This window comes from Perna viridis, chromosome 5, assembly GCF_037379345.1.
Source record: "Perna viridis isolate PV_CMFRI_1.1 ecotype Kerala chromosome 5, ASM3737934v1, whole genome shotgun sequence".
Classification (NCBI taxonomy): Eukaryota; Metazoa; Mollusca; class Bivalvia; order Mytilida; family Mytilidae; genus Perna; species Perna viridis.
In genome coordinates, this window is record NC_142449.1 from 39225614 (window position 1) to 39369792 (window position 144179).

At 32.2% G+C, this 144179-nt stretch overlaps 7 protein-coding genes and 1 long non-coding RNA gene across 12 annotated transcripts in view; 4 read left to right on the forward strand and 4 right to left on the reverse strand.

Moving 5' to 3' along the window:
* The first annotated feature begins 978 nt into the window (after positions 1-978).
* On the forward strand, positions 979-5212 carry LOC148617437 (prefoldin subunit 4-like). The gene is made up of 4 exons (XM_088585042.1): positions 979-1127; positions 3414-3518; positions 4264-4333; positions 4803-5212. Exons 1-4 carry the CDS (start codon positions 1104-1106, stop codon positions 5006-5008), a joined length of 405 nt encoding a protein of 134 aa, XP_088441168.1. The 5' UTR covers positions 979-1103; the 3' UTR covers positions 5009-5212.
* A 7362-nt stretch (positions 5213-12574) lies between these two features.
* Positions 12575-22450, reverse strand: LOC148617438 (uncharacterized). The gene is made up of 3 exons (XM_088585041.1): positions 22359-22450; positions 15402-15523; positions 12575-14511 (listed from the first exon to the last, which is right to left on the reverse strand). Exons 2-3 carry the CDS (start codon positions 15505-15507, stop codon positions 12623-12625), a joined length of 1995 nt encoding a protein of 664 aa, XP_088441167.1. The 5' UTR covers positions 15508-15523; positions 22359-22450; the 3' UTR covers positions 12575-12622.
* A 1503-nt stretch (positions 22451-23953) lies between these two features.
* Positions 23954-26067, reverse strand: LOC148617439 (uncharacterized). Its single transcript, XR_015922491.1, has 3 exons — positions 25941-26067; positions 24621-24726; positions 23954-24109 (listed from the first exon to the last, which is right to left on the reverse strand). It is a non-coding gene; the product is annotated as an uncharacterized LOC148617439 (long non-coding RNA).
* A 10-nt stretch (positions 26068-26077) lies between these two features.
* Positions 26078-43527, forward strand: LOC148617440 (F-box only protein 15-like). 2 transcript variants are annotated; one of them, XM_088585047.1, is made up of 16 exons: positions 26078-26179; positions 26409-26528; positions 28011-28076; positions 28548-28652; positions 30244-30348; positions 30960-31058; positions 31708-31920; positions 33089-33221; positions 36196-36278; positions 37937-37992; positions 38473-38571; positions 38960-39066; positions 39595-39656; positions 40226-40278; positions 41216-41298; positions 42413-43527. In XM_088585047.1, the coding sequence occupies exons 2-16, from the start codon at positions 26449-26451 to the stop codon at positions 42491-42493; spliced, it is 1425 nt and encodes a 474-aa protein (XP_088441173.1). In that variant the 5' UTR covers positions 26078-26179; positions 26409-26448; the 3' UTR covers positions 42494-43527. The 2 variants fall into 2 exon arrangements, with proteins under 2 accessions (XP_088441173.1, XP_088441174.1); XM_088585048.1 differs by lacking the exons at positions 26078-26179; positions 38473-38571 and having other exon boundaries at positions 26280-26528.
* An 889-nt stretch (positions 43528-44416) lies between these two features.
* LOC148617441 (TBC1 domain family member 20-like) lies at positions 44417-69616 on the reverse strand. 2 transcript variants are annotated; one of them, XM_088585050.1, is made up of 10 exons: positions 69482-69550; positions 68335-68458; positions 66248-66421; positions 65638-65718; positions 57193-57287; positions 55260-55351; positions 54207-54308; positions 53292-53433; positions 50235-50422; positions 44417-48887 (listed from the first exon to the last, which is right to left on the reverse strand). In XM_088585050.1, exons 3-10 carry the CDS (start codon positions 66309-66311, stop codon positions 48701-48703), a joined length of 951 nt encoding a protein of 316 aa, XP_088441176.1. In that variant the 5' UTR covers positions 66312-66421; positions 68335-68458; positions 69482-69550; the 3' UTR covers positions 44417-48700. The 2 variants fall into 2 exon arrangements, with proteins under 2 accessions (XP_088441176.1, XP_088441175.1); XM_088585049.1 differs by lacking the exon at positions 68335-68458 and having other exon boundaries at positions 69482-69616.
* Positions 69617-69711: 95 nt separating this feature from the next.
* LOC148617442 (diacylglycerol O-acyltransferase 1-like) lies at positions 69712-94266 on the forward strand. Of its 2 annotated transcripts, none has more exons than XM_088585046.1 (16): positions 69712-69853; positions 70858-70945; positions 72841-72881; positions 75170-75255; positions 75641-75693; positions 79944-80046; positions 82056-82199; positions 82583-82648; positions 85403-85506; positions 86227-86265; positions 86563-86649; positions 88492-88604; positions 89046-89111; positions 89981-90068; positions 90617-90679; positions 91256-94266. In XM_088585046.1, exons 1-16 carry the CDS (start codon positions 69714-69716, stop codon positions 91403-91405), a joined length of 1431 nt encoding a protein of 476 aa, XP_088441172.1. In that variant the 5' UTR covers positions 69712-69713; the 3' UTR covers positions 91406-94266. The 2 variants fall into 2 exon arrangements, with proteins under 2 accessions (XP_088441172.1, XP_088441170.1); XM_088585044.1 differs by lacking the exon at positions 69712-69853 and adding an exon at positions 69978-70435.
* Positions 94267-95814: 1548 nt separating this feature from the next.
* Positions 95815-144078, reverse strand: LOC148617443 (SUMO-activating enzyme subunit 2-like). The gene is made up of 18 exons (XM_088585043.1): positions 143907-144078; positions 137972-138055; positions 136400-136470; positions 135038-135102; positions 133657-133757; positions 133254-133375; positions 132659-132726; positions 121160-121284; positions 119754-119850; positions 118784-118920; positions 117766-117859; positions 116568-116680; positions 111855-112010; positions 107570-107624; positions 106838-106876; positions 106344-106449; positions 98371-98495; positions 95815-96211 (listed from the first exon to the last, which is right to left on the reverse strand). Exons 1-18 carry the CDS (start codon positions 144048-144050, stop codon positions 96060-96062), a joined length of 1854 nt encoding a protein of 617 aa, XP_088441169.1. The 5' UTR covers positions 144051-144078; the 3' UTR covers positions 95815-96059.
* A 75-nt stretch (positions 144079-144153) lies between these two features.
* Positions 144154-144179, forward strand: part of LOC148617444 (HAUS augmin-like complex subunit 4) — a 20439-nt gene continuing 20413 nt past the window's right edge. The window contains exon 1 of one of the 2 annotated variants that reach the window (XM_088585051.1): positions 144154-144179. This exon is cut by the window's right edge and continues 158 nt beyond it. The gene's annotated coding sequence lies outside the window, so the exon portion shown is untranslated. The other variant, XM_088585052.1, reaches the window with a different exon arrangement.

Sequence of the window (144179 nt, forward strand, 5' to 3'; positions counted from 1 at the left end):
ACCCTCACTTGGGAGGATGGCCAAAGTGGACAAAAATCATATTTGTAATATTAGAAAAGATTTTTAATATTAGAAATTCATTTTGTAATATTAAAAATTCATTTTCTAATATTACAAATTCCTGATTTAGTAATATTATAAAACATCACACATTTTGTAATATTATAAAGTGAATTTGTGATATTGGAAAATGAATTTATAATGTTAGAAAATCACTTTGCAATATTGCAAAATCAGTCACATTTTTTAATATTACAAAATGATTTTCTAATATTAAAAAATCGTAATTGAATACCACAAATATATTTTCTAATATTAGAAAATCGATTTCTAATATTAAAAGGTCGTTTTTTAGTATTAGAAATTCAATCGATTTTTTAATATTAAAAAAGTGTTTTGTGATATTAGAAATCTAATTTGTAATATTAGAAAATGAATTTGTAATATTAGAAAATGAATTTGTAATATTGAAAAATCATTTTTTAATATTAGAAAACACGTATTTTGTAATATTAGAAAACGTATATACTTTTTAATATTACAAAATCATTCTTTAAAATAATTTTTTTAATAATAGAAAATAATCATTTTTTATGTTTTATGATATAAGAAATCTAATTTGTAATATTAACAAACAATTATTTAATATTAGGAAATACTCATTTTTGTCCGCTTTGGCTTGCCATATAAACCAAATTTTACCACTAATGTATACCAACTATCAGAGGATGTCTCCCAATTTCATATGAAGCTGTTTAGAAACAAGAAAAAAATACTACGTTAACTCATGGAGTACTACAATTTTCACGTTGCAATTCGTTTATTATACATCGTGAAGTATAAGTCAATAAGTAGGTATACATATATATAGTGAATGAGCCTAAACCAATTTATATAGATGGATCTTATGCAGTTAATTATATTTGTGACTGGTTGGGGCAGCTTTAAACGTACAATTGTCAATATCTTTACTGAAGTCTATGCATTTTAGATAAAGTATATTGTATATTAGTAAAGAGGGGCGAATCACGTGATGGAGATGCGACAATTTATTAGTTCATGAAGACTGCTTCACTCCCCGGCAGTAATAATCCCCTTACATCATGGCGAGTCCAAACAAACCAAAGGTAATTTTTACCCTTAATGTTGCTTTAGTCAATACCATAGTTCTTGAAATTCATTTTTATCTCTTTAAAATTAATATTTTGTGCATTACTATTCTTCTTCCACACTTATCTTTCAAATGAATTGGTCATTGGAAATAGCGTGTAGGTGCTTGTCGTCAACGAAATTCATGAATTATTTTTTAAGTAGTTGCATTAGAGGACGAAGCTTATAATGGTATTTAATGTGAAATAAAAGCATGGCTTGGAAGCACGAAGAGCTTGGATTCAGTCTTACAGGACGTCTTTTTGGAGGTCTTCACTAAAAGCGTTTATCATATGGTCCTCAATATTTATTATTTAAATTAAAATACTTTTTACTCGGAAGTATGATGTCAATCTAAACGACTTCCTGTTGATAACCACCTTAAAAGTACTTCCACGGAGAAAGAGATCTGGCAGATGAATATTAAAATGAATCAAATTGATTATTTCGTATAAATGCATTGCCTGTTTTTACAGTATTCGATTGAAATTATATTTTACTCAATTCACTGTCAAAGAAAAAATCATATATATAAATACATATATAGAAGTGTGACTATACTTTATGAATGCCTTTGATATCCATATAAGGATTCTACGTGATTGACTTCATTTTAAACTAGAAATAAGTTGTCAATATTACACATTGAGAAACAAAATGAAAATGAAATGAAAGGAGACCAAAAAAAAAGAGAGAACGAAATTTAAATTGAAATTTCAAATCGTCAGATGTGTAGTTCTAGTAGTGATGAAAGCGCTGATCCCGTTGTAAATAATTAATCTTTTTTTTGAAATAAAGAAAAAACAAATTGTCATCAGCGGATTTTACAGTTTTTAAAATACCACATGTTTCATGCCATCGGCGCTTTGATTTTTGATTGGTTTTGATATAATATATAATCAAGCACAGCATTTCTTTTGTCAAGTATATATATATAAGGGTCTGAAAAATTCCCAATAATGTTAGAACTGTCAAATTTGTGAAGCAAATTTTGGTTGTTCCCTCCGTGGGACTCGAACTCGTACCGACCAAAATTTATCTTCGCAAATTTGACAGTTATAACATGGTTGGGAATTTTTCAGACCCTTCTATAAGTTTACGTTATCGTCCCTGTATCAATTTATAGGTTTCACTTTTATTGATGAATAGTTGTAGCCACATACATTGTACATGTTTACATGTATTTTCATGAGCAAAAGTTTCACTATTATTGTAGGTACATGCATGTATTTATCATATTATTCATAATAACAATAATTCATTTTTAGGTCTTGGTCTAAGGCTGGTACAGCACTACATGAGACTGACACTTAAGATAGAAAATGAAAAATATTAGATACTAAAAATGAAGATATACAAATGTATAAATGGCTAAACATTTTGAACATTGTAAAAATGACTGAAATAGGAATAAGTGACATGATGGACAAAGAATTTGTCATTGAAAGACTGGTTTGACCTGTCCATAATTTGGTACAGTCTATACAATGCTTGTTGAAATGCTGATGAGCCTTTTAAAATCATTCCAATTACAGCCAGTAATATAAAAAAAATTCCGAAATATGGTTTGTGCCCATGGATCAAAATGTTAACTGTGAAGACTAGAATTATTGCCTCTACCAGTTGTTTTTGTCCATTTAATATACTTGATAACTTAGTCGCAAAATAGTTAACAAATAAGTTCAGCACATTTTATGAACTATATATTGGAAAATAATACGGAAGCATCAGCAGTGGGATGATTGAAATTGTCAAAATCTAAAAACTTGTCCTAAACGTTAACACATGAAACAGAGACAATCTACATACACAATGTAGCTAACTAAATAAAAAAAGATTACACATAAAAACTGTGAACATATAACATGTACATGTAGGGGAAACAAGACGTCACTCAAAAAACTAAAGCACAAGCAATATGAACTCCTGCAAAAAAAAAATAAACGGGGAGTAACATGAAATGTTCCAGAAGGGTACATGTATGCATCCCTTGCTCAGCCACAATATTGGATGTGAGTATAACCCCATAATAATCTTGCAACATCAGTGCAGCTCTGTGACACTTATCAAAAAATCCCATAATAATCTAGCAACATCAATGCAGCAAAATCATTAATTTCAACCAAGTATCATGATGTAAACCTACTAACACTTAGTTTTGACTATAAGCACACTCACATAAATTCCTGGTTCTAAAATAATTTAGAATTTATATAATAGCTTGTTATGTGTATTTATTTAAATCTACAACATATTTGTTTCAGGAGTCTGACATTAAAGTCACCTTTGAAGACCAGCAGAAAATCAACAAGTTTGCAAGAAACAATGCTAGGCTACAAGATCTGAAAGAAGATATTAAAAATAAACAGGTAATCTTTGACCTCTTAATGAAGTTTATTTATTAATTTTTAAACATTATTGTGTAACTTGTCAATGTATTCTGTTGAAGTGTTAAATATAGTAAAGATTTTGTGCCCCCCCTCCCCACAAAAAAAATTTAATACAAAGATGTATACAGTATACCGAAACTATCATTGTTGATTCTGATTATATAATCACAAGTTGCAAAATATCGTTTACATTTGTACATGTAATTTGCATGTAAGAACAAAATAATAAAACTGAAGTCAGTCGAGTGAGAATGAAAATTATCATATAGCTGCAAAATATATGTGATGTCTGGTAGCACTCCCTGAAAAATAGTTCTGAAAGGAGACTTTGCAGCGCTTATAAAATGTTCATATTTAGGGTAGGAAAACTGAAAATAAAAAAAATCTAATACCTTAAACTTCAGCAAAATAGCGATGAACAGATCATTTAATTTTTTTCAACTTGCAGAAGTTTCTCATGCTCATGAGAAACTCCATCTTGTTGTACAACATCAGGTCAATATTGTCTGACATCAAACTTAAAGGATTTAGAGTAATTACACCTTACCCGGGTATATATATGTAGAAGTTGACAATTTTTTAAAATGTTTTCATAATATTTATTAATGCATGTTATAAAGACTCTGCAAATAATTACAACATGATATACTCCTTGATAATACACTAAAGTTTTTGTTTTGACAGTATTTTTATGAATTCAGAAACCTTATTTTCTTTTCAACAGAAAGAACTACAGAATGTAGAAGATGCAGAGAATGAGTTGCTTATGAGAGAAGATGATTCTGAACAAGTTCCATATCCTTTGTGGAATATGTGTGGTGTCTGCTGTTAATGTCATTTAAAAAATATTTGTTGTTACCAGAATTTTTTGCCTAATGCAAGATTACCATTGTTCCCTTTACATGGTTAAGAAACCTAATAACTAGTCATAATACTGGTGGCAAATTACGTTGAACTAATTATATTACTTGCAATACAGTTAATGCTTTAATAAGTCTTAATGGTCCGTATCCAGGATTGTAGGTTTGGGACTAAACTGAATTAAAGGGTGTCAGAGTGAATTGATGAAAAACAAAAATTTCATGCAGAAAAAAAATCTTTTTACAATTTTTGGTTGACATAATCTGGTGGGTCAGTCCTCCTTAAATTTGCTCCTGATATTATGCTTATACCATGTTTCACAAAATGTTGAGCAATTTTTCATTTTCACTCCTAGTATTTATCATTCAACATGTTAAAAAGTGTCTTCTTTAACTTATCTTACTTATCAGATAGGAGAAGTGTTTGTCAGCTTTTCTTCTGAAGATGCAGGATCAATGCTTGAGAAAGCCAAAGCAGAGTTGGAGGAAGACATAAAATCATTAGAGGGGAAATGTGAAGGTCACAAGAAAATCCTACAGGAACTTAAAGTAGAACTATATGCTAAATTTGGAAATGAGATAAATTTAGAAGCTGAAGAAGACTCATAATGTAACATTGTTCAATTCATTAAATAAGTTATTACATTAGAATGAGTAAATTTTGTTTGTTCTTAGTGTTCAGTAAGGCTCTTTACTGCAAACAAAACAGGGAATATGGCTTTTTTGTCTGTTATATCTGGTAAGTGTAATTTTGTATTGATGATTTTAATATGACTGTGAAATTTGCATAAATATAATTGTATTGTCCTCGTCGTAGTTTGGTTCTCTTAACTTCATTTAATTACGATATCTAGATTATTATGGGATTTTTTGATAAGTGTCACAGAGCTGCACTGATTATAGATTTTTGCTAAGAGGCTTTGGCAGAGATGTATAATAGAACATGATAGTTTCCATAATGTGCATTCTCATCATCTTGAAAAGTTTATTTTAAGTTTTCATACTACAAAAAAATTGCGATTGTATTATGTTTTAATGTTGTTGGCAATTGCTGCGTTTTCATCATTGAATTTTTCTTTTCCATGCCATAACTTTAATTTTATTGGTCAGAATATGATGAAATTTCGATATATAACTCTCCCAGAAGTCAACCTGTCCATTTAAAGTTACCAGACTAATATTCTTGCATTGTAAGAGGTTAGAATTCAGTTCCTAGGATGGCACCCAAGTCAGATATTTAATACTATGGTCAACATTTATTATGCCAAATTTTCTGAATAATAGGGCAGATGGTGACATATGATCGGACTCCAGTATTAATCTATCAGCTCTCTTCTCTAGTTTTAATATTCTGTTCAAATTCTCGTTACTACATCCAGCCCATACAATACAACAATAATCTATCAGAAGTAGTACATAATCATTATAGAAAGTTGTCCTTGCCTTACTACCAAGGAAGTACTTAATTTTTGACAGTAAATAAATTCTAGACTTTATTTATTTTACAAATGGTGTCTGTTCTTTCCATGTCAGAAAATTGTCAAGTTTTACACCAAGTAGTGTTTCACATGATGATTTTTTTTTATAATTGACATCACAAACTTGTCAACCAGAACTGAAAATTCCATCAGAAATCTTTGTCTTGTTCCAGTCAACATAAATTAAGTCTTGTTAGTACAACTGTACGTTTTATTTGCACCACTTTTCTATAATACTCTCTGGTGGCACCCATAATTCTTTATGGAGCAGCAGAGCGCGATGTTCATTTGAATTGGGAAAGCATTTCCTTTTCTTCAAATATATAATTCTTTTTCAGACAAAGAAAAGTTATGGTTGAAATATCTATAAAAAAACTAACTAAAAGGACAAAAATTGATTCCAATAATATTTCTTAGCAACTGATTAAATCAAAATTTCAAGATTGTTATAAATTTTAACTTAACTTTGAACTCTCAAAACATGCCAAAATTAAAGAGGAGGCATTGGACAAGCTGCATGCTGTTTTACAGTAGAGTCTTTACAATAATTGAACAACAATGCATAAATTTCACCATACCAGTAGAACTTAAAGGAATAAAATAAAAATAGCGTTCATTCATTTAGCTGTTGAGGCTGGTATGGATACTACCAGAATTAAGAAACCTTTGTGTATCCATTGTTAAAGGAAGCGTTAAAATATCAATTATTATGTTTATAGATACTCAATGTTTGATATATAATCATATACTTAGAGATTAATTTCTGAATGTGTATTATGTGTAGTGTCTTTGTAATGCGTTTGGATTACACGTCGTATATGTAGTGCCTTTGTAATGCGTTTGGATCACATCTCGTATGTGTAGTGTCTTTGTAATGTTTTTTTCGTGTTAAAAATTCTTTTCTTTTTTATTTGTATACCCGGATTTTATTTGCTTGGTCCTAATCCCTTTTGGGACTCAGTGTCCGGAGCTATTTTCTGATTTGGCCGCCCCGTGCAGGTCCGGGTGTTAAAAGAATAGGCTTGCAGCAGTGCTAAGCTTGTCGTAAAAGGCGACTAAATAGTGCTCAGAACCTTAGCCGGGGGCTAGGGCGCTCTGCCCACAGAGCAACTGGGATGTGTGCCCCAGGTAGTGGATGGGGTACCCCTGGTGTGTTACATGCTGGGGTTGTCAGGCTATAATACGGAAGACCTGACCGCAAACCATAGTGGAGCACCGTGTTGGGAAAGATGTCACGTTTCTCGCACGTTAAAGAACGCTGCTGTGGTATTCTCCCGGAGTAGGAACCATATGGCTCCGCCACAGGAGGCTAAATTGCCCGACCCTACCCACCTCCCCCTATTTCCAGTGGCAATCAAAATTTGTCGACCCCATTATCCTTGCGTCCCATCCCATATTTTATTTCATCATCATTTCATGTTCATTTTATCATCCACTTCATGTTCATGGCCTGAACATAGCTGAAATATTGCTGCTCGGGAGTTAAACCCCAACAAACAAACAAACAAACAGTGGGCGGCCAAATCAGAAAATAGTTCCGGACACTGAATCCCAAAAGGGAATACTCAGTCCATATGACTAGAAACTGTGAGTAAGGCAATAACAAGGAAATACAAATACTCGGGGTTTTTTTTAATACATGCACTTTCAAGGAAAAATGCAAAAAATGTTAGTTACACCAACGATTAAAAAATATATTTGCTAAACTAGAAAGACTATTAATCGCGTTTCAGCATAACACAACTTTCAGAATCTTCTATGGTACTAGTTATATTTTTAAAATGGTAAAAATTTCAATGATAGAATTTCTAAGGTGAAAGTAATTTGCATATTAACCTTATAAATTCAAATAAAATGCTTTTCTGGGCACAGCCAGCAGAGGTTGAACCTTGATGGGTATAATGTGGACACAAAACTCAAGCTTAATGTAGCTATCAAAATGTATATCACAGGATAGTATTTTGACCAGAATGGAAGCGTCAAATAACTTCAAAAATACTTTCAATAAGAGTTTTAAAAGATAACATGAACAGACAAACAGTTAGACAAAGTACGGAAGCGTATTAGGGACATTGTATTTCTTTTTTTTAATTAGTTATATTAAATTAATATCAAAATATCTATATATAGATGTGAGATGCATTCTAAAATAGTACTCAATTAAATAGCGTCCACCCATGGCTGTGAACTTCCAGAAAATGGAGTTGAATAACAACCAGCTTTTAATTTATAGTTAATAATTTGAAATAACAAGTTAGTAATTTGATATAACAAATTAAAAAAAAAGGAAATACCATGTCCCCAATACGCTTCCGTAGCAAAGTGCTTTCCAGGATTTTTTTCTATTGGGTACGATAGATAAAAATCAAAGTCCAGATCAAAAGAAATAAACAATCAAAATGTCACGGCATTGGATGAAACCGTTTTTGGGTTGAAGTCCAAAAATGGGAAAATACCCCATATTACATTTTGTAGAATGAATAAAGTCCCAAAATTGTAAAATCTAAAATATATAAAAATAAAAATTAGCTTTTAATAATAAAAATAAAATATTCAACAGTTTCACGAACATTGAATATTGACATGTATGTATCCCAATTACAAACTGTGTGTAATACAAATTTACAGACTTCTCCACTGCAGAGGTAGGAGTTCGACAAGGAGATGTTAAAGTCCATCTTGTTTATTTTTTATTAATGATCTGCTTAGTATGTTTGTAGATAAATCTAGTTCTGTAACACTGGATGGTAAAAATATACCATGCTTGTTTTCTGCTAATGATCTTGTGCTAATGCCTAACTCAAATGAGAACTTGCAGAATAAACTTCATATTTTGACTATTACACTGAATGATGTCTCAACATTAACACTGTTAAAACCAAGGGTTTTTCTAATATTCAGTAACACAGACCAACTCCTAAAAGAGGACTTTTTTTATCGGTGAACATCCAATTGAATGTGTAAAATATTATAAATATCTGGGGACAATAATTTTAAAACAACTCTGCAGGGTAAATATACATAACCCAAGTCCAAATGTATGACAAGGCTCTGAAAGCAAGTTTTAAGCTTTACAGAGATGTCGAAGTCCACATCACCTCCACAAAAAAATTATTACACATACTTTACCATACAATAAAACCAATTGTATTACTTTATAGTATATTGTTGTGAAAACTGGGGTGTACTAAATATCACAACAGAGAGGAAAGCAATGTACCTGTTTGAAGTTTACAAAGATTGGTACTATGAAAAACTAAACCAAGAATTTTGTAAATTCATTTTGGGGTTGTCCAAGTAAGCAACAAATGTTGCCGTGTTATCAGAACTTGGAAGATTTCTCTTATACTGTGACTTATAATTCAGCTGTTTATGTATTAGTATCAGAACTTTTGAAATCTGCATACAATGATTATAGGTTAAACAAACAAATGAAAGAAAATTCTTGGTATTCCAACATTATCTTCCTGAACAGAAAATTTGACACAATTTGCAAAGACCATAGCAAAGGGAGATTTAAAGAGAATGAAAGAAAATTTTCTATAATATTGGGATGCTATCAAAAAATCTTATAACCAAGACCATTGAAAAGTTAATACATACTTCAAGTTTAAAACAACTGTTGAATTTGAATTCTATTTGGATATTTAGAATCAAGAAAAACGTTAAACTTTAACATTTCCAATAAGTAACCACTCACTCAGTATAGAAACTGGTCACCATTACAGGAAAACAAAGATATGAACAAGCAACAGTTTCTACCTCGCAGTGAAAGGGTCTGTCAAAAATGAAAACTTAATTATATTGATGACTAACTACACTTTATGTGTATTTGTCCTAGTTACGATCAGAACAGGAAAGTATTTTATGAAAAGCTATGTACAAATTGTCCAAATCTAGGTTATTTGAATCCTGAAATGCTTTTTATCTGAACTTCAACTACTGAAATTGTCTAACTATCCTAGTTAATTATTTGGAATCCAATTTTAACAGAAGAAATTTTATGTAAACCATATACATTGTATGTACAGGTATTTTGAATGGCTCTTACCATATTATTTTATTTTTTTCTTTTATCTTAAATTACACGTTTCAAGTATGAATGGTACATATGTCGTTATTTGTGAACTATATGTACATGTATGTGCTTAATGTTTGCGATACGATATGCCTGCAGTGGCCCTGTAATTAATTAGGTAATAAAAGTATTTGCATTTGTATTCCATCGTATGTCTTAATCACAAGTATGTCCAAGTTATCCCTTATATCTGTCTTTTTTTATTTTCTGAAGACTCTACAGAAAATGTTTTTTTTTCCATTTCTTATACATGCATATTAAGGAATCGCGTAATACCGGGTATTCTTCTGTACGACTCATACTTGTTGTTAGTAAAATGACCTCTCAATGCCATTCTGATAAATCATTTCTTCAATAAGATTTTTTAGCTTGATTTATGAAGATTAAATCACTATTTTACCTTCAAACTTATGTTAACAAAGCACGAGGTATATAAGCATTTCCAATTGAAATGGTGGGTAAAAACATGTTTTTTTTATATAGCTGACCAGAACTGAAAAACATGCATACGTCCGTCTCATAATTCTGAACAATATTACGCCTGCAAGAATTTTGCTAAAGGCATTGGTTTTTGAGTTGCCAAAGTCCCTAAGGAACAAATATGCCAACTTTCATTGAATTCTGTAGAATGGTTTTTGAGAAGATATTCAAAGTTGTACATGCACAAAGAACCCCCCCTCCCCCCAAAAAAAACTGTTTCTGGGGCTGTAACTCCTACATCAGTTGACAAATCGTTTTAAAAATTTCGGCATGAGTCCATCTAGTGATGTTGAACAATATTATCCGCCATAAAATTTGCTAAAGGCAACAGTTTTTGAGTTTTTTTGCAAATAACTGCCTTTTGACCCCTATGTTCTATTTTTAGTAACAGAAGCCACGTTTTTTCATGAATCAAAAATCCCAATGGTCATTTTGTGTAGGATACCCTACGGAACAAATATGCCAACTTTCACAGAATTCTGTAAAATGGTTTTTGAGAAGATTTTCAAAGCTGTACATGCAATATAAACCCCCCCCCCCCCCAAAAAAAAAAAAAAAAAAAAAACTGTTTCTGGGGCTGTAACTCCTACATCAGTTGACGAATCGTTTTGCAAATTTCAGCATAGGCCCATCAAATGATGTTGAACAATATAACCCATGCAAGAACTTGCTGAAGGCACCAAACAGTTATTTGCCAAAAACTGCCTTCAGACCTCTATGTTCTATTTTTAGTAACGGTGGTTATGCTTTTTCATGGATTAAAAATCCCAATAATCATTTTGTGCAGAACACCCTAAGGAACAATCATGCCAAGTTTACAACCTGTTGGTCAAGTAGTTTCAGAGGAGAAGATTTTTGAAAATTTGTCCAAGACAATGATGAAGGATGCCATGTAATGGCATAAGCTCACTTGACCTTATGCCAGGTGATCTAAAAAGGGCAATACCGCCGACATGGGTCAACATATTTTCACCAAAATAATATCACAGATAGATCTCATTGTGGTGAACACTTTTACTCATGTCAGTATTTGGAGATACATGTTTATCCAAAAAACTACTGACCCCTGCGTTCTATTTTAGTAACGGCAGCTACATTTTGTACATGTACATGTATGTTTTCTAACAGATCAAAAATGCAGTCAGTTTGTGCAGGAACAAATTTGCAATAAACAAACTTTAGTAATATCAAGTTTGAAATAAATCCATTCATTACTTTCAGAGGAGAAGGTGTTTGAAGAATTGTCGACAAGGACAACAATGGATGCCAAGTGATGGCAATATCTCATATGGCCTATGGCCAGTTGAGCTAAAAATGCCATTTCTTTAACTTAAGGTGAATTGACATTGCCATGATCCAGCTAAAGACCAACACCAATAAACATAAAATATTAAAATTTTCATTCAAATCTGGCAATTTGTTTCAAATTACTGCTGGCTTGCACTGCACCAGATATTTAGGCTACAGCATATTTGCATTTTGGAGCAAAATTCTGGTCTGGTAAATCTGTATATTTATTTTGAAATTTGATCTTTACACTTCTGTTGTTAGCAAAATATGGCTGTATTAATGTTTTGTTAAGGAAGGAAACATGCATATATGTAGAATACTACATGTGTATAAAGAAGAAGTAAGCAAAGTTTTCAGAAACATAAAAATTGCATTCTTAACATCTTAACTAAAATATTGTCGAAGATTTCAACTTTAGCAAAACCTTGAAGCTTCTGCTTGTATAGGAATGAATTCAATAATAAGATAGATTAAGTCCTTAAACCACAGTATTCTTTACCTCCTTCCTTTGCCATAGTATTTGTATATGTATGTAATTGACTTCATATGAGCAGTGGGAATTCCTTTGTCTTTGATTAACAGTGAGGGTTAAATGTTTTCATTAACTGTGTTCCTCTTTTTAAAGTGATTTGTTACCGTCTCCAATTTCTTTGTGAAATATGAAATATCTTGTCAAATTATTTAGTTTTCACAATATATATTGTATTCAAATAAAAGTTTCACTGATTTTTCACTAACCCGAATAACTTCATTGTTCTTAGAAAGGAATTCTATGGTAAAATGTCAAGAGTCAACATTCTAACAAACTAAACAGGGAAACAAGGCAAGTTCAAGCATGAAAAAAAAATATCTGGTATATAATGCTTTATAAAAATCCGAGTAGAATGAAATCTAGAATCACTTGACTATTGATGTTTCTACAGAACCTTGAAGAACAGGGATAATTAGTGTTTGATGATCACTATCAATTAATGAAACATTTGAAATCTCAATTTGCTGGTAATTCAATCCAGCTGCCTCTGAGTCTGTGGTGATGACAAGCTGTCCACCTGCTATAGAGTTGCCGAGACAAGCATGATCTTCCGCTGACTCAACTACTACCTTGACTGTAGGTGTTTCTTCACCTTGTGTTGTTTTTATGATGTTCAGAACATTCTGCTGCTCCTCGCCTGAGATCATACTACCTGAATTCATGGGTGTTATTTCTATTGTTTCATTTTCTCTATTTTCTGATTTTGATCCTTGAGCTTTCATCCCATGTACTTGATCTTCATGTCTTTTCATATGATGCTTATGGCGGAAGACATATCCACATATTGAACATTTGAATTTTCCTTCTGTGTTATGATTACGCTGATGAGCTCGGCACATAACTTCAGTCATAAACCGCCAAGTACATCCCGAATAATTGCACTGATAAGGCCTATTGGGATCATGAACACGCTTATGTTTGGTTAACGTTGATTTATCACAATATGCATTACCACATATATCACACAAAACACTCCCTTTGTTGTGTTGCTGTCTATGTAACTGTCTTAAAGCTCGATTGTCAGTTGTGAAATCACATTGGTCACATTCGAACGTTTTTGTATCATGGGATTTATGGTGTGTTGTCAGGTATGACCGAGTCTTGAAAGATTTTCCACAAAAATCACACAGATATGGTTTCTCTGATTTATGTAGGTTAAGATGCTTCTTTAAATAGCGTAATCGTGTAAACATCTTATCACATTTTGTACAGTGGAATTCACCTGCTTGATCTTGTGTTTCTGTATTTCTGCACCTATTATTACTATTTTTGGTTTTGTATTTAAAACAATGCCTTTTATACTCAGAAAATTTCATCAATTTAACATTATCACTATTATCCTGCAATTTCAATTCCATATTAGTGTTCATATTGTCATTATGATGATCATACATGTGTTGGTATAGATTTGCTAACACCATATCTTGATAACTACAATAAATACAACATAGATCTTTTCTTTCATAGATGAGATTTTTTCCATTGTTTACATCACTCTTCACACAAAAATAGAAATCATTTTGAATATTTGCATCATTTCCATTATCATCATCATCATCACGATCATCGTCATCATCGATATTTTCAGTATTTTCTGCTGTTTTATCATCAATATACAAATTGGCACTAGGTTCATCAATGCTTATTATTTCCACATTGCAAGTAATTGGTACATTGTCATTACTTTCGACAATTGCTCCATTACTGACTTGTACCGTTGTACCTTGTTCCAGAACATTTTCACCACCTTTATAAATTATGGCATCAGAATAACTTAACTGTGGTCCATTGATACTTTTTAACTGGAAAATTTCATCCGTAACTACAGTCCTAGAGTCAGCATTATTTGATCTTGAAGTGATCTGAGAGAGTTTATGATTGTTATCATTATGATCATGATTGTTTGTTACAATCATATCTGTTTCATCATTTTCATCAAAATTATGATCATGATTAGAGTGATTATCATTATTTATTGATATATCATTTGTAAATAAATTTATAACATCTATATTATTCTCAGTAGCTTTGATTTCATCAAGGTGATCAACAGTTACAACTTCAAGACAACTGGAATCATCTCCCTTTTGTAAATCTGTTGGTACACATATGTACTTATTTCCCTTTGAAACTGTTTTTCTTTTATGAAAAATTGGTACTCTATGCCTGTCTTTGTAGTGTTGTGCTAATGTAGCTTCTTTTTTATAAGATATCTGACAAAACTGACATACAAAACTGTTACCTGGTCCAGTATCTACGAAAGAAATTTAAACTTAATACTTCCTTATAAATGTTGTTAAACATTAATAGAATACATATAAAGCATTAACAAACAAAAGTTCATTTGTTGTCCTTTGTTTTCAGTCAAAGAAATCATGGTTCATAGATTCAATATTCAGCGAGGAAGAGTAACAAAGTAATGCTACATATTTTTATTTTTGATATGTTTCAGTGGAGAGCACCTACTACACATCCATGCATACATTTAATTAATATCTTCTTGCTCTTGTCAGCAAAACGAGTCTGAAGACAGCCTATTTTCATGTATTTCAAATTGTCAAAATTAAGAATTTTGGTTGCTATGATAACCAGATCTTAACCAATCAGATTGCTTTGTACTTTATTGTAAATTGTTTTCTATAAGACACACTTCATTAATATAATTATTTAGTGTGGTAAATTTCCACCATTAGATATAAAAAAAATACATTCAAATTGTGATGTTTTTGTGATTATTAGGCCCTAAATTAGTGGTTGTTGCTATGGTAATGGTGAAAACATTTTTCATTTTATTCATTGTTTTTCTTGTATATCCAACTGATTTAAAGTCAATTTGGATAAAATATCTGACATCAATAAATCACTTTCAGTGAAAATTGCACGATTCTTAGGCGGACTGCTACTTAATACAGAAATCCATAGCCATGAAGATAAACTATTTAAAGTAGAAAATTAGTGTCATCATTTACAACTGTCTCATTACTGGTGCTGTTAAAATTTTATAGAAGCCCTATCATTGCCAGAAATAGGATTTTAAGAATTCTAATTTTTGTAATTACTCAACCTTGAAAATATTTAACACCAAAAATTATTGCAATTATTTAAACAGTTCACTATACTCAAGTTACATTTTGTATCACTTACGTTGAAGTTTGTGTTTTAGAAAATTAGTAATACTAGTTTCTGTCTGTTCACACACACCACATGTAAATAAGTCTGTAATAGGAACAGAAGCATCCTCCATTCTCATTGTTTCAGTGGAACATCTAAAATACATGTTTACATATCATATTACAATTTGTAATATACAAGATACATGTACAATTTATGCTATAACATTATTTTCATTTCTAGACACCACCCCCCCCCCACCCAAAAAAAAAAAAATAAAAACAATGTTACAAAATTATACGGCCTCCTTCACAGTCATTGTAGGTATAATTAATACAAACAAAAAATGGCACTTGCTACTTCCTGAATGTTATTCCTCTGTAAGAAATAGATTGTTAATCTTTAATTGCCGGCAAAATTGAAGAAAATTTCAGAAATCTTGTTAAAATGTGTTCACTTGTTCTGACAAATTGTTAATCAAAATAAATGAAACATTTCTTCACATCCTTTGTAAATGGTGACCATTCTGACAGACACCCATACTTTGTTAGTAACAGTTGCAGTTTTGCTGTAATTATTGAAAAAGTAACAAAAATGAACTGAAAAGCTCTTAATTAATAGTTCACAATCCTTAACATACTCCATTAATGATCAAGCAGTATATTCATGTATTTGACTTGTATTATCTATTGGCTCACATTTATTTCTCTGGCCTGACAAGTGAAGAGTGTATATATGGAATATGTTATTTCACTTTTTAATACACATATAACTGTTAGAAAATATCCATTTATGGCACAACCCTTTGGAATATATGCTACAACACTGAGCAACTGGCAATCAGTATACTAGACCATGATGCTAGAGTTTCTCCTTGACAACATCATTGTCACTTTTGGAGGGACAATTTTTCAACAAAGTGTCAGCATTCCAATAGGCACTAATTGTGCCCCTCTCCTAGCCAATCTGTTTCTTTATTCTTATGAATCGAGTTCCTTCAAAATCTTGTAAAAGACAAAAAGTTAAGAATACTAGATTTCACATTTCAGCAACTGGAAGTTTCTTTCTATTTATTAGTTTTCAAGACATTGGCTGAAAACTGTTAATAAATTTTTTTCATTTTTCAAGAGCAACAACTCTTACAAGGAGTTGTCTGACAACTTTGATCCCTGCACAGTTTTGTAAGCCTTATTATAAGGATCATTTCAGCAGTTGAAAGAATTCGGCTAAACCTAATGGTTTTGGAGATACATTTGTATATGCGAAAAACTACTGTCTTACCCCTGTTCTATTTTTAGTAACACTGACCATGTTTTTTGACAGATCAAAAATCACCACCCCAGTTCTATGCAGGATACTCCAAGAAACATTAATGGTTTCAATTGGTCCAGTTGTGTCAGAGGAGAAGACTTTTGAAAGAAATAACATTAAAAATAGCAAAAAATGTTGAAAAAAGGCAATAACTCCAACATGGCTCAATGGATTAAAATGAAAATTTGACCGCAGATAAAACTCATCATGCTTAGCACTTTAACCAAGTCTGAATTTGCCTATACCTAACGATTTCAGAAATATATGTGAAAAACTACTGTCTGACCCCTATGTCCAATTTTTAGTAACAGCAGCCATGTTTTTAGACGGATCAAAAATCCCCACATCAGTTGTAAGCAGGAACCTTCCTATAGTGTTTAATAAAATCATATCAAAGTTTTATAACAATGGTCATTCACAACTTAAGTTATTGCATAGAAACGAAGTGTCCCCTAAGGCGATGATTTGGCCCTAATATATACCATCAAAAATTTTGGCGCTTGTATAAAAAGATAGTGACCAAAATATTTTTACAGTACAATGTTCATAGGGATGGAATTTAGTTAAGATTATAATCTAGACAGCAGGGCTAGACAGATTTCTATTCATCTACTCCCAAAAAAAATATCTAGACTTACAATTATAGAGAGGGTCAAAAAGTGACCTGAATTTGCTAGGTCAGCACTCCACAGTTTAGTTTAGTTTCGCACTTTTGGCTAGGGCTGAAAAATGACATAAATGGAAACCGGTGGTTGCTATAGTGATTAAAAATGAAGAATCTATTGTTAATAAAACATTTTCTGAAAAAAGGGGACTTTTAAAAGTATTTTGCAATGTTTTATACATTTTCAATGTTGAAGGGGCTTTTTTTCAATGACAATTTGACTTCATTGTGAAAGTGAAAGTAAGTCAATTTTTTACCATGCTTAATTTAATAAGTGGATTACAAAGTGAAATAGCTCAAAATCTAACAGGCGATGCCCATATGAGGAAGGGGTTTTTGAAGGGAAAAGTTTGAACAGTTTCAGGGATTGAAATAAAAATTTCAGATATTTTGCGGGAAATTTGATATTTTTAAACCTGATTTTATGAACTTTTTTTGCAAATTTTCGCATGTTTTTGCATGGTTTCTATGGTAACCCTATATGCTGTGGGTAATTTTTTTCCAGAAAATTTTTACTGCATCCTGAAGGCCTTGGCTTCAGCTATTTCTAGATATATAGATTTACAGATGCTTGACAATTTTTTAAAGTGATAAATGTTACAAAGCATCAGATTACAAAACCAAAATTAGGCAGTTCTACAATACTGTGGAGTGCTGGCTAGGGGCCTAGGGGCATGCCCCCACAAAAATTTTGCAAATCTCCTGCATTCTGAGTATGTTCAAATAAAAAAAATAAAAGATCAAGTTTTGGAAGATGCAAATTATTAGGAATCCATTAAAAATATGGTCAAAGGGTATGATATTGATCTTGCCTTTAAAATAAACTTAGTAAACTTTATTTTGAACTATGTTTCTTGGTGTTGGTTCCCTTCCTGATCGTCCTCTCTAAATTGCATGTCTGAAATACCGCCTGATCAACAGACATGTCAGACAGAAATTCAGTCCATCATGCAGACATTTCAGACAAAAATTCGGTCCATCATGCAGACATTTTGGAAGTTTTTGACTGTTTTTATAAGAGAAAAAGTTCAAATTTAGGTTTCTGTCAGAGAAGTTGGAAATCTACATATATTTTGTAAAGAGAGTCATGGGTAGCCTTTCTTTGTCAAATCAGGACCATAAATTTTATACCTGTTGAATGAGCCATTTTTAAATGTATGAGCTCCTTTAGTAGCATTCTATTGTATTCCTTATTGACTATACAGACATCTTTTTGCCTTTTATTTTGAAGTATAGAAACCCAAAAGAAGAAAATCTTAAATGTTTGCTTTCACTCAAAATTTCGATAGTGGGTATTTAATTTCTTGGAGTTAAAGGAAGATAAGTTAATTATTTTAAGTGCAGGTATGATCCAGACTCCATTTTACCAACAGGTAATACTTGCTACACTAAAAACATCTTTTCTCTGTGTAATAAGAAAGAGAGTAGTTTCAATTGCTCTATTTATGGTAGAGCAGCAATTAAAATTTGTCTATATATAGAGTCTAGCACTAGCACTAAAACAAGTTTATCTACATTGTAGACTGACTGCAAATCTCCTAGCCTTGGGCTATCTGACTTGTAGTATTTTCAAACCCTGTGTTCAGAAAGCAGAGGATTATCTGTTTCCACAGTAGAACTGTACATGTTGGTAGATTCTCATTCTATTAGAAATAAACTACCAATGGGAGATTTGCATGTATGAATGCAAGTGATATAAGGCTTCATAGTTGCACATTTTGTACTTGGATGTCTATATCATAGACCTGTAATTAAAGAGATTTGCAACTACATTTAACTTAAATCTCATGATAACACGTGGCGGGGAACCAGATCTCCTACTCACTTAGTTAATAACTGATTGAATTTAAATGGTCATAAATATAGTAGTATTACGAATATTGAAATATAATCTTCAGTTTCCTAATCTACAATATCTTAGCATCATATTCATACATGTACATGTATCACATTTTTCTTCCTACCAAAACAAACGAAAAAGAAGTATTGAAAACAAGTTACCTACACCCCGATTTTACAAATGTGAAAATAATTCAAAATTAAATTCATTATCTTCACATTAACCTATTAGAACTTTTTTGTTTTTAAAGATAATTGAATAGAACCTTCAGTTTCCCATTTTTACGTCTTCTGGTCATCTGCTACAACTGATTTTTAGATCAATCCATCTGACAATTCAATATAGGAAAAAGTAGTTTAATAAATAAATGGAAAGGACAGGAAATCTTGTCCTCCACTGCATGATAATTTTATTGATAAACTGGCTGATTAAGAAGTTTTTTAGCTACATGTGTCTCTTTAATTACAAGTATACGTCTTTGTCTATTTGCACATACATGTATTGATGTCCAAATACGTGCATAAAACATTGCACAACTAAGAAGTCTTGTGTAAAAGAGTAATCAAGGGGACCAAGGTTATAGCAGTAATCAAAAGAATGCAATCCAGGGACACAGACCAGACATGGAAAACAGACATACACAACAAAGAACATAAAAAAACTAAAATAATACATACAAAGTAACAAAAGCAAATGAGCAACTAGGGACTCCACTAAAAACTGGGAGCATGGACCAGGTGCACTGGTAGGATAAGTGTCTTCTGCTGTTCTAGAGACACCTGCCGAGTTGCTCATAAAAAGTCAATCCAGGGTAGACAAACGAAGAAAGGAAAACTATGACTTGTTAAATAAATCAGTTTTCATGGTGCAGATGGATACACCATAATGATCCACGAGTACGACCAAAAAACTTCTGTAGTGATGACTTCAATATTGTAGCAACATAACCCTGTTCCAGAAGCCTATTTGTTAAAGTTCTAGCGCGATACAAAAAGTCTGTGTTGTTTTGGCAAGCTCTGGCATAACGTATGAGTTGTGTTATGAACACTCCATACGCATGTGCTGAAGGGATGTTGCCATAAATGACTAATTCCAACTAAGAAGACAAACATGCTAAAAAAGGCAAAGCAGTCATCTGAGTAGATTTACAAAATTAACAGCTTCTAATGGACTATACATGTTCCCTGATAGTGATACTAACAGTAACAAGCCCCTAGGCCTAGACCTAGCTTCTTCAAGTTTCAATTGTAATGGGAGAGGGTGATTTGACTCACAAAATCATACTCCGCCACAAAGAATCAAACCCTAGACCGCTCAGTGACAAGCCAGCGACAAAACGATTTGGCTAAAAAATTAATCCTTTACTGGCTTTAGCCAAGTTAATTAACTGGCTATTTAGATCTCAGTTCTCACTACATGTACCTACTACAACGCAGGTAGGCCGTCCTACTCCTACCACACAATATTATAAGTAAAACGAAATCACAATGAAAACTGTTAGAATATGAATAAACTATATGTTTATTCTCTTCCAGCCCAGTGTTCGAGTCAGTGTCAATAATTTTCACCAGGGGATATCATAGGAAAAGGGGAAGGAAACAGAGAAATATACCGCAAGAAAAAGGCGATTATTTCCTCTCGGAAAAGCTTTGGGTTCTATAAAATGCCCGATAAATATATAAAGTAACACTGTGTTCTCGCTAACGAGATGTTCATTTCATTGGCTGTAAACTTAGCCGAAACATAACGAATATTGTAATTAGCCACGTGCATAACAGCTTTTTTTTTAGGTTAAACTTCTAGATTCGGCATCCTTTATATAATAATTTACAAATAATATTAAAACCGTAATTTATTTGAAAATTTAAACAAAGCAAGTACATATATCCAGGGGGTCATTTTTTTCTGTAAGTGGAAAAGGGGGTTCAGTTTTTTTATAACTTCAAAGAGGGGGGTCATTTTTTTGCACATGGATTTCAAGGGGGATCCAAATTTTTAGTTAAGCAGAGCATTACACCAGTCAAATTAAAACATATTTTACCACCATTAAACATTTTATTTCATTGTCATATGCATGATCTCTGGTAAAATCAAGTTCACACATCAACATAACCATCAGGACCTAAAACATTTACAGTTATTAAATCAAATTGGTCCGACTTATCTGCTGACGATTCAATTTCCTTACCAATATCTTGAATCTCAAGAGCTGTGTCTGATTCTGCTTGATTTTGATAAGACTTTTCCAAAGTATAAAGTTTTGGAATTGAAGACTTGAATTTTTTATTGTAAGAATTCTTTAACATCTCAACTGCTTTTGTTTCAAAGGGTAGTGAAGGGAACTACGGTTATAACGGTAATAAGAAGAATGTTATCCAGGGACAAAGGCCAGACATGGAAAACAGACGTACAAAGAACATGAAATTTTGTTAAAATCAAATATACAAATTAACAAAAGCAAATGAGCAACTATGACTCCACTATAAACTTGGAGCATGGACCAGGTGTGCCAGTAGGGTAAGCGTCCTCTGCTTTTCTAGATACACCGCCGAGTTGCTCATAAAAAGTCAAGTCCTTGGTAGACGAAAGAGGAAAGGAAAACCATGACACGTTGAACAATTCAGTTTTCATGGCGCAGATGGATACACCATAACGATCCACGATTTCATGATGACGACCATAACATAAAACTTCTATAGGGATGGCTTCAATCTTGTAACAACCCAACCCTGTTCCAGAAGTTTATTTGTTAGAATTCTAGCGCGATACAAAAACTCTGCGTAGTTTCGGCAAGCTCTGGCATAATGTAGGAGTTGTTACATGTATATGAAAACTCCATACGCATGTTTAATAGAGGGGGTATCACATTTAAAAAAAAAGTTTTTAAGGGGGATAAGAAAATATCATGGCGGGGTCAAGAAAATTTTATATGATTTAAAAATGACCAGTCCCCCCTCCCAGGTAAATAATGATACATTTCTATGTCCATTTGAATCGTAAGGGGAAAAAGGGGGCTATATAGTCAAATTTTGTGTCCTGGATCTTTTTATGTAATATGCAAACCAGAACCCTATTGCATCTTTGTATTTATATAAAATTATAAATCATTGTCCTGTCTTTCAATTTCGAATGTGATCCTAGCCCCGACCCCGCTCATAAAAATCAACATGGTTACTCGGAGGCGTATTCTGGTGGGGGAGTGCGCCCCCTAAAATTTGCAAAGCATGGGTTGTCATGGGTAGATTTAGGCGGTTTCAAGTTGAAACTTAAAATTTCTCGCTAATTTTACCACAAAAGATATCTACATTGCACCCACTCTATAATGTTTCAAAAATTTAACCTCAAAATTTGTGTCACCTCGCTCCGCTCGGCAGAATTTTTACTGTGCGCCTCTATCTAAAATCCTGGATCCGTCCCAGTTACTCCTACAACGTACAAAGAGGTTGGAATTCCGTTCCTCTATACCCTGGTATGGCACCAAGTCAGAAAATAGCTTGCCAGACAACCTTTAGCATTGCTGGAGTACAACATGGTTTGCTACCTAAGCATTGTTTTTTTTTTTTTTATGTATTTCTTTATTGCTTTTATGGAGAATATTAAAATAGTTTCAAAACAGGCAACTTGTTTCATGCTAGACGGTTAAAGCAAAATATGATGAAAGCTATTTACAGATTAGTGAACAGGGAAGGCTCCAGACACTTTGAAAAGGAGGGATGCAAGCCAAAGTGATGGTGATGCTAACACATTATTTTCCATGTTTTGTCAATTTTACACAGTAAAATGACTTATTTTCTGGTAAAAAGGAGGTGTGCCAACCCCCTCTGATCAATGAACAGGTATTACCAGCACAGTTGAGTAATAATTATCATTCGATAAGATGTCCTATTAAACAGGTGCATCATGAGCTTATGGTATGATTATCCTCACCTCAACATCTCTCTTAACTTGTGAACAAAAAAAAATCACAAGTTACCAGTCTTGTAGAGTTTATACAAGGAAACCATGAATTCAGATCAACTCAATGTAAATTATAGGTGCAAAGTACATGGCATGATTATGATTAGCTCAAAATTCAACAATAAATCTCTTCTTTTTCAAAATGTTTAATGTCTGTGAATGTTTATATTTTATTCTATTTACCCATGGAACTTGTTTTTTTTTTCATTGATTGGTTGTGGTTTCAATGCATATTGCAATTATTTCTTGCATTTCAGGACAAGAATGTTTTACTGTATGAAATGATCCTGCTTTATACTACTCTACTATTATGACATTTTGAGGTGGTTTCATAGTGCTACCTCACAGAATCAACAGTTGATTAGCCAAATAGTTGTTACAAAAAATTACTTGTTCGAGAAGTAGTGAAAGATTTAGCACTCACTAGTCATAAGTAGAAAACTTAAATACATGTACCATTTATGTTTGCCAATGAGATAGTCATTCAAAAAACAAAGCAAGTAACGATTAAGCTTCTACAAGTGAAATCACCACATGGATATCAATAATGGGCAAACCACATACCATTAAGCAATCTATAAAAAGGCCAAAAAACAAATAAAGTAAAACTATTTACAAAAGACCATAATCAACCTAATCTACAGAAAACAATGAAGCAATTTTTTAGCTCAGTTGATAGAGTGACAGCTTGCAATGCAAGGGATTCTAGGTTGTATTCCAGGATGGTACTGTCAAGAAGTATACATGGCTGTTTTTGTATACATGTTTGAAAGTGACTTACCTTTGAAGCACAACACATTTAAACCTTGTACATTTGCATAAGAAATATGATTTTGAAAATATTTATTTTCAAACTTCAGCTTCATATCAGTTTTCATTACAGTGCAAGCAGAGATTTGAACAGCATTGAAGATCATCTAAATTATACATGTATGAATTCTTTTCAGTCATATATATGCCATGGATGACCTGGAAGTATAAAAATCAGTAATAAATATACATAATACTCTTATTCAAAGTTATTGTGATTCATGAATCCTGTATTGAAGTAGACCTCTATTTAAGTAAACCCTACATTATATGGCTCATTGGATGTTTTTTTTCTTCAAACAAAACATCCCATTATGCTAAAATATTATGTCTATGTTACAACCTTCATTTAAGTGTCATGGGAACTGTAGTGCTACATTTTAAGCAATTAACACATATGGGACCTATCTACATTACACATGTAGAAATACATGTAATACAAATACATTTCTACAATAAATTGACTAATGAGAGTTTCTAGTGAACAATCAAAAGACTTTGAAAGTGGGGGTCCAAGCTAATAATTTTCTCATTGCAAAAATTTTCCACATTACTTCCAAAATTTCCCAACAAAAGAGGTGGGTCCTACCTTTGGAACACCCCAAATCAATATACAATTAAAAAAAAAAAAAGGCATAAAAATATTGTATACTGAACCTCAAATACCTACACAATCTATTATCATACTTCATTTGAACAGAGCTTCCTGTTATGTATGACTTGTCTGGTAACTTGTATCATTGGTAGGGAAACGTGACGGCTGCATCCAAAATTTTCTGGAAAATATCAAAACATATCTCCTTTTAATATGGAAAGAGATACTGAAAATCAACATGGATAGACTTTTATCATACTGTAATGACTATGGTATAATTGTACATGTTCTTGACAACATACTGTGCAAAAGAAATCTGATGACTGATAAAACTAGTTCCTTATCCATAGTTACTGATATACAATGTAAGTCAACAGCTTGTATTTATGGATCTATTAAAAAAGTAAAAAAAATTGCACGACAAACTTCTTAAAAAACTGAAAATTGTGTCATATACAAGGTCATACAAATGTATATGTTAATGTTTAGATTAATTTCCAAATCATATGATTCATGTAGTTTACTTCAAGTTATGTATGAAATGTTCTCATATGACTTACATGTACAATACATTGGAACATTAAATATTGCTTTTGATTGCTCTTGGTCAACTGTTCAGCAATACTTGTTTCACTGGAGTTTCCTTGACCTTGTACATGAATTTATTTTTGTTCTCAAAAATGAAATATGGGGTACTGTATACACAAATAACAGATTCTTGTAAGGTTTTGTTTGTTACCCTCATCATGTTCAAAAAGTTTGTATCATAGACTGTTTCATTTAAATGAAAATCAACAGTCATTGACTCAACAACAACTCTTCATGTCTTTATGAAAATGTTGTATGGACTATGGAACATGTATATAGTACACATGTAAGGCTTAAGAAAGTTTCTTGTGTACCATATCTCCTGTAATTTGTACTGCACACATTTACTTAAACTACAACACATGATTTAGACAAATTATAATTAACAAATACATGGTATATGATAAACACTTAAGTTATTTATCATAATTCTTCATTATTGTAACTGTGTTCGAGCTAAATAAAATATTTGTATTTTCATCATGGCGGCACTGTAAACAATAATGAATGCATATCATTAATGTTCGTTCGTTTTGCTAATCAATTTTTTTATATATAAAAATATAAAAACAAGAAAATATAGCAAACACTTGAAATAAAAACAAACTGTCGTGTCCGAAATGAAAAAATATACTCAAATAAAACAATAATTTAGCCACATATATGCTGAAGTTCATAAGCAAGCTGCTGATAAAAAAACACAATGGAGAAAATTTTAAATAGTTTGGTGTTTTTTGTAGAAGGTTTGGAATTATCTCAAACTACGATTTTCAGGTTCATTTGTATTCACCTTAATGTGTCACTTACTTTTTGGTGGAATATATGTCCATATGTGAGTACATGAAACTCAAATTCAGACGACCCCACCCCCCAATGTGACAGCATGGTTTTTCACAAAATACCGTTCGGAAGTCTGATTTTAGTTCAAAAGACATGTAAAAGTCGAAGAATTTTGAACTCATGTTTACATGGGCTGTTTTCACAAAATATGCCGGAAATAACATGAGAATCGTAAAATTTTGGCCAGTCGACGGTTGGACTGACCCGTAAGATTTAAAACGATTTTTTTCTTTAATTTACTTTTAAATCGTTGTTTATGAAACAAACAGCAAAAATGGTTGCCATAAATTAATCAAGAATATAAAGTTTTAGGCAAAATCTTGTTTCCAGTGCATAAATTTAGCGAACAGAAATTTGGTTTATCCGAAATTGATTTTAAAATATGTTTTAAGATGAATTTGGATTTTCCTGTCAACATGTAAACAATTTCTTTAGGTTATCATATCACAGTCTTGGTCGCGGTTAGCTCTCTTTAATGGCACAGCCGAATCACAGAAAACAACTGGCCAAATACTTGACGGAGAAGAAGGAATCGCCTTCTGGGAGGAATGCAAGGTACATGTATGATTAAAATTGGAAATATGTGCTCTAAAAGTAAAAATTAAAATTGGAAATACCCATGTCTGGTCATTGTCCTTAGATCACATTCTTTTGATTTCCGTTAGAATCTAGGTTTCATCGATTACTCTTTCTGACAGAGCTAAGTAACAAAATGTATATGCCTTATCTTTTACATGTTTTGGATTTGACACGAATTTTTCCATAGATAAAAGGAAAAAAATAAAATACAATATAGTTTCAAATTTGTTTTTTTTCTACAAGGGACTTATATACTTTTTGATATGAGACAGATGCAACTTGTAAGAGTATTACAGTAGTTGTACACTAGACCAACAGAATATGTAAGACTTCCTATAACATTCCCTGTGGGTCTGTGTTAAAAGTTCAAACACACTTCCTAACTGCAAATATTATTTCTGAAATACATTACTTCCAACAGAACAATTTTGAGCCATTAATATTTTAGAGCATCCACACTGTACATACATAGGTCATCAATGGTGATCTGTTTCTATGAATTAATAATTTTTCATACTTTAAATCAACTATATGTAACACCACATTTCTATTCTATTATATTCTGTATTACAAACAAACCACGAATATATACAAGTGTTATATATACTGCAATTGAAGTCGCCTACATGTACACGTGAGACAGCAAAATTCTGGGTATTTACATGTATTTACCCTTATATGATATGGTTGTAATGAACATTTGCTATACATGTGTAGCTACTGTTTCTGTAGTTTATCCTATTGACTAAAATTAATAGCAAGGACAAAGGGAGCTCAACAGTAACTTGTGTTAATGAGAAAATAACATTATTGAGATGGTTCCCAGATAGAGTTTGGCAGGCAGCAGAAACAGCTTTAACAGGGAAGTTCTGCTGCAAGAAAATAAGAAATTGACACTTATTAGCACGAAGAAAACTGATTAGCATTCAGTAGTTGGGGTGGAAATTTTGAAAAGGAACCATTTTCAAGATTTTTTAAAGATCTTTACGATCTGAAGGGGCCTCTTGTTAAAAAACCATATATATATGTCTCAGTTTTCTTTTAGATGAAGGGGCTGTTTCCAGCCAGAAATGGCTAATGGCCCATTGTCCCTTGCCTTTCCAACCACTGGCATTAATTACATGTGTATTTTCATCAGCTTGATGTGGATTTGTTTTTGTCACACATGTAGTTACAAGTATGTAAAATATTCCCGCCATCCATAGAGAACTTTATATATCCAGAATTTGCACATATGAATCAGACCTGCTAAAACTTACAAGGATAAAGCTGGATCTGCTCCAAAATTTGAAAATGAGAATTCAAAAATTTTGGCCTCATGCGGCTTGCTTTTATAGACAATGCAGATTTTTAATTTACCCCTCACAATGAAAATTACAAGTATTTCCTTTTCAAACTTTTTGCTTACATTATTGGAACCAATATTTCACAAATTAATTATAAATATTCTTTCAACAGGTCACCTGCTACAAAGAAAGTATTTGTCCATACAGCACCAAGGAAAATGAAGGCTTGTATTTATAAGTGAGTCATAGTCACACCTATGCATGTTAAAAAATGACTGTACTGCATGTAAACCCATTAAAGTATTCAATCAATTACTATAGCTTATAAAGCTACCCCATATTATTAAGGCTATTGATAAGTTACAATTTATATGAGGCACATAAAATATTTTGAAAGTACTTTAATTTGTGGATACCAATTTTCGTGGATTAGGGAAGAAACACAAGTTCATGGATTCTTGAATTTGTGGTTTTGATATACACATCAATGGAAATATCCTTTTCATTGGGAACCAAATTTATCCATTCCACAGTACTGTTTATCTTTGAAACAGGAAATGAACCCAAGTGGATTTTAAAATTACTTAGTTCTTTAAAAAAATAATTTCCTTAATAAACTACTGTATAATGATTATCCTAACCTTTTCAACATGATTTCTATCAGTATTAATTGCACAATGCAAAATCTAAATATTGTATTTTCCTGTAGTATACCCAATGAAATAATCCTGAAGATATTTGGATACTTGACTATGGGTGATCTGTTAACAGTTGCCCAGGTTTGTCATCAGTGGCATCAGTTGTCATCAGACAAGTAAGTTAAAGTCTTCTTTATTTATAAGTACATGCACATGAACAGTAAAAACCTTCCAAGATTAAAGCATTGAAAATTATTTTATCTGAATTTTTTTAACTTGTATAAATTTGGCCAGGTGTGCTCACAAAAAACATGTAAATAAAAATCCAAAGTTTGTGAGTGAATTGGCTGGGTTTATAAAGAGATGAATTTTAATGGAACTTGTATTTGATTCCTAATCTTATTTACCATGATTCAATGATTCCCTGCCATTATTATTGGTCAAGTGTGTGTAAACAGTAACATTTTCAAGAAGCTTATAAAAATATTCAATCCTGTTACTGACTAAACAACATGGTGTCCAGAATATACATGTAAGATGTTGTCTATTGAAGGCTAAATTACAAATGAAGTCAGGAATTTTTATTTGTGTCTTTGATGGAATTATAGAACTATATACCAGTACTCTGTCAGAACTAATTTACTCCTCATATTGATGTGGTAGAATTTAAAACATGACTAACCAAACACTATCCTTACATGACTTAGACATGATTATTTGGTTACTACCAAGTATTGACTGTTTAGCAGCCTATCTTTAATAATTGCAGATTTGTGTTAGGACAATGGTCAGTTGTAGGGTATTGAATGATTATCATAATTCTTGAGGCAAATTCATATCAAGGAGTAATCAAGGGAACCAAGGTTGTAGCGGTAATCAAAAGAATGTAATCCAGGGACAAAGACCAGACATGGAAAACAGACATGCACAACAAAGAACATAAAGTAACTAAAATCATACATACAAAGTAACAAAAGTAAATGAGCAACTCAGACTCCACTAAAAACTGGGAGCATGGACCAGGTGCACCGTTAGGGTAAGCGTCCTCTGCTTTTCTAGAAACACCCGCAGAGTTGCTCATAAAAAGTCAAGTCAAGAAGATACAATATTGTAAAATGAAAGTTCAAACATGAACATTATCATTTTTTATATCGACCCTGGAGGAAGTAGGGAGGGCATAAGATGAGCATGCATTATAAAGAATTAACAATATAAGTTCATTAAAAGAATGTTGATGTCTATGATATTGTTCCACAATATTTATACCTCAAAGTTCAGGCCGGGATTGATTTGGTGATGAGATTTTAATCCTTTAGTAATAAGGGAAACAAAAAGGGCTTGAAACAATTGTTTTCTTGATGTCCAGATAATAACTTGATTATTATTGAGTTGATCTCTTTGAAAATGTACCCCCAAGTAGTCATACAACCAAAAGAAAGCTTGGATTGATTTGGTGGGTGTTTAAGACCAAGGGGCAAAAAATGGGACCAGAAACAAGCATATTAGGTAATGTCATTTTATGATAATACCACTTTATGTATAAATTTATTTCAGTTAAAGGCTATGTCTTTTCTTGATCTTATTTTGATATTTCTGTATTTGGAATTATATGATTTTAAGCTACATGTAATCTTGAAATGAAAGTTATTTAGTAGATTTAAAGAATATATGTTCATAGGCGGTAAATTAAAAGAACTACTCTGCCAGTTATTTCTGTTTGTACATGTCTATGCAGTTATTTATTTTCCCTGTGGATCTTATTTGCAGCTTGTTGTGGAAACCATTGTTACAAAGAAGTGTTCCAACTCAATTACAAAACGAACAGCCAGCTGATCTCAAAATGGCAAATCTGAAATCAAGCTTCATGCAGAGGTGTTCATTATATTCATATTTTTTTTTATATTTGGAATTATACTGCAAGCACTGTGATCAAAATCTGTGAGAAAGATCACAGTAATGCTTTAAGAAATTGTCAACTTGAAATACAAAGCCAATCTTAAATAATGTTAAAAACCAGTTAAAGTAATTTAGGTCCTCACATGGATCATAGTGTTAATCTAAAATTAATTTATTTCTTACCATGGTGTATGTACATGTACATTATCTGTTTCCTGTGTATCACTTTTTGTCCATGTATTTGGACTTTGATGTTTGTGAATTGTCTCTCTGTAGTTTTGTTTTGTAAATATCATAAATGAAAAAAATGATGAGCCATATTAGTGATTAAAACAATGATAATAAAAAGGTCATCCAGTCATTATTTAACTAAAAATATTTAAGCAAGTTAGAGAGACTAAATTTAAAAAGCTAGCTAACCATTATTGCTTTGTCAATACTTTCTGATCCTTAAAAGAATTCAGAAGGAAAGTTTTATCTTTTATACATGTGCTTCAAATTTGATTTATAAGTATATTGAAAAAAATGGAATAAGATACTGGTAGCACTTACAAACAAGATTTTAACATTATACCTATATTGTTTAGATGTATTGAGATGAGAAATAAAAGAATTCTTAGGTTTCTGAAGAAAAAGAATCCATACACTGGTATAATTCATTGTAAAGATGTGGAAACTGCTTTGAAGTAAGTATAAGATACAAAAATGTATGTGCATATATTCTAAATATAGTATTATATGGAAATTATTGTGTTGTTTTTATTTTTGCAAAAAATGCAGCAGGGTCTTTATTTCAAAACATAAAAAATCTGAGTTTCTAATGGATGGTTCAAGGTTTTCCTAGTATCACAGATGTTCAAATTCATTTTGGTATAAAATGACAATAACAAATACAAGCACTAACTGCTGAATTTATGATATGAACTACAACAAGATCTTAATTGTACAGAAATACCATAAAATCTCCTCATGTTTAGGTGCTTTTAAGATCTGTACTGATATAACTATGCATTGAGAACAGGGTAGATAACCCTATGTATTTTATCTATTAAGGTGATTTTAAATATTTCTTACATTTATACCAGTTTTATTTTAATTAATCTTTTTTTTTCCCACCAAATCTGATCCTGCTCATTGAATTTCAAGGAATTTTTTTATAAATAACTTAAAAAGACGGACTATATGTAGATGTTCAGTGAAGGAAATAATCTAGCAATAGGATTTTCATGTTAGAAATCCAGCGTGTATTTAAGTGTACCAGTGAACCTGCTGACAGTATTTTAAAAATATTTTTCTGCTTTACCATTAGATATTGGTAATCCACATTTTTTCTAGGTATGCTGGTATATCCTGGCAGATTGTTCTGACAGACACTGATAGTAACAAACATCGTTTACAACATCATGATGTCACATTTCATTTGTTGACGGTGTCAGTTCGATGGTACTCACTTACCATGATTCCTGTTAGCAGTGTAAAGAGTGTATCTATTTATTCTTGCAATCCACTATTCTTCGATAGCAGCTCTGGGAAGGTTATTGCTAATGGGTAAATTGCTTTTAAAATATAGATTCATACAGTAAAGGTCTACAAGTTCAAAAACCAAAACTTTCTGTTTCTGTCTTAGATATTGTTACACGTATATCAGAATGTACTGATAGTTGTTATCTATATATTGGCATTGGTATATTTGCCATAAAAGTTATCCTTTTAACTTCATTGTGAGTGGAAGGCAGAAAAATCTCCAGACACAGAAGGGTAATATTTCAAGCTCTCTAATGAAGCTTTGTCTGGTTTAAGAACATTTTTCTTACCCAAGTATATCTGAGAATTCCTGGTCTTGCATTTTCTAGCACTGTTTGATTCTTTTTCTCACTTTTAAAGTTAATTTTTTAAGTACATCAATTCAAAAAGCACTTCAGAGGACACTTACCCTACCAGTGCATCTGGTCCATGCTCTCAGTTTTTAGTGGAGTCCATGTTGCTCATTTGCTTTTGTTACTTTGTATGTTTGATTTTAGTTACTTTATGTTCTTTGTTGTGTATGTCTGTTTTCCATATCTGGTCTTTGTCCCTGGATTACATTCTTTTGATTACCGTTGTAACCTTGGTTCCCTTGATTACTCTTTGTATTGAAAAGATGTTATAAAATGTTTTATATGATACTTGATGTCATTACTGTGGAGTGTTTTATCTCACCTGTGGATGAGATAAGCAAATATCAGATTGCTAAAATGGGAATACCCTTGTCTCAAAAATCAGAATAATTATTAAAAAAATGATCTTTTTGTCTATTAGGAATCCATTGATGATTTTTTCTATGTTGAATACTAGTATGTCACATTATTATTGAAGTCAGCATATACACATGATTTTTATCAGAATTTCACATGAATTTTCATCATCAGAATAATGTTTAATGAATTGCATATGTAAATCACATGAATTTCACATTAGCATATAGTGGTGGTAATTAGGAGTTTTAATTTTAACAAATCAACTTAATTGCCTCATGGCTTCTGACACACAAATAGAAACAAACAAGAGAGGAAAACATAATTGTGCATGAAAATATGAAAATAAAATGCATCAATTACCATGTACAATATAGGCCCCCTTTCCTCAGTTTAATCCTTTCGTTATGCAATTATTGTAACTGCAAAAAACAAAATGTTTTAAATGGAAGTTCCTTCTTTTATATGTTAACTTTTCACAGGCCCTATAAAAGATCATTGCTGTATACAATGGAGACCAAGCTAAGTTCTGTTGTAGATAAATCAAAACCAGTGGGTGCTGATGATCATCTAAAGGTCTACTCTTTGGACGACCTTATCATTAGTGTTTGGAAGGTAATTGTCATGATTAAGACATTTTATTCTCATACAGGGATATCACTGGCAGGTCCAGAAATGGGTTTTGGGAGCTGAAACTCAATCTCCTGTACAGAGGGTATATACCCAAAACCTTTACGACTCTGTCACACTAAGTGCTAAATCTATCTTCTTTATTCATATAAATACAGTTCTATTTAATCACCTTCATTGTTATGTAATGAGTAGTACTCATGCCTTGAAATGTACTGTATAACAGAGCCTAAAAGTTGGCAGACTGATATGTAGTCTATCTGGAAGGAGTTATAGGTCTTCTGAGGAGTTGGATGGGGAATCCATACTCTCTTGTTGAAAGGTTTAGTCAGTGCTGTGCAAATTTTGTTAAAAAATGGAAATGTTTTAGCCTGGATCCCCTTTTTAAAAATTCTTGGATCATAACTTTATTTTAGCGCACCTGGCGGAAGGCCACGTTAGCTTTTGCCATCACTTGGCGTCCATCGTTGTTGTATAGGGGTCAGACATATATCTCCAAAATCATTAGGTAAGCCAATTCTTATATTTGAATAAAGTGTTCTTTATAATGAAATGTATCTGTGTTAAAATTTTCATTTTAATCAGTTAAGCCATGTTGGAGTAATTACCCTTTTTCAACGTTTGTTGTTATTTTTTAAGTTATTTCTTATAAAAAATCTCCTCTGACACAACTTGACCAGTTGGAACCAAATTTGGTATGAATGTTCCTTAGAGTATTTTTCATAGAACCTATTTTTGATCCGTGGAAGACCATAGCCGCTGTTACTTAAAATAAAACAAAGGGGTTAGTTAGAATTTTTTCTCGTATATCTCCACAACCATTAGGTTTAGCCAAATTCTGATGGAAATAAATGTGTTCAGCATGATAAGATCTATCTTTGGTCAAATTTTTGTTTTAATCTGGTGAGCCATGTTGGAGTTATTGCCCTTTTTCGACATTATTTGGCTATTTTTAATGTTATTTCATTCAAAAATATTCTCCTGACCAATCGGAACCAAACTTGGTATAAATGTTTCTTGGGGTATTCTGCATAGAACTGATGTAGGGATTCTTGATCCATCATTACAACCATGGCCATTGTCACTAAAAATAGAACAGAAGGGGTCAGTCAGAAGTCAGAACCATTAGGTTTAGCCAAATTCTTCCAGTTGCTGAAATGATCCTTATTATAAGGCCAACAAAATTCTTCAGGGATCAAAGTTGTCAATCTTGAAAACTATGATAGAAAGAATGAAACTTTTTATTGCTGAAATGATCCTTATGATAAGGTGTACAAAAGTTTGTGGGGATCAAAGTCTTTGGACAACTCCTTTTTAAAGTTATTGCCCTTGAAAGGCAAACAATTATGTTTAAAACAGTTTTTATCGAACCGTCAAGGACGGGACGTATTATGGTATACTTTGTCCATCCATCTATCCGTGGTCCACACTTCGGACAGTAACTCAAAAATGCTTTCACCAAATTCAATGAAACTTTGGTGAATTGTTCATATCTATTGATATAAGTTCACCTTTTGATTTTAATAAATTGAAGATTTTGCATTTCTGTGTTATGAATTTTTATACTTAAAAAATGGGAGATTTTCAAGTTTTCGCACAATTACTCAAAAACACTTTCTCTAACTTTTATGGAACTTTGGTGAATTGTTCATATCTATTGAAGTAAGCTCCCTTCTGCTTTGTATAAATGTCAAATTTTAGGTTTCTGTGTTATGAAGTTTTACTCTTTAAAAAACTTTATTCGTTGAAAAATCGTTTAAAACATACCATTTTTTATGATGATCGACTAATAAATATAAAAGGTACTTGCTAACCTTGTCAGGAAAGTGTGTTTTAAACAAGATAGAAATGTATGGGTAAAATCAAGACAGCAAACTTAGTTTAAATTGAGGTAGCCTTGATAGTGCCAAATTTTTTATGCATTTTTTATTTTTTTTTTTGAGGGGGGATATTCACAGTATTTCTAGTTGATCATAATTTATTAAAAGCATAAGGACAAGTTGAAAGGACAACAGGCATATCTTGTGCTTAAATTGCAGCTTTTTATTGGCAAATATCTTGAAAACTAAAAACTTTCGTTGATGAAATGATCCTTATGATAAGTCCTGCCAATCTTGAGTCAAAATTGTTAGATAACTCCTTGTTGGAGTCATTGCCCTTGAAAGGCAAAAATTTAACCAGGTGAGCAATTCAGGCTCCTGGGAGCCTCTTGTTTTTTGTACACAGACATTCTTTATCAATCATATATATTATTAAAGTCAATACTGCCCAAACTATATAACAGCCAATATTTAGGTTACTGTCCATTTTTAGGACCAAACCAGTTAAAAAAATAGCCAAAATGAAAATAACCAGATAATATTGATATTGATCTAATAGTAAAAGATAATCATTGAAAATCATCTTTTTAAGAATATTGATAAAAAGAATTGTTTTTGGTATTAACTTGACTTTTCAACTGTGTTTCAATGTAAAGGAGTTAAGTCTATTACTGTAGTTTTTTAAATTATGCAAACAGCATAACAAAATGTTTTTAATAGAACCTGTACTGTAATATTTATTTGAGGGATGACTGTTGAATTTTTTTCATACAACCTCAACCTTGTGGTGCCGACTGTATACTGTAAACGTATTAATTTTTGTGGTTGCTAATTTTTGCAGATTCTGTCATTACTGAATATATTTGCAGGTATCGATTTTCATGATTTAAAAAAAAATTATTAGTATCTTATAGAGTTTGAAATCAATGTCTTGGGTACTGTATTTTGTGATTTTCTGTCCACCATGAAAAAATAAGTACACCACGAAATTAGTACGTTGTTTTTTGCAAGTTCTTTAGTCAAGTATCTAATCGCTAACAGTCTTACACTGACACTGTCAACAGAACCCCTGTAAGGGATGAGACCCTCTGTTGTTGGGAAATGAAGGTTGTTTATTATCTGTATTAATTTTTTTCCAGGAAGGTGGAGAATTAGCCTTTATTACATCATCCTTCAGTTTGCCTGGTCTGGTAAAGAAATGCATTATGGGAACTACTGCAGAGTAGGTTTCTGTTTCATCATTTCAAAATTTGCAACTTTGCAAATGTGTTTGAAAATTGACATTGATATAATGTTTTAATTTGACAAGGATTTGTAATATTGATAATTATAAAGGAGAACAGGAATAGAATATTTGTTCATTTGACACAGGAAATATCAAAATCAGTTCCCAAAATGAAAGTGTTCTCTTAATAAATTTGAAAATTTTATAATTCACTTGTTAAATATACATATGTCTTCATATTTCTGTTTATGCATGTGTTTCAGTCAAACTGAAGATGAAAGTTAAGTAAAATTAGAAATTCAAATTACTGAAAACAGTTATGGAAAAAAATGCATGTGATATGTACTAGGATTTGGATATCATTACTTCAAAATATGATCATAGGAAATTATTACATGAGACAATTTTATTTAGAAAACAGAGTGAATGTGTTGAACTCTTTGTTCAAAAACAGCCTTCCATATCATTACAACTTCTGGCAAAATATGTGGTTGTTCAAAGCTTGCTATAAATTTGGATTGAAAAGCTATCCCATATTAAACAACTCACTATTCATACAAAGTTGAACTACATACATGTAGAAGCAGTATTTGGTGACATCGACTCGACTATGACTTTCTTTGGTGTATGGTAGGTTTTGGATATCATTTTTACTTCAAAATATGCTAGCAGGAAAGTAAAGAAGTTAAGTTGAAATTTTCACAAAGTGGGTGAAACATGTGTTAGTGAACCTACCCCTTTCAATAAGTTTTTTATTATATACTCCCATTGTGCACCTCCTATTTTAAATTTTTATCTGAATCAGTTTGGGGGTTTCACATAGCAAAACATGGACTTTTGTCCTTTATACAGATGGGGACATATGGGGACATGGGGAATTCATCTCTTACTTCACTACTCCTACACCATTGTATGAATTTTAATGAAACTTTCACAAAATCATTATTACACATTCTCATTGTGTACCTTTTATTTTGTATTTTGATCCAAATCTATTTGGAGGTCAAAAGGTTCATGTTATCAAATGGGGAGTTGGGGTATCAAGGCATTGCTCACAGTTTAGTATTGTGTATTGTCTATTTTAGATTTTGATCTGAAGTTGTTTTTTTTAGGTTTCACATCAGCAAACGTGAATTTTATTACTCTCTGATGTGGGGTACCCATCTCTTATCAGTTACTCATTCTACACAACTGAATGGAATTTAATGAAACTTTCACAGAATCTATATCTCATATTTCAAATGTGCACTTTGATTCAGTCAGTTTAGGGACTTTAATTGAATATGTGGACATTGGGGTACCCATCTTATCTGTTACTCCTCCTACGCAACTGAATGGACTTTAATGAAACATTCACATAATCTTTATTTAAGTTTGACTACGTTAAATCTATTTGGCAGTCAAAAGGTGCATGTTGTCAATGAAGGAGTGGAGAGTATTAATTTAGTGAGCATTTCTCACAGTGTTTCTAGTTTTTAAATTAATATGAATATTGCCTGTTTACTCTGATGTTGTCAAGTTGCACCTTTAAAGTGGCCATGTAATACCATGTCAGTTTAGCAAATCTTAAGTATTAATGATGAAATTGTTTTTTCATTGGGTATCTCTTTGTGAGGTATTTCACAGTATCTCAATAATGTTGCATTATTTATTAGGGTTTATCAGCCACCAGAAGTTCAAATTCCTCTAAGTTTATCAGAATCTTCGTATGGTAAGTATTTTTACTATTACCCTCCAATTTAGCACCATGATTTTCCTTATTCATCATCCTGTTTCACTTTTAATTGTTTTTAAAATTTGACATAGAGCAATTTTGGGGCTTCTTAAACTTTTTTGAAATGTGATTGAAACATGAAAATTTGAAAAATGATAACAGCTACTACACAATACATTAAGTTTTACAAAATTGAGTTTTTGAAGAATAATTAAAGTTCACTGGGATCGATTTTATTTTAAGCATGGTATCTTTGAAGTCTTGATTTTTGTTGTAGAAAAATTTATGCAAAAGTGATACATGTACTTGAAAAAAAAAATTTATCAGTATGCATACAAAGAGACATTTTGTCCCTCTGAAAACCATGAGTATAAATGTATGCATCTTTGAAATTATACCATCAGGTTCAAAATGATGATATTAGTACATTCTGTTTTCCTAGTTTCATAACTGTCAGTCAGTAGTTTTGTTTTATAGGTGTTTTTGGGTACAGCTGTACTGTTCAACTGAGAACAATGAAACAAGAAGTATGGGATTATCAGTTTACAAATGTTGAATGTCCAAACTGCAATATCAGTATGTACAATTGAAAAATTTGGTAACAAATACTGTAATTTTGTTACTATTTCAACATTAAAAACATGATGTTGGTTAATTAGGTTTTGTAATATTTTGTGCTGTTACATTCTGTTGGAAAGTGTAGTAGATGTAATGTGACGTTTTCGCAGGTAACGTTACTAACGAACGTTATTACTGGTTTTCCCTATCAACTGTATAACGATTCCTGTCTACTGGTACGATTTTACTTGCGCCATAATAAATAATCACTACCAATGTGTGTTTGACTCTATATGCATTACATTTAATGCCTAAAAACATTATGTGTGTGTGTTTGCAGCATAAATTAAACATGTAATGTTTTATTATTTAAGTACATTTTGTATTATGTCTGCTTATTATGTAGAAAGCAATTATGCCCATTTTGACTTACTGAAAGAGAGTGATCGACAGATATTACAGAAAGAAATTGTTTTTCCATGGAAAACAGATGCATTTAAAGGAAAAGTTAAGGTAAAGCATGTATTGGAGCTGATAACCTCAGAATTTCACCAAAATATTTCAAATAATGGTACTAGCACCAAATTTTGAAGATTCTAGGTTACAAAACTTCATATATTTGTTACATTTTGAGCCTCAAGCTATTTCTCTGTTCTCAAATCAAACGGCATGAACCCTGTTGTTTCCAACACAGCGTTTGCACAATTATTGAAAAGTTAAATTTACAAAAATGTAGTGGTATCATAAATTCAAGCGTAACAATTTTATATTAACAACTGAGCTACAATGAAGGATATGGAGTGAGGCAAACTGTTAAATAAACTTCCTGAATAGCAATATACTAAGGTTTTACTGTCAAAACAGATTTTACCAGTCATGCTTAAAAGTTATGTTCCTGTGATGAAAAACATTGTAACTTTAATCAGTCATATACATGTGTATGGAATAAATTAATGAAAAATTGTCCTAATTAATTTGCCTTTCAAAATAAACTTTCAAGATGACCACTGATTCAGAAGTACTTTTTTATTGTTTTAATAGGGTGTTTGCTGTTTAGATATGATTTTAGTCAACAATGATGGGAAAGTTGTATGGTTTTGTTGGTTAGTTGATTTATTTTAGAATCATAAAATTGAGCCACTAACAAAGTTTCAACCCCATGTACATTTATAGAGCTCTTTGGTTGTTGAAGAGATTTTGCTTATCATATCATGACCAAAATTTTGTTTTGTGACTGTGACTTCATCAATTGTGATTTCCTTGTTGAATATTGATACTAAAATTAAATTAAAAGGAATGGCTGTTATATTCTATTGGTCTATTTGACATAACCTCAATGCCCATGGTGCACACTTAAAAATAACCTGCTAATGGCACCATGTGATTCAGTGTTTCTTCATAGACTAAAAAAATTAACAGTCATTTCTTAAACAACTTGTTAATTTGCCTATCTGAACATTTGTGTTGAATTTTCTATATACATTAAATATAGGTAAAATTTGATGTAAACATGAATATATTTTACACTTTATTTTACAAGGGAGGAAAACAAAATGAATTTTTCTGTCTAGTGATAACATTAGAGTTTGACTTATCATTTTTCTTTGTTTCTTTTATATTGTTCCAAATTTGTATTCATCTGTATTTAGCAATTGTTCTGTTTCTATTTTAGCTCTGCTGTTAGTATTAAAAAAGATGGAAGCAGAGCAAAACTGACTTACGGAAGTAAGTGCAGTAAAATTTGTTATACACACAAATACAACTGTCAGACTGTATTACCTAACTCAACAAATGGGTGGTTTATTGGAATCACCCTGTCTGTCTGTCTGTCCATCTGACTTTGGTCACAATTATCTTGGCTCCCAATGGATGGATTTCGATGTATGGCTTTATATTGACTGGGTATATATTTAAAGCATTTTGGGATGCTGTCCAATATCAACTTCTTTTTTTTCTTTGAAATCCACTGTTTTATAAATGGATATTGTTTTATTTACTTGGTTACTAAAGTTAAGTAATTTTTTTCACAAAACTGTTAGTACATAATTTAGGTTTTTCACACAATAAATGGTGTTGTTTGACCAGTATGACCAGTAATGATAATAATTTATGATGTTATAGATTCTAGTATACACAGCAAAATATGCCAAGAATATAATATATAATATAAGAAGATTATATGTGGCTCAATTCATGATTAAATGATTGACTTGCTCAAATTTGATGCCTAAATGTATATGAAAAGCATACGATTTTGGCAATGAAACATTATAAAGAACCACATGTAAATATTATATCACTTTCCAAGAAATTCCAACATTTGTAAATTCATATGATTTGTGGCACTTATGCTTGTGTTTGGCAGATTAACATTCCCCATCTTAACTTTGTTATTTAAGACATTCTGAAAAATGCTTGTGTCTAAAATGCTAAATGTTTAACAAAAGAACTAACAATTTTGTTAATGAATAGCGACTTTTTTTCCATATTTCTCTATTATATTCTTTTATTGCACAAAAACATTTAATTATTTTCTAATACTTAGTCTATTTGTTGTATGGAATCTTTATCCAGTCTTTATACTCTATGTAGCAAATGTCAAAAAATGAAACTATCATTTGATTATAAATGATAAACAGAAAAATAATTTGTACTTTAACAGTGGACTTTGATTACTGTCGAGAGATGTCAGGGTGTATAGAGTATAACAATCAAAAAGGAAAAGTCTACATACAGATTGATCAGGTTTGTATATTTAAGCTCAGTGTATTATACATAATAGTAAGTTTAGGTCTGAACAATTAAAGTTAAGTTGTTCACTTTATAAGTGAAGGGTAATAACAAAATTAAGAAACTGATAAAATCTAGGCAGTAGTCAAAAGAAAGTGTATAATAAAATGCAATATTAGAGCAAAAACCGGAAAGTTAGAAAACCACTGTAATGGTCCTGGCATGGTACAGGCATTTCAAAATGAAAGGTGGCCAGTTGAACCATGTTTCAGACCTTAACTAATTACAAGGTAAAGCACATGAAATGATGTCTCCCATAATGTTTCAGTCCCAATGAAAGGGCTCTTTCTTTTATGAACTATAGCACCAAATGTAAAATAAAGCTTTGAAAGCATTATTTATTGATTTATCTCACTGATTGTGGATGTTTGGACAATGGTAACCATTCTACAGTCTTCATTATAACCTTCCATAGGAGAGTATAATCATGGTTTATACTAAAGACAAGTGGTGTTTATGAACAGGTTAACATTACTTTTCTAAAGAGTGCAAATGCATTACAAAAAGATATATTAATCAAAGCCTTTAACTTAGTAGTTATAAAACTGGGATGTAATTGATTTACACAGCATTTAGTAACCTGAACAGAGAACCACTATTTTTGGTAGGGAACTTAGTTAAAATAATTGATTTAGGCTTGTCCCTTAAAGGGCCTCAATTTTTATATGGATTTCCTTCTAATTTTGATGAATTGTAAGTATAACTATAAAGCTAGAATGGGAACCACTTTTTTTTGGAAGGGGGACTTTGTTCAAGTCAGTTGATTTAGGCTTGGTTAGCACCTCCATTTTTAACCTGTCATATAATTTGGTGAATGGTTAGTTGTGATAAAAGTTTGGATTGAATTGATTTGCACAGACATCAGCCAAGAAGGACCACTTTTTAGGGTATTATAGGGACTAAACTTTTCTAAAGAGTGCAAATGTGGCTATGTAGGGTGTTGTGTGCATGCTCACTGAGGTTCTTTAATATTCATAATATTTTGACTGTTTCTAATGACATTTTTCCATACAAGATTGAAGAACATCTTTTTTCCTTTGTAGATTGAATTTTTCTTCTTATGTTACAGGATGAGGAAAGGAGCTATATTACCCAGATTTCATTGGAAGTTAATATGGACACATTAGCAGGAAAAGACTTATACCAGTGATAATAATGGTTTACAGTTATCTGCAAGATCCTTATCTATGAAGCAATAAAATTAAATTGTCATTATCATTTTTAGATAGGCCACCTAGTAACACAATTCATTAATGTTGATATGATCAAGAAATGATAATTTTTATTACTATCATTATGTCTTAAACTAATAGAAATTTCTTGCAAAGAAGAAATATTTTCAAATGTTTATTTTCTTTTTCTACCTGAAGTGGGGTTTTAACTAGCTTTATGAGGCCTTATCAATCCCCCTTGAATGCAAGGCAAAAAAATAGGGCATTTATGAAACATTAAGTGATAACATGCCACATATTGGGAAAAAAGGGGGATGGCATAGCTTAACTCCAAAATTTGCTAAAAATTGAACATAACCTGTATTCTACATTACTAAACAACTGTGCAAATTTCATCAACCTGTTCTGGAATTATCCTCTGGAAACCATTGGGGGATGGGCGGACACTCAACTTTTCAGAAGGTATCACACAATACCTCACCACTTTGGAGCAGTATAATAAAAAATAATATTAAACAACTAACACACAATGAATAAATGTATTCAGTTCCCTCAAATGGAATATATATCTTAACATATACAGAACAAAGGAAGTGCATTTGTAAAATTGTAGTTTTTTGTTGTTTTTTTTTTAAGTGGGATTCTGCTACATTTATTCAGAATTTATTCTTCAAAAGCTAAGTGGCCTCTCTGAAAGAAAATATACATTCTCACATGTATGACTTTACAATTTCAATATAAAAAGATGTATTGAGAATTTGTTTTATGAAGTTCTTTCGTCACTTTCACAAAAAAGTTGTAAAGCATTTTATTTGGTTGTAAAGGAAACTTAAATAAAAAATAACTTTGTTATTGTAACTGATGCTCAAATGTACACTACCGTTAACTATTGTAGGCTTGTAGGTAAGGTACTAAATATTATATTCCATGCAAAGAAAGTTTTGTGATTGTCACTTAATGTTATTGAATATACATATGTTATGCATTTTTGTAAAAAAATGATGTCATACTATTTTTGTTTTCATTCTCATATTTATTTCCTTTCACTTTCCTAAAGGATTAAATGCAAATAAAACTAAACAACCATGAATAAATTTAATGTAGAACACAGACTTTACTTTAATCGGGGGCATGATCTTTGTGCGCAGGTAAGGTAAGATAAATGTGAAACCAAGACTCTACTAAAATTGGTAGAACAAGCCAGTTGTATTGTTAGGGAAAGACAAGTGTTAATTCCAGACACTGAAACTGGAAGCATGAACCAGGTGCACTGGTAGAGTAAGAGTAAATGTTAACCCAAGACTACTGAAACTGGTGCACTGGTAGGGTAGGTCAAATGTGAATACAACTACTAAATCTGGGGGCATTAACCATGTGCACTTGTATGACAAGAGTGAATTTGAATACCAGACTTTAAATCTGGTGGCACAAGCCTGTTGCATTGGTAAGGTAAGACAAATATGAATACCAAACTCTACTAAATCTAGGGACATAAACCCACTGTACTGGTAAACTGACTACTGAAACTGGGAGTATGAACCAGGTGTAATTGCAGGTTGAGAGTACATGTAAATGTAAATCCCAGGCCATACTAAAACTTTGAGCATGAACCAGTTGCATTGATAGGGTAAGACAAATGTAAATACCAGACTCTGCTAAATCTGGGTGCATGAACCTGTGTACTGGTAGGGTAATCCCAGAACACTAAAACTGGGAGCATAAGCCAAGTGCATTGGTAGGGTAAGATAAATGTGAATACCTGACTCGATTAAAATAAACTGGGAGTATGATCTAGATTAGACAAATGTAAATTCTTGGTGCAACTAAAACTTAGAACATGATAAAGGTGCACAGGTAAAGTCAGGATACATTAATATTTCAAAATATAAGATAAACAACACTTGTTAAAAATGTCATATTATATTATCATAAAGTAATATGACAACATATTGCACAATACAATTCTTTATAACATTTGTCTGGACATTATTAACAAGAATAAATTGACAATTATATTATCACCTTTACACTGACTTGAGGATATTGGTAAAAAAGTGCCAGTTTCATTTTCATGTTAAAAAAACCCCGAAATACATGAAAATAAAACACACATGAAATTATGCCCTTGAATAAATTACTGTGAATTCAGAAATTATTGTGATGTTTTTATCATTGCAAAAAATGTGACTGTTTTAATATTCTTAATTTTTAATAACATGATGGAATTTTTTGCATTACCAAACTGAATTTTTTCTCCACATTGCTAAAATTGAAATTGCATTCATCACATACAACAAAGTCACAATAATAAATGTCCTCAATAAGTTCTACACATAAAATATTATTTACCATGTAAAATTTCTTTTTCCTCATACTTAAACTAGCAAATAATAAACCGTTATCTTAGCAGATAATAAGATCATAGCAGATTTTCAAATAAGTGTACCTTTCTACTGACTTGGTAAATTGATTATAACTGACAATCTCTGGTATTTACATACAGATGGACATACATTTAATTAGCCTGTTCAGTCCTATATTGATCTATTAAGGCTAAAAACCACTAATTCCACTTTCCATAGGCTTCTATGCTAATTTCACAATATTCAATGGCTTCTCTGGACTTTACCTTAACTTTAACCTGCGGAGGACTATATATCAGCATGATTCTACATATGTCAGCTCACAATCCTCCGAATGGCATGTGGGGTTAGCAGACTTGCAGTGCAGTACTGGTCACCGGAAGTGAAGGGTCTATAAATAGCATGGGAAATCCCAGTGTTTTCACAAGATAGGGGTATATTTAAAAATCATTATGGAGATTAGGCTTCACATCACAAGAAGCAAAATGCACCCATAAAATGTACAGAAATGTTTTTCCTTTCAGAAACTGTTTAAATTTTTTAAATAAGATGAGAACTTTTTTCACAGCACTATGAGGAACAGGGGTAATTTCTGCGTAGGACTATTTTTGCGTACGTTCCAAATGCTCATTGGTTGAATTGGTGGTCTGTAACCTTAATACCATACAGCAGGTAATTTTCCTGAGCTTCTAATAGTGGCATATTTTAGCAGTCTGTCTAGACGTAAAAAAAAAATCACGGAATATTAACTCTTACTTAAGTACTTGGTGCAGCAAAATTTTTCAAATACCTTTTTTGTTTGAAAATCACAAAATTTTACATCCTCAAAATAACCAGCCACACAGTTGTCAGTATCTTGATTTTTCAATTAAAAATACATTCTATATGAGCTGAAAAAAGTGAGGACAAGTAAAAATCTTAAACCATTCAAAGTTAATTTCTTGGTCCTTAGGCACTTATCTCCCAATTCTACTCATAACAACCCTTTGCCTCTTTTTAGCCCCCTATTTCAAAAAGGGGTGGGGGGAAAAAGCCGCCATCTTCCATGTCCCTAGAAACAATGTGTTAAAATTTCAAGAAGATTGGATATGGTTTACTCAAGTTATCATAAACAAACTAAAGTTAAAGGATACCAATGGTGATGACGATGACAGGATGATACCATTATATGTCTAAAATTTTTTTCAGCCGTACAAAAACAAAAAGTACATCTTGCATCATTTTCTTTAGCTTCATACAATATAAAAAAGTAATCTCATCTTTTTTTTTTCTGGGAATAAAACACCTGAGAACAAAAAATTGACTTTGAATGCCCTAAAGAAATACTGATGATAACAATGAATACAGCAAAGCAATGGAGGAACATTATTCATGACAAAAAAACTGACACGTAACAGCATCTTTTTCCTACAACACTGATATGAAAGACATACAGTACAAGTATAATTACACAAATAACTTTGCTAAAGATTGTGATATCCAATCCTAATTTTTTTTTGTGTGTTAGAGGTCCTTTTTTCAAAGCAAAAAAATCTGCAGAAATGAAAAACAAAACAGCTTTCATCAATAAAGATAAACACAAAGTTGCTCGCCTCATGCAAGGCATATCCCCACTTGTACAGGAAGTTGATATCAGAAAGCAAGCAAAATCTTAACATATGCCTATTCTATATAAAGTAACACACCAAATTTGAAATCAATACATCTATTTGGAACAGAGATTTTGTGACAAAAATTTTCACTATCAATTCATTTCTTTAAAAATGGCAAAGTTCCACAAATATATGAATCTACACACCAAATTTAACATCAATCTATTTATTGGTTGTTGAGATAATTGCAATGAAATTTGGACAGACAGAATGACAGATGGACAAGGTGATTCCAATATATCACAAAATAAGTGGGGGATAATATCCCTTAATACAGTGTTATATCATATTTGACATTTGGAAGAATGGATAACTTTTACTGGAGTGAAATATGCTGAGTAATCCTGCAATTTGATTGGTCAGCTTGACAGAGTACATTACATGTGGAAGAATAGAAAACTATACACTTTAATATATCCTTCAAAATACAGGCATATAAAAAGCTTTTATTTCCTTTATCAAACCTGTATCTTCAACCCTACTTAGTGTCATATTCCTTAAACTAAAACTATTCTAATGCAATGCAAATTCTAAATAAAAATTAGAATTGGATGATTTCATTTTTTTATCATTTCAATTAATGTTCCAATCTATGTGAGCTGAAAATGTAACTAGGAAGACCAAATACAAAATAGAATGAGAAAATTCACAAAACAAACAATATGGGCATAATCTGTAGCAAAATCAGAAAATAAATAAATCTGGCATTCAACATTTCAGACTAATTGATAGAAAAAAAACAAGTAAAAAGTCAATTTCAACTTAAAGCTACTCAAAATTAATCTCTTGTCATTAAGACATTCGTGCACACATGAGTGACACATGTATTTCTTTATCCAAATCCCTTTTTAAAAATATTATTTCTTCCATTTGAAGTTTTTTTTTAAATAATTTTCAAGATTTATTCTATAATGATACTTACATGTATGTATCAATGTTTAAGTGAATATGAAAGGGAGATAATTATGTTCAAGAAAGTTGTAATAATGTTGTAAAAAATAATCTTGAAAATGTACATGTATATTTTACTTGGGCACATTACTTTGAAGGAATTATGAAAAAAAATTCTATGTTTCTTAAAAATCAAAGTAAACATTCCTGAAAAAAATAAATTTTACCAGGCTTTGGGTGTTTATCCTTTGTGTTGTAATTTTAAAAATTCCCTATTTAGCTTTTTCACAGCATGTGTACATAACTAATATTTATTTTTGCAAGGAACCTGTACATTTAACATTGAAACAAGAACTTTTTCAGTGTAAGCACCAATAAAGAATCATGAAAAGGAGAAAACATACTGTAGATCCATCCATCAAATTTGTAAATAATGATAACTGTTGATTTTGTATGACATGTCAGATAAAAGTACACTGCAAGGACTTATTTTTTAGAACAGTTTTTGAGTGTAAATCATACGTGCTAACAAACTTGTAGTAAATTTATTAGATTATCATATTTGAGGTGATTTTAACTTTTTATTTTAATAAAATGAAATAGATATATCTGTTTATTTTGTATGACACCTCAGGAACAAGAACTCTGCAAGGACTGATATTTAGGAAAGTTTTGCTTAGTTTAACATAATGGTAGAACTTTTCACATTTCAGTAAATTCATCAAATTATCATATTCGAGATGACTTTAGTACTGACTTTTCATTGTAATAAATTAAAACAAATATCCTGCTCCAAGACCACTTCCACCTCCATGTTGGTAAGTGGGGGCAAGTCTTCTAGTGAACAGAAGAGGCATTTCTTGTAACTTTAAACAGTTATTTTTGTTAAATAACCTTCAATTTTTTGTTCCCCAAAAAAATATCTTTTTCAGAAATGTAGAAAATTTTTTTTCTGGAAATGTGATTTTAAAATCTGATTCACAACATCTTTTTCCTGGAAACATCCAGCTAACTCCCGGAAACATAATGTCCTGGTTCACTCATTATTGTGCTTTTACATTGTCCAAATGAACATAACAAAAAAGGACAAAATACAAACAAATTAATCACAGACATATAATACATGAACCTGAACTTAAGACAGAAACAAAAAAAAACAAAAACAAAAAAAACCCATACTTTTTACAAATCTTGTGACACAGATAATCACAATATTGGTATCACTTTTCTATTGATTTCTCTAAAATAAATAAAACAATTAATATACCTCAACCTAACATTATACATAATCTCTATATGTATTCATTATAGTCCAAAGTCCAGCTGTCATTAACGCCATAAAGGTCCATAATGTCACTTTAACAAGAACATTTGATCCGTCTTGTGTGAACAATTTCGTTAGGTGATATCTTTTGGCACTCACTTGCTGTTTCTGAATCTCTGCTCTCCTACCCTTTATTGCATCCCTACAATAAAATGAATATAAGATTCTAAATTGCTCTGATTTGAAGTTAATTGCACTTGAACAATGTAGTAGCATTGGTGTTATAGCTAAGAAAACACAACATTCTGCTTATTATATATAATTATAATTACATGACTACTAATTTTCAATCTTGAGATGTGGACCTCTTTCCAAAAATAGAAAATTAAGATTTGTACAAAAACTGAAGGTTAAGTGTGTGCTGACTGACAGTCATATACATTTAGATGACAGCAATTTTCCAGAATATTTCTATCACAAAATGGCATATAAAAATACTCCACCTATTCAGTTACCATATACCCCAGTTAGGAACAACAGAGAAACAGAAATTGGTATAATTGGAAGTCAACAGACACTATAAAAGGACTGCTAAAGAGTGTACAATAAAAAGCTTTTGTGGAGCACAGCATGATACAACTGCAGAGGTTGAACCCTGAACAGTTGGGGTGAGTGTGGACACAATATTAGTTTTTGACACACTTACCCATAGGGATTTACAATTCATTATGGACACACCAGCTTGTTTGAACACTATATTGCACAAAATTTGAAATTCAAATAAAAATTTTCAAAATCAGACCAAAAATAAAAAAGTCGATTTTTTGCGACCCCTTTGACTCCTAACATATTGGAAACCATAACAGATATCTGAAATTTGATTGAAAAACACAGGCAGGGATTTTAATGAGGAATCAAAAAAAAAAAAATTGAAATCGGACCAAAAATAAAAAAAGTTGGCTTATATTGTGTGTAGCCCATTTGACCCCTTATAACTCATAAGCCATAAGAGATATAGGAAATCTGATTGATGAATGCAGGCAGGGATTTTCATAAAAAATCCAATCAAAAGTTTTTTTCCAAAATCAAACCAAAAATTTAAAAAAAAAAGTCAATTTTTGTGTGTGTGTGGCCCCTTTGACCCCCTTAGATGTATAACTCAAAAATGGTCCAAAATGCATCAAATCAGCTGATACATTTGTTTACCAGAATCTAATAAGGAACACAAATAGGAATAATCAAAGTCAGAAGAAAAACAAACATTCTACATGTGTTTTAATAAAACACATAATTTTTTGCCACATATTCTAAAACGGTAGGGTCCACAAAATCCAAATTGAATAGGAATTATCCTTGGTGGTTAGTAAAACCATATCAAAATTTCATAACAATTGGTCAACCACAACTTAAGTTATTGCATGAAAGCAAAGTATTTACTGATGATGATGACACACAAGAGGATGACAGCTCCCTACCAATATACAACATTAAATTTTGCGGTTGTATAAAAATCATGAATGTTCAAGCAAATGTTTGACAAATTACTTACTGTTTTCTTTTGTAAGCCATTAGAGCTTCATTAGCAAGCTGTGTTGGGGGATATTGAATGAACAGGTCACCAGCTTCACTTATCAACTTTTCATATGGCAAGTTATCAGGTATTTTAGACAACAGACAATGTAGAACACACATTTCACACTCACTAGCTAAAATCTCATCTTTCCTGTGTAAAACAATCTATAAGGCAAAGAAAGTTTAAATAGTTATATAAATAACAGTATAAATACAAGTCTAAAGGATTGTACGATACCGATAAAGATGTTAATACACTATAATAAAATATATAATGAGCAAAATTTTTAGTGCCTTAAATAAATGATTAATTAATGATGCATGTCACAACAAATCAATATGGACTTTGTGCAGGCAGTGTTGCCATAGATGTCACAGTGGTACGAGTTCGAGTCCCGCGGAGGGAACGACGAAAAATTTGACAGTTCTAACATCATTGAGAATTTTTCAGACCTTTCTATACGTTTACATATCTTCCCTGTATCAATTTGATCTGGTGGAGCAGTGTAGCGAATAGAGTCATCACATTCTGAGACGTTAGTATATTATTAATTTGTTGTAACATGCATCATTAATTCGATCCTCTATCCTACATAATAACACCTAGATAAACTGCCCTGTACTACCATACATCATGTACTAAGTTATAGCCCTAGATTAATCCTACGAAGAAGAATGACTCGGCCAGCGAAAGCTATATTTTTTTTATATAGCCTAGCTGGCCGAGTGGTCTAGGGTGCTGGATTTTGTGCAGGCGGTGTTGCCATAGATGTTACAGCAGTACTGCAAATTTGGTCGCTCCCTCAGTGGGATTTGGACCCCTTCTCTTCACTCACTCAATTACAGCAACAAGCTGGATAATTTAACAATATACTTGTATATTTTCTGCATTTGAGAAAAAACATTGTTCATACCATAGGTTATTTTGTTGTTCATTAATTAATTTTTGTTTAATATAACAGAAAAGTTACTGAAATCTCTACCATGTGAATAAAATGATCACTACATGACCGCACAATTATGACATTGCTGACAAGATTATTAATCAGTCACCCTACCTGGCCACCAATTAATTTTAAGGGCGATGTCAACCACACACAAATATCTATGTGCTGAGGCTATCTAAACTGATTATGATCAAAGATAACTCAACCCTGACCAAAAGCATGAGGCTATTTATAAATGCAAGGTTAAATTTTGCACAATCACAAGATGATTTAACATCTAGAAACTGATTTACCTTATAAATGAACGTATAAACTTTCAAAATAGTATTTATTCAATTAGATACTTCCTAAACACTTTAAAAAGAAAAAGGAAATGGCTGCCTTTTGTTTACATTGCCACATTGTTGTGTATCATCCTTCAACTCTCGAGAACACATGGTTTTTGGGGGCAAAATCAATGAAGAAATAGATAGTAAAATTTCCCAAGTCTAAAGATAATACTACAGGTGTGATGAACAAATATGGACTTAAGTCATGATTAAAAGATTGTAGATGGGGTTTCTGTTATGAATAAACTTAATTCATGTTAATAATAATAACAAAAAATATAACAAAACAACTAATGTGTCAACTTAAAAAGAATAAGATTTATGTTTTTTTTTCCAGTCAACCTTGTTAGCTCAGAACTACTGACAACTGAATTTTAAGACCAGAGTATTAGCTAATTCTAAATCTATAAATACATTTAAAGTTACAAAGACTACAACAAATACTTTAATAGAGAATATCCTTAATCAAATGAATATCACATTCAAAAGATTTCCTTAAACAAATGTAAGATTGTTACCTTCCATGGGTATAATGTCAGCAAGGTCAACATCAATATAGAACCCTGGGTGTGTATGAATTGGAAGAATTACTTATCATTTGATACAATGTCTTTTTAATTTTTGTGTTAAATATAAAAAAGAAAAAAAAAACAGTATTAAACTTATCATTACTTGAAGTTCAATGGTAAAATATTTGACTATCAATAATTCATATAAACATAAACAGCAAACTACAGTTTGAATACACAGATCAGTTTTTAAATAACACATTAAATATGATGTGGTACTTTTCAACACAGGACCTATATTAATGTCATGTCACAAGCGCTTAATACAGCGCTATCCAAAAATCCTGGGGAAAACACAGATAATAATAACAATTATATCTTTCATTTAGATAGAAAAGCATATTAAATCCAAGGACTAGTTTACAAAACAGTCCTGTATATACATTGTATGTACATAGTTTACAACATAAATAATAAAATACAACTAAAATTAATACAATTAAATGACAAAAATAATTTTCTAGATATGCATTTTTGAAACTCTCTATTGTTGTATTATTTCTGATATTTGTTGACATATTGTTCCATAATAAACTACCTGATATAATGAATGATCGTTTGAAATATTTTGTTAGGGCTAGTGGAACAAATAATATGTTACTTTCACTCTGTCTAGAATTTCTAGAACTTAATTGATGAACAAATTTAAAAACATGTAAGTACTTGGGTGTCAATACAGCTCTGAATATAATTTGGATTAAATTTTCGGCCCCTTAATCACTAATGGTGCCGGTTACAACCCTCAAAAACAATAACAACTTTCTTTGGAAGTATGACACTTCCTGGTACAATTTCACAGAGATCCATTAACTTTTAGTCAACTTACTGTCCTGATAATCAATCCCAGCCTATTTTTTGGGGCATAACACCTTATGGTATAATTTTATAAAGATCCAGCCATACTCAAGTTATTGTCTAGACACCAATTTGTCAACACCAAAGACAACAGCATAACACCATTTTGCAGCTGTATAAAAACGACATTAACTTATTTCACTGAAATATCAAAATGATTACTAGTTTGGATTTAAGAATTTGTAGGCTAGGAATGCTATTAAAATAATGATACTAGCATTATTCTGAGATCATTTATTTGTGTTTTTTAAATGACATATATCATTACAAATACCTATTATTATTGTAATTGTTACAGGACTGTTGTCAAATATATTACAATGCAAAGACTTACAGCTGCAGCTAAGTATATAGGCATCAAACCATGACTAGCAATGAAGAAATCGTACAGCCGTACAATGTGTCGTATATCATCTAAAACATGACCAAACCATGTAATCAACCAACTCAAAGTAAACACTGTACCAACTTCTGATCTAAAAATAACATTTTAAAAATCAACAATTGTGTGCTAAAATGGTAAAACTTCTGCATTCTCTTACATGCATGGAAATAAGATGGATATGGTTAAATTCTACATCAGTGTATAACAATAAATACTTCTTTTTTAAATTATTGAAAGACATAATTTTACAAGGAGTGAAAATGTGTAAACTTTTACTTAATGATGGTGAATAAAAATGCAAGTACATGCACAAATTCACTAATTTATAGAAGCTTTGTAGAGCTTTTAACTGATGAATAGGTTTACCACTGTTGGCAAATATGAGTTCCTCACATTGTTCTAAGACTTTTTTATGATTAATAAAACTGAATATTATTAATATAATGAATATTATAAACTCACTTAAGGATATATACTTATTCTTTTTCTACATTTAAAAGATTACTTTACCACAAATTCAATTGCTTGCAGTCTTTTTTACTTATTACACCAAATAGATTTTTCTGCACATAATTCTGATTTTATATAACTCCACTTTGTAAACAGCAGCAAACCTTGGTCATATTTGTCTGATATTAAAAGTCAATAAATTTCTATTTATAGATAACCTAACAGCCAATATCATGTCAGGGCATATATATACAAAACATACTATAGAATGTGATGAGTATTTTTATTTATGTCTTTTGTATTTCAAATGCTTTAGAACCACAATGAGTTCAAATAGATTTTGAATAAAATCCTTCAGTGCTGAGCATTGTAAACTTGCTGATGCTGATACTCATCTAGTGTTAAATCACAAACCTTTCCATAAATTCTCTGAGTTCTGGATTAGCCCTACCCACTATAGGATATAAATAGTTTAACATGTGTTTTGTCCTGTCCATGTTGGAGTCCATAAAGTCTCTAAAATACATGTAAACTAAGATATGAAATTACAATTCTTTTTACATATGGTTTCTCAAAGATAAAAACTGGATAGTTTTATCTAATTGTTGTTTGTTCTTCTGCAAAGTTTCATTCAAATTGTTCACTACTACAGTTACATACCTGTTAACCCATCCCCATTAGGGGGAGACTCCAACAAAATTAATGAAAAATAAAAAATTTCCCACATACAAATGTAAGATTTGGGGGCGGTTTTGGTGAAAATTATTATATTTTCTTTGAAAATACTTAAAGAAATTAAATTTTACATCGACAATTTGCTTATACAAAAAAAATATCCTACATGTGACAATTTTGTCAATTTGGGAGAATGTCCCATACGAACTGTTCTAAAGGTAAACAGGTGTAACAGTTAGGCAACAAACTTAGTGAAGACTACCGTGCTGGGTATACATTATTCAAAATATTTTGGGACAAAAAAAAAGACTCTTTGCGATAACAGAAAACTATACACATATTGCCTGCAGTAGAGGGTGATACGCCAAAGTAACACACGAGGTGGATATGCCAACCTAGGTGTAGTCGAGGGTGATATATTTTCTAACGTGTTACTCAGTGAATCAAACTCTGCTGCCAGCAATATATGTTATATTATATTGAATACTCCTTTCAAAACATCACACTTCCATGCACATGTGCATAACCTTTAAGTGTAATTGTTACAATACCTCAGATATAGTGAATGTCTCACTGGAATGAAATTTACAATATCTCCTACAAATCACACAGTATTATCAGTGTATCTTTAACTAGCAATTTTTCCAACATATTTTGACTAATTGTGAAAATAATATCCTGTATCACTTGGTGTCCATTTCTTACTAGAACTCTCTACTTCACATGATGACTCATTGTTGTTGATTTATTAAGGATTCTCCCTACAAATTGCTTATCTCACTTTAAGGATACCTGAGATGGTTGAGAGAGAGTATGTCCATCAGTGCAAACCCTTCTTCTTCCCCAACCACCAATAATACTGTCACACAGATGTCATGATAACCCTAAAAATTATGCAAAATACCATAATATTTTAATTTTTCTTATTGTAAACATATTTTTAAAAATTTTCGAGTGAGTATATAAAACACACACTTAAATAATTTGGCAAATTTTTGGAGTCCTGAAAATGAACAAAACTACCAGTACAATGTAATAGAAAATGAGTATGAAAAATCCCTTTATTTTCAGAGCATTGCTACAATATCCACATGTTTTAACAAATACTGACAAAACTGTTCTAAGTGGTCTATTTACACACTTTTTCACAGTGAGGTATTTCAGTTTGTATCAAATTCTGCTTGGAGAAAACTTACTACAACCAGGCCACAGTGCCATAAAACTTGAAAAATTACTTAAGTCTGAGAAAATTCTTAACAGTTTGTGATGTCATTAAATTCAACAACTTTGATTGGAGTTGACACAGAAGTTAAGAATATTCTCAGATTTAAGTATTTTTCAAGTTTTGTGGGGCTTTGGGCTAATACGATTTTGCAAAATATTAATACAGTATGTGATTTCCATGCCAACAAAACTTTTTTGCAGTTCATTCACACATGGAATTTTTTGTAAAAAAAAATGGAACAAAAATGTGTCACACTGCCTAATTAATAAAAACAATTGATTTCATTAAATTTTCTTTGCATGAGGGTTTAACAACTTAAACAGCCTAGTGTATAAAGAAAACTATTGACAAAATATTTAGTTGTTTAAGCATGTGGCCCATATATTTGGACCAAAAAAACACCTGCAAACCTCCTTATATGGTAAGAAAATAATGCAAATTGAAAAGAAACAAATATTTATGAAGTCTTTATGGTAGTTAAGCTAATGTTTTCAATAAACAACAGATATAGTGAAATCTGTTTTTAACAAAAACCTTTAGGACTTTAAAATTGGTTTGGTTTAGACAGATGTTTGGAGTACTCAAGAGTAATAAAGGGAACCAAGGTTGTAGCGGTAATCAAAAAATGCAATCCAGGGACAAAGACCAGACATGGAAAACAGACATACACAACAAAGAACACTAAACAGTAACTAAAATCTTACACACAGGGACAAAGACCAGACATGGAAAACAGACATACACAACAAAGAACACTAAACAGTAACTAAAATCATACACACAAAGCAACAAAAGCAAATGAGCAACTGGGACTCCACTAAAAACTGGGAGCATGAACCAGCTGCACCGGTAGGGTAAGCGTCCTCTGCTTTTATAGAAACACCCGCAAGTTGCTAATAAAAAGTCAAGTCTGGGGTAGACAAAAGAGGAAAGGAAAACTATGACACGTTGAACAAATAAGTTTTCATGGCGCAGATGGATACATCATAACAATCCATGAGTTCATGATGATGACCATTAAACTTCTGTAGTGATGACTTCAATCATATAGCAACATAACCCTGTTCCAGAAGACTATTTGTTAGAATTCTAGTGTGACACAAAAAGTCTGCATAGTTTTGGTAAGCTCTGGCATAACGTATGAGTTATGATATGAACACTCCACACCACTAAGGTTCATAATACATTTAAATTGATATAAAAGGATTATAAAAGTGTCTAGTTTAGACAGGGTTTCAGATTATTCAGGGTTTGGTTTAGATAGGGTTCAGATTATTCAGGTTTCAGTTTGAACAGGGTTTCAGACTATTCAAGGTATGGTTTAGAAAGGGTTCAATTATTCAGGGTTTGGTTTAGACAGGGTTTCAGATTATTCAGGGTTCAGTTTAGACAGGGTTCACATTATTCAGGGTTAGGTTTAGATAGCTTTTACTGTAAAATAAATGAATATACAATTTTTTAATACCAATTTCTATACATTTAAATAACACTACACAGTACCTGATAATAGTGTAGTTCATCATGATTTACTAGAACTCTGACAATAAGGTCTATCAACTGGTCCTGTAGGGAAAGTCGGATATCTTCATCCATTCCTATAAAAACATAATAGTACACTGTATATTCATGTGAGTTTGTTAAGATATCTGATGTAGCCAGACAGGAAGTGGTTCTATGCAGTCTAAGTTTATTTAGAAACAGTTGCAGACCACACAGCCGGTCTCAGTTTATTTAGAGACAGTTACAGACCACACAGCTGGTCTCAGTTTATTTAGAAACAGTTACAGACCACACAGCACCGGTCTGAGTTTATTTAGAAACAGTTACAGACCACACAGCCAGTCTCAGTTTATTTAGAAAGAGTTACAGACCACACAGCCAGTCTCAGTTTATTCAGAAACAGTTACAGACCACACAGCACCAGTCTGCGTTTATTTAGAAACAGTTACAGACCACACAGCACCGGTCTGAGTTTATTTAGAAATAGTTACAGACCACAGCGCCAGTCTAAGTTTATTTAGAAACAGTTACAGACCACTCAGCCAGTCTCAGTTTATTTAGAAACAGTTACAGACCAATCATCCAGTCTGAGTTTATTTAGAAACAATTACAAACCACACAGCTGGTCTCAGTTTACTTAGAAACAGTTACAGACCACACAGCCAGTCTGAGTTTATTTAGAAAGAGTTACAGACCAAACAGCACCGGTCTGAGTTTATTTACAAACAGTTACAGACCACAGCACCAGTCCAAGTTTATTTAGAAACAGTTACAGACCACACAGCCAGTCTCTGTTTATTTAGAAACAGTTACAGACCACACAGCTGGTCTCAGTTTATTTAGAAACAGTTACAGACCACACAGCCGGTCTGAGTTTATTTAGAAAGAGTTACAGACCACACAGCACCAGTCTGAGTTTATTTACAAACAGTTACAGACCACACAACCAGTCTAAGTTTTACTAAAGGCCACACATGAAGCATAATAAAGCAATATATGAACTTAAATAAATATAGTTAAAAGCAGATGAAAGTCATCATATACAGTTAACAATAGACAACAAATTGCTATTTTTTTTATGAAATTGGTCCTCTGTAAGTGTTATTGTATTTATTTTGGTTGATTTATGTGGAAGATGAATGTACAGTTTATAAAAAAATATAGACCTGTTTACAGTGAAGGACTACAGTTACAGAAAAATATTGTATCTAAAGACATAAAAACTTTGTTTTTTTCTGCACTATAAATTACCTCTACCATTGGTAGTGCCTGAATTTTATATGGACTGATACTTAAGTGTGTGTGCTGCATTTCACTTGTTTAATACTATTATTATTTGCATTGGTCATGTGGAGTCTGATATCCCATTGTTTGTAACCCTTGATTTATAAAACTTGAATAATGTGAATTCAAAAATTTCTATGATGTTTTATTACTGTAAAAATGAAAGCATGGTTTAAATAGCAATTTTCTGAAACAACTTCAGATTTATAAAAAGAAATTATGTTGATGTCATAAAAATTTAAAACAAATTTTGGTTATATACTTACACAATATTTCATTAATAAATGTATGCAATAATTTCTTTATTTACAGTTTTGTTATGATCATGGTTTCCTTTATTTTTGTGATTGCTACAATATTTTGCAGATACAAATGTTTACATACTTTGGTTTATAGATGTTTAAATAAAGGGTAATAAGAAAGTTATCAAACTGACAAATTCTAGGTAATAGTCAATAAATATGTATAATAAATGGCAATATCTTGGCAAAAACTAGAAAGTTGGAAATAACTGCAATGGTTTTGAATTGGTACAGGCATTTCCTATGGAAATGGAGGATCAAACAAGGCTCTATAGTACCCTCAATCTTCTGCTTCCGTTATGGTTAATAAAACAGTATTGCAAAATAATATCATCCTGATTTATAAATGTATTTCACATCAAAGAATAAGAAAGGAAAAGAATTCTTCTTGGGTGTTAAAATTTCAATAAATAGTGGCTGAGGTATATAGCCCATTCACTTTGATCCCCCACTTTGCAAGTTGGGATATTAAAATGACTGCTACACATGTATCAAAGGGTACGGTAAATACAATGTTAGCAGCAGGATAGATATTTGTAGCCATATATGCTTCCCTTTGGCAGATTAATTTTATTAAATATTACTAGAGAAGACCCTTGTTGTTAAAATTCAAAAGTTAAAAGATACAATGTATAAGATTTAGATATTATAGTGTATTTGTTTTAAAGGAGTTACATCAACAACATCTTCATCCCATACAAAATTTGCAGAAATAAAAAAAGTGTTGTAGTATGTACATCCACACTTCAGATTTATTAGAAGTTTCCTTAGACCAGTTTAGCATAGCACTGCACCATGCCTTCATCTTTAAGCACAATATTTCCCTCATCATGAATATTAAGAAGTTTACAATCAAATTTACTATTTTTTAACTAATTAAAAACATATCAACATGTACTCCTGATGTGTTGGCATCCATTTATGATACTTGAACAATATCACAATGGGGTGAAGATCTTTTATTGCAGGTTTAAGTCAATAAATTGCCCTCATATCAAAGTGAGATACCCCAAACATATCTTTCTCTGACATTTGAATGTCCTCAAAATACTTTAAGAACCATGCCTTCACAAATTTCTGGAAAAACATTATATATTCCTCAAACATCTTCAGAGGAGTGCATCCACAAGGTTTTCTATTGTTGAACATGATGAATACCGCCCCATTACTCAAACATATTGGGCCTTTTCAAAATGTAGGGGGAGGTGGTCTGTACATCTACACTTCAAAACAGTGCACCCCAATAAATATCAAAAGAATATGTCAAATGATTTTAGAGATTTTGCATCAATAAGACCTTACAGATGGACAGACACCAAACAATACCATGTCCCTCTGCTGCTTCTCAGCAGGCAATAATGGGAAACAAAAAAACAAATCATCATATGGGCTAACATAGTAGGAGTAAACTTTCTATAATTATGCTTAACACTCAAATATCTGTAGAATTGGTCAATTGACAATTTCTTTGTCATTCAAAACATGTCTGAATTTATTTTCTTGCTCATTTCTACTACATGTAAATGTGTAAGGTACTATATACTGAATATTACATCTCAAAATCTGAATCGCATGCAGTATCAACCCGAGACTCCTATATCACCCCAAGGGCCACTGGCCAGTGGGGTGATATAGGTTGAGGGTTGATACCACATGTGAAACAGATTTTGACATGTCATGTTCATTATATCATATATTTTAACTTTACTTCAAGTGTCTTCTGTGTAGGGGTGCGTTATAAGATATTTGATATAGGTCGATATAGGGTATGCTATATAAGTTTAAGGATGTGATATGGGGTAGGCGATATAGGGTTTAAACATACACTTATAATACGTATATAAAAAAAGGTATATTTTAATCTAAATATGATATACTACTATATCAGAGAGTATATTATATATCACCATATTGTCCTTCAACTTTCCAATGAGGTGACATGTACTCTACCATATCTACTTATAATGAAGGTCATCAGCACTCTTCCAGAACTTGTAAATTGCAAGACCTTGTCAATAGCCCTGAATGGCTGTTTTTATTTGATAAGCAAAATGATAAATTGCTGTGAAAAATTAAAAATAAATTACCTGATGTGGCATACATGTGTATCATATATCATACATATTTATGGGTCTAAATATAGATTAAATTGAATAGTTTTAAAACACAACAAATTCTTTATAAACTAACCCCTGGAAGCCATCATTCATACAGTTTTTAATAGATTATAAAAGAATGAAAATTTGTACGAAGAGATGAAGGGACTTTCCACAAATTATAATTTTTTACAGGTTCAATATTCTTCATGGCTTAAAGATTTAAAGGTGAATTTTACTTTCATATGTATGTAAGTTCAAATGAAAATATTTTTGAATAAAATGCTCTATAGGTTGCAACTTGATATAACTGCAGAGGTCAAACCCTGAACAGTTGGGGCAAGTATGGACAAGCCATTTAGATCAGGATTAAATATTTGACAAGAATCAAAGAAGTTCCTTTTTTTGGCCTGCAATTCCTAAACAGTTTAAGTCAACCCCCAAAATCAAACCCATCCATCCTTCTATGAGGGAAAAATTTAAAAGAGATTCAAACACAGCATGATTTAACTGCAGCATGTCAAACTCTGTTCACTTGGGGTAACTGTAGACATAGTATTAGTTTTAACAAGTCTAAGCACATGGACTTACAGTTCATTATAGACACAACAACTGGTTTGAACACAATATAGCACAAACATTTGAAATTCAATTAAAAAAGTTCAGCTCTCATGGTGCTTATCAAATTCCTTTATTCCTTTGCCTTTGATTATCAAAATAAGATAAACCATTACCTAACAGAACCTCTAAAAAATAAAGAAACCACTGACATGTCCCTTGGAAAACTGCATATAAATTTCAAGAAGAAATGATGTTTAACTCAAGTTATTGTGAATAAACTAAAGTCACCTTTTCAGTCCTTCCTGCCTTATATAACTCAAAAGCTGTAAGAGATATCTGAAATCTGATTGAAAAATGTTAGCAGGGATTTCATAAGGAATCTAATTAACAACAAATTTCAAAATTGGACAATAAATTAAGGGGCATGACCCAATTCCATACCCCTATAAATTGGAAACAGTTTGAGGTAAGCCAATTTGTAAAAGCTCACAAAACAGAATTTCAAAAGGAACACATTGACTAAGGAATCATCAAAATCAGATTATCAATTCTAACAACTATTTTCACCCTTTAAGTCCCTTATTTTCAAAGGGGGTGGGGACCAAAATCTCCACAATTTTAGGGCTTACCTTCATGTCCCTAGGAGTAATGTGTTAAAATTTCAAAAAGATCATATAAGTTCTACTCAAGTTACCAAAAAGCTAATGAAAGATTACAGAAGCCAATGACAATGACATCAACAACGATGACAGCCTAATACCATTATACCTCAGAAAAATATTTTTGCAGTCATATAATAAGCAGTAGGTCAGAAAGAGCTCCATATCATGGTAAATGCTTTAAACAAAAGAACATTGAAATTTAACTTCCGACAGATCATAACTAATAAGATCATTTCCTCTATGATTATATTTCTAGTAGGACCAGAATTCATTCTTAAAATGCAGGATGTGCATTTTTATTATAAAAAGCTTTACATATTGGATAGCAATTGCAATTCAAATAAAGTAAAGGATATAAATTGATTCTTGCTACCCATAAATAACTAATGGTGTATCCAAAATACCCTCATTACTAGTAAATGATATTAAGCCTTAAAAAATGAAATGCATTAAAACGTATAACAATTATTAAACAAAAGTCATATTGCATATTGAATTCTGAAATATTAAATTGCTAGGTCATAAAAACCTGGACTTTATGCTTTTAAAAACAGATTTCTTTTCCATCACAAGCAATTGTTCTGTAGAATAGAATTTTGCATTATTTGCCCTGTACTTTTCTTTTAAAGTACATTTTTAAGTTTAAAGCAACTATTTGTGTACAACTGATTATTACCTGTTATGCACTAGAAAATGCTGACTTGTTTATTTTATTGAGACTGAATACTATCATTATATCAAGGACATACCCTTCATATGTTTAGATTTGATCAAACTTTCAAACTGATTGACTCAGTCAATGAGAAACAGTCTACCATTAATACTGAACTGTAGCACTAGAATTCAGAAATCTTTTGATAAAAACAATAAATGGTGGAAGCAAAAAGGCTACCAAATGTTACAACTGATGAACCCATAAGAAAAATGAGGGGTCTCAGCCTCCTGTCTTTTCTATTCCTGAACTTAACTTAAAGACTTTCTTTTAAACTAACTTACTATATAGATTTTGTTGGTGAAATATAAAACTTTCTCTGCGTAAAAAATTCTGTAATTTCACTCTCAGACTTTCTCCTGCCAAAAAATCACAATGATTTATCTTGCAACTTTACTTTATTTGACATTACTGATAATTTGGAATATCAATCTGCCAATAACAAAATTTGAAAAAAATTTGAAAATGTCACAAAAAATTGTGAATATCTAGATTATAAATATTGCAATCGATAACCAAAATATAATTACATGTATTTGTACCAAGAACACTTAAAGATGAAACTGGCTTCAGTAATGTAATATACTCTTTCTCCAAAGCTTATGTAAAAAAGGTTTGAGGAATGAGCATCACTAAACCAAAAATGCAGTAATAACAGGAAAACTGTTGCTTTCCTGGTTTCAATCAGAATTAAACATTATATAGTTTGTGAGATTGAAGTTAACTCAGATAGAATAATTGGTATTGAATTCAATTGCCCAATTGCGAGAAACTGTTTATTTTGCTGTACATCTTCAGGCCACCTCTGTGGACACTGAACTCTTCAGAGAAAATGTCAATATCATACATGACATATACTCTACATATAAGCTTGATGGTGAAGTGATTTGTCTTGGGGATTTCAATACAAAAATCAAAGGACCCAGATTTGATGCCAAGTTAGATGACCGAGGTAGATACCTAAATACTGTTTTAAATGACTTAGGTTTTATCTCCAAACCATTACTGTTTTGATAGATGAACTATCACAATTTGCTAAAGGTGCAGTGATTTTAAACTTAACAAATTTGTTGTGCGGTGCATGCTGATGTCATTGCTCTTATATGGTCAACTCATTCGAACATGCAAATTATGACATGTGCTATGATTATAGTGTGAAATGGCAAGTAGACATTCCCTAACAGGACTACTCCCACAGCCCGTTGAAATCTGTACATTTGGGGACCAATGTGAACATGCAATTCATATTGGACACAATTTTACGGTGGATAGACAAAGCACTTTTGACACACAATTTGCTGCCATTTCTAAAACACCCAACTCCAAAAAGCAATCGGTACTATTTTTGTTGACAACACAATAACAGAATATTGACTAACTTCTGACAATATGCACATCTTCATATAGTAAAGGCTGAAGAGGAGGGTCTGGCTTATAGTATATATGGTAATCTAATACTGAGTTTCATAACAACCCTTCAAGTCATTAAGGAGGAGTTGTGGGTAACGCATCAGACCAAGTTTTGCTGAAAAATGCCTATGCTCAACAGACATCATTTCTACATTTTTTGTCCAAACATAAATTCCTGACAGTATGCAAATCCCCATGTGGTTATATTACATCCCACAAAGTTTCATAATAATGCTGCAAGCTGCTTAGAAAATAGTTTGGACAGATGGACAGACAGGGTGAAACCTATATACCCTCCTCAAACTTTGTTTGCGGTAGGTATAATTAGAATTCTCACCATGTACGAGTTTAGTCCTAAAATTCTCATCAAAACAAAGTAGTGTTTCACCTGAATCTACATCAAACAATCATTCCTGTTAGTGAAAGTACAATACATATTGACATTATTCTACATAACAATTTCAACTTCATTGAAAGAATCATTTCAGCATGCAGAATGATATATTTAGTTTGTATGCCAGTCATTAAACTAAGTATTCACCCGTGTTTTCTTAATCAAATTATATGTACATGTAGTAAAATACTGCTACAACTATGCTAAGGTAAAGGTTCATATAGCTGTGAACTGTAGAACAATTTAACCACTGGTAATCATGACATGATTATTATTAGAACAAATCATCAGTATGTTTGTAAATATGTCCATGGTTTACCAAAACTGACAAGAACTGACAAATGCACATCTCTCTTTTGACAGCCTTTGATTAAGAGTGTTATTAACATGAAAAAACTTGTGTGTTTGGCTACATATGTAATATGCCCCCACACTACTTACTGAAAGGTATTCTAATAAGAATGTTACTACATCGCCAAAAATGTACAAAAAATTTCTTTGGTTTTGTACCTGATATCATTAAAATCTTTTATGAATATGATCTGACTGATTCTTTGATTACACCTATACTGTGAAGATACTTACAAATGTATATTCATTGGTATCTTTTTTTTGTGGCTTTTGAAAACTGATTTGATTTGCTGGATAATAATTCATGGATTTTGAAAGGTCATCACAGTGCTGTGAAAGTACTTTAATTCATGGATACTAATTTTCATGGATAAGGGAATAAACAAAAGTTTTGGGTTTTGAGGTTTTTAGTATACACATCAATGGAAAAATCCATTTTGTTGGGGACCAAATTTCTAAGTTTGGCCTAACCACATAAACCATGAAAATTGCTACCCCATAAACAAAAGTACTTTTACAGTATTTATTGGAAATTTTTCCTTTCATTTTGAATTTTAATTTGTGGTTTGATTAAACTACAAAAAAAAAGAAACAATGAAAATTGGTAGCCCATGAAAAATAGTTCTTCCACAGTAAATGAATAAATGATGAATATGTATACACATGTCAATACCTGGAGGAAAACGTTTCAATGTTCTGTTGACATCCATCACAACCTGATTGTAATCCCTGTGCTCCTTCAGAACAGAACTTTCTAAAAATACATTAAAATCTTATTAGGCCAACTTGGAATAATTTCTTGTTTCTAAAATCTCTCCATCTATTTCAAGGAGTCTCTTTCTCTATTTACACTGCCATGTCAATGAAGAAAAGAAAACCAAAAAGCATCCTTTTATAATTTGTCTTGTAAAAAAAAAGCACTTTGACGGAGCAGTGAAACTAAAAAAAGCCCCTACCCTCACTGATGTTCAAAGAAAGAGGCCTGAAAACCAAAACATTGTTACTCACAAAAACAAGTACCTACTGGCTTTGATACAAATACAAATACTTTATTGGTACAAATGCATAAAGGAAATGAGGTTATGACCCAGTTACAACATACATGTATATGGCATATAAACAACATGATATACAAAATGTAACATGTTACAAATATTTACAGACTATCCTCAACTTCAACACTATACAAGTACATGTACCAGTTGTAAATGACCACAAGCACATATACTTGCTAATTTAGGTGATATTCACTTAATAAGAATTCAGATTACATTTAACTTTACCTGGCTTTGATGGTATGTTGGTAATGTCTGCTTGTAACAGCCGAGGCCATACTTCTCTCCTCATTTCATCATTAACCAATCCTCCATAGCTGATAGCAAACTTTTGGAATGTGGAAACTTCTGTATCCTTATTTTGCAATGCCTTTTTAATTTGTTTTGCTTTTTTGTTCAGTCCTGAAGGAAGAGTATTGATAACTTATTATCAAATGAATGCTGACTGATAAACAAGAGGCTCCCAGGAGCTGAATCGCTCACCTGCTAAATTTTGTCTTTCAATGGCTTAACCGATAAAAATGAAAAATTGACAACAGATAGATCTAATCATGCTGAACACTTTTACCCGATGTCAGAATTTGGCTAAACCTAATAGTTTTTGACCCCTATGTACTATTTTCAGTAATGGCAGTCATGTTTTTCTACAGATCACAAATCTTAAAAAAAATTTTCTGCAAGATACCCCAAAGAACATTCATACCTAGTTTGGTTCCAATTGGTCAAATTGTGTCAAAGGGGAAGATTTTTTAAAGGAATATCATTAAAAATAGCAAAAAACGTCGAAAAAGGGCAATACCTCCTAAATGGCAGAAAAGATTAAAAAGAAAATTTGACCACAGATAGATCTCATCATGCTGAACACTTGACCAAAAATCAGAATTTGGCTAAACCTAATGATTTTGGAGGTATATGAGAAAAACTACCGTCTGACCCTGATGTTCTTTTTTTAGTAACAGCGGCCTTGTTTTTTTTTGACAGATAAAAAATCTTAACACAGCTTTTGCGCAAGATACCCTATGAAACATCTGGGCAAAGTTTAATATATTTCTGCTCAGTAGTTTCAGAAAAGAATATTTTTGAAAAAATGTTAACGGATGATGACGACAACAACGACAGATGATAGACGCCAAGTGATGGTTTCTTCTATAAAGGGAACTATATGAAGACAGATAAGTGACAATGAGTCAAAGCAAGCAGTAGATGACATTTAAGTTCATGAGAGCATTGAATATCAGGTGTAAAACTTGAAGATTCAATTTTTTTTTTAGTTTTTAGACGAACTGTTGCTGGTAGAGCAAGGACATGATTTTCCTGTCAAGTGCTTTAGTATTTGCGTGATGTCTTGTTTTCCTTATATTCAGTTTTTATGATATAGATTTATACATTCATACATCTGAGCCCTGGGAAATAAATAATCACATTTTTGGGGTCTCCTCTTGACCTCTAGTTAAATATAGAAACTATAGTACAAGATTATCTAGAATGTTAATAGCAAGCAGCGCGAAGTGGTGTGAGCACTACACTTATTACATGTACTATCTTATTTTCCTTAAGGTTCCCCAATAAACTAATGAAAAAAAGTCACGTCCTGGAAGTAACAAAAAGCGACTGTCTTTACGGAGAAAATTAATTGTTTCCTTAAATCAAACAATAAAAATTTATAGGTTAAGATTACAATTCAATAAAAATAACTTCATCTTTTCTGATATTGATCAAGTCTTTTCTATTTTTTTGACTTATTAAAAGAAGTGAATATGATGTGTTATTAAAAAGTTCTGGAAGAATGTGGATGTATGTATGTGTATCTCCGCTGTTTCATTGTTGCTGGTGTCAAGAATCTACAAGTAACCCACCTCGGAAAAAATATAACTCTGATTGTATTATCCAAATGGAAGTAGAGCTTTTCTAAGATAGGAAAGGCAATCATTTTCTTTTTTTGGAATTTACAGCTGCCAGTTGTGTCTGAATTTTGTTTACGTCACATGATATGTGTAAAATATTCCCACCATCCATGCAGAACTATTAAATTTCCGGTATCTATACAAATTAATCTGACCCGCTAACAGAAAATGATGTTGCTGCAGATGCTCTTAAGGATTAAAAATTGTAAAGTTTGGCGAGGTGCTACAAAGTCATCAACCATTTTGAAAGCAAGAGGAAAAGGGGGCTGGGGGGTGGGATCTTTATGAAAAAAATATATGTTCAAATTTTTGAAAAAAAAAACATTTCCCCCAGTATTTAACAAGGCAAATTTTCAAAGGAAATATTGATTTTGCTTGCTGCTGAAATGTAAATAAAGATATGACACTTGCCATAAAAACCTATTTGCTATTCTCTCATGTCTTGCACAGACGGTAAAAGTATGGTAAAGCTCACAGTGCTCACTGATACAGGCAATGCCTACTCCATATTAAATCAATCTGTTTTCATCCCAACCTGACATTACATAAAAACAGGAGATTCAGACTTTAAGGGTAATAAACATGTGATTAACTTAAAACTACCAGTTAAGGTATGAAAAGATGATAATTACAAGTAAATTGCTCCAAATATTTATATGACACTGAATGTTTCTGCAAGTTCATGTTTGGTACAATACAAATGTATACGGGAGTGAAAGAAAATGAATGTATACATCATTTAAAGTTATTAACTTGGAGTCACCATAGCATATGCAAATAATTGAAAAAATCCTTTTGACATAAAGTCTTGACTCCTGGTCATAATTTTCAAAATCTCCTGATCTGAATTTTCCAAAATTTTAGCTACTCCTTCCAAAATTCCTTGTAACCATTTTGGACTGGCAGTCAAACTAAAGTCACCTGTAATTGAAGTGTCTCAGCAAATTTAACATTGGGATTCCTACTTTAAAGTTTGTCGGGTGATCATGAATCAGACTTCATACATATTCAGGGCTAAATGATCTGAACTGATCATATTTATTATGACTGTATAAGTCGTGAAAAGTTTTCTTGTGTGATGAAAAACTACTCCAGCAGTACTAGAGGTTTTCTGACAAGCGACAACATGTATTTTCTGACTTGGTTTCATCCTAACATTGGGGTATGGATGAAAGGAATCCCAATAGCCTACTAGTTACATTGTAGTAATAGGAGTAATGACTAGTAATGTCTAATGAAAAACATAATGTACATTTAGTTTGTAGGTTTTTTGGTAACTTGTATGATGTTTGAGGTTTTCATTGATATCATTAAAAAATATATCAACAGACACAGTTGGAAAATTTAAAACCTATAAAAGTAATTGTAATAAAAAAAATATTTTTGTAAATACCAAAATTTGGCAAAAACACTCAAATGAATCCTCTCCCCCTTTTTAGGTATTTAGTTCAGGCCTACTGACAATATACGGCAAATTTTAATAATGCAAACAGTTATGATATCATTTCAATATATATTTTTAGAATGGGTCAAGTGAATTCGACCAAAAAATCATTACCATTTGGGATATCAGTAACATCTGTTTTCGTCTTTTCGGTCTTCATCTCTAACATATATGTCGCTTATGGATACAAGGACAAATGTTTTTCTTTTTTGTAACTAAAATAAATACTACAAACAAACCATCTGTTTTAACATCCTTGGCTACTCTGTCAAAGTATTTACTGCAAGATAATCCAAGGAAAAAAGGACAAGAGTGGGGTTTTATTGCGTATTTTTTTCATTGATATATGCGGCAGTCACTGGTGTGGAAAATGGCAACAAAAAGTTCCTCAAAAACTGTACGGCTTCGCCGCACAATTAGCATGAATAAAGTTGAGGACATCTACAAAGAAGAGTTTAAAGATAGAAAAAATCAACCAGACAAGCCGTGAGTTGAATTTAATTTCTGTTTATCATTGAATCAAATAAGTTGTAAATATCCCCAGAAAACACCGGTTTGTACAGTGACCATGACCTTGTTGTTGGATCACTTGTCTGACCCCACGTGGCTATTTATAAAAATAGAACAAATAGTCTGTGATTGGAGAATGATTTGTGGTGTAGTAGTTGGTGCTCATGGACCATATTGTTTAGTTGTCACTCGTATGTGGAGGGTGCAACACCTATAGTTAATTTTACTCTCAGACATGTTGATTGAGGAGGCTGGCATTTCCACACTGAGTGCAGCATCAGCTGCAGTTGCTGAATTCGAAAGATGCACCAAAGCAGAATCTGTTAGATGCAGGCAAACTTCACATAACTGTGAATGTGATGCATCTAATGCAAAGATAGAAAAAAACAATTTGAGAGATGATCAATGTAAAATGTGTGAATTAAAGCAAAATAAGACTGAAACTAAAACTAAAATAAGGCGAAGAAGCTTACTCTTCAATGGATTAAGATGGATAAGGGAAACTTTCAGTCAAGATGAATTCATTATGAATGGAAATGATGAGAAAGGAAAGGGCGAGTAAGTTTTTTTAACTGAAACTCTAAAATTTATTACTTTTCATTGTCACATTTGTTTGTTACAACTTATATGTACAAGGTACTTTTTGTATTCTTGAAGTTAATGCAATTTACATGTTTATCTGTTTCATTGAAATAATCCTTATTTATTTAGAATGTCAAGAGCTTTATAATTTGCATTGAGTCTCCCTTAAAATGTATTAGCATACAGAAATGTGATATAATCTAGCTGTATTAAATTGTACTTACCCATTGTCTTACATGTATATGAACATTGCATATAAAAAGCACATCCACTATAAATTTTCATGTGTTGCTTATTAAATTTGATTATAGCAAATTATAGCTGTCAATGCTGCTTGATAAAATTGGATATAATTTTGGTTATTTCATTTAACAGATGCATTTCTTTCATTGAAACAGAATACACAGACATGCTGACTCTTTATTAAGCACAGCTAGTGGCTTTACAAACTACAGAGGACTGTTGAATTTGTGTATTCTTTTATTGGTTAGTAAATTTCAACCTTTTTTAGAACACTCTTTTTTGGTGGTATTCCCTTAAAGTAAGAACTATTAAATTTATCATAAATATGATTTGGGGGTGTAGGATTAATATTATATTGTAGTTAAAATGCTGATGAAATATATGTGTACGATAAGAAAAAAAAATGAATGTGTTCATGAAGGCAATGCATTGATATTAATTTTAGTTCAGTCTATGACATTAACATTTTGTGAACCTTGTCCTAATGGGCAAGTTGATGAAATTTCTACTTAACAAATTTGAAACCTAGGTTGTCCTTCAGCAATGAATGTAAAAATTAAGAATGTAAAAAAAAAGAAAATGATTTGGTTGTTCTCAGGGCAAGTATAATATAACTTTTGCTTGTCTGTTTGGTAGTTTCATTTTTCCTTTTTGTTGGTACATGAACATTTATGTAGCTAATAAGAATTTTAATGCATGGTTTTTACCAAATGATATTTTATACAGCACATCATCGCAACAGTGTATTTTTAGTGCTTTGATTTTTGTTGTTGATATACTGGTAAATGATAGGCTGTTCAAGATTCTTAGCTGACATGCACTGAGCATGCTTGAAAGATATGGTATTGAACTTGACCTTATGGTATACATTATATTGTACATGTACTTATTTATATTTGCTAAAAGAGGAGATTTAATATTTCCATTAGTTTGGAATCAGCTGTTCCTTTCATGAGTTAGATATAGCCTGAAGGTCATATACAATGTATTCATTTGCTATTTTTATTGATAAAATGATTAAATGGTTACTTCTAATTAAAGTGCCCATGTCAGTCAGTGCATACATGTACATATACAAATAATGTACTGTTATACCTTATGGGAGTTCAAATTATTGAAAATTCAAAATTTGGTCTAATACTCTATGCATTTTTATTTCCATTTAAACACAACTGCATTTTATGTCTTTCAAAATGAAGATAAAATATCCTATGAATACTATAACTTTTTGTTTTTGTATTGTATATTTTCCCCAACTTAGTGTGTTCGATAGAAGTACATGTATGTTTATAAACATTTGTTGATATGAATTAATCAGTTTCCATCTGTTCAATTATTTTAGTCCTGTTATATTAAAGAGGAAAATAAATTTGAATATGAATTAATTGAAATTTCTTAGGGAAATCTGGTTTTGATTAAAGATACATGTATGAAGCCCTGACCCTTTTGAAATAATTTCCTTGGCCCTTTTGAAGAAAACATTTCAGTTTTATTTTATAAAGTAAATATATACATTTTACATGTACTTAAACAAAAACAGTTTAGAATGATGCAACCATTTTTATACGCCACTAAAAAAATTGTCTGTGTCATCGGTGTCCATGTGGCCATCCATAGATATTTTGTTTTCATGTGATAACTTTAGTTGTAGTTGACCAATTGTTATAAAATTTTGATATGATTTTACTAACCACTAAAGGAAGGTTCAGTGGGGCAAAGAGGGGTAAAAATAGGTGTTTTATTAAAACCTACAGGGTATGTGGAATGTTTTTTTCTAATTTTGGTTACTCCCTTGATAACATTTTATTCTTTCCGCTAGAATCTTGGATCCCTTGATTACTCTCTCAAATGAAGTTTATTTTACTGGAAAAAGGGTTTGTTATCATTTTTGCCCTCACCACAAAGCTTCACCCTAATGTCTGCCCTTTCATTCTGTAAAATAGTTCTCCGCTGAAATGCTTGATTGTTTGTTTCAAGTTTATGTTTGCCCTTCTTCACTGTTTTTTTAAAGATACTACTAATGTATGTGTATTTACTTTTGACTTTGACACATTTTATACTGGTGCTTTGTAGTTTTTTTTTTATAAATAATTTTAACCCTATAAATTATAGACATAATCTTCATTGTTTGTTTCCAGGCTTTGGCAAACACTAGGTTGTTTCTAGAAAACATTTTGAAGTAAGTATTAACTAAACCTCAGCATTCTTCTTCTTTTTTACATTGTCAATATTAAAAGGATTGTACAAGCATTGAATGTTGATGGAAAATATATCTTTTTCACACTGTACCATGTACTAGTATTTTCTAATTCCAGAAAATGAAAAATATAGATAAACAATTTTCTATAGACATTCTATCACTGTCATGCATTATCCTTGTCATCAAATCAGGCACAATCGTACATTTATTTAAAGATCAGCAGGTCCATTTGCCAGGCTTTTGGAGCTATTTACCTCCTAATAAATGTTATTTTTTTCTCACCAAGTGGAGTTCAAAATAACTTTCAAGAGTGTTGATTTTTTTTCAAATTTCAAATCATAGGTCCTCAATTATGTGTCAGTTTGAGATATTGAAAGGCCAGGACTTAAATAAAAAAAAAAGGATTTCAAAGGTCTTGATTTAGAAATAGAGTGCCTTGGACCTCACAGTACTGCTAATTTGAACCCTATTGTTGGGAAAGAATTTTTCAAATGGGCTATTTTCTGCATTTATTACAAGTAGTCAAGATGTTAATGGCCATTTATTAACATTCTAATTAAAATCCTGTAACTTCAATGGGCATATGGCCTATAACCCCTGCCTTTCTCTATTATTATGATCCTCCAGACCAATAACCATAGTCCACAAAGAGATTTCTTCTTTCTTATTTTTTATGTTTTTTTAGCTCACCTGGCCAAAGGCCATGTGAGCTATTGCCATCACTTGTCTCGTCTGTCGTCACTAACAATTTTTCAAAACTCTTCTCCTCTGAGACTACTTGACCAATTGGAACCAAACTTGGTATGAATGTTCCTTGGGGTATCCTGCATAGAACTGATGTGGGGATTTTTGATCCGTCGAAAGGCAATGCCGCCGTTTCTAAAAATAGAACATAGGGATCAGACAATAGTTTTTCACATATATCTCCAAAACAGTTATGTTAAGCCCAATCTTGACCAGGTAAAAGTGTTTAGCATGATGAGATCTATTTGTGGTTAAATTTTCATTTTAATCTGTTCAGCCATGTTGGAGTTATTGCAGTTTTTTGACGTTTTTTTTTTTGCTATTTTTAATGTTATTTCTTTAAAAATCTTTTCCTCTGACACTACTTGACCAATTGGAACCAAACTTGGTATGAATGTTCCTTGGGATATCCTGCATAGAACTGAAGTGGGGATTTTTGATCCGTCGAAAAACATGACTGCTGTGACTAAAAATAGAATATAGGGGTCAGACAATAGTTTTTCTCATATATCTCCAAAATGGTTAGGGTTAGCCCATTCTGAAAGTGGTAAAAGTGTTAAGCATGATGAGATCTATCTGCGGTCAAATTTTCATTTTAATCTATTAAGCCATGTTGGAGTTATTTCTCTTTTTCAAAGTTTTTTGCTATTTTTAATGTTATTTCTTTCAAAAATCTTTTCCTCTGACACTATTTTACCAATTGAAACAAAACTCGGTATGAATGTTCCTTGGGATATCCTGCATAGAACTGAAGTGGGGATTTTTGATCCGTCGAAAAACATGACTGCTGTGACTAAAAATAGAATATAGGGGTCAGACAACAGTTTTTCTCATATATCTCCAAAATGGTTAGGGTTAGCCCATTCTGAAAGTGGTAAAAGTGTTAAGCATGATGAGATCTATCTGCGGTCAAATTTTCATTTTAATCTATTAAGCCATGTTGGAGTTATTTCTCTTTTTCAAAGTTTTTTGCTGTTTTTAATGTTATTTCTTTCAAAAATCTTTTCCTCTGACACTATTTTACCAATTGAAACAAAACTCGGTAGAAGTGTTCCTTAGGGTATCCTGCATAGAATTGAAGTGGAATTTTTTGATCCATCGAAAAACATGGCCACTGTTACTAAAAATAGAATATAGGGATCAGACAATAGTTTTTCACATATATCTCCAAAACCGTTAGATTAAGCCAAATTCTTTCAATAGCTGATATGATCCTTATTTTTAGGACTACAAAAGTCTTCAGGCATAAAATTTGTTACACACCCGTCTTATAAGAGTTATTGCCCTTGACAGGGGAAAATGACAGGTTTTTTGTTTTTTTTTACAGTTTTCAGCCAATGTCTTGAAAACTATGATAGATTTAGACTTTCATTTACTGAAATGATCCTTATGATAAGTCCTATCAAAGTTTTCTTGAGTCAAAATTGTTGGACAACTTCTTGTTTAATTTATTGCTCTTGAAAGGCAAAATTCAACCAGATGAGCGATTCAGGCTCCTGGGAGCCTCTTGTTTTCACTTTCAGGTATGGGATACTAATAGACCCAGTAAAAATCATAAAACTGATTTTATCTGAACCTTACAGCTGGCCAAATGTTCTCCTTATAGCAGGTAAGTGTGTGCTTATTCTGAAATCCTTAGTCATAGTTTATTTCTCTACCTTACACAGTAGATACAACAATGCATACGTGTACTGTTTTCTTTTTGTCTCAGTGTCTGTCTGGAAGAAAGTTTATGCTTGCTATATATCCCATTTATTGAGTTGGAGTGAAACTTGACAAATTATTGTTTCAGAAACCATGTTCAATTCTCAATTCAATTCAGTATCTTTAGAGATCTCTTTAAAAAAAGTTGCAACAAAGATAGTACAGATGTTATTAATCAAAACATAAACCTTATACTTGTAAATAATTCCATATATAAAAAGTGCTGCCAGATTTTGATTTATAGACTAGATATTTATGGAAAATAAAATTTTATGCGATGTTTTTTTTAGGTTCCAATATTTTTGCTTTAGTTGTTTTCTCCACTGAGAAGTTATTGGCAAACGTAAGTATAGCAAATTGGTTTTTTAACACTTTTCTTCTGTACATAACTTTGATAAGATGTGAAGTTAAATCATTCTTGACAACTTCTCAGGATTTACTTGTTATCATATCCGTATTTACATATAATTCAAGGTCAAGTTTAAATTTCAATATGAGTTCAAGTTCAAGGCCATGAACAACCAGATAAAACCAATTTATTTAGTAACAGAGATATTTTTATTGATCTACTGTTATTGATACTCAGTTTCCAGGTGAAACATATGACATTTTAAGAAGTATTGCAAATTATTTTTGTTTTTCCCAACACTGATAGATAAGCATTTGCACTGTGTTTCTAAAAGACTATTTCCTTATTCTGCAGTGTTAAGATTTCAATAATTGGTTGTAAGAATGAAATTCATTTAAATTCAAAGTGATATAGTCTTTCACTGACATGGTCAAGGTAAAGTCATCTACCATTTTTGATGGTAGACTTGTTGGATTCTGATACTAAAATTAAATTATAAGGAATGACTTCCACATTTTCTTTTCTGTCTATTTGAGTTAACCTCAATGCCCATGGTGCACACTTTGAAATGACCTGCTATGCAGGTTAAGTGTGCATCACATGATTGATGTCATTTCTTTGTAGACCAACAGTCATTTCTTAAGAAGATAGATATTTGTTAGAGGTAACTTAAGAACTGCCCTAATATTATGATCTTTAAAGCCGGCTTGGTATTGGGTCTGTAGGAGATGTTACCGTCAAAATTACTTATATTTTAAAAATTAAAAGTATGAAAATTTGCATTATTCACCATTTATTCAGTCCTATATTCATTTTATTTCTATGATCAAAGAATTGAAAACCTAGTTCCTACTAAATTTGAACCCATGCTGACTGCAAACTTATATTGACCTATATTTTGTGAAGCCCTAGTCCTTGGAAACCTCTGAATCTATCATTTCGTTTTGATATGCTTAGCTATAAAGATTTCAAGTTATTAAAGTCAAGTTGTGGACCTCTTTTACCTTGCATTTTATCCTTTGTTTAGACTATGCACATTAGTTGTTTAAGATCTAGTTCTGGACCTTAAATCTCTGTTGATATTAAAAAAGAAAAACAGGTCATTGATAAATATTTTAACAGGAAGAATAAAGCATTTTGTACTAATAACACAGTTGAATTGAATCAACAGAGAACAAAACTTTAAATAAATCAAAAACATCATCCGATTAGTGTTTGTTTATGATACGTAACTATCAATCTGCATAGATAAACTAGTATGCATATACACAGGTATATAAACAGCAAAATTAATCAAAACTAAAACTCTGTAGACTGGAAGGTTTGTTCAATTTAGTCAGATGTTGGGTTTACAGAGCTTCAAAATGCATTAAAGCAGTTACTTCAAAAAATATCTAATGAATCTGTTAAGTACAGAGTTTGGTTTGGACATATTTCACAGTTTTGTAAGGTTGAAATTATTTACCAAGATAGGTACAATTAAAAATGATAAAATATGAAAACAGATAATATTTTACTTTGGTGACAAGGAGTGGTGATCTCTCCTTACCTTGCTGACAGGGAATGATGACATCTTCCTACAGTGCTGATAGGAAGTGATGACTTCTCCCTACCTTGCTGATAAGGAGTGGTGACTTCTCCCTATTTTACTATTAGGGAGTGATCACTTCTTTCTACCTTGCTGACAGAGAATGGTGACTTCTCTTTACCTTGCTGACAAGGAGTGGTGACTCCCCCCTAACTTGCTGACAGAGAGTGATGACTTCTTCCTACAGTGCTGGTAAGGAGTGATCACTTCTTCCTACCTTGCTATTAGGGAATTATCACTTCTCCTTACCTTGGTATTAGGAGTGATCATTTCTCCATACCTTGCTGATAGGGAGTGGTGATTTTTCCCTACCTTGCTTGTAGGGATTGATGAGTTCTCCCTACCTCAAATCATTTCAATTTGAAGTGTTATGAGCACCGTGATTATTTCTAGGCTTTTAGTGAAATATTTGTCCACATTTCTTAACCCTAAGGTTATCTGAAGTTGATAGCCTTAGAATATGTCCAGTTTTCAGGTCAAAGTGTATTTTAAAAGGAAGTATATATAAAGGCTGTAAAATTTAGGACTATGGTCACTGCCCTTGATAAACTTTTTCATGTACATGTATTTATAGATATTAAAATCTTCAGTGAAGGAGGCATGTAAAATGAAACCCAAAGTATAAAGTGTTCAATGCTACACAACTGCAGCATGTCTTTATATCAGTTAAATGTCATTGGGGAGAGAAGAGGTACTCAATGATTGCCAAACTTTTATTTTTCAAGTTTTGGATCAAACAGGGGTTTAGGGTTATGGAATTATGCCACTCTTGAGGCTTTTGACCTAAATTTGTTTTTGACAATGTCAAGGTTTTGGGTAAATAAGTACTGGTAGTTAACTCAGTAACTGAAGAAAAACAGTCCATGCCATACAAGGATTTCAAATGACAAGACTACCAGTTTACAGCAACCAAACTGAATTGTTGATAATTTGCTTCATTATAAGTCAGTTCTACATGATTGAAGTTAGCTTTTGCTCAAATATGTATTTAACAATTTGTGCAACTTATTTATGATAAGTTTCCTTTCCTATAAGAACATTGCAATAAAAAAACCTTGGTTGAACATGTGAACTCATGGATGTGTGTGAATACAAAAAGGTAGTGTTTGGTTGAAGGTCAGGCCATGGCTTTATCTATTGACTGTTGAATAACCTTTTACTAACAAATATCTACATAGAAGTATTTTAACATTTGTATTATATCATAAGGGTATTTTATCCAATTGAGTCCTTGAATTTACACTTTATATACAATGTTAGATAGTACAAACTATATATCTAGACATAACTCTGCATAGACTGCAGATGTAATAACAAGTAATGTTATATTTTATATGATCTTGTATACATCTTTTGTGCCAATGAACAATTAATCCTTAAATGAACATGTGTTAGATGACAATCAGCTGAAGGGAAATTGTGTGTCAAAAGTCTTTAAATGAAGGATTTGGTTTCATACATTGTGGCAAAACCTGAATCTGACTTAAATATAAGTTAATTGGTAAATCAGTTCTTCAAAAATAAATCAGAAATGGGAGGTATTTTTTAAAAATATTTTTTAAGCATCCCAAAATGTGTCTATTCAATATACAGTCAAACTTCGATGTGTCGAATTCAGAAGAGTCGAAATTTCAAATAACTCCAACAGTCACCCATTAAGCTCCCATTACTCCAACCCAATTTTACCTCTAATTACTTGAACTCTGATGAATCCAAGATTCCAAATCTAGGATAACTCGAGGTTTTCAATCAGTACACTGTATAAAGAAGCTTCAAGTTTAATTAACCCTGATGTCTTGAAGTCAACTAATTAGTTGGAAAACTGATTGCTTTATTACACACCATGATCAAAGTTTTGTTTTTACAGCAATTAGCTAGGGTGATGTAGATACTCGTTGACACCTTCATGGCTTGATTTGTGCATTTGATCCAAAATAGCATGTGTAGTGAGACAAAACAAATTTTATTAATCACACAATAGAATTCAATATACGACGCACAAAATATCTACCAATATGTAGTACCCTGATATAGAGAATTACATGTAAAACAAATGACGTAGAAATAATCATCAACCAAATTTTTTTCATGATATACTTTGCCTGGGATGACTCAAACGTATTTACCTTGTCCCGTCGGCTTTGACGCAACAAAGTGACTGTAAGTGTTTTATGATGAAGTCCCTTTACATCAGTCCATTCATGATAATTGGTGGCACAAATTCAATGGAGAAACCTTGTTATCCCCTTAAAATAGGAGAAATATATTTTATTATACCCCTACCTAAAAAGATAAAGGTATAAAATGATAATGCTGTCCGTCCATCCAGTAGTCCGTTAGTGCATCTATCTGCCCTTTCATCTGTCCATTTGGCCATCTCCAGTTCTAATCTGCAACTCCTCTCAAACTGCTGAATAGAACTTAATGAAACTTTCACGCATTCTTTTTCATATGAGGCAATTGTGTACTTGTAATTTCATATTTTTATATACTCCTTTCTTATATGGTTTCTAGGGAGAGGAGCTGGTTTTTGATTTAGTTTTATAATAACCCACCTTCAATCAGTTAAAAGCATTGAAATGATTGACCAATTACACGTTATCTTTTACAAGTCTTCTTTCTGTACTCAAAAGAATAATTTTTTCATCTGTTTTAGAAATGGCTATCTGAGAAAGTAGGATATGGGATAACAGTGGCTAACCTTGCATTAGTTCTGGTTGTACCAAGTTGTGTCATACTGTATCTCCATCCCAATCCCAGTAAGTATCAAGTTTGTGATACTGTATCTCCATCCAAATGCAAAGTAAGTATCAAGTGATGCGATACTGCATCTCCATCCCAATGGAAGTAAGTACCAAGTGCTGTGATACTAAATCTTCACCCCAATCCCATTAAGTACCAAGTGATGTGATACTGTATCTCCATCCAAATCTATGTAAGTACCATGTGATGTGATGCTGAATCTCCATCCCACTCAAAGTAAGTACCAAGTGATATGATACTAAATCTACACCCTAATTCCAGTTAGTACCAAGTGATGTGATACTGTATCTCCATACGAACCCCTGTAAGTATCAAGTTGTGTGATACTATATCTTCATTCCAATCCTAGTCAGCACCAAGTGATATGATACGGATTCCTCATCCCAATGTTAGTAAGTGGCAAGTGGAGTGATATTGTTTCTTCACCCATGTAAGTACCAACTAGTGTGATACTGTATCTCAATCCCAATCCTAATAAGTAAGTACCAAGCAGTTTCTTAAAGTATCTCCATCCCAATCCTAGTAATTGACTAGTGCTGTGATACTGTATCTCCACCCTATTCCCATTAAGTACCAGTGATGTGATTCTGTATCTAACATCATAGCATTAAATCTGTGATTTTTCAACTCTTTATACTTCTATTCCCCATACTTACTTAAATTCCCAATTCAAAAGCATTGTTCGTCTGAATATAGCTGAAATATTGCTGCTCGGATGTTAAACCCCAACAAACAAACAAACAATCAAAAGCATTGTACATTGTTGTTACTCCAAACAAGACGGTACACCTAGATACAGATAAGTAGTTCTTGGTAATGATACCTCATACTTCGTAAAAAAATAATTCCAAATCACTTTCCAAGTATACCTGAGGAGATGTTTTCAAAACGCTGGAATTTTTTATCGACAACACATTTGTCCACTGTGGTGGGTCCATTTTACCCTACCGGTGCACCTGGTCCATGCATCCAGTTTTTAGAGGAGTCCAAGTTGCTCATTTACATTTTTTTATGTCTGGTCTTTCATATCTGGATTACATTCTTTTGATCTCCACTAGAATCTTGGTTTTCTTGATTACTCTTCAACAAACTATCGACATTCCAATGGGATCAAATTGGGCTCCTCTACTTGCTGACCTATTCCTTCCAAACTTATGTGGCTGACTTTATAGCTGATCTGATCCAAAGGAAGGAACATGGTTTAGCCAGATCCTTTAATCACAGTTTCCACTATATAGTGGATGTATTGAGGACTTGAGATGAAGGATACTACAGGCACTGTTAAGTCAGCCTCATGTCTTGACCTTCACTTGAAGAATGATGGTAAAGGAAAACTATGGACTAAACTATTCGACAAACCCGGTGACTTTTCATTCCGTGTTGTCAACTTTTCATTCGTCTGTGGCAACATCCCTTCAGCACCTGCATATTTCCCGAGTTTTCATATCACAACTCATACTTTAGGCCAGAGTTTGCTGTAACTATGCAATTTTTTGTACTGCACTAAACTTCTAACAAGTAGGATTCTGGAACATGGTTATGTTACTACAACATTGAAGTCATCACTACAGAAGTTTTATGGTTGTCATTATGAACTCATGGATCATTATGGAGTAACTATCTGCACCATAAGAACTTGTTTGTTCAAGGTGTCATGGTTTTCTTTTCTTTTTTCGTCTACCCTGCACTTAAATTTTTATGAGCAACTGGGTGAGTGATTCTAGAAAAGCAAAGGACCCTTACCCTACTGGTACACCTGGTCCATGCCCCTAGTTTTCAGTCTGATTTGCTCATTTAGTTTCGTTGCTTTGTAGGTATTGTTTTAGTTATTGTATGTTCTTTGTTGTATGTGTCTGTTTTCCATGTCTGGTCTTTGTCCCTGGTTACATGTACATTCTTTTGATTTCTGCTAGGATATTTGTTTGTTTGATTACTCCTCCACCCCAATCCTAGTCAGTACCAAGTGGTAAAGATAGTGTGTGTAATTTTGTTTTATTTGTTGTAGTGTTTTCCTGTGTGACCTGCGGATTATACACCATGTTGTGGTTAAAGTTGGTATCATATACCAGTGTTAATCGATGGTGTCGTCTGCAACAGGAAGAGAACAAGAAGATCAAGAGGAGGAAATCTGTCAGTGTTTCTGATTCAAGTAGGTTTATTACTTCTGACCTCTGAATTGCTTATAATGTTCTTTACTCACTCTAAGACTCAGCAAACATGATTTGATATAATACATATTATTGAAAGTAACATTCTAGGGGGAAAATTTTAAAGACCTTAATTATCAAATTTTATTATTATATTTTTGTTCATTTGTTAAGTTTTTTGCAAGGAAATATAATATTCTGCCTTACTAGACTAGATTAAAAGACAAATTTTGCATTTTAAGAAACTTCATGCTATTATGAATAAGGGCCATTACATTTTAAGTTAATTATGAGGAAGGGCTGTGTTTGCCTTGCTGGTAACAACTGTGGCTATTTGTAGTTTGAGTAGAATGATCTAAATGGAAAATATATCAATAAATTTTAGGCCCAACAGCAAATGGGAAGCCAGAAACAATGATGGTCAGTTATCCAGACAATTTGTACTACTCAGGTAAGTAAAGGTATTTCACAATAACATGGGATATAGTTTTACTTTCACACAGTTAATTCACATGTATTGTTATACCCCCACTTAACAAGTGTATAATTGAATTACCATGTCTGTTCATCTAATTTCATTGCAATTATCTCAGCTCCAAATAAATGAATTAATTTAAAATTTGGTTTCATGTGGCTTTTGTATATAGATGTTGCTCACATTGAAGTCAATTTTGGTTGCTGTCCTGTTTTGTGGGGCGTCACAATTTTTTGGTTTTTGAATCTTCATATTCTTATGTCACCGGTTTATGTCAGGAACTTAGTACTCTTTCTGAACAATTCACAGAGTATAGTCCTTACATCAAGTAAAATCTTTTTCAAAATCAGTAAATATATTTCAAGGAATTATTCAACTTATTAATGTTCTATCATTGCTACAAATAAAATTAAAAACAAATGATGATTTAAGGGACTTCTTTATGGCCTTGTAGATGTTTAGTTCTAATTTTCTGTAAGAAAATTCAGTGCCTGCAAAATGTGTCAAGAAGCATTAAATGTGTTAGTCATGTTCTTATAAAATTCTATGTACATTTAGGGAATTATTTTCTTAGGCATACTTTTGAATGTGATTCAAAAAAAATTTTGAAAAGGTGAAATAAAACAGAATTTGTTAATGTGCGTGTGAAGTTGGATATTATTGAACTGTTGATCTACAGATCACATCCAGACCTGTCAACCCTCCAACATAAGGGTTATTCCCACAAAATCTATGAAAATTTGGAATCTCTTGCATAAAAAATTAAGATTTGTGGAAGGTTTTTGGTTAGAATTACTAAATATTTTCCTGAACAAAAAAAAAGAATTTATTTAATTTTTACATCAATTTTTTTTTACGTAAAAATCTCTTACATGACACAGTGTCATGTAAGAGAGAATCTCCCACATGAACTGTATTAAAGGTTTGTATATCTCTGAAATTAGTTTGATGGATTAACATTCAGTCTAAACATTTACAAAAAAAAACTGTTCTAAATTATATGGGAAATACAATTTTATGAATAAAATACATCATGTTATCTTTGAGATTGAATGTATAGTAGTATTTTTACAAGAATAAAAAAAAAACAGTGCTAACAACACTTTGATTAACCTAAAGGGACAAGTGGGGACATTCATGTACCTAGCACGAGTACTTGTGCAACTTCATGTTCTTTCATTTGTTGAACAAAACAAATGTTAAGTCTGTCAAACTGGATAACTTTGTGATGTTCAAAGATCCACCTGATCAAATTAATTTTACAAGTCAAGTCGGATTATTGTGCTTACCATTTGTTATCAGGAGTAACAGCTATTTTTCTCTCAAAACTTTAAAATATGGTGTAAATATGATCACCAGATTATCATCCTCAAGTATAAATCTGCATGTATAGGATTTTTGTATTTGTGTTGGTTTTGTTGTCATGAATTCAAGGTCATTATGTAATTCATAGAGAAATGCATGTATGATTGTTAAATGTTTCATAAATTATCTATCACTGAAGTTTATACAGTACTATATAATCATTTCAGGTAATGATACATATTATCATATATAAAAATCACTCCTTCCTTGATTTGTCATAATGCAGTGAAACTGGTCTAAACAGATAAACAGGTCTAAACTGGAAATATTGATAAACTTGTTTAAAATGAACCATAGATAAACTGGTTTAGACTGGACCATAGATAAACTGGTCTATCTAAACTGGACCAAAGATAAATGGGTTTAAACTGAACCATAGACAAACCAGTCTAAACTGAAACATAGATAAACTGGTCTAAACTGAACATATATAAACTGTTCAAAACTGAACCATAGATAAACTGGTTTAAACTGAACCATAGACAAACCAGTTTAAACTTAACCATAGATAAACTGGTCTAAACTGAACAATAGATAAACATCTAAACTCTTTAAACTAGACAACTTCTTAGGTTCTTTAATATTAATTTTAAAACTTAATAATTACATTCACTGTGCACATCAATAAAATATGCTTATCTCATTGGATAATAGGCTTTACACCTGATGTTTTGTGGGTTGATGAAACACATCTTTATTTAGGCCATGCTCACTATCAAGTGGAACACATGTATTGATCCCTGTGTGTTGCCTCTTTCTGTGTTTATTCAAAATATGATAAAAATAAAATAAGAGAAATACATGAAATGTAATTATAAGAATTTAATGTTTCATTTGTGATGTTTCATCACCATGTACAAGTGTTGACCAAGCATAGCTTTTGGACATGAAGCATTGAAACACTTCATTGAAAAAATGCTACAGTCAACATTTTTACATGCCGAAGCAACATCAAAAATGAAATATGTAAGCTGAACACCTTTGTTGACAAAACAAATTTGTCAGTCCAAAGGGCATTGGTTTAGACAGTTTTCACTGTACTTAGAGTAAGTTTTAAACTTTGAACCCAAAATGGTCCTATCAAAGTTCACAAAAGCTTACATATACATTTTGTAACAAGAATTGTAATGATGAATATGTCGAAGAGACAACAACCCTTTGAGCAAGTCAATCTTAAGCCTAAAAAACAATTTGACAACATCTTTTACAAATTAGCCTATTTATCAGCTTACTGGTATGTCATTGTGTTGAAGCTAGAAGGTGTTATGAATGTAGTATCCTCTTTTTTACCAGAAATATTCTGGGTTTTTTTTAATTAATTTTATAATGTTGGAAATCCTAAATATGCTCTTTTTGATCTTGTAGATTTGTATTATTTTCTGCTGGCACCCACCCTGTGTTATGAACTGAATTTCCCAAGATCTCTCAGAATTAGGAAAAGATTTTTACTAAAGAGAGCTATAGAAATGGTAAGATCAATTCACTGGACTTTGATGCATCTGTGTAATGTAGTAGACATCCTTATATCCATTGACAGTAATATTGTTTGCCTTAATTTACCAGCAAAATATGACACTTTCGTTTCAATAAAGTGCACAAATATTATCCTAAATATGATGAATTATTTTCCTGTGCTTTATATGTAATAATAGTCTTCCACTGATAACAGTAAACCAACTTATTTTCACAGATACCTATTTGTGTATCCGGTATCAATTTTATTTGACTGCTATTTATTTCTTTACAACATACAATATGTCTACTTTCTATTATGTAATAGAAGTGCATTTTTGTGGGACATTATTCTCATGATTTGTCTGACTCACAAAATAAGTGAAAATTGGTGTATTGTGTTTTTGAGTTATCCTTGATAATGTTATTGACTTTTAACAACAATTTCATGGTTTTGTACATTAACTTTAAAAAATTAAATATATTTTCACAATAAATGTGGATATATATTTTATTTTAGTGTCAATGGAGTTCATTGAACATTAGTACTAGGTTCAATTTCAATACAAGAATGCTCATAAGAAGAAATAATCATTTTTACATAGGATTAGAGTTAAGTGTACCAGTAATCATTTTGCTGACTTGAACACTTCATGTCCAGTTTCAATAATTGGTGTGAAATTCAGTTTATCATAGGATCCATGATGACTCTATTTATCATGTTCAATTTGTTTCAGATTTTCCTGTCTCAGTTGATGATAGCTTTAGTGCAACAGGTATGATTTGTTATTACTGAGATAAAAAGTAAGGAACACTCAAAGGAGATGAAGGAGGGCGTAAGAAGCAAGAAATTATTTTTAGCTTGCCTGACTTAATTGAAAATATGATAGCATCTGCTGTTTACCCTGAAAATGATAAATTCTGTTTATTGTTTAATTTTGTTTTTTTTTTTTTTTTTGCATTTTAATTCTCTGACAAATGGGTAACACAATTAACAAGAATAAACTTCACTCAAAAATGTACTTTCATTGTATCATGAGCATCAACACTATAATTTAGATTTTTGTTTATAGTGGATTATTCCAACAATTAATAACTCCATGAAACCACTCAGTGAATTAGAACTTCCAAGGATGTTAGAACGACTACTCAAATTAGCTGTAAGTATTTATAATGTGAGAAAGTCGATAAGGTGCATAACCAGGATATCACAACTTAATCCCCTGCTACATGGAGAACTCAGAAAAAAATGTGTGTGTATGTAAATCAACAACACAAAAATTATTCTTGTCATAGATAGTCTTCCTCTCTCACCAGATATGACCTTCAGCAAGCAGCATGGCAGGTGTTTTTTTAAACAGCTTGACTAGTCACCCAGGTTTTAGTTAGGTTTATCAAGAAGGCTATCAGCTTGATCAAATAACATTCACAGTATTTTATATTGGTTTTTGATTCTGTTTTTATCCCCTGCCCCTTAAGGAAGGAGAAATATAGTGGTGTTTATCTCATGTCTGTCCATCACACTTATCTTGAGGACCTCTGAAATTGCTGAACTGATTTTGTTCAAATTTTATAGGATTGTTTGGCACAATATGTATTTAGTCATTTTGATTCAACAAATTTTTACGAGAGTTGTGGGACTTTGATCATTTCATGCATTGTCAAATTGAACTGGAAAGTAAAATTCCTCTGAAACCATTGCATGGATTTTGTTCAAAATTTGGTGAGTTTCCCCCAATTTTTAAGCCTCTTTTACCATAGATTGAATATAGAGTTAAATCCTAGTTTTGTTAAAAATACGTTGTTTTATAAGCGTTTTACCTCTACATTACATAACGATATCAGTGATATGCAGTCACAAACCTGGATGTGTCAAAATCTCATATAACTCTTACTAATTTGACAATCCCGGCGAAACTCCCCTAACTCCATTACAATTTTACCTCAGATAACATGAGGTTTTCAATCAGTCCCCTTGATAGGTATTCAAGATTAATCAACTCTGATGTCTCGATGCAAATGAATTTGTCGGAAAACTGATTGCTTTATTACAAACCATGATTGAAGTTTATTTTTACCAAGTTTAGTGTGGCTTATGTAATTACTCATTACCTTTATGACATGATTTGTGTATTTACAATAATAAATAGATTGTGTTGTACTAACATACACTTTTGAACGTTCACACTTTGGGTTTCAGATCAACAGTGATATCTGGTATTTTGATTTAAAAAAAATAAATAAATAAATAAAAAAATTACTGATAAATTTTACTTGTAAAATTGATATCCAATCAGTTAACTACACACCAGACAGACAATAGTAACTGATATATTTATACTTCGTTTGCTTTGCTTGTGAATCTCAAATTTTATTGTAATAAATGCACATGGTTTGATGATTCTCCTGATTTGGAGTTTTTCAAAGCAACATGTTTTGTACTAATGACATTATCGATGTCAAAACAATAAACAAAAATATTCCCTAATCATTTGATATTCACTCAGTATATTGATATTGATATACAGCACACAAAAAGATACGAAAAACATGAGGAAATACTCTGATTAAGTGAAGTACACATACAAGTAAAACAAGTCATTTAATAAGCAGAAATAATCACCAACAAATATATTTTGGGGTTATACTTGACCTGGGATGACTTGAACCTCTGAGAACTCTTACACTTTTGCCCGGTCTTTTCAACTTCGACTTAATTAGGTTTGATTGTACATATTTATATTCCTACTGGGCTTTCAAACTTTTGCTGGTGTTGGGGGGATATGGCTACCTGTAGAGATCTTAATTATTATTTCAGAAATCAAAGTGTAATCATGATAAGAGTGGGGTATGATCAGCATTTCTTCAATATTATATATTCAAAGCTCAGTACAAGATTGAATAATGTCATATGATTTTCACATTTATCCTGTAGAAGTAATAGACAAAAACTGTACTGTTATTCATAAATTTGCTCAGTAGTTGTTTAATATTTTTTCCAGGTACCCAACCATATAATCTGGCTTATATTTTTCTATACTTTCTTCCATTCATCACTGAATGTTATTGCAGAAATCCTTAGATTTGGTGATAGAAGTTTTTACAAAGATTGGTGGTAAGTAGCAATTTATATAGTTGTCATTTTTCTTTACCAACTTTTGGGGATTTAATGATATAGTCATTTAACTGAGAGGACTGTGAAATTATAACACAACACCTGAAGATTCTAGAAAATTAATGTAAAAACTCAGTTTTCTGCACTTTTTTACCATGCTTGGAAGTATACATTAGATATTTGGTCTGAACGAGTTACAGATTAAGGTTGAATTTTGTTCTGGTCTGTTGATTATTTATGAGTTTATGAACTTTGGATAAAGAAAAACTAATGCACTCAGTTTTCTACACTTTTCTATTATGCGTGAAGTTTGCATCAACAGATGTTTCTTCCGGTAGGGGACTGTTTATTACCAATGCAATACTCTCAGAATGCGTTTTGAAACCAGTACACATGCTGATGAATTTGGGTAGTTACTGTATTATTTTATTATTTTTTCAGGAATTCAGAAACTGTGGATACATTTTGGAAAACATGGAATGTTCCAGTTCACAGGTGGTGTGTAAGGTAAGTTGACACTTTTAATAAATATGGATAATATAATAAGAATAGGTACAGTGAATATGTCAAAGAGACAACTCCACCATAATGAAAATATCAGCCCAAGGCCACCCTTTGGTCTTCAATGAATGACAAGGAAACCCTCACAGCACAGGGCAGGCTGCAGCTGGCCCCAAAACATTATTATACAAAGGTATAGTGAAAGAGTTGCCCTTTATACTGAAGTTACATAAAAATAAACTGAAGGTGAAAACGAAACAAGACATACAGGTGGCCAGAAATTCCCGACTTCAAACAAAAAATGTGACCTGGTTAAAGTACTTTGGTATGGTCACAACTATCCCCCATTAAAATCTGGCCACTTTGGAAAAAATGTTACACAATTAAACACACCTAAAATTTAGTTCAAAAAGGTCTGAGTCCCTTGTTACAACAGAAATGAGGAAACTGAATATAAATTATACAAATCTGCAAACTAAGGACTACTAGCAGTTTATGACATGCAAGCTGAACACCAGTTTAAACCTACAAAAATGTATGTCCTCATCATATGTAAAATCAATTGTAATTCTTCCCATTCGAAGTTGAGAACAGCAGTCCATCATAAGTCATACAATAAGGACACAACCCATGTCATGTCAAAAACTGCTTTTAAAGTTGTTTTTTTTTTAATTTCTATGTAAAGACCCTATGAGCAAATCAATGTTAATACCTGCACTCATTGATCCTTTACAAGTTCATTTCTACTGTAGAATGAGTTCTTTTTATCAGTTATAAGTATTGGAGTGTGCTATTAAAATATATTTAAAAATATTTAATGATATTTTAATGTAGAATAATTCACTTCAAATAGTTCACTTCTTTTTTTTCTTCAGGCATTTGTATAAGCCACTTGTTAAGAGAGGATATTCTAAAATGTTTGCATCAATAGCTGTTTTTGCATTATCAGCTTTCTTCCATGAGGTATGTATAATACATAGTCCAGTAATTATTCTGGTATCATAATCTTATGGGTCAGTGATACTCAAAATCAATTGGAAACAAAAGTTTTTCCCCCAAAAAATCATAGATATGTAGAATGCCATGACCATGTTCACATGTCAGTGTCTTTGTCATTGTATGGATGAACAGGCTGCAGAATGCCATGACCATGTTCACATGTCAGTGTCTGCCATTGAATCGGTGAACAGGCTGCAGAATGCCATGATCATGTTCATATGTCAGTGTTCCAGTCATTGTATCGATGAACAGGCTACAGAAATCCATGACCATATTCACATGTCAGTGTCTTTGCCATTGAATCAATGAACAGGCTGCAGAATGCCATGACCATGTTCACATGTTGGCGTCTTTGCCATTGTATCGATGAACAGGCTGCAGAATGCCATGACCATGTTCACATGTCAGTGATGACCAAATACATGTAAATGACTGGAAATTTATAAATAACATCAATTTGTTTAGAATCCAAAGTTATATTTTTTTCTATTTGCTTTTTTTTTCTACTTCAGTTCCTTGTCAGTGTTCCATTAAGAATGTTCAGAGTTTGGGCTTTCTCTGCCATGTTGGGACAGGTACGTTTACAACCAGCTAAAGTACACAAGTGGCATATTCAGTGCTGCAAATGATATTCATGTAATATCTTGCTTTTATGTATATAAAAATTTTTTCAGGATTAATATCTGTATGGCACTTGGTCTAATATTGACATTAAAATAATAAAATCTCCATTTTATACCCTGCCACACAAAGTGGCTAAGTATTATGTGATACCTCCAAATAGTTGCATGTCAATCCATCTGGTCCATTCATCTGTCCATCCCCTGATGGTTTCCAGATGATAACTTGAGAAACTTCACACAGTCGTTCAGTGCGATAAAATACAGATTAAATTCAGCAAAATCCAAAATATATGTACATTTTGCCACCCCCATTTTTCACCTAATGTTCCATTCATGCCCTATTTTTTAGACTTTATAATGCAGAGTTTGTCATTGCTTCCAGTATAATGATTTACATTTTATTAAATTTCATTATTATAAATATGAATAAAAGCTGTATATTTCACTTTCCTAGTTCAGGTTTTACATACATGTAAGTCACAGCAATTGATAAATCAATGAAATTAATTTTTTTCCTGTCTTTTTCAGGTGCCATTTTCCTTAATTGTCAACAAGTACATTCATGATGGCAAGTTGGGCAACATGGCAGTGTGGCTGTCATTGATTTTAGGTCAACCGATTGCCATTTTTGCATATGTCCATGACTACTACATTAACAACACGATACCAACATCTTGAAACCTTGACCTATTAACTTTCTATTCTGTGATATTAATTGTGCTTGTATGAGCAACCTATTTCTGTTTTGACTGAACTTTTTTGTATTCCTGTACTTTGTATGAAGAATTTATCTTCCATGATAAAACATGTTTGTCTTGTATTTCACTTTATAAAAACTATACATTATTTTTTTTTATCAGAGGCTTCCAAATATCTTTTCTCAAATGAAATTTTCAATTTGATTAACACACCATCATTAAGCATTGTTGGTTTGATTTTACAGTTTTGATAACTAGTTTAAAATGTTCAGATTTTGGTTTTCACTTTTATTTTACTTTTATACTTTGGTCAGTAATTCCCTGTTTGATTTTTATGTTATTTTTGTAGTCTGTAATCATGTTCATAAGCATTTCAAAATGCTCAGGGAATTTAATGTTTGTAAACTTCCTTTCCTCCTTGTATTATGTAAGTCACTGTCTTTATACTATCAATTAAGCGTCATTTTGACCTCCTCCAATTTACATGGTTATGTAGAAAAAATGTCATTTATGCATAATTTTCATTTTTAAAGCATAGTATAAATGTTTTTATTTACTTTTTAAAGCACCATAGTGTTTTTGTATGTATATGTAACATATTCCACTGACATTGACATGAGTTAGTTTAGATTTGGAGCTTGTGAGCATTTTTGCTATGATTTATTATTGATAATGCCAATTTAAGTAGGGGAGGATATTGAAGGGAAAAGTACAGTTTCCTCTTTCAACATGAATGGTTATTTGAGCCAGAAAGGGGAAGATTTACCAACACTAGTTTTGGGTCTACTATTTTGTTGAAATTTCCTATTTGCATATTTTAGAGCTAAACTGACTCCTATTATACAGAAAATACAAGCTGTTGTATCATTATTTAGTCATAATGTGGCCACGAAATACTGCTTCTATACAGTTTTCAAAGAATTTTTTTTACAAAAATGAGAGTATTAGGGGTAGTTCTTAAATTGAGAAATATAGATAGCAAGCTTTGAACTACAAAATATTTTGTCAGGCGTTGTATTGATACATGAGGTTATTTTTGTTTAAATTTCAAAGAGTCCAACAAATATACTCTATATTTTCTGCATTAAAATTTCTCATGAAATAAGCTGTTTCACCAAATGTTAGCTGCTTTTTCAATTTTGCTTTATTTTCATCTTCAACACATGCATTAACAGCAATTATGCTTTTTTTGTATAAAGGTTCATATTAAACTAGTTATTTGTGCAATTTTCAAATTTATTTGAGACACTTAAGTTTTTGGGGCAAATTCTGATGTTTTCTGAACATACTCCTTTGTTAGTATTTACTGTTATATTTATGTTTGCTTTAAGAACCAATGGCATCTCTGTGAAACATGGTCTTGACAGAAAAAATTGTGCTATTTCTTGGCATGATGTACCTCAATTAATGTTATTAGCTGCTAGAAAATGTTGTTGAAAGGTTGATATACATTTAGATCTTTGCAATAGATTTTTCATGATTTTGTATGTTGTGAGTTGTGACTGATTCAAGTGCCATATTGTTTTTTTTTTCTGTTTGTATTGAACAAAGTATAATTTATATTGTCATTGTGTTTTTAATTTTGATCAATTAACTGTTAAGGGTTTTAAGGTTAAGAATTTTACTGCACATTTCTTTTCAATGTAGGATTTATAGAATGTAAAAGAAATGCAACAAATACATTATTTGAATGTGTTGATCATTTTAAGTAATGATACCAATTCTTTAATAAAGTTGTTTTGGGGGGTGCTCATTGTACACATTCATTTTGAAAAATTCTCAATATATAAAGCCACTTACTTGATAAGTGGAAATTACTACAATCATTTTAAATAAAGTCAATTCATACCATTTATCTTTCAATTTTCAGTTGTACAGTGATAAGTACCAGAATTATTGTCATAAGTCATCCTTGTATAGGCCAGCAGCATTGGATAAGCTGATACTTAACAAAGCTTTTAATGCCAAATATCACCTATTTAGTCTCATATCTGCTTTATATATGATGTAAGTAATAAACATTGTTAAATTTATTTATTTTTTTGCTAGGTGTACATTTTCAATGGAACCAATCATGACTTTTGCTGGTATACTAACAAAGGCAAACACAGCATTGCTAAATATCTTCAGTGTGTTGTTTGGTCAAAGTTTCATAAAAAAAAAAAAAAAAAAAACTCAAATTGTGATTTTCCTCAATTCCTTTCCCCACTAAGATTTTATCTAATCAATCACTTGTAATTAAATTTTTAATGGGAAAAAACTCAAAATATTTGAAGTAAACCTAAGTTTGAGATTTTTTAAAAATAAAACCTACGATAGGATAATATTAAAAAAGTACCTCTTTAAACTGTTAAGAAATTGGTTTTTCAGAGGTGTCTGGTTAATTCGGGTATCACAATACATTGTACAGAATCACATGTACAGGCTTTTTTGTCAGTATTTCTGCCAATTACTACTTTAATATATCGTTCATCAGAATGTATCATTTATTTTATAACAATTTAATTTGATGTCTTTAATATTTTGTTAATAATGTAAACTTTACAATTTGAAAATAAAATAATTTCATTTGATTATTTTGTATTAGCTGTTTGGATTTCATTTTAAAGGTTGGTGTGAAGTTGTTCACATAAAATAACATTATGAGTAGTTAAAACTTATTTTGTATTTATTTCAAAGTAGCTATTCCTCAGATGTATAATATTGAAGTATTGTAGATAATAAACAACTTTACACTAAAATGTACCTCACCTAAATTGGTACTGAGAAGAATGTCAATCTGTTGACAGGTTGTTAATGTAATGCTTCATAAAACGTTAAAAATAAATCATGGAAACTCTGTTTTATCATTGTTTCACCATGTGTGGGCCATTTATGTTGCATTGTTTTACCCCCAAGTGATAGTGAAATCATATTTTGAAAATCTGTTGAAAGAAGATCTGATAAGGGAGAATTTTCTTGAAAATTCAAGAAGGTAATTAAACTTAATTAAGCTTTTCAACCATAATATTCTAAAAACCAGTAGTTTACTCAGTAGGTTATAAGGTGCTTCACTCAACACTATCAATGATCTGGATAGATGCTAAAATATTGCAGATGTACAGATATGAAACATACTGGAGAAAGGCATGTACATATATAAATGGCTGAAGAACACAAAGAAATATTATGCTTATAAAAAGAGGGCTCTGAACTTAAATTTACTAAAGTCATTAAATTAAAATGTATTTGATTCTTGGATGTATCATCATGACTGACCAAGACAGATTTATTTAATCTGCAGTATTCTTTGACATGTCATGAGTGCATTGACAGGTGTTTTTACAAAAGCCCAACATGTTCATCAAGTCAATACTCCTTTGTTGAGAGTGTATCTTTTAGTTTTACATAATTAAATTGATCACTTTTATCTGACTTTTACCATGTCCTTTATTTCCAGGTTCCTCACTCATCTACTTCCTGTTTACCTTTTTATGTAATGCATAATGGAAATTTCAAAACAGATTCCTTAGCTTTTTTAGGAGAAAATGCTTAGATATTTGGTACATATTCGCATGATGATTTGTACTGATCTCCTTATTTCAGGTTAGACAGAATTATGTAGGGGTATTTTAGCATGATGTAGCATGCAACATGTTTTTACCAGATGTTAATGACCCACTTCTAATTTTGAATGGGAATGCAATTGTTGATGTTTGATAAACTTTCCAAGTGATATACAATAGATCAATAATAGGTGGGATAGTCTGTGTGCAAAGATTTTGCCATCCCTTGGTTGTTAATTGAATTGGTCTTATTTTTCAGACCCTTGCTTTAAATTTGGACTTGTAAAACTTGTCCTTTACCAGTCAAGTCTTTCCAAAACAAGATGATCTAAAGTGCCTGAATCATTTTGAAATTTGAGTGGTCCCAGCCACCAAATGAGCAACTAGAGTAGCACAAAATGTTGATTGTTTGTGGAAGGCATTGAGGTCAACAGGCCTATAAAGTTAACAAGTACTATCTTTTAAAAAAGATAGCTGACGCAGTAGAATTTGTTCTTTTTACTTATAATTTTCTACATTTCATTCAGGAAGTAACACATGACACACAATTTCAATTTTCGATACAGTTTTTTTCGAACGCCACTAAGTTATCAGTATTTGGCCAATCAGGAAACAGAATTGCGATCAAGTGAATTACATTTCCATGGAAGAGTGTCTTTAAAGATCAAAGGGTAAAAAGCGAAACTATACCGACTGTGTTGGAAAAAACTTGGCACTTGTGATTTCATAAGAGTAGCTCTTAGAAAATTTGCAAATTAAAAGATCAGATAGCCTCTGGTGGCCATCTATAGATCAGAAGGAACCATTGGTTCAAGTGACCTGAAAAGATTTGATGAAAAATGCGCAGTTTACATATTCTTTATTTGCTCACATGTGTCTTAATCACTACATCAAATCTTCACAGTAGATATTGCAGTGGGTCCTTCAAATCTGTACCAAGTTATAATCACATAATGTTCAACTTAAGTTGACTATTTAATCATTCAACTTCTATCCAAGTTTTACAGTCTGAGTCATTTCAAATATTACATCATTTCCAAAAATAGCACTTGAAGTCAATGCCAAAAAACAACCTCAACAGGTAAGAGATCATAAAATAACCACATCATCTTCACTCTCCTCTGGTATGCTTGAAAGTTTGAGTCGCTTTGCTTTCATGTCATTGATGTCATCAGAATCTTCTGCTTTTCTCTTCCTCACTTCTGGGATGACTGGTTCTTCAACTACCATCAAATCATCTTCTATAAAGACACAATTTGTGAACAAAATGGAAGATAAATAGCAATACTAAAGCAAATAATATGCTTACCCTACCCTCCCCACTTTTCAGGGTTTAATGTACCAGTACTTAAAAGACTCCCAGGAGCCTGAATCACTCACCTGGTTAAATTTTTGCCTTTCAAGGGCATTAACTCGAACAAGGAGTTATCCTACGATTCTGACTCCATAAAGACTTTGGTTGAACTTATCATAATGACCATTTCATCAACTGAAAGTTTCATTCTAACTATTATAGTTTTCAAGATATAGGCTGAAAACTGCAAAAACATAATTTTTTTTGCCTATCAAGGGCAATAACTCTTACATGGAGTTGTCTGACAACTTTGATCCTTGGAGACTTTTGTAGGCCTTATAATAAGAATCATTTCAGCAATTAAAAGTCTCATTCTATGTATCATAGTTTTCAAGGTATTAGCTGAAAACTGTAAATAAACCTGTCATTTTTCTCCTCTCAAGGGCAATAACTCTTACATGGAGTCGTCTGACAACTTTGATCCCTTGGAGACTTTTGTAAGCCTTATAATAAGGATAATTTCAACAATTGAAAGATAGAAGCTAAACCTAAAGGTTTTGGAGATAAATGCACAAAACTACTGTCCAACCCCTATGTTCTATTTTTAGTAACAATGGCCATGTTTTTAAACCAATAAAAAATCCGAACAATCATTTTGTGCATACCCTAAAAAATAAGAATACCAACTTTCATTGAATTCTGTATAGTAGTTTCTGAGGAGATTTTTGAATGTAATAACATCAAAAACAGCAAAAAAACGTTCAAAAAGGGCAATAACTCCAACATGGGTCCACACATTTTCACCAAAATTTGACTACAGATAGATCTCATCATGCTGAATACTTTTACCCTCATGTCAGAGTTTAGTTAAACCTAACGATTTGGAGATACATGCAAAAAACTACTGTCTGACCACTATGTTCTATTATAGTAACAACGGCCATGTTTTTTAACCAATCAAAAATCTGACAGTCATTTTGTTAAGGATACCCTAAAAAACAAAAATACCAACTTTCATTGAATTCTGTAAAGTAGTTTCTGAGAAGATTTTTGAAAGTAATTACATAAAAAAAACAGCAAAAAAAGGCAAGAACTCCAACGTGGGTCTACAGATTTTCACCAAATTTGATCACAGATAGATGTCACCATGCTGAATACTTTTAACGGTGTCAGAAATTGGCTAAACCTTATGGTTTTGGAGATATATGCAAAAATCTGCTGTCTGTCCCCTATCTTCTATTTTCAGTAACGGTGGCCATGTTTTTTAACCAATCAAAAATCCAAACATTCATTTTGTGCAGGATACTGTTAGGAACAATAATTAAAAGTTTCATGCAAATCTATTCCTTAGTTTCAGAGGAGAAGATGATCGAAGAAATTGTTAACAAAGACAAAGACGATGAACACCAAATGAACTAATAAAAAAAAAAAACAAAACAAAACAAAACAATGGGAAACAAAGGGGAGTTCCCATCTAGGGAAATGAACATTCACAAAATCCTTCAAAGTAATTTAATGTAGTAGTTATTATGCAATGTGCAGATGGACAGCAGTTAGCTGCTGAAAATTCAGAAATTATTAAAACTTTAGATAGAAATGCAATTTTAATTTTTGCCCGTTATAGAAAATTAAAAATCAATAATGTTAACTGAAAAAAGTGATACCCCTGCATTTCATTTGGACTTGACTTTTTAACCATAACTCTAAAAATATGACCACACTATATAACAATACGAGGAAGGTGAAACCTTTAACGCTCCCAAAGAAACATTAATCCAAAACACCTTTCATAATTTCCATGATACTGCCATGATGTTATTTTTAAGCTCCCGATGTGGATATTGATACTTCTTCTGGCCATAAGTATACAGGACCCATTGATAATACAACCATAGAGGGAGCGTAATAATCTTAGTATCTGGGAGACACACGAGTTGGAGCAAGCATTTTTTTAGTTATTGTGCAAAAACTGAACCCCCCTCCCTTATTATGAATACATTTCCATAACTCAAACATGAAACTTTCAATTGGTTCGTGGTAAAGGTTTCTTTTCACTGCAATATTTTCCAGACTTTTGTCATTCTTTAAACAACAATTATCAATTACCTTCATCTTCCTTATTTTGCTCCTTTTCACCATTTTGTTCTACCCCATTAGTGGCTTCAGCAGTGGCTTTGACCTCGGAGATGTCTCCCACAATATCAAATTCTTTATCTTCTTCTAGTTTATCTCTGTAATTAGATGTAAAAATGTTACGGGTGGGAGTGTGATTTATTCATGATCAAGAAATACATTGTTGGTAAAAAATAATAATAATAAACCTTTGCCAAACACAGCATGATACAACCACAATCAGTTGAATTCTGTTTTTACTTGAGGCAAGTGTGGACACAAAATTAATTGACACACTTAAACATAGGGACATAAAGGATCATATCTACAGAACTATCATTCACAACAATATATGTAACAAGTTGAGTATGATCTGGCAATCAAAATGCAAAGTCCCTATCAATAGAACATGAAGTAATTGTCGGGAAATATAAGCTTGAACTGTCTTTAAACAGACTAGCACCTTCCTGCTACGGTAGGTTTGATTACTAACCTGACATATTCCTATACAGTAATTTAATATTTTATAAAGTTTTACATATTAAAGCAATAAATATTTGTTTATTTTGTGTCAGAGAGCTGAAAAATGGGTTAAGTCTATTATAATAAAACATGTGGACACTGAAGTTCCTGACAGTATGCCCTCTTCTATATAGTTCCAAGAGAATTCAGCAAGAAATACAGAAGGAGTTGTGAAGAACATTATGTTGGACTGACAGACTATAACCTTATATTATTTTACAAATGCTTCCTTTATACACCATCCCAAATAACAAATCATTACGTCCAGATGGACAAAAACTAATATATGAATCGAATATGGTATTCTAACAATATTATTGTCCTTTCTTGTAGTAAAGACATATTGAGGAAAACAAGAGGCTCCCAGGAGCCTGAATCTCTCATCTGGTTGAATTTTGCCTATCAAGGGCAATAAATTAAATTAAACAAGAAGTTGTCCAACAATTTTGACTCAAGAAAATGTTGATAGGACTTATCATAAGGATCATTTCAGTAAATGAAAATCTAAATCTATCATAGTTTTCAAGACATTGGCTGAAAACTGTATTAAAAAAAAAAAAAAGCCTGTCATTTTCCCTTGTCAAGGGCAATAACTCTTATAAGAAGGCGTCTGACAAATTTTATGCCTTCAGACTTTTATAGTCCTAAAAATAAGGATCATCAATTCAGCTATTGAAAGAATTTGGCTAAACCCAACGATATATGCGAAAAACAACTGTCTGACCCCTATGTTCTATTTTTAGTAACAGTGGCCATGTTTTTCGACAGATCAAAAATCCCCACGTCAGTTCTGTGCAGAATACCCCAAGAAACATTCATACCATGTTTTGTTCCAATTGGTCAAGTAGTTTCAGAGGAGAAGAGTTTTGAAAAATTTTTTAATGACGACGACCGATCGCAAATGATGGCAATAGCTCACATGGCCTTCGGCCAGGTCAGCTAAAAAGGCATTAACAGAACAATACATGAAACCTTGCCATGTAATGGTGACAAAAAAAAAAAAAAAAAAAAAAAAACAATTACAGAAAGGTATGGCCAGATTGTAGGAAGTGGTAGAATGTGACAGACCTGAAATCGAATTCCGATGAACATTTACCATTCTGTAAGCAAATATGCATGCGTACAACCTGCCCTAAAAAGGGGATGGCAACATGTTTAAAAACTACAATTTGGATTTTGCTAATACTGAACTTTACCTGTATTTTCATTGGTCAGTTATCAACAAGAAACTACCTAGGATGGACAGATAGATGGACAGGCTCTGCACTTTTCGGAGGTATCACATAATGCAGGGTATAAAAACTCAGATAAATTGTCTAGTTGGTGCTACTGTTAAAGTATTACAATTGTAACTGCTTAAAAGTAACATTTTTTAAGCGAAAAGGGGGTTTGTAGGTACGGTACCCCAAAAAATTCACAGGTACAATGTGCAAATATTAACTTCATTCAGGGTAGGAAACTCACTTAAATTCTAGCCAGTCCTGAATACAATTTTTCAATATATTTACTACACGGCTGTATAAATTTTTGCTAAAATTAGCCAGCCCTGCCAAAAAATAGCCGGTCTCGGGCTGGTGGGCAGGCTACTATTTCTAACTCTGCTTCATTGTGAATTAATTATTGTTCCTGTTTTTTTATTCAAATACCATGTATACATGCAGATTCTCATCTCTCAATCCTTAATCTAAATCAACCAACAAAAGTACTATTACACCACAAACTTGACATCTTTTCAATTGGTACAGACAGTAAACAGTCCATTATATCTTATCAATCTTATTAGATATTGTTAGCTTAATCAGTGAAAAGCTGACATTGTGTCTGATAAAGAAATGGTGTTTTTATTATTCAAATGTTTATCTTAAACAAAACAAATATAAATCAGACTCAAGACTATCACAAATGATCAGTCTGTGTACATACAATCCATAATACCATTATCTTGATCAATGAAATAAGACAACTGGTACATGATGAACGTGTGGGAGGCTATGTGATACACTAGTGTCTGACTGTCTAAGATCAGCATGATGATGAGTCCTGCAGATTGTGTGTGATAAATGACCCAAGTTTTCTAAATACAAATACATAGACACTCAGCAAATAGACTGCATACTTGAGACAGTTCATACATGTATTTAAGTACATGTTTGTATAGCAGTAGGTGAGGAATACTAATTCATATTACACTACAGCTAACGACCATTTTGACGATGCCAATCGCCCACGGTGGACAAATCAAGTTGTCCACGCTTTGCCCACCCTTAATGCCCACGGTGGACAGATGTGCACGTTCCCACCGTGTCAGGTGGACAGTATAGTGTCCACGCCCACGGTATCCGGTGGATGCGTGATAACCTGTTGATTCGATTTAATCCATGATTGGCAATTATATTACAATGTTCAAACGGTTGACAAATAAAAGAACAATGTGTCAATCATTACCTTGTCCGTGAGAATCAATTTTCTTTCAGGTATTATTGGCCTCAAGCCAAAATTGTGACACCACCAGGTGTTTACTTAGGAATTGATATAATTAGGTTTTTATATGAATTAAATGCTTTAAACTCTTGTTTTTTTTTGTTTTTTCTACTTCTTACGGCCCACATCCATCGTACTTAAGTCTACCATTATTTAGTATCATCAAAATGTAAACCTGGATTAATCGGAAACCAAAGTTGATATAATTTTTAAAGAAATTCATAAGGCCTTAATTTTATCATTTCCAGTTGCTACATGTATCATGTAATAATATTATACACCTGACTTGTCACCAGATTGTTATGAATTATAAATTACAATGTTCAAGAAAATCGAGTATTTGCGAACTCCTTATTTTACAGACAATCTATTTAACGCAGTTGTATTTTCTAAGTGAAAGAACGGACTTGAAGCAGACACGTGCAACTTTAACTTACGGTCTATAAATAACCAATTTCGATATCATGACATTTCAACAAAATTTGAGAGCGGGAAGCATCGTTGGAAGATAATATATGATCCAGAATTATTGAACCACGTAGCTCACGAGTTTTCAAATGGCAACGGATTTAACCGCGTATTATCCGAGCACACGCTAGCCAACTATAGTGATGGGTGAAAATTTCCTCTCTTAAGTTGAATATGCAGTTAGTTCTTTTAGATTTAGAGCACCATAGACAATTGAACGACGTATTTCCTCCGTTTATTTTTTTCTTAACTTAGTTCAACAATTTTGACTACGATTAGTTCCATTATTATATAATAACAGTAGCATACAAATTGTAAATTAAAATGTTCAAGAAAATCGAGTACTTGCGAACTACTCCTTTTACTGAAGGGTTTCTTACGTAATAATTCTAAAAAAAGAACAAAGTATTTTAAACCGATAACTTTTAGAATGCTTTGAGTGTGTTAATTTCTTATGCAAATTTGATAAACCCCTTTGTAATATCGTCGACCAATCAATGTGTTTCACGTTTTATCAAAAGGTGTGTCCCTGTGTTCTGAGCTTCGTATGAGGTAAATTGACATTTCGTTAACACTGCAACAATTGTCGATTGACGAACAACGTGCCTTATTTGCATAGATAATAAGAAGAGTAATAATACTTGAAAGTATTTAAAATTCGACACCGTCATTCAAAAATCATGTAACTTTAAGAGAATATAGAAATGTAAAATTATGCTTTCTTAAATTTTTCACACCGTTGACGTTAAATCATAACTTTTCATTTTACGAGTCAGACTTTTTAATTAAAATTAATTTACATGTAATTCCCGAAAATGGATTTCAGACTTTTTAATTAAAATTAATTTACTATTTTGAAATCTCGTATTTTTTTTAGAATCTTCTGAAACTTTATTTCAAAAACATTATTACTTTCATTTTCAAAATATCCATTGTTAGTTTATGTGTTTACAACGTTAACTTAATTAGTTTATGTGTTTACAACGTTAACTTAATTAGTCAAATCAGTATTATTCATGTAATGTCACTACTTAATACCTGAGCGTGTCACACTCAGCCAATATACAGGAAGTGGTGGATTAACTGCTAATTAACGAGAAGGAATCGTTAAATAATATTTAGACTACAGAATAAAAAGAAACCGAATGTAATGTTTTGATTACAGAAGCGTATTAGTGGCATCCAAAATTATATTTTTAAATCAAAATTTCGCCATTAAAAATCCCGAAATTAGAATCCCCCAGATATATATAATCTGATAAAAAATAAATTCTTCTAGTATGAATTTTACGACTAACTATATATAGAATAAATTAAACTAATTGGTATCTTTATTTACACTGGTGTGCCAACTTAGTAGGCCTTTTTTCCTAAAATCTCCAATATATTTCAATACTAAAATGGGACAAAATTAAGTTTGAAAATTTCGTATTTTTTCCTTTCACCTGTAGTTATTGAAATGGATACATATTAAATTAATCATAGCAGAGAGTATTATTCAAATTTTAACATATTTAAAATTCGTAACACCAGCCCACATTCGTTTCGATTTTATTTTCGAATTTCATGAAATCGTATATCTCTTTTATTTTCTTTATGGTTGATGACCAAAAAAAATTTAAATATTACTTTTGAATCTTAGTACACACGTGCATGAAGGTCTATTCATGATTAAATCACCTACATGAATACGTCTTTTAAGGTACTTGTAAGTGTCGTTAGCTAATACGCGCCGGTTAACTGTCCTGTTCCATTTCACAATACTTTAAACCACACCCTCAATATTCCTATAATTTATTACCTGTCAATCAACGTTACTGTATCTTCACTTAAAACCACACCCTTGACATTTTATTTAATTGATTACCTGTCAATCAAAGGTCCAAGATTGAACACCTGAACATCTGCATCTTAAGCCACCGTGAGAAATTCATAGTAAAATAATGCCGTAAAAGGGAATGCTGTTGAAAATAGATTCATCTTTCAAAGGGACTGCACATCCAATCTTAGCTGATTTTCTCTAAGAATTTTAAATATTATAAGCAAAAGGAGGTTGCACTTTTTCCATCACATGGTCGTTAAAGTATTTTTCTCAGAATTCATCTTACAAGATTAGTTGTTGTTTCCAAATTCATATAAGTTATGTCGAACTATTCGGTATTTCTGAAAATATCCTAACCCAACAAGTAACACTTGATTAACATTAAATAAAAAAAAATTCTTCTATAACACAATTTATTTTTTGACAAGTGATAGCGCTGCACAGTATTAAAACCTGCCGCTACCGTTAATTGATTAACTGTTAATTAAAGAGATCAAATGGCACCTATCAAAGGTTACCACGATTTCCTGAATTTATTCCATTTGATGGCAAATGCTCACGCTTCTCTGCTTTAATCCCGCCCACAGGTAATTGATGACTGTCAATTATAAAGAAGCTCTATTGACACCTGCGAAATAATGTTACCGATAGTTCATACAATTAGATACGCTTCTAAATAATACAACAGGACCGTAATATTATTACGTAAGAATGAGTTTTTAACTCCGATTCCTGTTAAAACGAAACAAGATTTAAAATTGACCACTAGAATGCGTGGGCAACGTGTACAGCGACCAACTACGTGTCCACCGTGGGCCGGTGGGAACGTGTCCAAGGGTGGAAACAAATTGTCCACCATTGCCCACGCCCACCGTGGGAAAAGGGAATCGTCAAAATGGTCGTTAGCCGTAGTGTATATGCAGACACTGCCAATGGTAGATGTAATACTAGGTCAGAAAAACCTAGCAAACAGATGATTCTTTTTTGGTATAAAAATCCCCTATTTTACATAACTATAGTCCTTCCTGTATATAGATCTGTATTTTAGATATAAACCATAAATCATAAATCAACAAAATCATAACTATTGAATAAAGCCTATGTCATATATCTCAAAAGTGCAATAACCTGAGTGACACGCTAACTAACACTGGTTATGTCACATAATGTGCTCTCCGAAAGAAAACTTCAAAAAAATATATTCCAAGAATAGACTCTAAATAAAGGGAAAGTAGACAACAAAGAACAGGAAATAATCAACTCAACAGGAACAAAGAAACGAAAGTAAATGAGCAACAAGGACTCCACTAAAAACTAGCAGTATGGACAAGGTGCACCAGTAGGGTAGGCTTCTTCTTTTCTAGAAACACCCACCAAACTGCTCATAAAATGTTACATACAAGATGACAAAAGTTGAAAGAAAAACTATAACACAGTAAACAAATTGGTTCTCATGGTGCAGATGGACCATAATGATCCAACCCTGTTCTAGAAGCCTAACTGTAAGGAATTAAGCACGGTATGAAAAGTCTGTAATTTCAGCAGTATAGTGAACAAGGTGCTGAAGTTATGTTGTCGCAGACAAAAGGCAAGTTGACAATACATAATGAGAAGTCATCGTGTTTGTTGTATAATTTGGTCACAAATTTTTCCCTTTCCAATGATCATTAAGAATAAGTATAGATATTAAGCTGACTTCATAGTAATTTTATTTTTTGGGGTAAATGTGTATAAAATCCCAAAAACTAGGATTGTTTAAAGACAACATGTCATCTGTAAGGCAGAAACTGGGATCATAGGATCTGGCTTAAGTATGGATCACATCAGTTATTAAGTCAGCTTCAGTGAAGGCTCACGTCAGTAGTAGAGCACAACTTATACCCATTAGAATGCTGACCTACTTTTGAAAAACATGGTTTTCCACTACCTCTATTTTGGAGAGTATGGTAGTAGTATAGGTCTTATTACTTTTATTATCTTTTACTCTACCTCCAATAATAAACATTGGATGTAATGCATCTCGCAGACAAAAACAATGTTTTGGGCTTTGTCTGCTGGAACAACATACTTTTCCTGTATAATAGACATTAGTTGGGCTACATAGAAATCTTTAAAAACAGCCCAATATCTGCAAGCATTTAGAAAAAAGAGTGGAAAACTTCAATTTTTTTTCCGGGCTGTAACTCCTGAATGGTAAATACAACATACATCAACCCTTGACCTGGGTTTTAATATTGACTATATTGCATTTAAGTTAAGATTTTGCATAAATGGTTCTTTTTAATGTTATGAGCCGATAGACACAAGTATTGCAACCTTACAGTCTAGAGATTTGATATGCTTGCAAATGAATCTTTGTATACCTGGTTTCATTTGATATTATTTCGCCCAAGCTAAATAAAAATATTGATTGAAAATCATAACTTTAGGTCTGTTTTTTTTTCAATCATTCTCTGAACTGGTAAGAAAAATTTCAATAAGCAACATCAGTTATGCATTTAAAAAAACAAAACCAACTGAAGTTGTTAAAAACAATAATCACCTTGATTGAAAAACTATACATAAGGCAGAACTAACTAGTAGTAGCTTAATGATAAAGTGACTTGTAAGTAATGACATTTATATAATAACTAAGGCTACACTAGCCAACAACGTTATATGATTTATGACTTACTTGTGAGCAATAATAACATTGACATTGTAATTCTGTAAAAAGTCATCACATTTTAATATTGTTCCATTGGTGATGTTAAAATGACTCAAATGTTTGTCGTTGTTTTCTGGAATAGATGTTTTCAGATCCTCTCTATTACCATGTGCAAGCATCAGAATTATACAACACGCAAATCTTTTTACTGGTTACTATTACTAATTGTTTGTTTATTTTCTAATTCATAGCAAAATTCAAATAATAAATTCTATTAGTAAACAGTGTCTTGTACTGAAACAAAGATTGTGGATTACTACGAGATTTTCTTGTAGTGAATTATATAATACTGTTTAGTTAAACAAATGATTATAATACTGATGTTTTTGGATCTTTTTTCAATTGAAATACAACAACTCAGACTCTTGACTATAGAATAGAGCTCATGAGAAAATTGCTGGTTCAAACAGAAACATCTATAAACAGATTCAATAGAAAACCTTATATCTATGTATGTTTACCTTCTGTCTCTCCTTCTTCACTTGATATCAGTATAGTACCTGAAACATAGTCCATTACATATTGTAAAAAACATGAACAAGACAAAATCTTCTATTACTCATTGTGGAAACATGACAAAGACAACATACTGGTGTCCAGTACTCATTGTGGAAACATAAACAAGACAACATAGTCAATTACTTATTGTAGAAACATGAACAAGACAACATAGTCCATTACTTATTGTAGAAACATGACCATGACAACATAGTCTATTACTGATCATAGAAACATGAACAAGACAATACAGTCCATTACATATTGTAGAAACATGACCAAAACAAACATAACGTTATAAAATAATTGGTTAGAAACAACATTTTACAGCCGATATTAAACAGCAATTACCAAACAATATTTTCTAAAAGGAATGTAAATAAAAGAACAATGTACAATCTGAAACTTCAATTTCACAGGAAGTTACTGCTCACAGTATTAGATTGTCATTTTTTATTTTATGAAAGATTCATTGAAATAACTATTGGTATAAATTTTATCCAAATAAATTGAGAAATGTAGGTGTTACATTGCTTCAAGGTGTGACCAATGGATAGATAGAGGGTATAACAAACATACCTAACATTTCTAAGTCCTTGCACCATATTATTCATTAAATCTTTAGTGCATAAAATATTGTATTCATATAAAAAATAAAAAAATATATTTAAGGTATAATAAATGATTCAATATACCTCTGCCATCAATTTCAACATCTGGTGCTACCATACCTAAACCCAACTTCAATACCTGTTAAAAAGGATAGAGATGATATGTCTGAATACATAGATTGAAAACAATGAAATAGGATTATACAGATTTGTTTATAACACACCAGTAGCAATCGTACAAATTAATTTTACAATACAATGAACCATAAGGGCAAATGAAATTAGTAGATTTTCATATTAAGAACATATCTGTACTTAAATAGTTAAAATTAGACTAACAAATATCTGGTAAGAAATAAAAAATAAAATCCTCATAACCACACCATATTTTTACTGTTTTCAAGGCAGTGTAATGTTAGTAAATTAAAATCCTGGCCCAGTGCAAAATAGCACTTGGAGATACCTTAAATACCAATCAATCAATTACTGATCAACTGATACAGTATATAACACACTGCTTGTGAGATTACAATATAACATTGAATATTGGATCTTCTACAACACCTTTCTAATAGACAAATAGAAATTATAACTGTAAGCACATGTTTACAGTTTCAAAAAGGTTTTACACATGCCTACTAATGAATATCTATATATATATAAACTACTACAAAAAGTACCAAGACTTCTTACAGAGACTGTTATTTCTAACTACTACAAGTTCTGAATTTTTTTGGGCATCATTTTCAAAATTCAAAGAAACTATGCATATTGCCGGGCTTGCCCGGTATAACAAATGTGTGGACAAAGCAGTTCTGACTAGTGGATTTGCAGCATAGTGAAAGGTCTATATGTAATCAATGTATGTAACAAATGTAAGTAACAAAAACTTTTTTCTAAAGTTGAAATTCTTCTTGTTTTCACGAATTATATTGTGACAATACAAATTCAAAATTCAAGTTTGTCTTTAATTTAACATATAAATATTCCAATTTTTATTTGTGTATTAGCTGGGGCATTAATTTAATTATTTAATCTGATATGCATGCAAAACTTTGGAAGAAACAATTAAACTTTACATATGAAAACAAAGAAGTCCTGATATAATAACATTCATATTGAATCTTTGTTTGTTTGTTTGTTTGTTTGTTTGTTGCGGTTTAACATCCGAGCAGCAATATTTCAGCTATATTCAGACGATGAACATGAAATGGATGATAAAATGAACATGAAATGATGATGAAATGAAAAATGGGATGGGACACAAGGACAATGAGGTTGACAAATTTTGATTGCCACTGGAAATAGGAAGAGGTGGGTAGGGTCTATGGTTCCTACCCCAGGAGAATACCACAGTAGGGTTTTTTTAACGTGCGAGGAACGTGGCATCTTTCCCAACAAGGCGCACCACTATGGTTTGCGGTCAGGTTTTCCTTATTATAGCCTGACAACCCCAGCATGTAACACACAGGGGTACCCCATTCCACTACCTGGGGCACACATCCCAGTTGCTCTGTGGACAGAGCGCCCTAGCCCCCGGCTAAGGTTCTGAGCACTATTTAGTCGTCTTTTACGACAAGCTTAGCGCTGCTGCAGGCCAATTTTTTTGACACCCGGACCTGCACAGGTCTATCGAATCTTTGATTTTTCCATTGAAATGGTGTTCACCTTAAAGAAACAAATTGGCTAAATCAATTTGCCTTTCTAGCAAATTCCAAAAAGGGTGAAAGGTATGGATATCATGGTATTCTTTAAAATAAATTGAAAGAGTAATTGGGGAACCAAGATTCTAGTGGAAATCAAAAGAATATAATTCAAGGACAAAGACCAGACATGGAAAACAGACACATACAATTAAGAACATAAAATAACCAAAATAATATAAACAAAGTAACAAAAGTAATTGAGCAACTCTTGACTGTACTAAAAACTGGGAGCATGGACCAGGTACATCGGTAGGGTAAGTGTCCTCTGCTTTCCTAGAAACATCTGCTGAGTTGCTAAAAAAATATCACAATGGAAGCTCAGAAAATAAAAAGTACAAGCCTAATAGTCCTAAGAATATATTATCTATGTCAAACAACATTTCTTTTCACTGAAATTTTCCAAGTCCAAGGAACATAACTTCCATAAAAATCATTCAACCATAACCGAAGTCAAACTTAATTTGTAACTTCTCATAATAAGACTACATACAAAAGATATATTCAATTGGTAAAAGCATTACCAAAAAAAGCGAAAAACTGTAAATTCACTGAAATTTTCTAAGTCCAAGGGCCATAACTTCCGTAAAAATCATTCAACCAGAACCAAAGTTAAACTTAATCTGTAACTTCTCATAATAAGACTACATACAAAAGATAAAATCAATTGGTAAAAGCATTACAAAAAAAAGTTTGGAAAACGCGGACGAATGGATGCCCATCATTTCCAAGTCCCCTCACAACACGTTGTGGTAGACAAAAATAGAAGTCCCCAAGTCTTCAATCTTATAAATTTCAAGCATAACTTATTTCTTGCAAAAACCTCAATGAATATTTATACTACACTGTCCCATGAAGATCTTCAAATTCGAGGAACTTTCAAGGAAAATTTTGGGGGTGAAGGGAATTGTTTTTATTTTTTGGCTATATTTATATTAAAAACTCTGAGCTAATGCTGCACTTATTTTTTGCAAACATGCAGATATATGTGTTTCAAAAACATCAATAATGAATGCCATACAAAAATCCCTCTAGGGAGTATGCTGACACACGGTCTACTGTATAAACATGTTGGGTGTAACACTTACGGGTTTACAGGTATAGGTCAGATAAAGTCAATTTTCTCAAACAACAACAAAAAAAATTGTACAATTACTAAAGGTACAGACTCGGGTTTAAGAATTAAGTTGAGGGCAAAACCCTGGGGCAAATCAATATTTGACATATCAAAGTATGCAAAATTGGCTAAAATATGTAAATAATCAAATTAACAAGAATGCTACGCATAGCCATATGTTCCCCGCCGCTGTAGAAAGAGTTAAATTACAAATGTTTGACACTTGTATAAATAGCAGATTCAAAACTTATGTGCTTTCATATGTCCATGTGGCGATTCAAGCAGCCATTCCAAAACAACGACAACAACAAAATAATTTGAGTTATCCAAGAACAACTGGGTCCCATCCATATAAAAGCAAGTTGGATGCAAGAGATGATATACTTACCTTCAGCTACTATGTGAAAGATATAATCTTCTACTGGCACCTCTTCATACAACAAAAAAACATCCGCAAAACAAGAACGTGAAAAATGAACAAAGTCTCATAACTCCCATAAAAATTGACGAATCAAAATGGCAGCTGAGTATAATGAACTACATATTGTGACAAACAATCCTACAAAATTTGGTCAAATTCCATTCAGCGGTGTCTGAGGAGTTGCGTCCACAATGTGTTCCTATTGCAAATAATGTGAAAAATGAACAAAGTGCCATAATTCCCATAAAAATTGTCGAATCAAAATAGCAGTTAAGTATGATCAACTACATATGGTGACAAACAATCCACCAATTTGGTCAAATTCCGTTCAGTGGTTTCTGAGGAGTTGCATCCACAAGGTGTTCCTATTGCAAATAATGTGAAAAATGAACAAAGTGCCATAACTCCCATAAAAATTATCAAATCAAAATAGTGGTTAAGTATGGTGAACTACATATGGTGACAAACAATCCTACAAAATTTGGTCAAATTCCATACAGCTGTTTCTGAGGAGTTGTGTCCACAAGCTTCGGATGGACGGACGGAAGGACATCAGCATTTCTGTACCCACTCCGCGTTGAGGCAGGGGACAAAAAAATACATGGATATAAATACAATGAAAAACATTCAATATTTTAGGGAGATTTAAATGTTACTCATTATAAATCAAAGAAATGTAGAATTCACATATAATTGCTTAATTTTTTTTTTGCCTTCATAACCATATTTGTTTATCTAAGAAACTTTCATTTTTACATATAAAAAAAATTCCCTTTTGTCAGTGCTGAAAATATTTGAAATGCTCAATTAAAGGTCATGGTAGATTACTGCAATTTTTGTAGTGTGGTAATCAGACCTATCTGTTATTGTAAAAGTGACATGATATTTCAGGATTGAAAAAAGCATCTTTATCAGAAAAGGAAGTATTTTTCCTGAAAAACTAAAGCAAGCTCTATGCATACTCAAATTTGAAAAAGTTGCCAGCTTACACTTTAAGCCTCAGTTTCTGTAGGAATTAGGCAATGGGTTACACATGGTCATATCTTTGGATAGGTTGATACCAAAAGGTGGTTAATATTGTTACAGAGGTTCATTATGAATAAAACTACTTTTTAAACCATTCATTACCTTATCTTCCAATTGTTTGACTGTGAATTTTTCTGTATTGAGCACTACTGTAACTTCAGGTTTAGAAGAACATACGTAACACTTAAGATTTGGTTTATCTAAGGCACAAGGTACTAACAACTTCTTTCGAGGATTTGCTTGTCTGTTCAGGTATATCTATAAAAAATATAGTACATTTGTGCATATATTATCTTGAAATTGTAAAACAAGGATGAGTGCTACCTACTAAAGTACCTGAAGTTGTAATCATCAGGGAAAACAACATGTATTTTTAAAAGCAGGTTATTATGTCTTCAATAGAAATAGGTAATTGTGTTTATCTACGACATGTCCTTCAAGATTGTACTTCTCAAGACACAAGTCTTGGTTGAAAATTAACTGTGTTCATCATCGATTGATAAAAAGGAGTACAAATATTGACCCTGGGACACAAATAAATGCTCTTACTGATATCATGAGTATAAATGTATAAGCTAATCCCCCCCTCCCCCCAAAAAAATAACAATGCCCTGAATGTGCAGATAAGCTAAAATGTTACCTGACTGTCTCAGATACAGATACACTGTCATACTTCATGGTGTTTTTATCATCCCCCCCCCCCCACCACAGTAGTCCATGTTTTTGGATTTGGATGTACTTGAAACATCCTACTGCTGACGCTCCATATTTTTTAGCCAATATTCAATTACTCAGAGATATTGTACAACAATGAATTTTTAATGATATTAGCATTTATATAAGACAGGATGAGATAGGAGATATATGTGTCCCAAGAGCCTGAATTGCTCACCTGGTTTAATTTTTGGCTTTCAATGGCAATAACTCTAACAAGGAGTTGTTCAACAATTTTGACTCAAAAAAGACTTTGGTAGGACTTATCATAATAAAGATTTCATCTTATCATAATAAAGATTTCATCAATTTAAAGATTCTTTCTATCTATCATAGTTTTCAAGATACTGGTTAAAAACTGCTAAAAATATCCCCTTCCAAGGGCAATAACTCTGACAAGGAGTTGTCCCAAAAACTTTAATCCCCGCAGACTTTCAAGACAGGGGATAGTAGCAACTTAGCCTCAATATAACTAATCATGTTTAAATGACCTGGGGATGGTTGAAGAAAGATAGCTTGTGTCTATTTAAAGGCTCACAATGGCAGCACCTAAAAATGTACTTTTGGTGTCTAATTTTGGCAGTTTCAAAATTAAACATTTTAAGGTAAAAGCTTAAACCTCAACCTAAAACAAGTTTTAATTTCTCTTACTTTTCATGAAATAATGTAGAAACATGATATCTCATCTTACTTATCACAATAGTTACATCAGAGATTACAATATTAACAAATTTACCAGAAAAAAATCTATACACAGAATGACAACTTTATTGAACTTTATTATCCTAAGCCCTCTTTTAACAAACACTCTCCCAATATTTAAAAAAAAAAAAATAATCTAAAAATATTTTACAGCTTTTTTCTATGTGTACATGTTGTTTACATAAAATTAAGTACAATGGTGCTGCAAATTCACTGAATAAGTGTTAGAAAGATTATTTTTTCTTTTTTATGGCAATTTCAGGACAGATAACTCTACTTTGCATACATTTTAAGAAAACTTTTTTATTTTGTGCAAAACTTCCTTTCAAAATGCTTCAATTGTAACAAAATATAAATAAGTATAGTCAGTTTTTTGTAGACTTCTTGTCTAATAAGGATTCAGTCATCCAAATTGTATTTTCTTTTCAAAATATGGTGTTTTTGAATGGTGACAGTTGCATTATTTAAATTATTCATGTATTTTCTTTATCGACAGAAAAACACTAATAATTTTTAATTAAAGCTGACGGATTGGGAAATAATCCTTAGAAGTGCTTTGATATTGATAAAAATTGACTATCGGTATCATACTTTATAATAGTAGACTGTTTGAGTATCATCAGTGGGATGCCACACAAAGCCTTAGATTATTTAAACATATCTACTCAGTATGATTGATAGGTACATCTCTTCCTTAACTGCACAACAACTTCACATAATTCCTCTTGTTTTGCATATTTTTTCATAAGCATTAGGATTTAAACTGGTGCACAGCAAAAAATGTAATATTAAGTTTAAATATCATGCACACTGACAACAGAGAATTATGCATATACACATACACAGAATAAATAATAGTAATATTTGTAATTTTACATCTTTCAGGTCCAAGTTCTGACCGCACAATATAGTATACAACATTAGAAGAAGAAACCCTAGCATGAAGCATCCTTTAACTTCTAAAAGAGTGGCCATAAATACGGATACAGAAGATATAACAGACTCACTATTGTAAGAACTGCTAGTTACTGACACTTATTTGTGTGATTAGGAATCAGCTTTTTAGAGGATAACTAGATACTTATGAGTAAATCTACAAGAAAAAGTATTTCTTGATGTAAAGAAGAAATTATCCATTAGTTAAAATACACATTTTAATAAAATACATGTAGTATGCTGCAGTCACTAATCAACTACTTTTGAACCATTTTTTGTCAATAATTCAGAAGACTTTTATGGAAAGACAAGTTTATTTTTTCATTCTACACTTTTTTCTATCACCGAATGAACTTAAGCACAATGAGCATGTTTTTATTCTGCTGCTATATAGTTAAAAGTATTTTTAATCTCTTTCCTTGAAAGAGACTGGATTTCGACCAAAACAGTGGATATCTCAAGATTTGTTCTTCTTCTGTCATACAATGAAAGAAAGAACATAATTCTTCTGTTTTTGTAGTCAAAAATGGACCGGCTATTTGGCAAAAAATAGTTCATGCACATTAGGGACAGATAAGGGGGGCTTAAAGGGGACATGGGATAATAGCAACTTAGCCTCTTTCCCCTTCCCTAATTTCTTAGCAAGTCAAGTCGATGTAGTTTCAATCTAATTATGAGTCATACAATTAAAATAAACCAAATTTATGGGTTCAAAGTTCATTACTAACAACATTAAAAAGCAAGGGTCCCCTATTTTAGAGAATATATGTGTAGGTTGTTTGGTCCTTGAAATGCACCTAAATGTACAATTGAAGGCTGCGGATACCAGTTTAAAATGGCAGCCTCCATATAACTAATCATAACAAAAAAATTGGCTTAATAATGGGCATATGTGTCCCTGGTTAAATGACCTAGGGTAGATTGTAGAAAGATAACTTGTGTCTATTTAAAGGCTCAACTTGGTGTTTTTGCCTGAAATTGTACTTCTGGTATCTAATTTTGCAGTTTTGAAATTAAACATTTTAAGATAAAAGCTTAAACCTGAACCTAAAACATGCTTTAATTACTTTTACTTTCATGAAATTCTGTAGAAACATGATATCTCAGCTCACTTATCACACCAGTTACACCAGAGAATACAATAATATTAACAGATTAACCAGAAAAAAACCTTTACACGAAACGACAGTTTTATTGAACCTTACTATTCCAAGCCAGCATTAACTCCAACATGGCCTAACAGATTAAAACAAAAATTTGACTCTAGATAGCACTTATCATGCTGAACACTTTTACCTGTAAGAAATTTGGCTAAACCTAATTATTTAGGAGATATATGCAGAAAACTTATGTATGACCCCTATGTTCTATTTTTTAGTAACTGCAACCATGTTTTTAACAGATCAAAAATCTCCCAATCAGTTCTATACAGGATACTCCATGGAACATTCATACCAAGTTTGGTTCTAATTGGTCATGTAGTGTAAGAGGAGAAGAGTTTTGAAAAGTAGTTAACAATGAAAACAGACCCCAAGTGAGGGCAGTATCTCACATAGCATTCGACCAGGTGAGCCAAAAAGTGCATTGCACTAATTTGTGTAACAGCTTTCCCTTATACTATGTAATATATTACAAATTTATAGATTCAAATATTTGGAACGTTCATTGGACAAAAGAAAGATTCTTAATACACTGAAACTACGTGATTTATAAAATACTTGGACCCTTCATATGAGGATTTCAATCAACATCCTACAACCTGCTTCATTAGGTTTCTACAACTACGGCCTACAACCTGCCTCATTTGATTCCTCTACAACTACAGCCAACAACTTGCCTCTTCTGATTTCTATAAATACAGCCTCCAGCCTGCCTCATCTGATTTCTATAAATACAGCCTACAAACTGCCTCATTTGACTTCTATAAATACAGCCTCCAACCTGCCTCCTCTGATTTCTTTCAATACAGTCTTCAACCTGTCTCATCTGATTTTTATAAATGCAGCCTACATCCTGCCTCATCAAATTTTAACTACAGCCTACAACCAGCCTCATTTGATTCCTCTAAAACTACAGCCTACAACCTGCCCCATATACTTAACACAAGTACAGCCTACAACCTGTCTCATCTACTTTGCACAAATACAGTCTACAACCCGCTTCAAGTAACTTCTTCAACTACTGCCTACAATCTACCTCATTTGATATTTACAACCAGCCTCATCTGAATTCTACAAATACAGCCTACCTCCTTTCTCATTTGAATTTTACAAGTTCAACCTACAACCAGCCTCGTCTGATTTTACAATTACATATTACAACCAGCTTTGTTTGTTTTTACAACTTCAGCATACAACCTGCCTGATCTGATTTTACAACTACAGTCTTCAACCTGCCTGATCTGACTTTACAAGTACAGCCTACAACCTGCCTCTTAGTTCTAGCCCTGTCATTCTTTCCTACCTGTTTACATTTATCTATATCACCATGCAGAACTTTAATCCCTTCCATTACAATCAGAGCTGCTATAATGGCATTTGTGGTAGCTATTGCAGGAATAATGTTCCCAGCCATTGCTGCAAAAATACAATACAACATGTATATCATCTATTTTTATTCACTAGTGAGATGCTGCTAAGAATACTACCACTCAACCATTTCTGTCAAATTATTAAAGTCAGGGCTATTCAACAACAAAAAATGTTGATTTATTAATGGTGGTGGGTAATTTTTTTTTTCTTACATGACAAATATACTGTATCTTAACTTTAATGTTTTGGTGGTACCCCCTATATATCATAGTCATTCTGCCCTCTGGACACAGTTTTTTTTTTTTGGTATAGCCCTAATATGGTAATAGGTAAAGTCTTCATACAAAAGTAATAGACCAAAAATTTTAACATTCCCTATAAAAGTAGCTGGGAATTAAAGTTTGTTTTTTCCTGCAAAAACATATGTCTCCCAATATGCACAACTATATATGAAGTTCTTGCTACGTAATAAGTCTCATAAAATTTAGTTCAATAGTTTCAGAGGTGTTGCACTGACAAGGTAATTTATGAGGATTTTTGGCAAATTTCTAAGTTCAAAGGGCATAATTCCTGCAAAAATTGGGGTATAAAATTTCCTGGTAATATGCACAACTATATATGACATTCTTGCTACACACCATGTTTCGTAAAATTTGGTTCAATAGTTTCAGAGGAGTTGCGCTGACTAACTTTGTGATGGACACACAGACACACTGACAGACAAGTCAAAAAACAATATGTCTCGCCACCAAAGTGGGGGAGAGATAAATCTGCAACGGAAAAGTGTAACGAACAGACAAAGTGATTACAATATACCTTCTACTTTAATGAGTAGGGTTATAATGTATGTAACATTATGTTATTAATCTAATTTCGCACTGCTACATCTGGAACAAGATTTAATCTATAATTCAATCTGTCTAATACCAATGTGATGATGAATATATGCTATGGGTTTTTGTGACTTAAAATTACTCTCCACAACTTCTATTTGATAATCTTAGTCTGCTTTCCTGCATAAATATGTTTTAGGACAAAATAGTTTAAAGAAAATTAATCAGGATGTTAATCAATAAGTCTCCATTCATCTAAGATTCCCTTGTTATTTTCCTTTTGTTCAACAAACTTACATTTTATATCAAATCTTGATTTTACAGCAATACCAAAGATATGTGCTCTAATATTAGCAGTGCAGGTCACAAAATCCATGGCAACTTCATCATCCTGAAAAAGGTAAGCATTATAAACAGAAAGAAAACAACTGTTCACTCTGATGTAGAAAAATAGGACCAGCACATGGAGAAAATGAAATGTAAAGTAGGACCAGCAAACTAAGTAGAAAATTAAATTTAAAATAGGACCAGCACACTAAGGAGAAAATGTGAAGTCAAGTTGTAATAATAGGATAACTAATTGGAAAGAGTGAATAAGCAAAATATGATCACAAAAGCCGAAGAACGCCTAGATTGAACTTGTGCGGAAATCATAATGCATTCTTGGAATTGGTGATCGTCATTTGGTTGTTCTCGATTACCAATTGATAATTACATTTATTACATAGATTCCTCTATTATTCATTGCTACTTTAAATACAAATTAAACATTTTTGTTGTGACATTTTGGCAGGAGAAAGTCAGAGAGTGAAGTAACCAAATTTATTTCAGTGTGAATTATAGAAGTTTTTTACACAGGGAAAATTCGGTATTTACCTAGAAAACAAACTTCTAAAGGAAGGATGAACCAAAGAAAGAAATCTGTTTTTTATTGTACATTTCAGTACTCTTTTCATATTTCTTGTCACAATTTTGATAATAAAATTTTCCTTGTGTTCATTGTAGGTGTTTAATTTACTTGTATATGAATCAGCACTAAAATCAACCAGATACAATTAATTTTTATGGACCAAGGAAATACTTCTAATCATATTAGGTTTGTTTTAAGATATAAATGATTTATGTGGAAGCCTCTGTCTCAAGGCATTAATAGTTACTATAAACATATCAGTTTTTGCAGATTAGAAAATGATGAAATGTGTCACTGTACATGAAAGAAATGAATTTTAAGGTATTCCTTTTCATATAATAAATCATGAAAATAGGTAGACTGTGAATACTTAATCTACAGCAATTTAAAATGAACTACATGTACCTTATCCCAGACTAATATTCCATCTCCCTGCTGTTGTGATTGTTCCTTGAGTTTAGATAGACATGTTGAAAATATATCTGCACATTCCTGTATAGACCATATCCTCTGATCTCTCATGCCCGTTCCTGAACCAGAATCTATGTAAAGAGTAAAGCACCTTTTATTTATGTAAATTGAATTACAATTTAATTCAAAGATATCAGGAAATTACAACCTAAAGAACTGTTCTATAAGTAGTTTTGGAAGTAACACCAACATGACCAAGAAAGCACACTAAAAATTAGAAATCTGAAAACGGGAAGAATCTTTATAGATGAATACACGGGCTATTAAACATTGTCCATGTTATCAGGATAATGATCAGGATCCATGGATAATGTAACATTTTCTTTTCTATTTGAAAATTGGATATTTTTCTGACCTCATTACAATTGTCTCTTTCCTTTAAAGTTTCATGATGGATTTTATTGATATGGAGGATAAATTTAAGCATTGTGTTAAATGTGGGAACAGGATGAATGTGATTGATTCCCATGATGAATATTATAGACATCAAGTTAATAATGTGTTGTTTCCTTGTGATGTGTGCAAAAACTGGGTTGATGAAAAATGTGTGATCGATGATCATCTGCTTTATAAAGTTAGACAAAAGGCCATAAAGCTTTCTGTGAAGGGGGTAGGTCATAAAACACTGAAGTCGTTGAGTGCATCAGCAACAATTTCTTGTCTGACAGACGATCAAGTGTCAGTGACATCTCAAGATGATTTCTGTGCTGGGGAATTACATTCATTGAGCAGTTACATACTGTTGATTCAAATCAGTTCATAAGCTGATCAGGTGCAAATTCAGCTGAAACAGTTAATGCCTGAATGTCCCTAACAAAAGGGCCTATCACATTTGAAGTTGTGCTTTAACAATTATTCTGCTAGTACTTAAAACAAACTACAATGTATTTCCACATTAACACACCTTGAGGTAAGGCTGAATATTCTAAAGGTGTTGGAGATCGTCTCTTCTTCCACAAATTTTCCATTGATAATAAATATTTTACATCATCTTTAAAAAACTGAAAAAGAATCAAAACAAACCACAAATCAACAAATCAAAACAAAACACTTATCAACAAATCAAAACAAACCACTAATCAACAAATCAAAACAAACCACTTATCAACAAATCAAAACAAACCACAAATCAATAAATCAAAACAAACAACAAATCAACAAATCATAACAAAACACTTATCAACAAATCAAAACAAACCACAAATCAATAAATCAAAACAAACCACAAATCAACAAATCAAAACAAACCACTTATCAACAAATCAAAACAAACCACAAATCAACAAATTAAAACAAACCACTTATCAACAAATCAAAACAAACCACTAATCAACAAATCAAAATTAAAATCCTTCAATAGACGAGTAGGTGAATGTGCTGTTAATGTACATATTCACAGGTATTAAGGCCAACTAAAAATAAATACGTCTTTATCTGGCTCTCCCTTGTCTCTTTTGAGGATGCCTTTCTACCTAATTAATTGCCATATCATATTAAATTCAATGAATAAAAACACAAAAAATACCTCCCTGGTCTTTTTTCTGTATGTGAACATTGTACAAAGCACTTTTGTTACTTTTGTGATAAGTGGGCAGCTATAAAACAGTAAAAATAAAGCCTCATTCTTTTTTTTTTTTAAAGTAGTCTTAGAACCAAGAAATTAACTTTACATGGCCTATTTTTTTTGCTAAGATTTTTAAGACTTAGATACAAGAAAAATATTTTTGCAAGTAGTATTTTTTTTCCTTTTTTTCTGTCAACTTCTTAATACCAAAAATACTATGTTTACATTATATCCTACTATTCATTGACATAGAAAAAAATACATGTAGCTGAATTCAGTTGCAAATCAAACTTTCTCAAACTTAATGTTTTTCATTGATCGCATTATTATTTACTAACAAACTTTTGAATCAATATATTAGTATGGTTTTTAAAACACTTAAATGGTAAAAGCAACAATGAAGATCATAATTTATACTAAAACATGTTACTTGTTATTTAATAGGTTACAATGCGTCCTATGAACTAATATCATCGTAACTTGTTTATTGTATGTTTTATACCACTGGAAATGTACAAGTTAGATCTGATAGAGCACATGAGTACACTATCGTACATTAATACACCTGTCCAGGAACTTGTCTGGTGCTTGTTCAACTATAATATTAACGTTCTTTTATACTGACTTATATCAGTTGGATTATTTGTCATACTCAATGTTAATATTAGTTTTTGTACACGACTGCTCGTGTGTTTGTCATGGACATTTCTCCCACATCTTCTCTTACTATTGATAGATAGTACTACCTTATTAAATAATTTGTGTGGATTATAACTAGTCTCATTGGCCCAGGCTCTCGTGGATTTCCTTTGTATGCCCCCAACTGCATTTTCTGCTGAATCTTTCTCCAAAGCACTCTGACCAGCCTCACCTGTAATGCATAATACCATTCATGAGTGGAACACAAAATATATGTTTTGATTAATATAGCAACTTTGGCCACAAAAATTGGTACTGAACAAACTTGGTGAGATTTAGATGTATCAAACTAAAATACTTAAGTAGTCTTAAATAAATATTGACACAAATTTTCTATAATTAGTTCATTAGTTTCACAATACTTCTAGGTATTAACTTGAAATGTAAGTTGTGTAAACAACCATAGTGATAAGAATTTAGGCATTGCCTTTGGGAGACAGAGCGATTGTACTCAAATAATGACTTTGTTGATGAGGGACAGAGCACTTTGTACTCAAATGAAGACTTTGTTGATAAGGAAAAGAGCTATTTGTACTCAAATGAAGACTGTTGATGAGGGATAGAGCTAGTTGTACTCAAATAAAGTCTTTGTGGATGGACAGAGCTATTTGTACTCAAAGTCTTTGTTGATGAAGGACAGAGCTATTTGTACTAAACAGCCATGTTGTTTTATCTTGACCGATGGGTACATGCTTCCTAGAACACCAGCTCTAGCCTGGTGTTGAAAGATCAAAACAATTACTTCAAATTCCGTTCTATATTTCAGACAGAATGATTTTGAGCCATTTATGTTTCCCCTACATACACATGACACTCTGTCCATGATAAACACTGATTGGTTCCCCTACATACACATGACACTCTGTCCATGATAAACACTGATTGGTTCCCTACGTACACAGGACACTCTGTCCATGATAAACACTGATTGGTTCCCTACATACACATGACACTCTGTCCATGATAAACACTGATTGGTTCCCCTACATACACATGACACTCTGTCCATGATAAACACTGATTGGTTCCCCTACATACACAGGACACTCTGTCCATGATAAACACTGATTGGTTCCCTACATACACATGACACTCTGTCCATGATAAACATTGATTGGTTCCCGACATACACAGGACACTCTGTCCATGATAAACACTGATTGGTTCTCCTACATACACATGACACTCTGTCCATGATAAACACTGATTGATTACCCTACATACACATGACACTCTGTCCATGATAAACACTGATTGGTTCCCTACATACACATGACACTCTGTCCATGATAAACACTGATTGGTTCCCTACATACACATGACAATCTGTCCATGATAAACACTGATTGGTTCCCCTACATACACAGAACACTCTGTCCATGATAAACACTGATTGGTTCCCTACATACACATGACACTCTGTCCATGATAAACAATGATTGGTTCCCCTACATACACAGGACACTCTGTCCATGATAAACACTGATTGGTTCCCGACATACACAGGACACTCTGTCCATGATAAACACTGATTGGTTCTCCTACATACACATCACACTCTGTCCATGATAAACACTGATTGATTACCCTACATACACATGACACTCTATCAATGATAAACACTGATTGGTTCCCCTACATACACAGGACACTCTGTTATTATGATATTGATGTGTAATTCAGTTATTTCAAAACACGGTTTTCAGATATCTGTCAATTTGTAGTTCTTCTTATATTTTTCTAATAATAAGTTTTCTTATATTATAATTATTTCATATGATTACGGATTTATACTTCAGTGATGTCCGGAATCGCATAACATAATATACATGTACAGCCTCGTTTTGGAGAGTTCGAATAAAAATGTCGTTAAGATAAAACGTGGTTTTTGTAGAGCTAGTTCCCAATCCAAAAATACAGAAAATATAAGTAAAACCAAAGTTGTGACATGGTGGAGAACCTGAAATATACCATAAAAGGAAAGTATATAGACGCTTTTGTGTGATTCAACCTGTATTTCGATATAATTTTGACTTTTCAACTGTCGTCTGCCGAACCCCCCCCCTTTACGTACAAAACGATGGATGAATGTACACATGGTATGACATTGATATTGATTGAATAATTTTGTTTTAGAATGTGAGATTTATCTCATATCTGCATTTAATGTGAGATTTATTTCATTTAATACACTGTAGTGACATTTTTCCTAGCATTACTTATAAGAGTGTGAGATTGATCTCATCTCTCAGACTCTGCAATGTAGGTAATTTTACCCATTTATTTTGTGTTATTGTTCCATGCATATATGTACATGGATCTATGTCGTTGCCCGAATCAGATGGTAAGAACGAATTAATTTTATCAGACGATTTTCTTTTACATAACCAAATTTCTGAACAAGTTGAACAAGATATTGGTTATCTATTACAAAATTCTGCAAGAAATTCACACGATCCTTTCGATTTTGGCCAAATTTCAGAACAAGATCAACAGGACATAGATTATTTTTCGCATGATCCTACAAGAAATTTAAATGATTTTTTTTTATTTACCTGAGGTAAATACACCTGCAACTCCAGCTAGGTTACAATTACATGTAGATCCAGATAACTTACAAAATCATAATATTATGGAAAAATTAGCAAGTTGTAGAAAATTTGGTGGCTATCCTCATGAAAAGGCATCTCAGTTTTTAGCCGAATTCGAATCATATGCAATTCTTCATAATATTATGCTTGATGAAGATGCAAGAAAAATAGCAGCCCTTCATTTACATCTGTGTGGACCAGCCCTTACATGGTTTAACTCGTTAGGGTCTGATAACAAATCTTTTTGGCAAAATTTCCTACGCATATTCAAACAAAAGTACATAGAAGTAGATCTAAACAGCCCAAGTTTATTGCTTGAAAGTGAGGCATTCAAATCTATAAGGTTGACACAAGGACAAACCATTGATGATTTTTATTCTCAGCTTTTAGAAAAAGCTACAATATTGCATAAGAATGATAATGAAATTTTGATAAAATTTATCAAAGGGCTACCGGATCAGCTAGCCTTTTTCGTAAGAGCAGGTAACCACACTGACAGTTCAAGCGCATTATCTGCAGCAAAAATGGGCAAGGCCTATGGGTACCGGTCAAGCAATATTCCGCTAGTGGCCGCAGCTAAACCGGTCACAAATGAAAATGAGTTTGCAAGTGTTCAAGATTTGCAAAATTTAAAAGCTAGTGTTCTTGATGAATTTCAGGGGCAAATTAACTCGTTAACACAAACAATTTCTAATTTGAGTACAGATTTGTCACGTCAAAAAGGTGAAAATATAGAGAATCATATTTCTCGACCTCGAGATAGAGACAACATGACACCAACAGCTCATAATTTGCGCCGAAAGTGTAATTCACCGGGTCATTTTGCACGCAAGCTCAATGTAATATTTGTGGACAATCTGGCCATAAAGCGCCATAGTGTGTTAAATATCGTTCAGGAATCAGAAAGACCCCGGGGTTCACAGGGCAAGACCCCCAGGAGGGACGTTAAGTGAAAATGACATAGAAATAGAAGCCCGTGAATCAAAGTCTATTTTAACGTCACCAGAACCAGAAAATATTAATTCATGTACTTCAACAACTTCACATTTTGGTAGCGATCATGATAAAAGTCGTGAATTTAAATTTCTTTATTTGCCTGTTAGAATTTCTAATCACAAGATTTCAGCACTGATAGACACAGGAAGTTCTATAAATGTAATTTCAGTTTAACTTTAAAATTCAATACCAGACTCCTTCAAACCTAAATTTACTGCCACAAATGAATATATTATTTTAGCAAATAACCAAAGGGTTCAAATCTACGGTACTGCCGATATTAAAGTTTCTACGCCGAATGGAAAACATTGGATAAATGTGTATATATTAGCACAAACTTCTCATCCATTAATTTTAGGAACAAGTTATCTAATTTCACACAAGGTTATTCTAGACTTTACTGATTTAAGCGGTGGATCTAAGCATTTTAAGGTAAAAACACAACATGAAGTATCTATTCCTCCCAACACCGAAATATTAGTATGGGAGAAAGTTGGTGGAAAAGCCCGGTTTGGAATGCAAGGCCTGTGTGTTAGTAAAATAAATGAAGACCGAGGCGTTATCATCTCAAAGGCAATAGTTACTGTAAATAATGGTAAACTTGTACCTGTTAAAATTTTAAATTTTACAAATGAGATTGTCCATGTGAATAAAGGACAGATTTTAGCTGATATAGAATTACTATCTAAAGAACATATATGTGTATCAGTAAGTGACGATAGTGACACTCATTTTGTGCAAAATATTCAATTAGCGAAGGACAAATTAGATATAAAATGTGAGACAGCTGACTCTAAATTTTTGTCATATTTTAATTTGCCTGATCGATTATCAGAACAACAAAAGGCCTGAATGGTTCAATTATTACAATCTCACAAGGAGATTTTTGTAACTGACGAGAATCCTAATTTGGGATACACAGACATTGTGAAACATAATATTTGCCTTAAGGCTAATTTCTAACCTAAACATCAGCGATCATACCGATTGACTCTGGAAAAGAAAGAAATTTTAAGGCACCATCTAGATGAACTTATGCCCCAGGGAGTAATATCTCCGGTTGATGAATGTGAGGACATCCCTATTACAAGTCCCATAGTACTCGTTTCAAAAAGAGTTCATGTGAATAATTCTTCAAAAAAAATTTCCAAGGAAAATAGTTTATCTAAATTTCGTTTTTGCTGTGATTTTTGATATTTGAATAGCCAAACTCAACATTTTAGTTACAGTATTCCTGATTTGCAAGACTTGACAACAAAAAAGCCAAATTTTCTGATTTCCATTGATCTCTCTTCTGGATTTTTCCAGCTTCCAATTGCAAATGACAGTCAAAAGTACACTGCATTTAACACGTGCTTCGGGACGTTCAAATTTTTTAGATTACTGATGGGACTCATTTCATCACCACCCTCTTTCCAACTTTTAATGGACAAAGTTTTGAAGGGACTTACTTTTAAGTCATGCCTGTGTTATCTCGATGATGTACTAATAGCGTCGGAAACTTTTGAGGAGCACCTCAGTGATTTGAATGAAGTTTTTAGTAGATTAAAAACTGCGGGTTTAAAACTAGGCCCCAAGAAATGTGCGTTTGCTCAAGAATCTTGTATTTATTTGGGACATAAAATTTCAAGTAGAGGAATTGAGCCACCCCCTGATCATATTAGGGCACTCGAGGATTATCCGGCGCCAAAAAGTGTTAAGGAATTGCGCCGTTTGATTGGTCTTCTCAACTGGTTCTGCAAGTACATACCCAACTATAGTGCAGAAATGGAACCCCTAACAAAACTTTTGAAAAAATTCGTCCGTTTCGAGTGGAAAATTGAACAACAACGAGCATCTGAGAGAGTAAAATCATTATTGATAAATTCACCTGTTTAGGCTTTTCCTGATTATAACCTACAATTTCGCATTGCAGTTGATTCTTCAAGTAAGGGAATTGGTTATTAATTATATCAAACTGACGACAACAGTGAAGTGCGAGTTGTAAGATTCAGATCAAAAGCGTTGAGTAGATGGCAAAAGGCCTATGGACCAACAAAGCTGGAAATGCTTGGAATGGTAACGGCTGTGCTCGAATGTTCATCGTATCTCCGGACTAAACCATTCATAATTGAATGCGACCATCAAGCTTTAAAGCCTCTGTTCAATAATCGTCTTAAGGGTGCGATATACGAGCGCTGGATAGCAATTCTCCAGCAGTATAATTTTGAAATTAAATACAAAGCTGCTAAAGAAATGCAAGTTCCGGATACATTGTCAAGATGTGTGCGAAATTCAACAAATACATTCGACAGTTCAGAAGAGGAAGATCCATTCTTTCCTTATCATCAGGAGACAGCAGGAAATATAACTGTTCCGGAGGGAAAGCTATTTCCATCCATAGTAAGAAATGCGACATCAAGTGATGATGAAATTCCACAAATAAATAACATTTGTTTGCCACATACAATGCCGAAAATTGATTTTACGGCAAACTTTCCTCACAAACGACTTGATTTTAAATACTCTAATGAATATGATGCTGATACCGAGGATGTTGAACCAATTTTTAAAACATCGCGAGTAAAACAAAAATTGAGATCAAAGCTGAAAGTGCACCCTGTTGAAACGAGTGTTCAAATAAAAGAAATTCAAAAACCTATAAATTCAAACGAAGTCAGACAAACAGAATATTCCGAAGCTAGGAATGATATAGAAATACTCAATGAGACGATTGACAATAAATTGAATAGTTCTTCCGATATTCAGGATGCATCTACAGAACCGATCCAAGTTCAATATTTTGATCAAAGTACAGAGAGCGCTGATAACTCAGCAGTTGGAAATGTGTTTGATCAAACAACTGATACTGAAACTGTTAATCAGGAATCGAAAAATTTGCTATCAACAGAAGTTCGAGAAAATGACGAACAAATTAATGATGCTAATTTGAACTCAATAAAAGTGTTACGTGAACAAGGGTTAACACACGAGTCAATAATTAAGCTTCAGAGTCAAGATCAATATTGCAAACCAATTATTTTGTACCTAGATAAAGACAGACTTCCAAAATCACAAATGGATTCAAGACAACTTTTACTTGTGATTCCAAATTTTCACTATATTGATGGATTATTGTTTCATTGTCGAACGAAAAAATCAGCTCGTACTTAAATAATGAATAACTACCAACTTGTCCTACCTGAAATTTTGATTAAAAGTGTGCTTTCTTTGTACCATGAATCTACATTAGCTGGGCAGAGTGGCATACAAAATACTTTGGATTTAGTTAGTGAGCAATATTTCTTTCATCAAATGAGTCAAAAAGTTACAAATTTTGTCCGTTCTTGTCATGAATGTCAGAGCAGGAAAAATACTACTTTGAAAACAAAAGGAAATGTTACTGCTTTCCCTACACCGTGTGCTCCATTTGAAGTATGGGAAATGGATTTACAATATGGTCCCATTCCAATGTCTCGTTCTGGAAACGCCTATTTTTTTTACGGCGATAGATTTATACAGCAAATATATGTTTGCAGAGGCTCTTCCAAATACGGACCCACTAACAGTAGCAAATGTCTTATTTAAATTAGTTACTCAATTTGGAGTGTGTAAAACTATTGTGACCGACCAAGGCTCGGAATTTATTGGAAAATGTTTCAAGGAAGTTTGTCGATTACTTGACATTGTACAGGAATATACACCCAGTTTCACACACCATTGCCTGGGAGCATGTGAAAGACCACATCGAACTTTATCAGAAAGAATAACTCTGTATCTAGTTAAAGGCAAACCATGGGAAGATATTCTATATGGAGTAGTGTTTTCAATAAATAATACCTCGAATTCAACAACTAAGTTTTCTCCGTTTGAAGTGGTGTACGGGACAAGGCCTAAATTTCCATTATCTGTCCACATTAAAGACACTGATTTCACGTCCTTACCGAAAGACTGTCATGAATATATACGTCAACTTGTCGAAAAGCTGAACATAATTCGCAAACAAGTTGAGACAAATATTGTAACATCTCAAAGCAAGATGCTCGACAGAGTAAATAGTGACAAAATACCAACAAATTTTAATGTGAGTGATTATGTATATTTATGGAAGGAGCCGACGGGCCAAGGACAGAAGTTTTTAAATAAATTTGTTGGTCCATATGTAGAATCAGATATTCACAGCCCACTTATGTATAAATTGAAGGATCCTTGTACAGGAAAATTATTTTCACAACCTATTCATGTTAGTAGAATAAAATCTGCTTATGTGCGTGTTCCTAATCCTTCAAATTATTTTCTTGATCAAGTTATCACACAACAACCCGTGGAACATATATTTAGTGACATTGAGCATCAGTCGGAATCAGATAAATCACCAAGTGCTCAAAATAATAGTAATGAAAGTGAACACGAACAGACGGACAAGTCAGTCAATGAGGAATTATCGGATAGAGGAAGACCTTAACAAACAATTAGACTACCGGAAAGATTTCGAGATGAAAATTTTGTGAATGACAATGATATGAGTAGTGTTTCTGAGGACTTTTCCGAAACCAAAATGAAAGTGAAAAGATTTCTCGCTCAGAAAACAGAAAACGGGAAAAAACTGTTTTTAGCTCATATAGTCGGAAAGCCTGCCCAGCATGCAATCTGGCTACAGGAAAATCAGTTGGGACCAAAGGCGAAAGCGAAATTAAATTCTCGCCCACCGCCAGTAGTATGATTTTGATGTTATATATTCTAACACGGATGCTTGATGTAACTTTGTAAATAATATAGTCGGTGAGAATTTATCTCATGACTAGTTCTTGTATATAAAACAACTCTTTGATTTGATATATTTAAATTGCTTGTGAGAATTTATCTCATAGCATCCGTTTACTGCAGGACCTAATTTTGGAAGACGGATTTTGAACCAGTCAGATGCACATGCCTATTGTTAGTGAGATTAATCTCATAACAACGTTTATAGACTCTTATGTAAATATAAAATACATGGAAGGAATCCATAGAAGTTCTTATGCAGATAGTGCACCGTGAACATTTTTTTTTTCAGAAATAATGATGACTGATGCAAATCCTGAATTTGATAAGTGTAATTATCCTCCAAGACGAAGTTGCAGTAACACATCTGTGAGATTAATCTCATGATGAATATTCATACTGACTTTTGATACCAACAGACAATTTTGAAACTTTTGCTGAAATTTTGATGTTGATTATTTTGTTAGTTAATATTATTACTTGAATATTCCGGCATCACTGACCAAGTTGTTGTGTATATTATAACGATATTTTTCATCACCATAGTGACCTATTTTTACAACATTTTCATTGTTTCCGATTCACTTTTCCTTACATATAAGAACACTGACTTCAAGTTGAACACCATATGAAAGTATATAAATGCGTTTGTCTACAGTATTTTGTTAATATAATTTTTCACAAGTATTTACTTTAAAAGTGCATTTTGACATCTCAAGAATTTATAGTTGAAATTTTTAAATATTTTTGTTTGCAACAAATAGTTTCAGTGTGGATTTAATTTAATTTAATTTAATTTTTTGTTTGCAAGTCATAATTTTATATCAGTCTAGTAATCTTTAGTAGGACATTGAAGAGAGTTATGATCCCTGCCAAGTTCGATAATAGGTATATTATAGCGTTGTATCACAAAAGGGGTATGATTTTCTGTCTATATGGTTATATATGTCACTCACAAATAAAACCTAATGTAACAGTGCTTTTAGTGGTCAAATGTGAAAATGTGAAATTCGTGTCTGGTACATGTAATTTATGTTTAAAAGAGAGTGAGAGAGAGTGAAGCTGTTTGAAGTGGTCATCACTATACGCATTTTCTACTAAATAAGAGTTTTAAGGTCTCTAATGATTCCATATAATTTGTTATATTTAACTTGCCATTCTTTTGACGCATAGGATTATCATACATGTTTCACTCTAATATGTGTTATACAAAAAGCTTACTGAGAATATTATCGCTATGATCTTGAGATTTGAGTTGAAAGTGGTTTTGATTTTAGTGTTAAAGTAGTATGTATCAGGTAATTGCTCAGTGGATAAGAGTACAGTGGAAAATAGTTTTTTTTGGTGGCGTATGAAGTGAGTTTAAAACTGAATTCCACATGTAAAATTCCGGGGAATTTTCTTCCGGTGGGGGATATTATGATATTGATGTGTAATTCAGTTATTTCAGAACACGGTTTTCAGATATCTGTCAATATGTAGTTCTTCTCATATTTTTCTAATAAGTTTTCTTATATTATAATTATTTCATATGATTACGGATTTATATTTCAGTGATGTCCTGAATCGCATAACATAATATACATGTACAGCCTCGTTTTGGAGAGTTTGAATAAAAATGTTGTTAAGATAAAACCTGGTTTTTGTAGAGCTAGTTCCCAATCCAAAAATACGGAAAATATAAGTAAAACCAAAGTTGTGACACTGTCCATGATAAACACTGATTGGTTCCCTACATACACAGGACACTCTGTCCATGATAAACACTGATTGGTTCCCTACATACACAGGACACTCTGTCCATGATAAACAGTGATTGATTACCCTACATACACATGACACTCTGTCCATGATAAACTCTGATTGGTTCCTCTACATACACAGGACACTCTGTCCATGATAAATACTGATTGTTTCCCCTACATATACAGGACACTCTGTCCATCAGGGCTCAAGCTACTTGAGAAAAACAGAAAGAAAAGACTTCTCTTTCAGAGAGACACCAGGGAGAAGTGGGGATGAACAGGGAGAAGTGAATGTGTACACACATCATTTACTAATGCTTTTTAAAATTATATGTGTTATGTGTTACTTACATGCACATAAGCAAGCATTTTCATATATTTATTTCTTTTATCCAGATAAATATTACTTTTTCTTTATGCTACACATGTAAGTAACTAAATATTTTGAAAAAATTGAAATCAGCCTGCTGTCTTAATGATTGACTGTATCATATATAAATGAAATTGAATTTCTGATCTATACCTCTACCCCTTATCAAATTTATTACAGCAAAATAAATACATGTTTGAGCAAAGCAAATCTTCTTGCAATCCATTGTCCTATTGATTTTGTCTTTAGCAGCACTGGAATAGGAAGTTTTCAGGCTGTGACATTCTTTTGGAATTTTCAATTTGTTCTGGTTTTTATTTCTGATCCCACTTAATCCATGACGATTTCTTGTTCAAAATATCCAGTCTCTTGATATAAGTTGATCCAGAGTATCAATAATCATGTTAAAAATTGTTACTGACAGAATCAAGACAGAAACTTTATTTAAACATATTGTAGCGGTCGGTAGCTTAAGAAATGTTCTGTCGAAATGGAGAATTTACTGTTCTGTTTGTTATGAAACTCGAAGATCAAAAGAAACGCATCCGGTTTTCTACCAGATTACCAATTGAGATAAATTTAACCCAAGTCCAAAGAACCTGCACGACAAATTTGCACATTTCGTAAAGAAATGTGAACAGTAAAACATGAATTATCTTAAGCTGAAAGGAAAAATATTAATTCCGAATCCAGTTTTAAACGTTTGAAACAGAAAGTTGTTTAAAATACTTGCTTGTAACCGATAATTTGATAGATTTCGAAAAATTTCACAATTCATTTTCTTGAACAGGCGCCATTTTTGCTTGAACTGTTATCGAAAGAGAGACAACTCTGGTCAAAATACCACTAAAAGACGGAGTACAGTCCCAATCATGGGCAATATCTGAAAATGATGGAGCGACTTCGCTTCGTTTTTGGTGTCATCTAGGGGCATAGTGACCGACTACAGGGCGACTATGTTGCCCGAATTGTCCAGTAGCATGAGTCCTGGTCCATGATAAACACTGATTGGCTCCCCTACATATACAGGACACTCTGTCCATGATAAACACTGATTTGCCTGGTTAAATTTACCATATTAACACTTTTAAAATTTCTTACCAGCTAGTTCAGGATCTTCTGTGTCAGGTGAAACATCTTGTTCAGGATCTTCTTCTCCAAATAACTGACTATAAATCAATCTAATATTTTAATTAAGTCAGAAAAGAAAACCTATAACAGTAATTTCATAATGAAACTTAGATGCTCAAGTTGTACCAATCCTAATAATTCTCAAGAAGACTGAATCACTCTCAAAATCTCTTATATTTTCATAACATTAATACTTTTATAATATCTTTCAAATGTACCAGTGTATATTTTCTTAGTATTCTTCATTGAATGTAACTATATTTTGTTGTGTAAATTAACATTCAAAAAGGGAGGTAAATCTTGATATAAATGCACAATTGTATTTCTGTCAATTTGTACTGTTGTTTGTTTTTTACACACACATTTACATCACTGTGTGATAAAAACGAACAAATTAATTTGCAAGTTGTAATTAATTTGACGGAATAATATTTTGTTAGATTGACGTGTATAAACAAATTGTATACCTTAAATCAAATAATTAGTGATGTGAGTGACAGACCTTTCATCATAAAACATCATTCGCAATTTTTTACCTAATATCCTATTTCTTCACACAACTTACTTGAATAAATGTTTGGCCCAAACAACACAATGTACAGGTTCTGAAGGTGTGTTACGAATTGTACAGCCTGGAAATGTTTTCTGTGGTGGCTTTGGTTGACATTCATAACATTCTGTAGCTCCCTGAAAGTTACACGTACTTATTATATCAGACAACATTAAAAACCACACAAATCAATTAAACCTGCAGTCAAACAAATATATTAATGAAGAAATACAACTACCGGTACATGCAATATTAAAATACTACAATTAACATTCTCACTGTCATGCCTTTTCTTTTCTTACTATTTAAACATTATGCCTAATAAATACATTTTATGGTTGGATCTTTTTTGATTGCATATTTGTTGAAAGAATAATTTTGTTACATTTTTATCAAATATTTAGCAAACAAACTTTACCTTTTTGATGACTTGAACTTGACCTAAATACCCAGCTGTGCCACTTTCAATCAGAGGTACATCAGCTGATAAACACATCCTGTTTACATGGTTTCTTGCAGCTGTAAAATAGAAGATATTTATATAGATAACAAAAAAATAAGACAGTTACCAAATTTGTTTTTAATGTTATGGAAGCTTTTATTCAGCTGATGTCTGTTTTCTTTCTTTCCTATTTTTTCACAGTTTACAACAATTTTTCTTTGAATTTATTCCAGAATTAAACTTTAGTATGAATATTACTTTTTTTATTGTTTTCATCTGATTGATATTTTCCATTATCCATGAAAATGATTTGATTGATTGATGAATTGTAGTCTACTTAACAACCAGTCACAAATATTTCATACATATTCACAACAAGAGACAATTTGAACTTGATTCAATTAGAAATATTAAACTAAAATAGGAAGGAATTGGAAACAAGAAAAAAGCAAATTTTTGACATCCACTGGAAAATGGGATTAATGGTTTGGGGCGGCAAATTGTGCTAGCTGTAGTGTATTAAAGTCTGTCCATTCATTATGCATTGAACTCTCAAAACATTGGCCAATCTGTTTATATAAAATCAATCCTCATGGCTTTATTGTAATTTTAATACACAACTTTGAAACCGTTTAAATATATAAACAAACTCTAGATTGCATGTTTACAAAATTCTTTACAGGCAAAACGGTATCAGATCCAACATTCCAGAGTTACTGGTCCTTTCATATGCAAATTTATGTCCATTAATGGTATGTCACAAGACATTTGCATATGGTGCAAACTAAAATCAATTAAAAGTGTGACATACATGGCTAATTGCAACCAGATTAAAAATTAACAACTTTTGTTTGTAATTGAAAATACTTGGTTGTATATTTATTTATTAATTACTGGTCGAAACTATGACTGATTCATCAAACTAATTTCACACTTTGGTGCCCATGCTTGACATGTCTACAATTATGTTTGCTTGATCAAAGAGCTTCAGAGCAATTGACACACAACTGAATAAAAACAATAAAACTTGCATTCATGTCACACTAACTTGAAACATTAAAAGTTACTTTGCTGGTATAATATGCTGGTAAAAAAAAAAAACACTTAATTTGATCTCCATTGCCACCTATGGTTTATACTAACGATAAACATGGTCGGATACGCAAGACAACATCTTAGTTTTTCCATTCAAATTCATAACGGGTAACATTAGAGGGTTGGCTGTTTATAAGGGGTAAATTTGCATCCAAGGTCGTTAATGCAATTGAAATGTTGAGGCATAAGACGGATTGCCATTGGTCATGGGGACCATTTCAGAGGGAGTACTTATATACAGGCAAAAACTGTTTAAAATTACCTCTATTGTCCAAAGCATTCATAACCACATTGAACTGTCTGAAGAAGTCAACATTGTATTCTTGACTAAAAATAAAAAATCAATTTAAAAAATTACACGATTTATAACAAGACTGTAATCATAAATTTACTTTTCCAATAAAATTTGAAGTTGATTTTTTTTCACTCAAATATTTAAACTGTACGTTAATCTTTAATACTAATTTCAAAGATTTGATCTGTAGATCAATAGTTAAACAGTATCCAATTTTGCATACATTTACCAAATTCTTCTCAATACTTCTTTTTTTGTTTGTTTCCAAAGAAAGAAAAATGTGGTATGAACATGAAGCTAAGATATTGTAGAATAAGAAACTGATGGTTTTACTTCAATATTCCCAATTCTTTTTTAGTTATTATCATTTACAGTCAAGTTGTTAATCTCATTAGGTAAGTGCTAGATCTTATTCCCTACTGTGTGTTAATATGGGATTTGAGTTAGTTGCAAATCTCTTGTATTTATGTCTCTGATTTCACCTTTTTCACAAATTTTTAAACCTGCCCAAAAAATTAATTTTTCATTACATTCAAAAACTATTTAAACATGCTACTTATTCCTTCACTATAACTATACTCAAATAAAACCAATTTCAGTATAAGAAAAAAGATGTACATCAGATTTTCCAAAAGAGACACTTTTATCAATTTGAATTTTTCTGCCAATTTTACTTGTTAAAAATTACTGCTCTGCACTTCCTGTTTATCATAAAAATATATCAATGAAGTTATGAAGAATTTGACTAATACACTTGTTAAATGGAACATGCTGAACACATTTACTGTGTCTTGACACATTGTGCAAAAGCTTAATTTCCTGAATTCAAATTGTTTAAAGGCCAAAAAAAAAGTGCCTAAAATCTTCCACCGATTTGAATTTCACTTGCAGCCATGATAGAATATTATTAAGCTGAATCATTGCCTGAAATATATTTTCTTTAAGGAAATATTGATTGAAATTTGATTAGAGACGAAATACATATGGACTTCATTGTTGTGTAGTGTTCAAAAACGGTAAGGAAGTTCCCCTGCTGAACTGATGACACATTAGTATTTTGATCATGAAGGATAAAAAAAGAACCACAAATCTTTAATTCAAACAAACCTTGATTTAAAAGTTTTTTTTTCTCTGAGCTGCATACATCAAGTACATGCTGTGTAATGTTTTCATTCACAAAATATTGAAAGATTAAATCATCATCATATATATTTTTTTTTTCAAAGCATATTGAATACATGTACATTAGTAATAAGGTATGTTGTTTCATAATATTGCCATGGAAAGCCTGGATTTTCACATGTAAGTTAAGATTTACACATACATTACCTCATAATACTGTCGTGGAAAGCCTGAATTTTCACATTGGGGTTGAACTTCAATGTACTTTCCATTGCCACCTAGAAGTAGATAAAAATGCATTTTAGAATTTGAAGGAAAAATGAAGTCTTGTAAGTAGGAGATTTTTTTTAAATGCTTATAAAATAAAAGTCTCATCAGCAATGTAAAATTGGACAATTTGAAGTGTTGTTTTCAGTGTTTTGTACTATTAATTGAACTCCTTAAACATGCACTTCCAAAAAATATATGTACCAGTCTTTTTTTTTTAAATAAATTTAAATAACCATTTCACTTTCCAGAAAAGAAACTGTTTATCAAAACACAATGTGCATAATGTATTGAGGACTCAATTTTCCCAGTCATGAATTCAACACCCTTCAATAATTAAATAAATGTACAACTGGTAAAACCTGAAATGTATGTGGCAGGGATGCAAATATTAAAATGTGATGCAAATAATAATTTCAATACAAGTGAATGAAATGTGTAATAGTGAGCTTTTTTGAAATACATATACATGTAACACTAATATATCTAGCATGTAACATTGAAAAACTAGACATAGCTCCAGACGGGACTAATACCAACTGCAGCCTGTTGAACCCTGTACATTTAGGGACCAATGCAGACACACGATTCACATTGTACATAACTTGATTGGGGATAAACAAAGCACTTTTGACACACAATTTTTCTGCCATTTCTAAAACTCCAAACCACAATCAATACTATATTTTTGTTGTTGACAACACAATGACAGTTACTTTCAACATAAATTCCTGATAATATGCACATCCCAATATGGTAATTTATCACCCTGTTAAGTTTCAAAACAATCCTGCAAGTTGTTGAGGAGGAGTTTTGGACAACACATGAGACCAAGTTTTGCTGAAAGATGCCCAAGTCCAACAGCCTTCATTTCAACAATTTTTGCCCAAATATAAATTCCTTATAATATGCACATCCCAATATGGTAATCTAACACTCCATTGAGTTTCATAACAATTCTGCTAGTGGTTAAGGAGGAGTTGCACACAACACATCAGACCAAGTTTCTCTGAAAAATGCCTAAGGTTAAACAACCGTCACTTCTACAATCTTTGCCTAAACATAAATTGCTGACAATATGCACATCCCAAAATGGTATTCTAACACCCCATCAGGTTTCATAACAATCCTGCAAATCCTTAAGGAGAAGTTGCAGACAATGCATGAGACGGTTTTGCTGAAAAAGGCATACATTTCAATGGCTGTCAACTCTAGAATTATTTTCTAAAGATACATGTGCATTGTAAATCCATGACAGTATGTGCGTCTCCACATGGTTATATTACATCCCACAAAGTTTCATAACTATGTTGCAAGCTGTTGAGAAAATAGTTCGGACAGACAGGGTGAAACCTACATATATACCCCCAAACCTCGTTTGCGGGGGTATAAAAATGTAATGCTGAATTACAATTCAATTATATTAAGCAAATGATATGTAAACTAAAGGTATTTAGGGGTAATTATAAACTACAAATTGATGTACATTGTATATGGTTTCATTTGGAATACCTTTGCCTTTGACTTCCCAACATGCTCCTTCCTGAACAAAAACTGTCTGTTAAGATTACTGACATCAATAGTATCTAAATCAATCTAAAAAAGAAAAATTATATAAATAACATAAAAGGATAAAACTGTTAACAGAGTACAATTTCTTTTCAACAGTTGATTGGTTACTTTTGAAATTTACATATTCACCAGGATTAGATCCAATACAGAATTACATGTATAACCAGCTTAATTTCTGTTTAGCCAACATTATTTAAAGTCATTTTGTCAGCCCAATATTTTAGATACATGCAAATTCTACACACCATTTTTTGAAGATTTATCAATGATTTAACAGTCAGACAAAGCAAGGAATTGTTTTTAAGAGAAAAGATTGAATTTAATTTAACACAGATTGTATGTAAATATGTGGGGAGAACAAGCAGAATTACTCAAAATGTAATTTGTAGATGATGAACTTGCAGTGATATTGTTTGTGAGAAATTACCTCTGAAATAAGGCAGTTAACCCTAGAATGAAAGCTTCCCATTTAGTCATAAAAATAGCTAAAAAATAATACCAAATAATTTCCTAATTGGAGTTATATTCAAAATTACACCAATTAATAGTTTATGGCATTTTTATTTCTTGACATCTTCTATAAAATTCGTCATTTTAACTATGAATTAAAGGTTTTGATGGGTTATTCCAAATTTTCCAAAAAATGATGGATATTTTCCAAATAAAAAAGGATGGTGCATTTTTTAATAAGGCAATGATTCACTGGCTTGAGCTGTTTGAATGGAGGAATTATATTTTTCATCGCTTTTACTTTTGAAACAAGTACTATTATGCATATAAAGTCTAAGTTTCAGATGAATTGTTCAAAGATTTTCCAAATATACATGTTCTTCCTGAAATACTAACTATTGGAAACATACAATCCCTAATTCATCAATGTTTACCAGTAATCACATCACCCTTTTGATCTTTTTAAGCCAGTCTATAGCTAACATAAAATTCAAACTCCTACTTCATGGCCACGTAGTTATATTCTTATTTTTCTATGTTTGGTTTCTGGGACTGAATAAATTATTACATTGTACCTTGACATTTGGTACGAGTTCGGGATTGGGGCAGATGTTTTAGGGAGTTCGTTGATCGTCTCACTCTGCTGGATAATTTTTGTGATGGGTCATGTGTTTTCAGGTATAATTGAATGTGAAAAATTGTTGTTTGACAATTAATAATTTAAAAGGTTAAACCAGTTCGTAGTTCTTAAGTCACAGAGAAATCGGTACACTCGTAGCCACTGCCTGACACACAATATCAATTATGTGCCCAATATAGGCATATTGCTAGTACATGTATGACACTAAGAGGGCCTGAACAGGGAAACACTCAGACCCAGGGAGATGGACACAATTGTCTGGGTTAGCTTGAGTTAGTGCCGAAAGTTCAAGCAATTCCCCATTTATGTACATACCTGTTTCATTTCAAACTATGCTAGTTCCCGGACTAGTTGATAAAGGAAGTTCTATCAATGACATTAACAAGAACTTATTCAATTCAATATCATGCAAGCTAAAACTTTCGTTTGAACAGCTAGATAATCCTATCATTCCTTTAGCAAATGATGCAAAAATTAAAGTGTTCGGCACAACTAAAATAAAATCTAATCCGCAGAGAAGAGCAAATATTAGAATTCCTTATCACCCGCTGATACTAAAGATTGAATACTTGAATAACAACCATAAAATAATAGATTTTTCTTATTATACATTTGGAGAGCAGCAAATTTGTATACATACCCACAAGAAACTGACCATAGAACCAAACAGTGAGCTTCTAACATATTGTAAGGTACCAAATCATTTGACTATAGATATACAAGGTGTACTACATGTTCGCACAACAAATATGTACTAAATCATGGACTTATGGTAGCCAAATCAGATGTAGTCGTACCGCACAATTATTAAGTGCCAATTTAGTTACTAAATGCTACAATCTATAAAATTAGTGTTCCTAAGGGAAAGAATATTACCAAATTTTCTTACAAGTATCCTCAAGTGTGACCCATGATATTAATCCAGAACAGGACGTTCCTACATTTCAATCGCACATGTTAGAGATGAATCTATAGGACTGGGCAGTCCTATAATTGACAAAGAAAGTGTCGAAAAGTTCTGTAACCAGTTGAACATATTGCCTGACTTAAGTGATGACCAAAGGTTTAAAATTTAAAAATTTTTGTCTAGAAACTAAGACATGCTTGTCACAGACAATAACCCAAATTTGGGATTAACGGACATAGTGGGACACCTCGTCACGCTAAAAGCAAACCCCATTTCAAATCACCATAAAAGAGTATTGCGTGAGCACCTTGACAAACTACTCAAACAACACATTATTGTACCAGTGAGCGAATCTGAAAATTTGCCAATTACAAATGCAGTAATTTTAGTCATGAAATGAGAAGGCACAGGAAACAAAAATGAGACACAAAACTTCAGATTCTGCTGTGACTTCAGACATCTAAATTCACAAATGGTAGAGTTTAAGTACACTATACAATACCTAATCTTCAGGAATTGACCAAGTCATTTTCCAAAATGGTACCAAATTTGATTCTTCTATACACTTGTCTTCTGGATTTTTCCAAATGAGTTTAGCAGATAATTCTTCAAACTACACAGCATTTAACACGTTCTGGAACATTCAAGTTTCTGTGACTCCAATAGGTTTGAAAACCTTCACAATTACGTTTCAATTATTGATGGACAAAGTGCTGCATGGACTAAAATTTAGATCATTTTTATGTTATCTCAATAAACCCCAACAATCAATCGATCAATCATATTAGCCTGTAGTGACACGTTTGACAAACATTTAGCAGATTTGGAATTGGTTTTATCTCGCTATCCAAAGGCTGGACTCAAACTACATGTAGGTCCCAAAAAAAGCACTTTCAGGGCAAAGTCATGTATTTACCAAGGTCATGAGATTTTTAGAGATGGTATTTGGTGAAAATCAATTTACCAGATGGAAACCTTTTCATGGAACTGTTCAGGAAAAGTCAAATAAAATTTAACAATGACTGTACAACAAAACAGACTCTGAGCAACCTTATATTCAAAATTTGCCACCAGTGTTAGTGCAATGTACCAGTATGCACAAGGACAACGTTGAAGATCTGTATAACGTGAAAACTACGATCCTGTTATTATCCAGAGACAGACATGCCCAAGCAAATTTCATTCACTGTTTTCTGAAACAATGGATGTCAGAGAATCAAGTGAATCAGAAAAACACCACCACCTTGGAGTCGAAAAGACAAAACTTAAAATGGAACAAAGACGCGACCAAAGCATAAGGCCATTGATTGAATATCTTGAAAACAGCATTTTAGCGGCCTCTCAGAGAAAAGCATGTCGTGTACTGTTAGAATCTGCTGATTACTTTATTAGAGACAGAATTCTTTGTCTCACATGTAGAGCAAAGTCTGCCCAAACAAAGGTAGCAAAGAAATATCAGCTACTTATTCCAGGATCCATGGTAAATGAGGTATTGCAATTATCAAACAATTCAGTGTTAGGTGATCATATGGAAATTCAGAATACACTTGACAGAGTTAAAAAAGATGTAAATTGAAGGATTGAAATATTTCTTTGCCCAATCTTAAAATTGCTCTAGAGAAACTGTGACAATAACGATGTGCTGACTCATCAATAAAATATGATTTTCATTCTACCGACAGATGAATTGATTGACAACTTTCATACTGCTTGCTTCCGTTAATAAAGACACCTTTTGTCATTGGGAATAGGGCTGATAAGCAGTGGTAAATTGAAGGTAGAAATAGCCCTGTAAAACTGCTAAAAACATCATTTCTCACTTTCAAAGCGATAACTCTAACAAGGAGTCGTCCAACTTTGATCCCCTGCAGACCTTAGTAGGCCTTATCATCAAGACCATTTTAGCAAATGAAAGCTTCTTTCTATCAATCGTAGTTTTTAAGATATTGACTGAAAACTGTAAAAACATCATTTTTCAACTTTCAAGGACAATAATTCTAACAAGGAGTCCTCCAACAACTTTGATCTGATGAAGACTTGTGTATGCCTTATAATAAGGATCATTTTGGCAATTGAAAGACTCTGTTGGCACTAATTTCTGAAAATAGGAGACAAAAATTGGCAACTGGTGATTTTTCTGGAGACAGAATTTCAGAAGCCAGAGCATCTCCTGTTATACATGTATAAGATAAAAGTGTAAGTTCTGTTTGGGATGTAGATAGTGTAAGCAATGTACATTTCCGAAAAAAAAATGACTAAATTTATTCATTTGTTTAAGAATTTTTGGGGAGACCAGGTGTAACAAAATAATGAATTGTTGTTTGCTATAATGGTAACATCCTGTATTCTTAGTTGAGGCTGCAATGCTTATTCAAATTTCTTACATTTAACATGTATGTACTTCCTCGTTGATGAATCTTGTCTTGAAGGCCAATTTTTTCAAGACTAAGGTACCTATACACGATATGTGTCGATGTATAGAAGGGACTTTACTGCTAACCATCTGTGCTTTACTCCCACATATTGAGTTTAGTAACTAATGTATATCAAGACACTAGTGTTTGCAAAAAATATAAATGCACACAATTTTGAGTATACTTTGCATTATTTTCACCCGAAATTTGACGAGTAAATTTGCAATGTCAGCTTTGTCTGTTTCACATACATGTATTGTTGGTTCTGTGCCTATAACAGATTCTTTTTTTATCAAATACATTTTCCTGAGAAGGTTTTTGACATGGCCAGGAAGCATTATGGTTAAAACAGTCAGAAGTCCATGTTTGACCTTCAATTCAATTCTAAAAATAGCGGCAATGGCTGCGCATCATGTTTGATTTTATTATTTTATCAAAATCATTGATATATTTTTAGAGACAAACAGCTGATTAACACAGGTAACTACACATTAGGATTAGTAAACAAAGTAATCTTTCATCTTCTGTGTCTTCAAAACTTCCCATTTTAGTGTTCTTGCATCATTTATCATGCATTTACTCATGCTTTTACATTAATTTGAACACACTATAAAGATTTTGTGAAAACGCTTGGTGGGATCGTTTCTTTAAACACCTGCAAGTGCTGTTCATTTAAACACAAGATAGGGGCATTCATGTAAATGCATGATAGAAGTGTTCGTTTAAACAAATGTTAGAAGCATTTGTTTATTTTTGTACATTCATGATTTTCTTTATTTAACTGTCATTTATATATTTTTGCCATTGTAATTTTCATTATTGTATTATCATCAATTCTACTTTGTATTTTTCTTTCCCATTATTGGTAATTATCATTTTTCATTGTTCAATTGTGTTGAAACACACGCTTTGAGTGTAGTCTATCAGGCATTAAGATGCACACTATGAAAGTTTCTTAATCGTGCATTTCAATACACAATTAAAGCATTCAATTATTTTGCATTTGGTGAGTGTTAAGCATCTGTCTAGGTTCATGTAACATGCATACAGGAAACAGGAACAACACTGTTGATAACAAAAATCACAAAATTGTTTAGTGAAATAAGTCAAAAGTCAGCAATGATAAATGCACATTTCATGCCTTATTTATATCAATTTACATGTACATTCATTGTTCAACCATGTGTCTTCAACTGATTACTGTCATACAAATTATGTGTTACTGAAAGTACAAATATATATGAAATTGAAAATAGAAATTGTTCCCAAAAAAAAGACACATCTTTTGCAACAAAATGTTAAGGCTTTTCATTCAGAATTAAACATACTGGATCACATCTATCTTATGTCAATGTATGTAATTAGAAATGTCTTTCAATAAGAATGAATCAGACATGAAGAGGGAAGGTAAACCGTACATAAATTTCAGTAAATAAATAGGATTAAAAATAGCCCTACACTTACGACATAAATGTTACTGAAACCAGTGAGAACAAGGTTCTTAAGTAATTCACAGCCTATGCCACCGGCTCCAACAACTAAAATTTTACTGTTTTTCACACATTCACGTGTATTTTCAATCAAAACACCAGGCAAATTTGCCGCCATTGTTTACATGACAAAAAAGATTGCAGAAGAGATCAGAAACAGGTTCCTTTTTTAAAAGTTCTATCTCGGATTTGTTTCCGGATACGAGTTTTACTGAAACCGGGCTATATTTATTGTTGTAAAAAAGGA

What these genes read in the sequence shown, in the direction of transcription:
- LOC148617441 (XM_088585049.1), bottom strand. Translation starts at nt 69,536, where the DNA reads ATGTTAGAGATGAAGACCGAAAAGACGAAAACAGATGTTACTGATATC. An exon ending in ATGAACTACACTATTATCAG is followed by an intron (nt 55,352 to 57,192) that starts GTACTGTGTAGT and finishes CATAATTTTTAG; the next exon opens with GGTTATCATGACATCTGTGT. An exon ending in CTATATACTTAGCTGCAGCT is followed by an intron (nt 50,423 to 53,291) that starts GTAAGTCTTTGC and finishes TTTGCCTTATAG; the next exon opens with ATTGTTTTACACAGGAAAGA.
- LOC148617443 (XM_088585043.1), bottom strand. Translation starts at nt 144,050, where the DNA reads ATGGCGGCAAATTTGCCTGGTGTTTTGATTGAAAATACACGTGAATGT. An exon ending in GTTTCAGTAACATTTATGTC is followed by an intron (nt 138,056 to 143,906) that starts GTAAGTGTAGGG and finishes TTTCTTTTTTAG; the next exon opens with ATTGATTTAGATACTATTGA. An exon ending in AATGTTATTATTGCTCACAA is followed by an intron (nt 98,496 to 106,343) that starts GTAAGTCATAAA and finishes ATCTAATTACAG; the next exon opens with AGATAAACTAGAAGAAGATA.
- LOC148617440 (XM_088585047.1), top strand. Translation starts at nt 26,449, where the DNA reads ATGGCACAGCCGAATCACAGAAAACAACTGGCCAAATACTTGACGGAG. An exon ending in AAATCAAGCTTCATGCAGAG is followed by an intron (nt 30,349 to 30,959) that starts GTGTTCATTATA and finishes TATATTGTTTAG; the next exon opens with ATGTATTGAGATGAGAAATA. An exon ending in TTATCATTAGTGTTTGGAAG is followed by an intron (nt 33,222 to 36,195) that starts GTAATTGTCATG and finishes ATTTTTTTCCAG; the next exon opens with GAAGGTGGAGAATTAGCCTT.
- LOC148617438 (XM_088585041.1), bottom strand. Translation starts at nt 15,507, where the DNA reads ATGAGAATGGAGGATGCTTCTGTTCCTATTACAGACTTATTTACATGT. An exon ending in TCTAAAACACAAACTTCAAC is followed by an intron (nt 14,512 to 15,401) that starts GTAAGTGATACA and finishes TTTCTTTCGTAG; the next exon opens with ATACTGGACCAGGTAACAGT.
- LOC148617437 (XM_088585042.1), top strand. Translation starts at nt 1,104, where the DNA reads ATGGCGAGTCCAAACAAACCAAAG. An exon ending in CGAGTCCAAACAAACCAAAG is followed by an intron (nt 1,128 to 3,413) that starts GTAATTTTTACC and finishes TATTTGTTTCAG; the next exon opens with GAGTCTGACATTAAAGTCAC. An exon ending in AGATGATTCTGAACAAGTTC is followed by an intron (nt 4,334 to 4,802) that starts CATATCCTTTGT and finishes TAACTTATCTTA; the next exon opens with CTTATCAGATAGGAGAAGTG.
- LOC148617442 (XM_088585044.1), top strand. Translation starts at nt 70,113, where the DNA reads ATGTTGATTGAGGAGGCTGGCATTTCCACACTGAGTGCAGCATCAGCT. An exon ending in AAATGTTCTCCTTATAGCAG is followed by an intron (nt 75,256 to 75,640) that starts GTAAGTGTGTGC and finishes TGTTTTTTTTAG; the next exon opens with GTTCCAATATTTTTGCTTTA. An exon ending in AACGACTACTCAAATTAGCT is followed by an intron (nt 86,650 to 88,491) that starts GTAAGTATTTAT and finishes TATTTTTTCCAG; the next exon opens with GTACCCAACCATATAATCTG.